The sequence below is a fragment of the Ambystoma mexicanum genome, chromosome 5p (genome assembly GCF_040938575.1).
Source record: "Ambystoma mexicanum isolate Mex_15411 chromosome 5p, UKY_AmexF1_1, whole genome shotgun sequence".
Taxonomy (NCBI): Eukaryota; Metazoa; Chordata; class Amphibia; order Caudata; family Ambystomatidae; genus Ambystoma; species Ambystoma mexicanum.
The window spans coordinates 866,294,599-866,438,777 of NC_090930.1; positions in this window are offsets into that span (position 1 = coordinate 866,294,599).

Genomic DNA, 144,179 nt, shown 5'->3' on the forward strand with positions numbered 1-144,179 from the left:
GAACGGTGAGAGGGGCACTGCCTTGCCCTACAGGCCCATTTTGGCATTTGCATACAGAATATGTTGTTATGCTCCAAAATTGTAATGTATATCAATAGATGATTGTGGTTGCGTGCCCTGTTTCATGCTGGATAGAAGCACGACAATGTACTCATGCAGACGCTAAGTCAGCGACTAAGTTCCTTGTAAATTAGGTGTTTCCCAAATGGGGAGTATGCAAAGTGCTATGATCAGACAATGGACCACACTTTGAAAAGGAACTATTTTCTAAAATAACATGCCGGCTTGGCATTAAGCACAGGCGTTATTCTAAATATTATCCTCAGGTCGCTGGAATTGAGGAACATCTCAACAGCCTTTTGAATGAACACAAAATAAAAGTTGGTTGCACTGCCTTCCCCTGGCTCTCTTAAGTTTACGCAATTAGCCATGCTCAGATCAACACCTCCCACATCACGAAATTGTGACAGGAAGAAGAATGCACGTCCCCATTGCTCCTCCCACACCAGCTCGATTGGACCCAGAGGGTTCTGCGATGGTGTTGGGAAATGAGATGCATGGTTACCTAACTTCCATGACTAAATCTTTGAAATCCATTTCTTGACAGATCCAGGTGCGGCAGGGGGGCCAAGAAGCAATCAACGAAAGCAGAGAGGGAATTGCATATGTAAATGCAGAGCAGCAGTTACACATCAATACTTCTTTTTTATTCTAACAACTGTGTGTTCGGCCTATACTTCCATATTGCAATACTTCTGCCATGTTAATAAACCTACGTCACTTCGACCATACTACCTCACTGACTCCATCTTTCGCCTGTTTCATCTCTTCCCACACAGCACACTAGACAACATTACTGCAAATACACAAAACTAACCCCAGGGCCCATAATGCTGGCCATAATGCTGCCCTATCTCTGACCCTATCTATGACCTATGCAACTGCAACAATACATATGTTGTTCTTTCTGTGTTGCGATATGTGAGTATTTAATATGTGTAAAACCTAACTAAAACATCACGCGTGCCTTCTGCGGCCCCAACTTCGATCTTCTCCGGTGATAGTACATTCTAAAAGGTTTTCCTCAATCTGAACCATTTTTTGCGTGGCGGGGACGCGGTACATGCATCCCAACAATATCCTCAGAACCATCGTGGAACTCGACTCAGCAGCGTGCATTTCAAATTTGGTTATTGCACATGATCAATATATTTGCCAAATAAATGTTAAAACATGAGAGGGGTTATGCCATGATGAATACAAAAACTGTGTGCACTAACGTCAACACAGAATGCCTCACATAATTAATAGACCACTCCAGAACGTAACTTTCAATGACAGCCACAAGGCACGTTTGGTGCCACTTCAGTGCACGACACAATTTCATATTGTGTTTGTCTTTTTTTTAATAAAACATGTGCACTAACATCTTTGTATCAGGAAACCAGTTTGGGTGCCCTAACAGGGTTTTAAGTGTGTTCTGTTATCAGCCCAGTGAAAAGTATTCCAATTAATTCAAGAACAGCAGCAGCGTTCCACTCCCTGCTCATCCCCTGCCCTGCATTTACTGTGATAGGTTGGCCAAGGGGAATTCAGGACAGGCGTCCCTCAAGCCAGAGCCTGACAACACCACTGTATTAATTATTGAAAATGTTGTCATTCATCGAAAAACATATGCATTTGACAGCTATTCACATGAACAGAATTTGAATGTTATTCAAAGTGATCTTTAACACTTCCAGCTTAGGAAAACTATTTCTTCTGCTTTTTGAGTTGTGTTTTTTAAAAAGAATTGTAGTTCTATTTGTGATGAACGTTTTCAACAAATATCACAGCTCTAGCGTGTGAAGGGTGTCAGAGGAAGAGCTGTAGGACTTTGCAGGCGAGGTGTGGGAACACAGAGAGGAGCAGGTATGGGGTCACAAGGTGTCCCCATTGGGGATGAAACTGAAAGCCAAGCGTCATAGCGTTGTACCCATGTAAGGCCTCAACCCCTCAAGGGTGGAAGTGTGGAATGGTTAGGCCCGCCAGTCGGGAAGGAGGAAGAAAAATGAGCATGGTGAGCATCTGAGAAAGAAGCATTGGCAATGCCAACTGTTTTGGCTTATGTGAAGCATTAGAAAGGTACTTGCCAGACACTGTCATAGTGGTATTAACTGGCCATCGATGGTAGTAGCTGTAAAATTGTGTGAGTACCTGCTCATATGATATGATGCGTTAAGTCATTTAGAACGTGCTTTTACACAAGTGTTTGCCAAGCATGATAGAAGTGCCTGGCAAATGCCTAATACTAATACACAAGTCAAAACCTTTGGCTTTGCCAATGCTTGTTTTTATCAGGATATCGGCGAAGGACATGTATAGTGCTTTGAAAACGAATGGCTGAAAGCAGACCTGGTTGAAAAAAAATGTATGACACCAATAGATCGTTTACAGCTCCAATTAAAACCATTAACTCTCAGAAGACTGCTTTAAAAAAACAGTAGTTGGCACTGTGAGAACAAAGTTTGATGGTGAGTCTTGCTAAAGCTAGCTCAAAGAGATCCCAGGAGGATGTGTTGTGTGCGGGAAGGGGCAGAAAGTGGGCAGGAATGGCCTTAGGGATTAGCATGGCCATGGGCAGTCTTTATTTTTTTTTTTTTTATTTTTTTTTTATTTGATTTAGCTGAATTCAATCAACTTTTCAAATTTACATATTTATACAAGGTTAATAAAATAGAATATTACAAATAAATACAAGATTCATTATTTAGTGCAAAATTCACATTGGTACAAAATATAAAAGGACATACGAGCAGTTTAAAATTGCATATATGCGTTGAGTTTCAAATAATCACATGTTCATATAAAATCTTCTCGATGCGAACCCATAATGATTCATTCTCCCATATTATGGCAAAATAGAATTAAATACATTGTGTAAAATTCAGTCATACCAGTTTAGAGATGTATTTCTGTTGGTAAAATAGTTTCTAAGAAGTGTACCATTGATTTCATGATTGAGAATCTAGGACTGTTTACTAGGATACTCCATATCTCCTCTTCATCTCGGTCCAAATGCAAATTTATGAGTTCAGTAAATTGTTTTGATCGTAAAGATTTTAAGTGAGGACATGTCACTATCAGATGTTGCAGTGTTTCTATAATGGTGACAGATTCACAATAACGACAATAATTCTGTTCAACATCTATCATTTTTCGTCTCACCAGAACTTCCCTTGTTGGCCATAAATTCAGTCTTACACGTAAGAACTGGTCCCTAATTTTAGCCGAAGGACACTTCCGAAGATAGCTAGTCATTTGCCCTAGACAGTTAGAGCGAAAGATGTTTGTATTAAAATCTCTGTACCTTGCACAATTTTCGTAGTTATGAATCCACGCCCATTGGTAGTATCTTGTTTTGGCTCTAGCTGGGTTCTCTATTAGATTCTGTAGAGAGATGTCAGCTTCCAGTAGAGTGTTCAAAACTAAATTACGCCATTTATCGGGAAAGTACTGATTTGAAGAGATTAGATAGCTAGCAACTGTACTTAGTATGTTATTATTAGACACTCCAAGCAGGCATTTGCGAAAAAAAGCACACATGCTCCATTTGACTCTGCTGTTTATTGATTTAATACCCAGTTCGAGTCGAAGGAGCGGCATAGGGACGCAATTTGGCAAATGGAGCACCTTTCTCCAAAAGGTCGCCTCTATTTTATTCCACATCTGATCATTGGTATATAATTTGGATTCAGCACCGTATGTAAGTATAGGACATACTTTTTGCTCATAAAATAACAATAGATGATTTAAAGAAAATTTACCATACTTATAAACTAAAATGTTTGCCTGAGATATAAGAGATATAAGTTTGGTTTGTAGTTTTTTTGAGTAAAATTGATCATTCACACTGTTTTGAATGAAAATACCCAGGTACTTATATTCTAAAACTGTGTCCATCGGTTTTTGCTGCAAGTACCATGCAGAGTTTTGTAATTTGCGTTTCCCCAGGGGCCTACAGATCATAATTTGCGATTTCTCAGTATTTATCGATAGATGATTCTCCAGAGCATATTTGGACAGTGCAGATAGCAAATTCTGTAAACCCAAAGGAGTTTGAGAAATTAGCACTAGATCGTCAGCGTAAAGTAACCACGGGATGCGCTGTCCACCTATCTCGGGTGCATCTGAGAGTGTTTGAAGAAAAGAGTTACCCATATCAAGAATAAACAAATTAAATAGAAACGATGCCAAGATGCAACCTTGTTTTAGTCCAAGCGAAGTGGCAAAAGCTGCAGAAAGAAGACCCTCAATAGAGAGTCTTACACGCATGGAGGTGTCAGTATGTAGCTGAATGATTATTGCTAACAAGGAGGCAGGACAGCCAAGAGTCTTTAGCTTATGAAACAGTAATTTACGACTTATAGAATCAAACGCTGATCTAAAATCATAAAAAGCAAAATATAAGGTTTGTTTACTAATTGCATATTTAGATTTGAGCATGTTTAGCGTTATAATGTTAGGAAGTGTACCTAAACCGCTAACAAAACCCGATTGCAGGGGATCAATTTTGGAATCTCGAAATGCCCACTCCTTCAGCTTCTTCAAAATAATTCGAGAAAAAATCTTCCCAGGCACATCAAGGAGCGAGATAGGGCGGTAGCTTGCTGGTTTAGTCCGCTCGCCCTTTTTATAAATCGGAACAACAATTGACTGTTTCCAGGACAAGGGAATATTCTGTGTTGCATTGATGGTTTCAAATACCAAATACAGAATGTCGGCCCAGATTTCCGGGAAACATTTGAGTTGTTTATTCGAAAGGCCATCTGGGCCAGGAGCTCCCGACTTACTCGCTTGCGATATGCATAGAAGGATGTCATCTCTATCGAACGTAATATGAAAAGGTGAAGACGGACCCGGGCTAACTATGCCCGATTGATCCGGTGGAGCAGCAAAAGCAGTGGAGTAATATTGGATCCACTCATCCTCCGTGACATCATTCATTTGAATAGCCACTTGGTGCCCGGATGTAGCTTGGTTTATGATGTTCCAAGTTTGCGCGGAGTTTTTAGTGGCCAAAGCTTTTAACATGCTAAACCCATCACTTTGGTAAAGTTTGGCTCTTATACCTCTTACCCAATTTGTATATTTAGTTTTAATTTTGGTTAGGGCAAGGCTGCGCAATGACGGGGGAAGCTTTGCAATGCTTCTTTTATCAGCTCTGAATTTGGCTTTTCTCGTTCTTATTTCATGATAGTGAATGTGAAGGTGAGGAGTCTGCTTGTGCTTATGTATGGTTGAACCTCGTTGAAAGAGTTGCATTAGATCATAATATATTAAGTCACTATATCCAGAGACTCCATCTCTAACTTTCAACTCGGCTTGATAATAATTTCTAAAGGCTGCCAGGGACGACTCAGACCACGTCAATCTATTCCTTGTGGAATTTATGTTACAGATGCCCGGAATAAATCCCGGCAATGATTGGTTTGTGTCTGAGGTAGAAGACCAAATCATATTTAAGATGTTATGATCACTAGCATCTGTTTGAAGGATTTGGAAGGCTGTGATGTTATTTAGCATACGGGTCGTGGTGTACATAAAATCTATAATCCCCGTGGACCCATTCCGGTGCCAAGTGGGTCTCGGAGGAACATCCTGTGGCAGAGCTCCATTCAGCACAAGCAGACTCCTAGACGTTCTCTTTCAGAGGTACGTGGAGGGCCCAAACAATGAAGATTTAGATCGCCAACCACAAGTATTTGTTCTGTAAGACCTTCAAGTAAAACAATGTCAAGTGCCTTAGCCATACAGTCCAGAAAACAGTCGTCCTGGATACCCGCCGGGTTCCAATAAACATTTACAATAGCACATGCAAACATCCCCGCCCCGACTCTTGTCATTTGTAAAAACGGGTTAGGAGAGTACCATGGTTTGATTTTTAGGCCTGACGACTGCTTCACCGCCGTCAGCAAGCCCGATGTAGGCCGACCCCACCGACCTTTTACTGCTGGGGTTAAGAGAATATCAAAATTGTTCCATGAAGGCACCTCTGTGAGCCATGTTTCTTGTAATGTGATGACATCATGATCAACCAAGCATACATTCTTATTGTTTAACAAATGATTATGGCCTCTGGAGTTCCAGCTAATAAACGACACGGTCACTCTTTGCAAATCCTTATTCTAACATTCACTTGCTTTGGTATTGCACTTACATGTTTTTGCAATTGGGGGTTGGTCTTGTTTTAAGGTATGTATTGAATTAGATGTCGGGGTATGACTTGATACGGAATCTGTGGGTTCTATCAGTGTCTGGAGCTTAAAACCCAACTCGAGTAATTGAGTTTTTACAGCCCATATGGTGTTCACCACTATTCTCGAGTTGAACCATAAATTAACAGATGTACAGTTTGATTGATTCACAAATTCAACTAGTTCAATATCAATTGTTCCAATATCATCTAACTCTGGAATTTCCCCAAAAATTGCAAGGACAGAGGCTCGATTAAGATTGTATTGCTTTGCTGGTGCGGGTAAACAAGTGAGGGTCAGAGCATGAATCGCTGGGCGTTTGAATCCTACAGTTGTTTTCTTTTTATTACCTATCGATAATAAAGTTTTAGGGTTCAATAATATTTCCAGACTGGCTTTAGGCTGAGAAAGACTATGGTTCTCAAAGAACTTAACCAACGAGGACTGAATCAACATATCCATATTTCCCGCAATGCCAAGTTCATAGGGGGATTTAATTGATGTTTTTGTTGGCGACACTTGAATCGGTACTTGAAATTCAGAGTTTCCAGGTGCGATATTCGAGACCTTCTGTGTAGTTGTTTGGGAACAATATAATTCAGATGTAGCCGATTTTGGTTCCGCTACCTCGTTTGTACTGAATTCCAGCTTTCTGGGGGCTGGTTGAAGTGCCATATATTCATCAATGGCGTGCCTCAATTCTTTAAGTCGTGTGTCTCTATTCACGCATGGTCTTAATGAAACCATATTAGGTGGAGGTGTACTAAGGACCTGTTTTTGTTGGTCATTTTTGGAAACATCAGTGGCAGCACGGATCAAATCATTTAAAGGACTATGATCTGAAGCTGGAGTTATCGATGCTACATGATCGTTTATTTTTCGGTTTCTTGATTGAAAAGAATATTTTTTGGCAATCGCTTTGGCCGCAGTTACAGAGTTAGCAACTGGAATGGAGATGTTTTTAACAAAGGTTTTAATTTGTGAGGAACCTTTGATTGTAGATTTAATATTTTTAGATTTTTTTGCAAGTGGAGGCTTTTTAAGTCCCCGTTTGTTGTTTGAGTCAAACAAGGGATATGTAGCTTTTTGAGGATGTTCCACACCAGTATTAATTGGGTCGCACGAGAGGTCAATTATGGGATTCGCAAAACAAGGAATAGTCTGGTAAACATGCGAGGGAACTACAGCTGAAAAGTAGGTCTGGGATGCTATTGACCTTTTGCTGCTTACTGGGCTGTCAGTTTTTGACATGTTTTCTAGTTTACTGGCAAGTGTTAGATGCTCTGCCAGTAATTGGTTCAATTGAGCGGAGTGCAAGTCTGCTTTCGTTATTAAGGCCTCAAACAACTTTGCTAAGGCCATAATGGCCGTATTCATGGACATTAAAGCTACTCCTGTGTTTACGGTGGAGGAATCAGTAAATCCAGCTTCTTTAGTGTTATGGGTCGGCATTCTCCGCGGTGTAGGGGCTATAAAAGACAGATTGGCAACCGACTGGGCTGCACTGACATTTGTGAACAAGATTGGTGATCTAGACAAATTTTCAGAGCGAGTGTATGAAGAGAAGGCCGTTGCATTATAGTCCAAATCAATGATGGGCACAGTTTCAATGTTTGAGAGAGGGTTTGGGCTGGGACCTGTTTTTAACTTGTGAGATTCATCTATGAGCAAAGACTTCGAATCAGACATTTTAATAGGCTGAGCAGTAGTGCCTGTCAGGACATTCTTTAATAAAACGCTATCTGTGAGAGACACGTTTTCTTCAGCAAAGACCACAGAATCAGTTACACCAATGTCAGCAACTGTCACCCTTTGAGTTGTGCCTTCTTTTGCTACTACCTTTGTGCCAGGCACAACTAAGGCGATTTTGTGATCTATAGGAGGTGCTAACACAGGACTGAATAAAGGAGGTCCATTGTTGTATTTAGCATGTAGTGAGGAAGTTGGAATAGACGAGTCACAACAAAATGGACGGATATCCATACTTGCCAGTATGTCCGCTTTTGTTTTGGATTTTCCAGTGACATTGCTCACACGAGGGGTGGAGCTCAGTCGTGGTTTCTTGGATTTTGTAGCTGTCACTTTTTCAGCAGAAATGTCATCATTTGAAAAGTGTGAGGTTAAAACTGGGGGCATACCTGTTTTTAAGGAAACAATGCTGCGTTTCATGTTGAACAATTCAGTGCAAATAAAAAATATATAGAAAAATAATAAAAAATTAGAAATGGATAGGTAGATGAATGAGTGTCTTGTCCCAACAAATCACATTAGATATTATCGCTGCACGCTGCAACAAGCGCGGCAAAGCGGGTAAGCGGGACTTGACCGGGACTTTGCTCCGGTGCGCGCGCGCGGTGCGCGCGCTTGGCAGGCTTTATAGCACCGCCCACACAAAAGGTAAGCAAAGCCTAAAGAAAGGAAAGGTGCATTAGTTAATGTCCAATATATATGTTGAGAATGGTGGGTGGTAAATTCAACGATTCTTTTCACCTTCTGGGCGTTGTAGTGTAAATCGTCCAAATAATTCCGCGAGGATCCTGAGAGATCGGCAAGAAGCTGCGGGTAAGCGGGACTTGACCGGGACTTTGCTCCGGTGCGCGCGCGTGGTGCGCGCGCTTGGCAGGCTTTATAGCACCGCCCACACAAAAGGTAAGCAAAGCCTTCTGGGCGTTGTAGTGTAAATCGTCCAAATAATTCCGCGAGGATCCTGAGAGATCGGCAAGAAGCTGCGGGTAAGCGGGACTTGACCGGGACTTTGCTCCGGTGCGCGCCATGGGCAGTCAATAGGTGGGTAAATAACCAAACAATACTTACAAACATTGTGTCCCTCTTCATACACCATATCTCCCTAGTTGTACTCTGATGCAACAGGTTCGGCTTATAGGTGGTGCTTTCGCTCCACCTAATAGCCAAAACTTAAAACGGTAAGTGATCATGGTGTGCGGCACACAACCAACTGGATAAAGGCACAGAGCACCCCTGTGAGCGGCCGGGACTCACAACAGCTAAAGGGAGCGGATGGGTGTGGGAACACTGCATGCCAAAAAATTACCACGAGACATTCTAACCTCTTCTTGCATAATTCAGTTTTTGTCTGATGAGCAATGCTATTTAAAAGTGAGTTTCCAGTCACAAAATATATTTTTGCATTGTCACTTCTGAAAAATCTCGTTAACATTCGTGCTAATTATCACCAGTGGTTTTTGCAATTGAAGAATATTGCACACACCGGATTAAATAAGACAGGCTGTGTTTTAGATATGTCCATGTATATTTGCGGCATGTGCTAATTATGGTATATCGTTAAGCAATGCAAATGTTAAAATAAAAAAAAAATGTAAACTATTCCCAGTGCATAACACAGTGATTGTATTTTAGAGAAGGGCATACAATCACCAATCCATCTGACTGTAAGGCCTCAAATAAAAGCATCAACACCTGGCCGGATTGCATAAACTGCCGTGGGTGGTGCAAATTAAGACATTCGTTCTAAATTCTATGTCTGAGTCATTTTGCGCTAGTGTTTGTAATTGCGCTATTTAACGTGAATGTAGCGCTCTCAAACGATTTCCCCCTAAAAGAGTCGAATGTTTATCCCTCTGCTTAATAAAATAGGTCACAAGCAGCACACACATCACCATCCAATTCGCCAAACCCTGGTTTGGACACACCAGCTGTGCAAATAAAGCAAGCACTCATGTGCGTTGCCTTCTCAGTGTATGACCTCACCGTTGGATAGACACATTTAGCAACTTGAGGTTCCCAGTGCGAGGTAATGATGCTGATGTTGCTTTACATGTGGTCAGCAGGCTATGAAAAGGCCACCTGGACCCTTTGATAAAAGTGACATATGCTTTTCAGAGGCCCACTTTTAACCAGACACACTTTCAAACAAACAGCAGAGGGGGAAACCCACTTCTAAGCTCATATCCATCCACTGAGTCATGCATTTCGACCATTCCGTGAAGTCCTTAAAATCCAGGCAAGCAACATGAGTGATGGCTGGTTCTGGAGGCTGCTGTACGGGTGACTGTATTTTTGTCAGACATATTTCTAGTTTTCAATTAATCTCAAGTTTCTTGTGCCGATAGATGGCATCGTGGCTTCACTCTAGTACATGAGCTGCAATGCCACTGGGAAGAGGAAGGCCAAGAGACCGCAGGGGCATGCGCGTAACATCAGTTCAGATGAGGGAACATAGGAGCAGAGAACCTTTTCTCATCTCAAGTAGTCTCAAAACTGATGTGATGACAGGGCAAGCAGCCAATCATTGCATGAGTTTTTAGTTAGTGACCCTAAGCATCTCCCTAAGTGAAGTCCTTGAGTGCCTTCAATACGCAGATGTAGGGCTAACTTAAAAAAGAAAATGCATATGTACAATGATAGCTTATTTTGTCATCATTATCATTTCTTCTCTTTTTGTTTTACCCTTTTTATTAAAATGTCAACACGTGATCCAGCATTTTTCCTTGATCAGAATCTCCCACCGTTTTGTGACAACATCTCCTAAATGTGTTGCATGAGGAGTAGGGCAGGCACTAAATCAGTTTGCAGGACAGAATGTCCACTTCACCGGATCACTGGACAGAGGGTAGACTAGGTGACTGTCGCTGCACACTGTGTGATCCTCCACTGCCTGCCAATAGGGGTCTTAATCCTGAAATAATCCATGGGAACAGCCGAACCAGTGGACAGAGGGCTGACTACATGGCTGGTGTCACACACTGTGTGACCCTCCACTGCCTGCCAATAGGGGTCTTAATCCTGAAATAATCCATGGGAACAGCCGAACCAGTGGACAGAGGGCTGACTACATGGCTGTCGCCACACACTGTGTGACCCTCCACTGCCTGCCAATAGGGGTCTTAATCCTGAAATAATCCATGGGAACAGCCGAACCAGTGGACAGTGGGCTGACTACATGGCTGTCGCCGCACACTGTGTGACCCTCCACTGCCTAACAATAGGGGTCTTAATCCTAAAATAACCCATGGGAACAGCTGGAACAGTGGGCAGAGGACTGACTACATGGCTGTCGCCGCACACTATGTGACCCTCCACTGCCTGCCAATAGGGGTCTTAATCCTGAAATAATCCATGGGAACAGCCAAACCAGTGGACAGAGGGCTGACTACATGGCTGTTGCTGCACACTGTGTGCCCCTCCACTGCCTGCCAATAGGGGCCTTAATCCTGAAATAATCCATGGGAACAGCCGAAGCAGTGGACAGTGGGCTGATTACATGGCTGTCGCTGCACACTGTGTGACCCTCCACTGCCTAACAATAGGGGTCTTAATCCTAAAATAACCCATGGGAACAGCTGGAACAGTGGGCAGAGGACCGACTACATGGCTGTGGCACACACTGTGTGACCCTCCACTGCCTGCCAATAGGGGTCTTAATCCTGAAATAATCAATGGGAACAGCCGGACCAGTGGACAGAGGGCTGACTACATGGCTGTCGCCACACACTGTGTGACCCTCCACTGCCTGCCAATAGGGGTCTTAATCCTGAAATAATCCATGGGAACAGCCGGACCAGTGGACAGAGGGCTGACTACATGGCTTTTACTGCACACTGTGTTACCCTCCACTGCCTGCAAATAGGGTCGTAATTCTGAAATGATCCATGGGAACTCCCGTTGCATGCAGTGTAGCTCCAGGCCACGTTGTGATTCGTTGGAAGAGGCCACAGGGAAGCTGACATGTGGTAAAAAGTAGAGAAGATGGCAGGACAGTGGCTGAGCGCTCAACGCCTACAGCTGGGATTTGTTGCAGCTGACAATATGTTGGATATCGTTGCTGCCCTATGAATTGTCAAGGCCGTGCATGCCCATGCTTTGTGCATGTCCTTAACCTGGTGGTGACACATTGTATCAGGAATTGCCAGCCTACGTATGAAGGAACTGGCTTCCATGGGCTAAGCTCACTTTTGAGCCGATGTTCCAGTTCCAGAAATGGGTGGTGCAAATTGCAGACGCGTCACATGTTGTTACAGCACAACTTGAAGATCAAAGTTGTCGGCCAGTGAAACTCCACTTTGTAGAGGTTGCACCAGATAAATGAACAATGAAATGCCATTTCTGATTATTTAATCAGTCACAGCCGAGCTGTGATAGGGGTTCCAACTCGCCTGCAATTGCTGTAGGATGTCTGGCTGGGGAAGCCATCAGGCCTTCATTGAGCCTGCTACACCACTGTTAATCCTGCTAGAATAAAACCTGCCCATCATCACTACAGCCCATGATTCGCCTGGGAAAGGTGATGCAGTGTACTCGCTGATGGATGTACTGCCAGCTTTGCTTAAAAGGTAACACTAAATACCTCCTGGTGTCAGTTGTCAACCAAGATATCAAGATTACAGTGTCTGCTCTTCAGATGAGAACTCAGACGGCACAGATTCATCACAATGGAAAACAGGTAACATTTTCCAAAGATGCGTTCATGCAATGTTTGGAAAATAAATTGCATGGAGCACAATGACATAAAGAACATGCAACATCTCCTGCACTCAACACAGCTCAACAGATGTCAACAACCTTGTCTTCTTTATCATCCAGTGGTACCTCCCTTTTGTCGCATACACCACCCTAGCCAGCTTCTGTGAACACTGATGATAAGCTGGAGATATTTTGGAGCATCCCTCAAACTGAGATGGGAATTCAATATAGATGGGCCTACAAGACATACCGAAGTCATTGAATGGCTTAGAAAGTAAATGCTTGCCTACTTAGCATATCCCACATGGGTCGTGCGATGATGGTCCACTAAAGATGGATGTAGTAAACATTCTAAAAGTGCAGCAGCACTTGTGAAGCAAAGCGATAGAGCCCCTAGGCTGCCACATTGCCAGTTTGTAGTCAGTGAAGCCTTGAAGACCCTCATGCCAGACAACTTGCGACAAACTATAGCATAACACCTACCCAAAGGCAAAGCCAACACACCAGCTCAGATGATGAAGATGTTCGTCCACTTCAATTCACACAAAGAGAAGTGAAGTGTAGCTGCTAGGGGTGTTAGTGGTGGTGGCATGGATGGGTCACCTGACTGGCTGCTGAGGAATGCAATCATGAGATGAAATTGGTGTCTGTGCGACTGCTCTTCCGCTCTTGCGTCCTGCATCTGGTATTTAAGAAGTGCCGCAACACACAGAACAGCACCGCCTTTCCATAGGTTTACAGCAACCTTAAGGCTTTTTTTAATGTTCTAGAGCTGAGTGAAATGTTGTTTGAGTTCTTCTGAGAAGCGCGCCCCCATTCATGATAAATTCAGGCAAATCAATGTAGTATTTTTTGTATTTCTAATGTATTTATCGGTTACTCACATATTCTTGACAGTGTCAAGCAATGCCTTAGCATTTCTTCTTTAACATAATTTGTCTTATTGAAGGATGAGCACATAGCATTCACTATGTGCATGCTATTTTCATGCTTCGTGAGTGTGCTTTATCTATATCAGATGCCCTGCCTTTGATTTTCATTCAGCACATGAGCATCAGTAATAACTAGAATCTCTTCCATACTTTGGGGCCAGGCAAATCATGCAGGACCTGGGATGTTCTATTCCTTCGGACAAAGACTTTTCCCTTCAGACCAGTGGCGCTTTTCCTTTGGAAGTTCCTGTTATGGGTCTGTCAGAACTGGCATCTCAAAGCGTCTGGATTGACTGTCCTACCTCTCTGTCCATGCCCTTGTCAGCAAAGTAAGGTTCTTATAAGTTGTTTTCGTTTTTTCACTGTCCCTACACTTTATATTTAGAAACATAATATTGTACTCCTAGTTAGGCTAATGGTTAATTTTGTTTGCTCCTTCACTAACTCTTGATAAAAGGCATGTTCCCTGAAACATGCCCCTGCTATGCAATGATATGATATGGCATTTATAACGCGCCCATTCACAAGTGTTTCAAGGCGCGACGAGGCAAGGGATGGGGAACAGAGGGAAGACAGACAATGATCCTACTAGGCCAGGTGTCAGTCAGATGCAACTACATTCTTTGGCTATTCTTGCCAGGCAGTTAGGATATCTTCTCATGCAATTGCGCAAGATTAGCAAGTGGGGAATGATCAGCACCTCCAGAGCAGCTGGCAGATACCTCTTCTGTACAGTTGGACTCACTGTGTGGTGTTGGAGGTCACATTGGTCTTTAGGTCTTTAGCCCGTTCAAACCATCACTTAATGTGGTTAGGCATCGGAAGATTTGTCTAATGCGTAATGCTCACTCTTCTTGCCTAGCCCCACACTCTTGCACCAGACATTGCACACAACTCTGTATTCCTGTCCCTTTGTCAACCCCTCAGAGAAGCAGCGACACTAAACAGGGGCAGAAGGTGGACAATGATATGTCAGTTCCATGTGCTTTGTCCCATCTTTGGCCAGTTGCAGGCCCATCAGATGAAGGGTTGCCACCAGCATCATCCTGCCCCTCTTGCCCATCTTCCTCCTGCCACACATCCATATGTCTTCTTGTTGCTACCCTGTATTTGCCTCCTTGTGTTTACCTCATGCTCCTCTCCTACCCTTTCTTAATATCCTCATTTTCTGCTTCCTACGCCTTTTCTTCCAGCCGCACACCTTTGTGTTTCACCACCTGATGCCCTGCCACCTTTTAACCCTGTTCCACCTCCTGCCCTACATCCTCCTCGATGTATTCAAGCTCCTGCTCCATCTCCTCCTGCACTCCACCCTTTTCTCCATGGTCCACCACGTGTCCTCACATCTTCACGTCCCTCCATCATACCCCTTCATCTCCTCCTTCTCTACCCCAACATCAGTCTCATTGTTTTCTTTTGCTTCCTGGCTCTCACCCTCAACCTCATACTGCAACAAGTCCTCGATGTCTGCCACCATCTCCTCCTGCCCCCACAGCCACCATCTCTTCTGTAATGCAACTAGCTGCTCTTATCACGTTATCCTACATTAGCCATTTCTTGGTGATTCCACCACGCCATACCCCAAAATACCATTACCGCGACCACCAACATAACCCACAGAACCTTTCTTCAAGCCTATCACATGTAGATCATTTGTGAGGTGTCAGCCTCAATCTCCCCCTCCTACACCTCATCCAAAGACAAAATGCTCCCAAAGATATCCAGAATCACATTTTTTTCGATCCATCAATAAAGAAATCCTCACACTATTCAAAGCAGGAAAGGGGCGAACAGCAAAAGGAACTGACAGGACTCATGGAAAGAGTGTCTCAAAGGTTTTCGGGAACGGTTTCTTTTTTTTTCTTCTTTTTGTTGCATGACAGGAGGGAGTGTAGGGGAAACAATTGTTGGGTATAACAGGAAATTATTAGGGATAGAGTTTGGAATAGCTTCAAAAGGTATCACACATGGTTATTTCATGTTGTTTTGTTCTTGAGAGGAATTGGAAGGGGAAGAAAAAGGGTTTAAAAGAGTTCACTAGAAGTGTCAAATAGATTTCTCAAAGTGTTTCACAAAGGAGGAGTGCAAATGTAACGGATTTACGACACTTGAACAATCCAAAATAAAATGTCACAAACATGCAACCAAATGTCTGAAAGACACATTAAAAGAATCTGAAATGGCAGCACCGCCACCTACACTCCTGTCCGGTGTGGATCAGCTGTGTTCTTCCCTCTAACATCCATTGGAACTCCACAGAGAATCAGGAATTTTAGGGTACAGACTGGCCCCTCCGAATCGCACTGAGGAGGTTCGCCAGTCTTGATTGTAACACCAAACTGGAGTCCTCCTGTCACACTGGTACCCTAGTTTGAGTGCAAGTGGGGCGCACCAGTGAATTTCAAGAGAACACACGAGTGGCTGATTGCTGAACACGAGGATCAGTTTGACATGCCAGTTTGAAAAGGTTGACGTTCTCCCAGACTCAGCGAGAAGTATGATAGGTCAAGGAAAGTGGCTGTCACAAAACATGGGACTTTAAAAAAAAAATAAGAAATGGACACACCTACTGTAAAATGAAAACGAGAGCTGGATAAGACATGTACATCTAAAGTAAACAGGACAATTGATGTGGCCATTTTATAATAAATAAATATATGTATTGAGGCCTACAAAATCCACAGATTCTGAGGTACCTGGTAAAATCAGTGGCCATCTATACACTTGTCCTTTGAAAATGTTTTGTGTTCACTGATTTCTGATATGAGGTTATTGTTGTTTGGTGTTTCTATGTTTTCTTATCATATAGTACTCTGCCATATTAGTTTTAACTTCGAGGGTCATATTATGTTTTGCCCACCATGGTCTAATTTTACACTAATTTGTACCAAAATGTTATTTTCCTTTCCTTACATAGATTGTTATCTTTTTTTGTTGATTGGATTGTGTCATTAGAAAAGTCTACTCTATGAGGTCCTACACTTTTGTAATCGTTTTTTGTTCTTCTGTTAAACATTCAGTCGACTGACATAATGTTAGTTCTGTTTGTTCCTTTGTTCAAAATCGTGTTTTAGTGGAGTGTTAAACGCCAATTCAATTTAGATAAATGGGTAGACAGCAAGTCATCTAATAAACGTTGATCCAGACACATAAAACAAACCTCTGCAAACAGTGTTTAACAAAATGTGATCTCTGCATTGAGTCATTCAACCACAAGACAACAGGGCTATGGTGGGCACACATTGCCACATTGCAGGGCACTTTCTTTGCTTATTCAGCTGCATGTTCATTCTACTAATAAACGAAAGTTCATTAAAAACCAAGCCATTTAAAAACTAGCTTACCCAGAAGTTTGCTGTATCCCACAACGAACAATGTGGAGAGAACTTTTATTGCAACAATTCATACTTCAGCAAAGTCAGCAAATACTTATTTGAACAATGTTTTCTCTTTATTGTTGCTATTGTGAAATTCGATGACGGGAATGAATATGCAAAATAATAGAAATAAATAAAGATGCATAAGGCGAACAACAACATGAGTACTGGGGGCTTCGTACCATCTGCATGGCCATTTAAAGTGCTCCATTGATTTCTGTCTTGAGTTAAAATGACAAGTGGACCTCTAGATAAATGAGCACATGTCGAGAATCGACCTGCTGTGGAGGTAGCAACGTTATTTGAACATTTCATAAAATAATTGCTTGGCCCAGATGATTTTAAATGGTGGGCAATGGAAATGGTGACGTGTTCTATGGAACGTTATTTAGCCGAAAGAGAACAACACTAGATTCACAATCTGACTGGATAGAAGGAGGGCCTCAATGAAAGGCAGGCATTGGTGTGTCAATGATAATAACATTAGTATTCCTGACATGACAGTTACAACGCATGCATATAATAAGAGTTCAGCATATTATTAATTGTAACTGTGTTCCTCTTAAGTACTTGGGTTTTGACTCTAGACATGAATCATATAGGGAATCATACAGGAATGACTGCAGTATTGTTTGTTTAGCCAGCCCACACAAAACAACATACCGATGCAGGGCAGCAGGCACGTGCAATCGATACACTCGATAATGTTGAGTAAGTCCGATAGCCAGACTGCTCCCTTTTATGTGTTGGTCGTGCTAGAAAAGTCAGCACATGTGATTTCGTTCCCAACACCCACCATGGTCGTGTGCATAGAGTGAAGTCGATTAGCTTTTACAATCTTGGTAACAGCAAAGGTAATGGCCCCAATCATTTAGTTTTCTTAGATGTTACAGGAATTGCTGCCATATTTCTTATTTAGCAGATTGGTGTAATAATCAATACGAGTGCAGCCGGTATGCTTAAAGGATAGCTTACCTCTGCCCAGCATAGCCAGCGCATGCTCTGTTCATTCTCTCCGTCCAGTATGGCCATGTTTATCTAGCTGGTGGGCTAGGTCTTGATGGTTGGTTACCTCAAAATTAAGGGCACCCGCAGTTTTGTGTGCCTCTGGTGTTAGAATATTGTGTTATGTTATATTCTTTTATACTGCAGATCACCACTGTAGTGTTCATATAGAGAGCATAATGTTTCTAACCGCGGGATCGGGATTAAAACCTGTTTTGCTCTGCGTTGTCCTGCTTCCAAGACAAACACATTGCCCCTGAGCTATCCTTCCTCCATAGGCTTGTCCGCAGAGTGGCATACTGTGACCCCGCCAGGGGTATCCCACCTTAGCCTGCTGGAAGAAATAAAAAGAGAGAGGGGAAGGTAAGTGAATAGGAAAGCAGGAAACAGATGCTACAAACACAGGGAGCTAGGGGAAGGTAAGTGAATAGGAAAGCAGGAAACAAATGCTACAAACAGGGGGGGGGGGCTACAGCAGTGGAAGGTTTTGTGACAGCAAGGGCGTGTCAGTCCTATGAAGAGGCCCATGGTCCAGTAAGACAGAGGAGGCAGATATATCCTAAAGTGTTCGGATAATCATGTTGCATTTTCTAGGCAAATCTGGAGAATTGCAAGTCAATACACAATATAATGTTGGGTGCATGAGGGGCTCAAGAGTGTGCTCAGTGTTTGATGGCTTACATTCCTGAGAGTATCTATACATTGAACCTCAAGGTAAACTCCAGAATGTTAATTCTGTTTATTAAAAGCATAGCATTTAAGAAGGTGAATGTTGATGGTAAATGAAAGTAAGGAAATTAAGTGGTCAAACTGGTACAGTACAATTAAAAAGGCCTGGCACCTTGATGTCAAAAAGGTTATTCTTAACAGTTTGTTCCATGTTGTGTCATGTTAGACTTTTTTGTAGATCACATTGGGACAGAGTGGTGTCTTACTTGGAAGTAGGTTGTCAAATTAGGCTAATACGTAGCCTTCTATAGTGAGAAAGTGTAGCCTGGGCTCTCTTTGCAAGATGTGTTCATTACAGAATGTGAACGGAGAAGGCTGATGTGTGACCAAACAGGGTAGGAAGAGAGCGGCCAAATGTCTGTCCTTCTGTATGTAGTGACAGATTTCTCAGGTTTATCGCATTGCCACCTGTTCACCTAACGATGCATTCACAGCTCAGTGAAGTGGTTGGAAAGGGGGGTATATACATACAATATTCCCAGAACAGCCTGATAAGAAGAGTCTAAGAGTGGCCAGGTATGTGCATGCCACTGGAACACCCAGAGAGGTGCAGGCAGGGCCAAATAACTACTTGTACAGCAGCCCCAGGGCCATTTTCTCATCAAGGAACATACAAAGTAAGGACTGACATAACATGGCAGTATCTTCAGGGTCACTCACTTATTCCTACTACAGAAATGAGTATACTGTGGCTGAAGCTATAAAGACTCGCTCCGTACCTTAAGTGCTGTGAGGTGACTTACTGGACACTATTTTACAATACATTCTGAGAATATTACACTATTTCCTCCCACTGCACCCACTCTTCAAATTGTGGCCATGGAAGTGTGGTACTCTGAGGCAAGGCCAACTCACCTGATTTTTTTTTTCGGTGTCCACGACATTCCACTTGCAAGCAGCCCCTGTGAGCCCGGCCACATCTGATAGTGAACTGTGAAATCCAAGACATATCTCTCTGGGGTCTATCATGTCTAGATACACCTTATAAATAGACAAGCGTCCACACTTCAGGTTCAAACTGAAGCACAACTTAAACCCACCCACGCAACTACCCACTAACTCATTTCCAGCGGCGGCTGGTAAATACTTTAGCTGGAGGGGTCAAAATATTTTTTCCAGATATGCACAGGAGCATTTCTCCAACACATTTTCATGATGCCTTTTCCCACAATATGTGCCAGTATAAAACATTTTCACGTGGAGTCGAGCCGTTGAGTCTTGTGGTCTGCAGTACCTGCCAGACACCCTGGGCGGCGAGCAGTGAGTTACGAGCTACGTCCACTTTCTTTGTTCTTGGTGCCTAAAAGCACACACAGACCGTGGAGCGGGCCGTGAAGTCGAGCTGTTGAGTCTTGTGGTCTTTGGGTCCTTTGGGTTCTTGGGTCTGCGGTAACCCTATCGACCCCCCACGGCCTGAATTTACCACAGGGCAGTGAATGACAATTGGAACAGAAGCACTACTCCCACGTACGGTGCTGCAGCTGCCACCGCCAGAGGAACTTGTGGTAGGTGTCCTTTTCGAACTGCCTATACCTTTACACTTATCTCTGACTACTAGCCCTGAGGATTAGAGCTACCAGGAGACTGCAGGGGCTCCCCCCTTGATCCTGATATCTGCTCTTGTAACCTCGGGCTGCCATCACTTTTCAGTGACTGCCTAACTATAGCAACTCAAAGGGGGGTCTGGGAATCTCTCTACCAGCACAAACACAGCCCAATGACCTGTTCTTGGGTGAATAACCCCTGGGAGAGACTCTACCAAGTCTTTAGCTCACTGTCCCTTTCACAGAGAAGAAATTTCCCTGCATATCAGCCTTTGTACTGCCCAGGAGCAGTCCAGCGCCGAAATGCTAGGCAATTCTGCTCTGAACAAGAGTACCATCAGTAACCCCATACACGTGTTTCAGCCTTGTTGGGCATCATCAGTGAGGTGAAACTGTTGCCTCTCTAAGAACAGTGAGCAAGGGGTCCACGTCTGGATCGCCCTGTTAACTTAGGGTGAAACACAAAGTTAATTTATTCAAAACAAAGGGGGGTCTGGAAATCTCTCTACCAGCACGAACACAGCCCAATGACCTGTTCTTGAGTGAATAACCCCTGGGAGAGACTCTACCAAGTCTTTAGCTCACTGTCCCTTTCACAGAGAAGAAATTTCCCTGCATATCAGCCTTTGTACTACCCAGGAGCAGACCAGCGCCGAAATGCTAGGCAATTCTGCTCTGAAGAAGAGTACCATCAGTAACCCCATACACGTGTTTCAGCCTTGTTGGGCATCATCAGTGAGGTGAAACTGTTGCCTCTCTAAGAACAGTGAGCAAGGGGTCCACGTCTGGATCGCCCTGTTAAGTTAGGGTGAAACCCAAAGTTAATTTATTCAAAACAAAGGGGGGTCTGGAAATCTCTCTACCAGCACTAACACAGCCCAATGACCTGTTCTTGGGTGAATAACCCCTGGGAGAGACTCTACCAAGTCTTTAGCTCACTGTCCCTTTCACAGAGAAGAAATGTCCCTGCATATCAGCCTTTGTACTGCCCAGGAGCAGTCCAGCGCCGAAATGCTAGGCAATTCTCCTCTGAACAAGAGTACCATCAGTAACCCCATAGACGTGTTTCAGCCTTGTTGGGCATCATCAGTGAGGTGAAACTGTTGCCTCTCTAAGAACAGTGAGCAGGGGTCCACGTCTGGATCGCCCTGTTAACTTAGGGTGAAACCCAAAGTTAATTTATTTCAGACCCCCCTTTGTTTGCATACATTAACTTTGGGTTTCACCCTAAGTTAACAGGGCAATCCAGACGTGGACCCCTTGCTCACTGTTCTTAGAGAGGCAACAGTTTCACCTCACTGATGATGCCCAACAAGGCTGAAACACGTGTATGGGGTTACTGATGGTACTCTTGTTCAGAGGAGAATTGCCTAGCATTTTGGCGCTGGACTGCCCCTGGGCAGGACAAAGGCTGATATGCGGGACATTTCTTCTCTGTGAAAAGGACAGTGAGCTAAAGACTTGGTAGAGTCTCTCCCAGGGGTTATTCACCTAAGAACAGGTCATTGGGCTGTGTTCGTGCTGGTAGAGAGATTCCCAGACCCCCCTTTTTTTGCATACATTAACTTTGGGTTTCACCCTAAGTTAACAGGGCAATCCAGACGTGGACCCCTTGCTCACTGTTCTTAGAGAGGCAACAGTTTCACCTCACTGATGATGCCCAACAAGGCTGAAACACGTGTATGGGGTTACTGATGGTACTCTTGTTCAGAGGAGAATTCCCTAGCATTTTGGCGCTGGACTGCCCCTGGGCAGGACAAAGGCTGATATGCAGGACATTTCTTCTCTGTGAAAAGGACAGTGAGCTAAAGACTTGGTAGAGTCTCTCCCAGGGGTTATTCACCTACGAACAGGTCATTGGGCTGTGTTCAGTGCTGGTAGAGAGATTCCCAGACCCCCCTTTGTTTGCATACATTAACTTTGGGTTTCACCCTAAGTTAACAGGGCAATCCAGACGTGGACCCCTTGCTCACTGTTCTTAGAGAGGCAACAGCTTCACCTCACTGATAATGCTCAACAAGGCTGAAATACGTGTATGGGGTTACTGATGGTACTCTTGTTCAGAGGAGAATTGCCTAGCATTTCGGCGCTGGACTGCCCCTGGGCAGGACAAAGGCTGATATGCGGGGAAGTTTCTTCTCTGTGAAAAGGACAGTGAGCTAAAGACTTGGTAGAGTCTTTCCCAGGGGTTATTCACCCAAGAACAGGTCATTGGGCTGTGTTCGTGTTGGTAGAGAAATTCCCAGACCCCCCTTTGTTTGCATACATTAACTTTGGGTTTCACCCTTAGTTAACAGGGCAATCCAGACGTGGACCCCTTGCTCACTGTTCTTAGAGAGGCAACAGTTTCTCCTCACTGATGATGCCCAACAAGGCTGAAACAGGTGTATGGGGTTACTGATGGTACTCTTGTTCAGAGGAGAATTGCCTAGCATTTCGGCGCTGGACTGCCCCTGGGCAGGACAAAGGCTGATATGCGGGGAAATTTCTTCTCTGTGAAAAGGACAGTGAGCTAAAGACTTGGTAGAGTCTCTCCCAGGGGTTATTCACCCAAGAACAGGTCATTGGGCTGTGTTCGTGCTGGTAGAGAGATTCCCAGACCGCCCTTTGTTTGCATACATTAACTTTGGGTTTCACCCTAAGTTAACAGGGCAATCCAGACGTGGACCCCTTGCTCACTGTTCTTAGAGAGGCAACAGTTTCACCTCACTGATGATGCCCAACAAGGCTGAAACACGTGTATGGGGTTACTGATGGTACTCTTGTTCAGAGGAGAATTGCCTAGCATGCACTGGACTGCCCCTGGGCAGGACAAAGGCTGATATGCGGGGAAATTTCTTCTCTGTGAAAAGGACAGTGAGCTAAAGACTTGGTAGAGTCTCTCCCAGGGGTTATTTACCCAAGAACAGGTCATTGGGCTGTGTTCATGCTGGTAGAGAGATTCCCAGACCCCCCTTTGTTTGCATACATTAACTTTGGGTTTCACCCTAAGTTAACAGGGCAATCCAGACGTGGACCCCTTGCTCACTGTTCTTAGAGAGGCAACAGTTTCGCCCCACTGATGATGCCCAACAAGGCTGAAACACGTGTATGGGGTTACTGATGGTACTCTTGTTCAGAGGAGAATTGCCTAGCATTTCGGCGCTGGACTGCCCCTGGGCAGGACAAAGGCTGATATGCGGGGGAAATTTCCTCTCTGTGAAAAGGACAGTGAGCTAAAGACTTGGTAGAGTCTCTCCCAGGGGTTATTCACCCAAGAACAGGTAATTGGGCTGTGTTCATGCTGGTAGAGAGATTCCCAGTCCCCCCTTTGTTTGCATACATTAACTTTGGGTTTCACCCTAAGTTAACAGGTCAATCCAGACGTGGACCCCTTGCTCACTGTTCTTAGAGAGGCAACAGTTTCACCTCACTGATGATGCCCAACAAGGCTGAAACACGTGTATGGGGTTACTGATGGTACTCTTGTTCAGAGGAGATTTGCCTAGCATTTCGGCGCTGGACTGCCCCTGGGCAGGACAAAGGCTGATATGTGGGGACATTTCTTCTCTGTGAAAAGGACAGTGAGCTAAAGACTTGGTAGAGTCTCTCCCAGCGGTTATTCACCCAAGAACAGGTCATTGGACTGTGTTCATGCTGGTAGAGAGATTCCCAGACCATCCTTTGTTTGCATACATTAACTTTGGGTTTCACCCTAAGTTAACAGGGCAATCCAGACGTGGACCCCTTGCTCACTGTTCTTAGAGAGGCAACAGTTTCACCTCACTGATGATGCCAAACAAGGCTGAAACACGTGTATGGGGTTACTGATGGTACTCTTGTTCAGAGGAGAATTGCCTAGCATTTCGGCGCTGGACTGCCCCTGGGCAGGACAAAGGCTGATATGCGGGGACATTTCCTCTCTGTGAAAAGGACAGTGAGCTAAAGACTTGGTAGAGTCTCTCCCAGGGGTTATTCACCCAAGAACAGGTAATTGGGCTGTGTTCATGCTGGTAGAGAGATTCCCAGTCCCCCCTTTGTTTGCATACATTAACTTTGGGTTTCACCCTAAGTTAACAGGGCAATCCAGACGTGGACCCCTTGCTCACTGTTCTTAGAGAGGCAACAGTTTCACCTCACTGATGATGCCCAACAAGGCTGAAACACGTGTATGGGGTTACTGATGGTACTCTTGTTCAGAGGAGAATTGCCTAGCATTTCGGCGCTGGACTGCCCCTGGGCAGGACAAAGGCTGATATGCGGGGACATTTCTTCTCTGTGAAAAGGACAGTGAGCTAAAGACTTGGTAGAGTCTCTCCCAGGGGTTATTCACCCAAGAACAGGTCATTGGGCTGTGTTCGTGCTGGTAGAGAGATTCCCAGACCCCCCTTTGTTTGCATACATTAAGTTTGGGTTTCACCCTAAGTTAACAGGGCAATCCAGACGTGGACCCCTTGCTCACTGTTCTTAGAGAGGCAACAGCTTCACCTCACTGATGATGCCCAACAAGGCTGAAATACGTGTATGGGGTTACTGATGATACTCTTGTTCAGAGGAGAATTGCCTAGCATTTCGGCACTGGACTGCCCCTGGGCAGGACAAAGGCTGATATGTGGGGAAGTTTCTTCTCTGTGAAAAGGACAGTGAGCTAAAGACTTGGTAGAGTCTTTCCCAGGGGTTATTCCCCCAAGAACAGGTCATTGGGCTGTGTTTGTGCTGGTAGAGAGATTCCCAGACCCCCCTTTATTTGCATACATTAACTTTGGGTTTCACCCTTAGTTAACAGGGCAATCCAGACGTGGACCCCTTGCTCACTGTTCTTAGAGAGGCAACAGTTTCTCCTCACTGATGATGCCCAACAAGGCTGAAACACGTGTATGGGGTTACTGATGGTACTCTTGTTCAGAGGAGAATTGCCTAGCATTTCGGCGCTGGACTGCCCCTGGGCAGGACAAAGGCTGATATGCGGGGAAATTTCTTCTCTGTGAAAAGGACAGTGAGCTAAAGACTTGGTAGAGTCTCTCCCAGGGGTTATTCACCCAAGAACAGGTCATTGGGCTGTGTTCGTGCTGGTAGAGAGATTCCCAGACCGCCCTTTGTTTGCATACATTAACTTTGGGTTTCACCCTAAGTTAACAGGGCAATCCAGAAGTGGACCCCTTGCTCACTGGTCTTAGAGAGGCAACAGTTTCACCTCACTGATGATGCCCAACAAGGCTGAAACACGTGTATGGGGTAACTGATGGTACTCTTGTTCAGAGGAGAATTGCCTAGCATTTCGGCACTGTACTGCCCCTGGGCAGGACAAAGGCTGATATGCGGGGAAATTTCTTCTCTGTGAAAAGGACAGTGAGCTAAAGACTTGGTAGAGTCTCTCCCAGGGGTTATTTACCCAAGAACAGGTCATTGGGTGTGTTCGTGCTGGTAGAGAGATTCCCAGACCCCCCTTTGTTTGCATACATTAACTTTGGGTTTCACCCTAAGTTAACAGGGCAATCCAGACATGGACCCCTTGCTCACTGTTCCTAGAGAGGCAACAGTTTCACCTCACTGATGATGCCCAACAAAGCTGAAACGCGTGTATGGGGTTACTGATGGTACTCTTGTTCAGAGGAGAATTGCCTAGCATTTCGGCGCTGGACTGCCCCTGGGCAGGACAAAGGCTGATATGCGGGGAAATTTCTTCTCTGTGAAAAGAACAGTGAGCTAAAGACTTGGTAGAGTCTCTCCCAGGGGTTATTTAGCCAAGAACAGGTCATTGGGCTGTGTTCGTGCTGGTAGAGAGATTCCCAGACCCCCCTTTGCTTGCATACATTAACTTTGGGTTTCACCCTAAGTTAACAGGGCAATCCAGACATGGACCCCTTGCTCACTGTTCTTAGAGAGGCAACAGTTTCACCTCACTGATGATGCCCAACAAGGCTGAAACACGCGTATGGGGTTACTGATGGTACTCTTGTTCAGAGGAGAATTCCCTAGCATTTCGGCGCTCGACTGCCCCTGGGTAGGACAAAGGCTGATATGCGGGGAAATTTCTTCTCTGTGAAAAGGACAGTGAGCTAAAGACTTGGTAGAGTCTCTCCCAGGGGTTATTCACCCAAGAACAGGTCATTGGGCTGTGTTCGTGCTGGTAGAGAGATTCCCAGACCCCCCCTTTGTTTGCATACATTAACGAGAGATTCCCAGACCCCCTTTTGTTTGCATACATTAACTTTGGGTTTCACCTTAAGTTAACAGGGCAATCCAGACGTGGACCCCTTGCTCACTGTTCTTAGAGAGGCAACAGTTTCACCTCACTGATGATGCCCAACAAGGCTGAAACACGTGTATGGGGTTACTGATGGTACTCTTGTTCAGAGGAGAATTGCCTAGCATTTCGGCGCTGGACTGCCCCTGGGCAGGACAAAGGCTGATACGCGGGGGAAATTTCTTCTCTGTGAAAAGGACAGTGAGCTAAAGACTTGGTAGAGTCTCTCCCAGGGGTTATTCACCCAAGAACAGGTCATTGGACTGTGTTCATGCTGGTAGAGAGATTCCCAGACCATCCTTTGTTTGCATACATTACCTTTGGGTTTCACCCTAAGTTAACAGGGCAATCCAGACGTGGACCCCTTGACCACTGTTCTTATAGAGGCAACAGTTTCACCTCACTGATGATGCCCAACAAGGCTGAAACATGTGTATGGGGTTACTGATGGTACTCTTGTTCAGAGTACCATCAGGATTTCGGCGCTGGATTGCCCCTGGGCAGGACAAAGGCTGATATGCGGGGAAATTTCTTCTCTGTGAAAAGGACAGTGAGCTAAAGACTTGGTAGAGTCTCTCCCAGGGGTTATTCACCCAAGAACAGGTCATTGGGCTGTGTTCGTGCTGGTAGAGAGATTCCCAGACCGCCCTTTGTTTGCATACATTAACTTTGGGTTTCACCCTAAGTTAACAGGGCAATCCAGACGTGGACCCCTTGCTCACTGTTCTTAGAGAGGCAACAGTTTCACCTCACTGATGATGCCCAACAAGGCTGAAACACGTGTATGGGGTTAATGATGGTACTCTTGTTCAGAGGAGAATTGCCTAGCATTTCGGCACTGGACTGCCCCTGGGCAGGACAAAGGCTGATATGCGGGGAAATTTCTTCTCTGTGAAAAGGACAGTGAGCTACAGGTTTGGTAGAGTCTCTCCCAGGGGTTATTTACCCAAGAACAGGTCATTGGGCTGTGTTCGTGGTGGTAGAGAGATTCCCAGACCCCCCTTTGTTTGCATACATTAACTTTGGGTTTCACCCTAAGTTAACAGGGCAATCCAGACATGGACCCCTTGCTCATTGTTCCTAGAGAGGCAACAGTTTCACCTCACTGATGATGCCCAACAAGGCTGAAACATGTGTATGGGGTTACTGATGGTACTCTTGTTCAGAGGAGAATTGCCTAGCATTTCGGCGCTGGACTGCCCCTGGGCAGGACAAAGGCTGATATGTGGGGAAATTTCTTCTCTGTGAAAAGGACAGTGAGCTAAAGACTTGGTAGAGTCTCTCCCAGGGGTTATTCACCCAAGAACAGGTCATTGGGCTGTGTTCGTGCTGGAAGAGAGATTCCCAGACCGCCCTTTGTTTGCATACATTAACTTTGGGTTTCACCCTAAGTTAACAGGGCAATCCAGACGTGGACCCCTTGCTCACTGTTCTTAGAGAGGCAACAGTTTCACCTCACTGATGATGCCCAACAAGGCTGAAACACATGTATGGGGTTACTGATGGTACTCTTGTTCAGAGGAGAATTGCCTAGCATTTCGGCACTGGACTGCCCCTGGGCAGGACAAAGGCTGTAATGCGGGGAAATTTCTTCTCTATGAAAAGGACAGTGAGCTAAAGACTTGGTAGAGTCTCTCCCAGGGGTTATTTACCCAAGAACAGGTCATTGGGCTGTGTTCGTGCTGGTAGAGAGATTCCCAGACCCCCCTTTGTTTGCATACATTAACTTTGGGTTTCACCCTAAGTTAACAGGGCAATCCAGACATGGACCCCTTGCTCACTGTTCCTAGAAAGGCAACAGTTTCACCTCACTGATGATGCCCAACAAGGCTGAAACACGTGTATGGGGTTACTGATGATACTCTTGTTCAGAGGAGAATTGCCTAGCATTTCGGCGCTGGACTGCCCCTGGGCAGGACAAAGGCTGATATGCGGGGAAATTTCTTCTCTGTGGAAAGAACAGTGAGCTAAAGACTTGGTAGAGTCTCTCCCAGGGGTTATTTACCCAAGAACAGGTCATTGGGCTGTGTTCGTGCTGGTAGAGGGATTCCCAGACCCCCTTTTGTTTGCATACGTTAACTTTGGGTTTCACCCTAAGTTAACAGGGCAATCCAGACATGGACCCCTTGCTCACTGTTCTTAGAGAGGCAACAGTTTCACCTCACTGATGATGCCCAACAAGGCTGAAACACGTGTATGGGGTTACTGATGGTACTCTTGTTCAGAGGAGAATTCCCTAGCATTTCGGCGCTCGACTGTCCCTGGGTAGGACAAAGGCTGATATGCGGGGAAATTTCTTCTCTGTGAAAAGGACAGTGAGCTAAAGACTTGGTAGAGTCTCTCCCAGGGGTTATTCACCCAAGAACAGGTCATTGGGCTGTGTTTGGGCTGGTAGAGAGATTCCCAGACCCCCCCCTTTGTTTGCATACATTAACGAGAGATTCCCAGACCCCCCTTTGTTTGCATACATTAACTTTGGGTTTCACCCTAAGTTAACAGGGCAATCCAGACGTGGACCCCTTGCTCACTGTTCTTAGAGAGGCAACAGTTTCACCTCACTGATGATGCCCAACAAGGCTGAAACACGTGTATGGGGTTACTGATGGTACTCTTGTTCAGAGGAGAATTGCCTAGCATTTCGGCACTGGACTGCCCCTGGGCAGGACAAAGGCTGTAATGTGGGGAAATTTCTTCTCTGTGAAAAGGACAGTGAGCTAAAGACTTGGTAGAGTCTCTCCCAGGGGTTATTTACCCAAGAACAGGTCATTGGGCTGTGTTCGTGCTGGTAGAGAGATTCCCAGACCCCCCCTTTGTTTGCATACATTAACTTTGGGTTTCACCCTAAGTTAACAGGGCAATCCAGACATGGACCCCTTGCTCACTGTTCCTAGAAAGGCAACAGTTTCACCTCACTGATGATGCCCAACAAGGCTGAAACACGTGTATGGGGTTACTGATGGTACTCTTGTTCAGAGGAGAATTGCCTAGCATTTCAGCGCTGGACTGCCCCTTGGCAGGACAAAGGCTGATATGCGGGGAAATTTCTTCTCTGTGAAAAGAACAGTGAGCTAAAGACTTGGTAGAGTCTCTCCCAGGGGTTATTTACCCAAGAACAGGTCATTGGGCTGTGTTCGTGCTGGTAGAGGGATTCCCAGACCCCCCTTTGTTTGCATACATTAACTTTGGGTTTCACCCTAAGTTAACAGGGCAATCCAGACATGGACCCCTTGCTCACTGTTCTTAGAGAGGCAACAGTTTCACCTCACTGATGATGCCCAACAAGGCTGAAACACGTGTATGGGGTTACTGATGGTTCTCTTGTTCAGAGGAGAATTGCCTAGCATTTTGGTGCTGGACTGCCCCTGGGCAGGACAAAGGCTGATATGCGGGGAAAATTTCTTCTCTGTGAAAAGGACAGTGAGCTAAAGACTTGGTAGAGTCTCTCCCAGGGGTTATTCACCCAAGAACAGGTCATTGGACTGTGTTCGTGCTGGTAGAGAGATTCCCAGACCCCCCTTTGTTTGCATACATTAACTTTGGGTTTCACCCTAAGTTAACAGGGCAATCCAGACGTGGACCCCTTGCCCACTGTTCTTAGAGAGGCAACAGTTTCACCTCACTGATGATGCCCAACAAGGCTGAAACACGTGTATGGGGTTACTGATGGTACTCTTGTTCAGAGGAGAATTGCCTAGCATTTCGGCGCTGGATTGCCCCTGGGCAGGACAAAGGCTGATATGCGGGGAAATTTCTTCTCTGTTTAAAGGACAGTGAGCTAAAGACTTGGTAGAGTCTTTCCCAGGGGTTATTTACCCAAGAGCAGGTCATTGGGCTGTGTTCGTGCTGGTAGAGAGATTCCCAGACCCCCCTTTGTTTGCATACATTAACTTTGGGTTTCACCCTAAGTTAACAGGGCAATCCAGACATGGACCCCTTGCTCACTGTTCATAGAGAGGCAACAGTTTCACCTCACTGATGATGCCCAACAAGGCTGAAACACGTGTATGGGGTTATTGATGGTACTCTTGTTCAGAGGAGAATTGCCTAGCATTTCGGCGCTGGACTGCCCCTGGGCAGGACAAAGGCTGATATGCGGGGAAATTTCTTCTCTGTGAAAAGGACAGTGAGCTAAAGACTTGGTAGAGTCTCTCCCAGGGGTTATTCACCCAAGAACAGGTCATTGGGCTGTGTTCGTGCTGGTAGAGAGATTCCCAGACCCCCCTTTTTTTGCATACATTAACTTTGGGTTTCACCCTAAGTTAACAGGGCAATCCAGACGTGGACCCCTTGCTCACTGTTCTTAGAGAGGCAACAGTTTCACCTCACTGATGATGCCCAATAAGGCTGAAACACGTGTATGGGGTTACTGATGGTACTCTTGTTCAGAGGAGAATTCCCTAGCATTTCGGCGCTCGACTGTCCCTGGGTACGACAAAGGCTGATATGCGGGGAAATTTCTTCTCTGTGAAAAGGACAGTGAGCTAAAGACTTGGTAGAGTCTCTCCCAGGGGTTATTCACCCAAGAACAGGTCATTGGGCTGTGTTTGGGCTGGTAGAGAGATTCCCAGACCCCCCCCTTTGTTTGCATACATTAACGAGAGATTCCCAGACCCCCCTTTGTTTGCATACATTAACTTTGGGTTTCACCCTAAGTTAACAGGGCAATCCAGACGTGGACCCCTTGCTCACTGTTCTTAGAGAGGCAACAGTTTCACCTCACTGATGATGCCCAACAAGGCTGAAACACGTGTATGGGGTTACTGATGGTACTCTTGTTCAGAGGAGAATTGCCTAGCATTTTGGCACTGGACTGCCCCTGGGCAGGACAAAGGCTGTAATGTGGGGAAATTTCTTCTCTGTGAAAAGGACAGTGAGCTAAAGACTTGGTAGAGTCTCTCCCAGGGGTTATTTACCCATGAACAGGTCATTGGGCTGTGTTCGTGCTGGTAGAGAGATTCCCAGACCCCCCTTTGTTTGCATACATTAACTTTGGGTTTCACCCTAAGTTAACAGGGCAATCCAGACATGAACCCCTTGCTCACTGTTCCTAGAAAGGCAACAGTTTCACCTCACTGATGATGCCCAACAAGGCTGAAACACGTGTATGGGGTTACTGATGGTACTCTTGTTCAGAGGAGAATTGCCTAGCATTTCAGCGCTGGACTGCCCCTTGGCAGGACAAAGGCTGATATGTGGGGAAATTTCTTCTCTGTGAAAAGGACAGTGAGCTAAAGACTTGGTAGAGTCTCTCCCAGGGGTTATTTACCCAAGAACAGGTCATTGGGCTGTGTTCGTGCTGGTAGAGAGATTCCCAGACCCCCCTTTGTTTGCATACATTAACTTTGGGTTTCACCCTAAGTTAACAGGGAAATCCAGACATGGACCCCTTGCTCACTGTTCCTAGAAAGGCAACAGTTTCACCTCACTGATGATGCCCAACAAGGCTGAAACACGTGTATGGGGTTACTGATGATACTCTTGTTCAGAGGAGAATTCCCTAGCATTTCGGCGCTGGACTGCCCCTGGGCAGGACAAAGGCTGATATGCGGGGAAATTTCTTCTCTGTGGAAAGAACAGTGAGCTAAAGACTTGGTAGAGTCTCTCCCAGGGGTTATTCACCCAAGAACAGGTCATTGGGCTGTGTTTGGGCTGGTAGAGAGATTCCCAGACCCCCCCCTTTGTTTGCATACATTAACGAGAGATTCCCAGACCCCCCTTTGTTTGCATACATTAACTTTGGGTTTCACCCTAAGTTAACAGGGCAATCCAGACGTGGACCCCTTGCTCACTGTTCTTAGAGAGGCAACAGTTTCACCTCACTGATGATGCCCAACAAGGCTGAAACACGTGTATGGGGTTACTGATGGTACTCTTGTTCAGAGGAGAATTGCCTAGCATTTCGGCACTGGACTGCCCCTGGGCAGGACAAAGGCTGTAATGTGGGGAAATTTCTTCTCTGTGAAAAGGACAGTGAGCTAAAGACTTGGTAGAGTCTCTCCCAGGGGTTATTTACCCAAGAACAGGTCATTGGGCTGTGTTCGTGCTGGTAGAGAGATTCCCAGACCCCCCCTTTGTTTGCATACATTAACTTTGGGTTTCACCCTAAGTTAACAGGGCAATCCAGACATGGACCCCTTGCTCACTGTTCCTAGAAAGGCAACAGTTTCACCTCACTGATGATGCCCAACAAGGCTGAAACACGTGTATGGGGTTACTGATGGTACTCTTGTTCAGAGGAGAATTGCCTAGCATTTCAGCGCTGGACTGCCCCTTGTCAGGACAAAGGCTGATATGCGGGGAAATTTCTTCTCTGTGAAAAGAACAGTGAGCTAAAGACTTGGTAGAGTCTCTCCCAGGGGTTATTTACCCAAGAACAGGTCATTGGGCTGTGTTCGTGCTGGTAGAGGGATTCCCAGACCCCCCTTTGTTTGCATACATTAACTTTGGGTTTCACCCTAAGTTAACAGGGCAATCCAGACATGGACCCCTTGCTCACTGTTCTTAGAGAGGCAACAGTTTCACCTCACTGATGATGCCCAACAAGGCTGAAACACGTGTATGGGGTTACTGATGGTTCTCTTGTTCAGAGGAGAATTGCCTAGCATTTTGGCGCTGGACTGCCCCTGGGCAGGACAAAGGCTGATATGCGGCGAAAATTTCTTCTCTGTGAAAAGGACAGTGAGCTAAAGACTTGGTAGAGTCTCTCCCAGGGGTTATTCACCCAAGAACAGGTCATTGGACTGTGTTCGTGCTGGTAGAGAGATTCCCAGACCCCCCTTTGTTTGCATACATTAACTTTGGGTTTCACCTTAAGTTAACAGGGCAATCCAGAAGTGGACCCCTTGCCCACTGTTCTTAGAGAGGCAACAGTTTCACCTCACTGATGATGCCCAACAAGGCTGAAACACGTGTATGGGGTTACTGATGGTACTCTTGTTCAGAGGAGAATTGCCTAGCATTTCGGCGCTGGATTGCCCCTGGGCAGGACAAAGGCTGATATGCGGGGAAATTTCTTCTCTGTGAAAAGGACAGTGAGCTAAAGACTTGGTAGAGTCTTTCCCAGGGGTTATTTACCCAAGAGCAGGTCATTGGGCTGTGTTCGTGCTGGTAGAGAGATTCCCAGACCCCCCTTTGTTTGCATACATTAACTTTGGGTTTCACCCTAAGTTAACAGGGCAATCCAGACATGGACCCCTTGCTCACTGTTCATAGAGAGGCAACAGTTTCACCTCACTGATGATGCCCAACAAGGCTGAAACACGTGTATGGGGTTATTGATGGTACTCTTGTTCAGAGGAGAATTGCCTAGCATTTCGGCGCTGGACTGCCCCTGGGCAGGACAAAGGCTGATATGCGGGGAAATTTCTTCTCTGTGAAAAGGACAGTGAGCTAAAGACTTGGTAGAGTCTCTCCCAGGGGTTATTCACCCAAGAACAGGTCATTGGGCTGTGTTCGTGCTGGTAGAGAGATTCCCAGACCCCCCTTTTTTTGCATACATTAACTTTGGGTTTCACCCTAAGTTAACAGGGCAATCCAGACGTGGACCCCTTGCTCACTGTTCTTAGAGAGGCAACAGTTTCACCTCACTGATGATGCCCAATAAGGCTGAAACACGTGTATGGGGTTACTGATGGTACTCTTGTTCAGAGGAGAATTCCCTAGCATTTCGGCGCTCGACTGTCCCTGGGTACGACAAAGGCTGATATGCGGGGAAATTTCTTCTCTGTGAAAAGGACAGTGAGCTAAAGACTTGGTAGAGTCTCTCCCAGGGGTTATTCACCCAAGAACAGGTCATTGGGCTGTGTTTGGGCTGGTAGAGAGATTCCCAGACCCCCCCCTTTGTTTGCATACATTAACGAGAGATTCCCAGACCCCCCTTTGTTTGCATACATTAACTTTGGGTTTCACCCTAAGTTAACAGGGCAATCCAGACGTGGACCCCTTGCTCACTGTTCTTAGAGAGGCAACAGTTTCACCTCACTGATGATGCCCAACAAGGCTGAAACACGTGTATGGGGTTACTGATGGTACTCTTGTTCAGAGGAGAATTGCCTAGCATTTCGGCACTGGACTGCCCCTGGGCAGGACAAAGGCTGTAATGTGGGGAAATTTCTTCTCTGTGAAAAGGACAGTGAGCTAAAGACTTGGTAGAGTCTCTCCCAGGGGTTATTTACCCAAGAACAGGTCATTGGGCTGTGTTCGTGCTGGTAGAGAGATTCCCAGACCCCCCTTTGTTTGCATACATTAACTTTGGGTTTCACCCTAAGTTAACAGGGCAATCCAGACATGGACCCCTTGCTCACTGTTCCTAGAAAGGCAACAGTTTCACCTCACTGATGATGCCCAACAAGGCTGAAACACGTGTATGGGGTTACTGATGGTACTCTTGTTCAGAGGAGAATTGCCTAGCATTTCAGCGCTGGACTGCCCCTTGGCAGGACAAAGGCTGATATGCGGGGAAATTTCTTCTCTGTGAAAAGAACAGTGAGCTAAAGACTTGGTAGAGTCTCTCCCAGGGGTTATTTACCCAAGAACAGGTCATTGGGCTGTGTTCGTGCTGGTAGAGGGATTCCCAGACCCCCCTTTGTTTGCATACATTAACTTTGGGTTTCACCCTAAGTTAACAGGGCAATCCAGACATGGACCCCTTGCTCACTGTTCTTAGAGAGGCAACAGTTTCACCTCACTGATGATGCCCAACAAGGCTGAAACACGTGTATGGGGTTACTGATGGTTCTCTTGTTCAGAGGAGAATTGCCTAGCATTTTGGCGCTGGACTGCCCCTGGGCAGGACAAAGGCTGATATGCGGGGAAAATTTCTTCTCTGTGAAAAGGACAGTGAGCTAAAGACTTGGTAGAGTCTCTCCCAGGGGTTATTCACCCAAGAACAGGTCATTGGACTGTGTTCGTGCTGGTAGAGAGATTCCCAGACCCCCCTTTGTTTGCATACATTAACTTTGGGTTTCACCCTAAGTTAACAGGGCAATCCAGACGTGGACCCCTTGCCCACTGTTCTTAGAGAGGCAACAGTTTCACCTCACTGATGATGCCCAACAAGGCTGAAACACGTGTATGGGGTTACTGATGGTACTCTTGTTCAGAGGAGAATTGCCTAGCATTTCGGCGCTGGATTGCCCCTGGGCAGGACAAAGGCTGATATGCGGGGAAATTTCTTCTCTGTGAAAAGGACAGTGAGCTAAAGACTTGGTAGAGTCTTTCCCAGGGGTTATTTACCCAAGAACAGGTCATTGGGCTGTGTTCGTGCTGGTAGAGAGATTCCCAGACCCCCCTTTGTTTGCATACATTAACTTTGGGTTTCACCCTAAGTTAACAGGGCAATCCAGACATGGACCCCTTGCTCACTGTTCATAGAGAGGCAACAGTTTCACCTCACTGATGATGCCCAACAAGGCTGAAACACGTGTATGGGGTTATTGATGGTACTCTTGTTCAGAGGAGAATTGCCTAGCATTTCGGCGCTGGACTGCCCCTGGGCAGGACAAAGGCTGATATGCGGGGAAATTTCTTCTCTGTGAAAAGGACAGTGAGCTAAAGACTTGGTAGAGTCTCTCCCAGGGGTTATTCACCCAAGAACAGGTCATTGGGCTGTGTTCGTGCTGGTAGAGAGATTCCCAGACCCCCCTTTTTTTGCATACATTAACTTTGGGTTTCACCCTAAGTTAACAGGGCAATCCAGACGTGGACCCCTTGCTCACTGTTCTTAGAGAGGCAACAGTTTCACCTCACTGATGATGCCCAATAAGGCTGAAACACGTGTATGGGGTTACTGATGGTACTCTTGTTCAGAGGAGAATTGCCTAGCATTTCGGTGCTGGACTGCCCCCGGGCAGGACAAAGGCTGATATGCGGGGACATTTCTTCTCTGTGAAAAGGACAGTGAGCTGAAGACTTGGTAGAGTCTCTCCCAGGGGTTATTCTCCCAAGAACAGGTCATTGGGCTGTGTTCGTGCTGGTAGAGAGATTCCCAGACCCCCCTTTGTTTGCATACATTAACTTTGGGTTTCACCCTAAGTTAACAGAGCAATCCAGACGTGGACCCCTTGCTCACTGTTCTTAGAGAGGCAACAGTTTCACCTCACTGATGATGCCCAACAAGGCTGAAACACGTGTATGGGGTTACTGATGGTACTCTTGTTCAGAGGCAAATTGCCTAGCATTTCGGCGCTGGACTGCCCCTGGGCAGGACAACGGCTGATATGCAGGGAAATTTCTTCTCTGTGAAAAGGACAGTGAGCTAAAGACTTGGTAGAGTCTCTCCCAGGGGTTATTCACCCAAAAACAGGTCATTGGGCTGTGTTTGTGCTGGTAGAGAGATTCCCAGACCCCCCTTTGTTTAACTATAGCAACCACTGCTACATTTCTCTCTGACCACCAGCACGGATAACTAGAGCTACCAGGAGACTGCAGGGGCTCGCCCCTTTGATCCTGGTACCTTCTCCCTCTAACCTTTCATGCTTGGTGTCTTGTACTGTATAAAATTGTTGCTCCTTCATACCATCAGATACAGTACGGAATTTCTGCAATCAGGATACTGCAGAACTCGTAGTAACTATCTCTCCTCTTCTAGTTACACACGGTCTTAGACCGTCTGTCAGAACTCGACGATTCTGGAAGCGAACCTCTGGCAAATATCTCAGAAATGACTTCCTGAACAAATACGTCCAGTGTTGGAGGAGACCAGTCCCAAACAGTGAAACCTGGCCCACATACCAGGCTAAGAGGAAAACGTGATGAGAAACATCAGACCAACATGCTGAACGATTCATCACAACCATCAATAAAGGAAGTACTCCTTAAACACGAAATTGCAAAAGGAATGATGCACCCCCTCACTTGCCAGGTGCTAAGCAGAGACATACATGGTGAACCCACGCAGACTGTCGGCGCCAACTTGTCAGCAGTCAATATACAGGTTATCTCCCCTCCTTTACCTCGGAGAGAAACCTCGTTATCTTCGCAAGACACTCTGCAAGTAACACCGGCATGTAACTTTCAATAAGTTGCAGGAGGACAGCTACCGATCTCTCCTTGACAGGCTAGAAGCTTTCTCGCATTGAGCTCAAAGAAAATTCTGGAGCCGGACACTGAGACCAAAGTCAACACTGCTGCAAATCTGTTAGTCCGTACTAAATCCACTTTAACCACGATACCCTTGCTGAAAACCCCACTGCCGTTTGCGGAACCCTGCATAAAAGGAGGAGAAATCCCAACAGAGCCACCTAAAATGGTCATCCAAGGAACTGGTAAAACAGACCAAGCCATTGAGACCAACCTGGCCCTCCTATCAAGGACGATCATAGCACCTTCAACTACACTCCCCCAAGAGTACAGACAGAACTGCGAAATACCTGACTCATCAAAAAAAGAAAAAGCCAGGCAGGCTAAACTGAGATGGCTGCAATCATATACTGATAGGAACCTCTCTAAAGCTGCAAGCTCCAAAGACACTCAACAATCTAGAGCAAAAGTAGCTCGCCTGTCATTAGACATCACTGAAATTGAATCATTATTGACTACCATTGAAAAAAGGAAAGAAGCTTTTGGAGACACCATTGAAAAAAGGAAAGAAGCTTTTGGAGACACACGTGCAAAGCGGTTAAATGATTTACCAACCACGTCAAATCCAGCTTTGACCACAATATCTACGGCAGAGAACCTGCAACAAAAAAAATCAGCAAAACGAAAAGAGCAAACGATAAAGAACCTTAAGCATGAATATGATGAAATGGATTCCTCTTTCCCTTTCGGTTCTGGCACACAGAAAAAGAGTGACACGCCTCTTAACTATGAAGAAGAACATGATGCATTCAGCAAAGCCCTATCCCCTACCCCTGAAGATGAATTTCTTCAGAGGATCCCGACCACAATGCTCGATTTACAAAATATGCTCACAACCATTACCACACAAGCCATGATTCCGTTCTGCAAGCTGTATGAAACGATAAATGAAAGTTCCAAAGATCAAGCCATGCTCTTAGCATTAATCCACACAAAGCAAATCCATCTAGAAGCCTTCATTACCAACGTAGAAAAACACTTAGATAGAGAATCGGAACACTTCCATCAATGGCAAACAAGACTCTTTGAAATGGCCGCAGCTGAACGAGCTGAAAAAGCCATGTTATCAGCCACAATGATTACCTTGATGAAGGTTCAGCCTTTGCCAACTCCCAAAGCTCCCCAAGATCGCCAAACGGCACCCTCAAACAGCGTTGTTGTACCTGCCACCTTGCAGAAGCCACAAAGTCTATCAACCTCAATGGCAACTTCTGCCGTTTGCCCTCAGTCTGCTAATACAAATTTACCAGATAGCTTAACGGCACCAAAACCCCCAGACACTTTTCAAATCTTTAAAGGAAATGCCACTGGTGAGACAGACTCCAAAACCCCAAACCAAATGAACAAAGAGGATTAAATAAACAGGCTCACAAGCCTTTCTAAGGACAATTCCCGGAGCCCCTGAGCCTAAGAAACAGACCAACTGCACTCCTAGAAACTTGATACAAAACGCAGCAATGAGAACAGACCTAAAGGGTGACCACATGCCATGCCCTGCACAAGGACCTTCTAATATCCCAGAAGTTGAAATAGAAGACCTCCTCAACCTTAGTACGTATTCAGTCTCTTCGATACTCTTAATAATAGATGAATATGCTATGGATTCTAGCAACTCCTCAAACGATTCGAATTTGTCCTGTGAAACCATCTCAGATGCTCCTCTCTGCCATATGGGAGACATAACAAACATTTCAGATGACCAGTCAAACTATTCAAATGAAACAAGCAGTCTGACTGATAAATCCACTGAGACCGAGGCGTCTATATCAGCCTCAGCAATTGACTCTCCAGAAATACAGAGAAAAGACACAAGGAATCCTTACAAGGCCGATACTTATATCCTTCCACAATTCATAGATTCTTGGAAGAAAAAGCAGAAATACATCCTTCGTCTAGCCTGCATTAATGAATCAAGTACATCCATAATACTCAACAGGACTAATGTTCTAAGACTGTTTCACGCAATCCCACAAATCAAATCAATTAACTCACAAGAAATAAAGATAGTGACCTTCGAAGATGAATATTACCTAGACAAGGTCCAGATTGAACATCACACCCCGGAGACCATGAATCGAATCCTAGACATGGCCACGCCTCTGCTCACATTAGGATTTGCACTTACGTCAATTGTGGATGAATTAAGCAACGCTGGTGACTTTATACGATCCCACAAACAACAAGCAAACTCCTCCAACGACTATACTAAGCTGCGAGACGATAGACCAGTACGACATATGAGTACTGACTCGTACCTTGGCGGAAGTCGCACATCTCTATCATTTAGCCAGTTTGAAATTAACAGACAATGGCAAAAAAAAAAACCTTTTTGGAGAGACTATGAAGAAGATGCACTACAACCGATGATACCTCCAGAATATCGCTCATAACCATCAACCCAACAAAAGAGCGGCAGATGGAAACTGTGCTCCTGGAATACGAGAGGTTCATCTCATCTCTTTGACTCTCCAGACTTTGTATTAGAATCCTGTCATATCATATGCCTTCAAGAGACATGGATGACTAATATGCCGGCTTGTGTTGGATATATCACCGTCCTCAATCCAGCCCTGAAAAATTCCAGGGGACGCGCGGCTGTGGGCCTATTAACGTTGGTGAGGATATCGCCACTCTGGAACCTTGTCAAAACAGAAAACATAAATCCATGGACATAACTGACCATTATCAAAATTCTGAATGAGGCGACCTCAGAACTCCTGCCTGAATCACAATTGAAGCCTATTAGAATGATCGCAGTCTCATCGTGTACTGGAACCCAGTAGCAATTAACGATAATAATTTCTTGGATGGCGTATTTATAACAATAGACAGAATCAGTGGTGAATTCCCTGATTTAAATTTCATCATCTGTGGAGACCTTAATATTTATCTGTATGACACCAATGGTCTCCTTAGGCAACCTGATGACCTCTCAACCAGAGCCCTTCGCTGGACTAAAGAGATCTCGATGAGAAATTTAAAGCTAATAAATCAACCTCATGATGCCCAGAATCTGTTGATTCCGACTTGGATTTGTCGAAATTCTACCACCATTATCGACTATATATATTTATCACCAGCCATAACCAACACACTATTGGAATTCCAAATAATATCTACCAACAATAGCGATCACTCGATCCTTTCGATCTCTGTTGCACGAGTTGATGACCCTGCGCTTTGTTCTCCCCCTCCTCGGATAGAAATCATTGGAGGCAATACCAGATTAAGAATCAGTAAAGATCTGTTGGCCACCATTCCGCAGGTAATCCAAAAAACACTCCTGCCAGATGACCAGAAAATAAATTACGATTGGGTCCTTCTCCCTTTCCAAAAACACAAGCCTGCTATAGAGACACTGATTCACCAACATTATATAACCAGGAAATTGTTAAAAAAAGAAAACTGTTGTGCCAAAAGTTGCATAAATGGAGAAAAGATCTAAACCCGGAAAACCTGGAAAACATCCGGAAAGCAAAGCAAGGATACAGAAATTGGAATAAATCAAACGCAATGGCCCTGCAGCAAACAGATGCTGAAGCTGTGCTCCAAACGCTCAGAAACAAGAACTTGAGATCTTTATGGGATCTGCTAAATATTAATGCCCACCAGCAACAAGCAATGGTATCTAATGTCACCCAAAATAAGTGGATTGCACATTTCTTTAACCTATACAAACCGCGGAATAGCGACGAAAAAATGGAGATAGTGCCAATCTCAAATCAATGGACCATCTCCTGGGAGAAGCACATATTTGCAGAAATGATTGTCAAATTAAATGCCTCCAGAGCTCCTGGACATGATGGGCTATCTAATGCTGCACTGAAGCGGGACCCGGAGACCTGGGCGGACCTAATGGATCTCATACTAACCTTAATAAACACAGTCAAGCTATTACCAATGACGTGGACCAAAGCGGTTTTGATCCCAATTTATAAACAAGGCGACAGAGACAATATGGCCAACTTTAGACCTATTGCCCTGTTAGATCCAATGGGAAAATTGTTTGCTTCATACCTGCTGCGAAAATTGACTACATGGGTGAAAGCTTCTAACCGTTTGGATAGTTGGCAAACCGGTTTCACCGCAAACGTAGGAACTAATGTAAATCTCCTAATTCTAAACCTATTAAAACCTGAAGCCATACGAAACAACGTGCCCATCTATGCAGCGTTCATAGACTTACACATGGCTTTCGATGCTATAAACAGGTCCATCTTGTGGAAAAAACTTGCTAAATGGAATTGCACTTGAAATCAGCGAACCAATCAAACTATTATATTCCAACACGACAGTTTCGATCAGGCTAACAAAAGAAGGTACAACTATAGAGGCGATAAGAACATGGAATGGCCTAAAACAGGGATGCCCTTTAGCGGTGAACCTGTATAATCTGTATACTGCTGACTACTCCATGAACATCGACACTGCAAACCTCAATCCGCCAAAGATAAATTCAATCCCTATTACATACTTGATGTATGCTGACGATATTGTACCCCTAGATAAAACGCCATCTGGACCACAGGAGAATCTACGTATGACAGAATCATACATGGCCAATAACGAACTCCAGATTAATATTAAAAAAAACAAAATCATGGCACTAACCAATTATCACAAGTCTTCTTACCGAAACAGACCAAATTTCACACTGGATAATAAAGTGCTGGACACAGTGACTTCATTTAAATATCTTGGCATATTACTAAATCAACAAAAGGAAGAAACAGCCTGGGTGACCAGTCTCGAAGGAAAAATCCAACTGCTGGCACGTCAAGTCGTGATGTTGCATAGGCGCTATGGGAAATTCTCTGCAAAACCGATCATAGCGTTCTACCACCAAAAAGTAATTCCGATCATTACTTATGGAAGCAAGGCCATGATCACTGCTACCAAAATAAACTGGCAAAAGCTAGAGGCCTTATTCTGGTGGAAAATCTTCCAGCTCCCAAGGAATTATCCTATGACCAAAATACATTTTGAGGTAGCCCTACAATCACTTGCCTCAATAGTACGCTGGAAGTAGTTGGACCTCCTGAGTAAGGTCATAAACGAAGACACAATCCCAGTGATGCAAATCCTTAAAATCACACCACAAGCAATGCATAATACCAGCCTGAAAGCATGGAAGACCAATCTGTTCAACCAAATGGCAAAAGAAGAAATAACGGAGGAAATGTTGATAAATCGTCCACAGCGTGCAAAGATTAAACTTCAGTGTAATGATTGGTCCAAAACAATGGAAGAATAGGCAGCTTACTCAATGAACTTACAATGCCCGACTGACATACGAGCACTGAATGAACTTCCACATTACTTGGAACTCTTTCCGGACCCAATCATACAAACAACTTTCATGAAACTGCGATTAAATATCCTCTTTACCAGACACAGACTATCCCAAATTCGAAATATACCAAAGTAGGAACATTTTTGCCGCTTTTGTAAGAATAAAGAAACAACAGTCTCTTAAGCATCTAATCATGATATGTCCTGCACTAGCGGATAAGAGAAACCTCTTTGGAGACCTATTCAAGATCTCAGAACAACAAGAACAAGGCGACTCAAGATGGCTAAAATTACTTCAAGACCAAAATAATAAGCTGATATACACAGTTGTCCAATTCCTTGATAATATCTTGGAGCTTTCACAAGTTGCCTATAGTAACTTTTTTTGTGTTTCTTAGTCCCTTCTTCTCTTCTCTCCTTATTTATTTATTTATTTATTTATTTATTTATTTATTTATTTATTTATTTTCTTTTCTCTTTTCTTTCTTTGAGGATGCCCCACAACTTTTGCAATTTGTAAATAACGAAAAAGGTCTTATGCAATTTAAATGAAAAGTTTTTGTATAAACTATATCATTTTGAATAATAATAAAAAAACATTTTCACACTGGCTTTGCCCATACATGTCCATGCTGACTGCAACATTATTCCCTATTATTCCCACATAAGAACATACTCATGTTTGCTTTCTGCACAATGCCAGTAATAATATGATAGGAAAACCAGTCCATGTTTGTTCTGCCAATATATGGCAGTAACTCCACATAAGAACATACTCCAGATGGGTTTACCATTACAAATGCATGCCAAAGTATGAAAACATTTCCAAACTGGCTGTACTAAAATGCCAATCAAGCTACATAATAACCATTATCATGCTTGCTTTATCAAAGATGCCCAATACAAAATGTGATACCGCAATAAGAAATGGCTAGACTAAGTGCATACAAGTGACAGTCTTGCTTCATAATAACACTTATCATGCTTGCTTTACCAATGATGCCCAATACAAAATGCCATACCACAATAAGAAATGATTGAACTGGATGCATTGAAATGCCAATCTAGCTACACAATAACACTTACGTTTTATTTTTTTATTTTTTTTAACAAAGGTGCCTAATACAAGCTATCATGCCACAGTAAGAATAATACCACGGATCCTGCCTGCTTTATTAAAGATGCCCAATACAAAATGTTGTACCTCAGTAAGAAATGGCTAGACTGGTAGCATGAAAAATGACAGTCTTGCTTCATAATAACACTTATCATGCTTGCTTTACCAAAGATGCCCAATACAAAATGCCATACCACAATAAGACATGACTAGACTGGCTGCGTTGGAATGCCAGTCTAGCTACGTAATAACACTTATGCTCTTTTTGCCAAAGATGCCTAATACAAAATGTCATGCCACAGTAAGAATGATACCACTGATCCTGCTTGCTTTCTCAAATATGCCCAATACAACATGGCATGCCTCACTAAGAAATGGCTTGACTGGATGAATAAAAAATGCCAGTCTTGCTTTATGATAACACTTATCATGCCTGCTTTACCAGAGATGCCCAATACAAAATGTCATCCCACAAAAAGAAATGGGTAGACTGGCTGCATTACAATGCAAGTCTAGCTACATAATAACACTTATCATGCTTCCGTTAACTACCATGTACAGTAAAAAAAATAATGCCATGCCTGCTCTATGATGTGCCAGCTCGTTGCAGTAAGACATAATCACAATAATGATGAATGTGAGTATGTGTGATTGTGAGGTACTGGGGGGCACTGGGTTAAGGCATGTTTTTTTTTACTGACCATCTATCATAGATGTCCCCTGGCTCCCAAACTCCTTGCATATGCACACAATCAATGTGGTTATGTGTGTATGCCAGACACTGGTGGAGCATGGGTGGTATTTTCTACTACACATATATGTAGTTAAGTTGTTTTGATGTTTTGAAAAAAGAAAAAAGGAACAGTGGAAAGATAACTTGCAATACACTAAAAGAAATTGCAGTACAAAAGATGAAAACCAAAACTTTTTTGGTGACAGATAAAAAAGTACACTTGGTATTGTATTTTCCAATTTAAATAATGTGTTGATTGGTTGCAGGTCTGCCTACGTGTGTGTACGCATCACATACAATCTTGATTCAAGTGCCCTAATCCTTTTTGTTGTACACCTGTGCCTGTTTCAGCAAAAGAAGCCACCTGCTGGGCAAAGTATCACATTTATGCCCGAAAGGTGTGTCTTTGTCAATATGTTATTGTTGTCTCTCACTGTGCCAAATTTCTGTTATTGAGGACTCTGTGCCCCTCACCAAATTCATTTTCCTCTCCTCCTTTCTCTCCTTGTCATATTCATGTGTACATCAATACCTTGTTGCCTCAGGATGTTCATCTGACTGCTTCCTTCTGTCACTCATTACCATGCTGTTGACCTCTCAGTCTCTTTCTTTCTCATTCTCTCTCTCTCTCTCTCTCTCTCGTGTTCTCTCTCTCCATCTCTCTTTCTCTGCCGCTTTGTCTATTTGTCTAGTTCTCTTTCTTCATCTTGTAGAAATGAAAATGTCTCTGACATACTTCCTAGCACCTCTTTCCATTTGTAGCATCTCTTTCCCTGTTTTTTACCTCTCTACATCTTACCACATGTGCACCTCTGCATTTTTGTCATTTCTCTTTCTTTATCTATCTTTCTCTTTCCACATATGACCTTTTGGCATTTGTCTTTGGCCCTTTTTAAATGTTCCTTCATCTTCAACTTAACTCGAAGATACTGTTCAAAATTTCTCTCATCCTTGTGTCTCATCCTCTTTCCCTCTTGTATGGCTATGAGTCAGTAGAGGTGGGGAGAAAGAGGGGTGGTTTGTAAGCCCTTCTTTTCTTCCAGTCCCTTCCCTGATTTGAAGGTGGACAGTGAGCGGCTGGGGTTCAAGCGGAAGTACTTGGTGAGATGATCACTACTCCAAACCTCCCCATTTCTATTGCCCGCCTCTTATCCTGCATTGTGATCCCTTACAGTGTTTCTAGGAATGATAGAAACAATGACACGACTGAATATGTGTTCATGCATGACATTGGAAAATACCTGAAACCTACATCTAAAACTGTCAAAAGGAAAAGGAATTAGGCCTGGCACACCAGTTGCTTTTGACTATGTTGGCACCTATAGGTTCCTTTTGTGATATATGTTCACAGATATTTGATGGTTTAGGTAAATATAGTTTTGGATGTGCTCACTGTGGGTTTCAGTGGTATTTCAATGTTATGCATTAAAATATATCCTTGACCCCTTTAGTGAAGGACGGTTGGTGTTTAATGTTTGGGGAAGACATTGGAAAAGAAACATTGGAATTTGAGGCTGTCAATTGTAAGAATATATTTGAATATTGCTTTAATCACAAACATGTTTATGTTTTTTCCATGTCTGTCTTTGTTTATTTTATATTGCTTCATGGATGATATGGTTCATATCTACATTGCAATCTCTTCTTGCTTTTATGTTTAATAATTTTTTGTTTTCTTGTTTGTTAAAAACATGTATAACCTTTTGTTGCAGTTATGGATCTTAATGTTAACAGCCCTGATGAAAAGCTTCACTGGTTGAAACATGTGTTGGCTGTACTGTTGGCTTATACTTTGTTCTGTGAATGCACTTTGGTTTTGAGAACATGTCTTAAGAATATCTGGCTTTTTTCTATTGGAGTCATTAATTTACTTTGGGGACACAACATATTACGTAACACTTTCACTTTTTGATGGAAGCACATTGAGGCCTAGACAAAACTTTGCACACTACTCTGCCCATTGTTGTTCAGATGCAATTACCACACCAAGTGCTAGACCCCTTGTGGCATGCCATCTGCTGGAATTTGTACAGAGATTAGCTAGAACCCGAGTAGGGCCTCATCTTCTCCATTGCTTTTTATAGAAAAGACATAGAAGTATGTTGAAAGTGTGATCAGGTTCATGCTGACTATGTGCATACATTTTGATAGTCCAGAGATATCCTTCTGGTGATATCAAATGTTTGAAATAATAAGGGTCATGGCTTGTGTTGCAGTCTCTCTAAAAGCACCTATGTTCATATTTAATACTCACAAAAATGTATTTGAAAGCGTATCATTATGGGAAAACATATTATCATGACACAGTGGAAACATAAAAGATCTTTGAATTTACAGACCTGGATACAGAACGTGTTCAATCAAACATCACTAGAAAGGATGCCTTACATTCTAAATTAAGTTAAAGGCATCCTTGAAGACATATGAATGGAACTTCTTAGAGATTTACTGAGCATCACAATCATTCAATAACATAATTGCACTGCTGAATTGACCAAATGGTGTTAACTAATTTATTTAGACTTGTGATGGTTTATCCAATGTCCTCTTACCTTTTCAGTAAAGTGTAAATTATTCTTTACTGTACTCATTGTCAACATTTGTTATATCAGCTGACACACACCCTGCACCTTGCGATACTCTGCATCTTAGTTAGACACCTCCCCAAAAATGTTTTTGTTCCATCTATATTTATATTCGATGAAAAAACTTTGTTAAAGGGATGTTATGGTTATAAATAAAACCGAAAACCCCCAGAAATTCACCATTGCACGGTGATGGCGTGGCGTGAGTTATGGTTGCTTAACTTACCATAACAGGCGAAATTCTGGGCTTTTTGGTTTTACTTGTAACCATAATGTCCCTTTAACAAGATTTCTTCATTGAATTTCATAGGTATTTATTGCGGGAACTTAACCATAATGTACCTTTAACAAAGATTTTTCACTGAATATAAATATAGATGGAATAAAACATATTTTTGGGTAGGTGTCTAAATAAGATGCAGAGTATTGCAAAGTGCAGGGTGTGTGTCAGCTGATATTACAAATGTTGATGTTGATCCACACTTCGCAATCAGGTCTGTTCTTCTGGGACAATTTGGAAACACACTTTTTACTGATCTAGGAACTTTCAAGCTCAATATTTACCCTTACACAGCTGCTGCACCTATTCTTACCCATTATCCATTAACAATCTTGCACAGAGCACATACTTGGAAGAATATTAGCAAAACTGCTATTTATTTTAGAAAAGGCATCAGCTATTGCCATCCCTCCTCCCCACGAGCCTCCACCACCACCACCACCTGGAGGACCTACACAACAACAAGAAAACACAGTACTTCCAAAGACAATGAAGAGGACCAAGAAGATGAGGTAGGGGAAGTGCCTACCTCGAGCACCAAGAAAGAATCATGGGTGTGGCAATTCTTTACCACTGTTAGGAATGTACCAAAGGCTAAAGTTAACAAAGTGAAATGCACTGAGTGCCTCAGTCATGGACTACCTGGACAGTACTCCTACAGGACCACCTCTATGTATCGCCACACCCAATCCAACCACTGCAATGCTCTCAGAAAGACTGTTACCTTCTTAGCAAGCAGTAGGCTGTTTTCCTCCACCTCTTCTTCATCAACCAATACTGTAACAGACAGCCTATTTCTGTGGGGCACAAAATCCCACTAGCTACCTTGCAAGCAATAAAAAAGACTGTTGATCCATATCTTTCGAAGACAACAGACCTCTGTATATTATGCAATACACCACTCTGGAGGGGGGAGAAATTTCAAAGTGTTTTTGAAGTTGTAATCAAGAAGCATGAGAAACACTGCCCCCTACCTTAGATGTAACAGACACGCAACATCTTCCCCTAACCTAGTCTCATTACATTTATTTCGCATTCAGTCCTTTTCATTTGTGGTGCTTAGAGAAACAGATGTGCAGTAAGAAATATCTCAAAGTAAAGTAGCCACTGTGAACTGTATATCTATAGAAATTGAATGAATGTGCAGTATTTCAGTTGCATGCTTTACATTTGTTGAAACTCAGCCAAAAGGGCATAATGTGGTATTGTACATAAGGTACCACAGAAAGGCATGAATCATCTATCCAGAGGGTATACAATTCAGTATTTTGTTTGTTGTTAGTGATCCTAGTAAAATAATTATTAGGCAGTATTCTATAAACATACCCTGAGCGGTTACCACAATATAGATTATAAAATACCACCAAATACCACCATAATAAAAAAAATACCATGAAGTAATAGACATAAACCCAAAATATATCCAAAATATTTGGTGCGTTGGCCATTGGGACACTTTAAAAGAGTTACTGGGTATGGCCTTGCATTCTAAAGCATAAACATATTGTAGACTCATTAATTGAAATAGTGCTGTGAGGTAATGCAGTACTGTGTGCTAATCTAAATCTCATTATAGTGTCATCGGTAATAGTGTCGCCATGTCCCAAATCCAGGCTGATTTTCTGAATTGGCAAACTATCTTGAAGCAAAGCTTTATGCCCATGCGTTTGGACCTCAAAAAATATGACAATATGGAAAGACCACATAGGTAGAACGGGAGGTATTTGAAAACATTTTTGATGAAGGAAGCATTGTGCAGGTGTGCCTCCTTATGCTATTCCAAGCACCAGAACGCAAGGAGGAGAAAAACTGCATCAGAATATGCACACAATTGTGGTTCCTGCTACACAGGTCCATAAAGATGCAATGGGATGACAGTGAAGTTATTAGCAAGTTACAATGCAGTTTGGACAATGAATGTGATCAGGTGCAGAAGTTAAAAGCAGAATTAAAACAGAGAGACCAAGACATGGAAGTGCAAGCTAAATGCCGCAATCTGGCTGCTCAATTGGCTCAGATAGAGAAACAATTTAATTAGACTGAGCAAGAATTAACCCACTTAAAAGCAATTTTAAAGGAAATAAAACAAGAAAAAGATGTTGCTATTTCGTAAATACAAACCCTTAGAGAACATAACAGGGAGAAAGATAGAGAAGGCCATGCTATGTAGAACGGGAGGTATTTGAAAACATTTTTGATGACGGAAGCATTGTGCAGGTGTGCCTCCTTATGCTATTCCAAGCACCAGAACGCAAGGAGGAGACAAACTGCATCAGAATATGCACACAATTGTGGTTGCTGCTACACAGGTCCATAAAGATGCAATGGGATGACAGTGAAGTTATTAGCAAGTTACAATGCAGTTTGGACAATGAATGTGATCAGGTGCAGCAGTTAAAAGCAGAATTAAAACAGAGAGACCAAGACATGGAAGTGCAAGCTAAATGCAGCAATCTGGCTGCTCAATTGGCTCAGATAGAGAAACAATTTAATTAGACTGAGCAAGAATTAACCCACTTAAAAGCAATTTTAAATGAAATAAAACAATACAAAGATGTTGCTATTTCGTGCATACAAACCCTTAGAGAACATAACAGGGAGAAAGATAGAGAAGTCCATGCTATGGAACAGGAGATATTTAAATCACATATGAAAATGACAAAAAAGCCAAAGCGCTTAATCAGTATCAGACACAAATCAATTAATTGCAAGCAAAATCAATAAGATCAGGGATGAGAATAAGATCTCTGTCATGAGGCAGAACAGCTTCATGAACAGTGCAGGAGCTTGGAACAGCAGATATTAGTCTCAAGTTTCAGGAAAGGCAACAAGGCACTATATTCAATGTAACTGAACTCATCACAGCTGTGCGCAAGGAAGCAATGGGCCTCATTACAAGTTAGCCGGTCCGGTAACAATGGTGCTGGTAAGCTACCGGCACTGTTGTTACCAGGCCGGCAAACTACGAGGTCTGCGAGCGGGTGCTTTACCACCTGCCAGGTTAGACCTGGCGGTTGGAACGGCACCCGCTCACAGACCTACACGGATGCAGCGGCACCGTTATTAATGGTGACGGTGCATCCGTCCTCCACATTCCATTGAGTCCTATGGGATTCAAAAGGGAATGGGGAGTAATATATTCCGGCACCCGGCAATGGGCAATTACCGGGACCACTGGGGCTGTCATGATAGGTCCCCATTGCCGGGCACTGGAAAAAAATGACTCCGGTGGCAGCCGTGCCAGTATATACCGGCACGGCTAACACTGGACTCATAATGAGGCCCAATGTACCAACAGCTGTTCCTGTGGCCAGACCTGGTTATAACCCAATGGTGTGGTCTGAATCACTGGCAAATATTCACATGCATTCCTGCCCACAAGAGAACAGGAATGAGTGTCAACATGACATCCACCAGAATGCACCATGTAGTCCTATAAAAATTATGAAGTCTATGAAGACTTTGATTAAATCATTAAAAAAAGGAGGCGATTGTTGCATGGAAGACCATTTAGAACCTGTTTGTGATATATTTAAAGCTATCCATATACCTAGGGAACAATATAGACAATACTTTCACTTAACCCTAGATTCAGCAGCTGCTAGTGTCATTCATGGTCTCAATGAACAGGAAAACTTGTCATGGGCGGACTTTGAGAAAGAGGTTAGACATCAATTCTCACCTTATCAGTCTATACAGGATGCCAAAAAAGCAGCTTATACTATGACGGCAAAGCCAGATATGTCCCCTCACCAATACCTTCAAAATTTGAAAAGAGCATTTTGACGCTTTGGTGGAGGTCTTTAAACCTAACTCTGTAGAATGTAAGACTGCATACTTTTATGGACTCCAAAAAGAAATTGTTTCCCAGTTAATTTATGAATTTGACAGGGAAAAAACACGAAAATGGATAATAGAACAGGGGACCAAACTATATGAAGTGATATTTGGTCAGAGAGAGAAGGGACATGAGAATAAGGGCGACAAATACAAAGTCTAAAGAACCTGCGCCAGCGATTGTAGAGGTAAAATGTGTAAAGATGCCGCTAAAATCAGCTCAAACTCAGGCAATAAACAGCATGACACCTAGCCAAAGGGGCATGCCTCCTCAGAGGACATCAACCCAAACTCCTATGTTCCAATCCATTGATCCCAGCAATAGGGATTCTTACATTAGCCCTAGATATTTGGGTAATTCTCCCAGAGTGGGATTTCACCACGATATGCCAAGCCTAAATAACAATCAAAATCAAATGTACAATGGACCATACCAGACACGAGGGGCTCAAAGTAGATTTGTTATGTTATGTTATGGAAATGTATGTAAGCGCACGTACGCCCGAAGGCATCATGGTGCTGAGGAGACAAGACAAATTCCATAGCAGAATTAGAAAAGCAGAGATTTTAGACTTCAATGAAAGGCAAGGCGATCTGTGGTATTGTGCAAGGGGATGGGAAGGTTGTTCCATGCTCTTGCAGCAGCAACTGAGAAAGCACAACCTCCCTTACGAGCCAGCTTAAAATGGAGTACAGCCACCCGCTGCATTGTTAGAGAGTGAAGAGAGCGAGTGGGTTGCTAAGGAGTAAACTTGACTTGCAGATATTCTGCTCCCATACCATAAAAGGCCTGTTGTACTATACACATGGTCTTCAACACGATCCGCTGGCCAACAGGAAGCCAATGTAGTTGTCTCAGCAGAGGAGTCATCTGAGCTCCAAATGGCGGACGGATGATGGAACGAGCGACAGCGTTCTGAAGCAGCTGCAGACGCCGAATGAGATAGCCGGGTTGTGCCAGATATAATGAGTTACAATAGTCCAGTACACTCAGGACTAAGGCTCCAATCACTGGTGCTGTATAGCAGTGGGGGTAAAAGGAAGAACTTTCCTGAGAACCCTAAGTTTAAAATGGCCAGATTTGCATACTGCGCCAACCTGCTCATCCATAGTCAGAGAAGCAGAAAATCACACTCACAAATTCCCAACTGATAGCACAGGTATAGGGAGAGGACCTAATGACACGGGCCAAAAATCAGCCGTCCAGACCACTTGAGGCGTGGAAGTACCAACAACCAGGCCTTCCATTTTGGCACCATTAAGTTTATGCCAATTCAGTGTCATCCATGTTCCAAGTTACTCCAGGCATTTTTTTTAACCTCCTGGCTGTTTCAGATTTTGTCAGGTCTAAACGGACCAAAATCTGGGTTTGGGTAAAAGCGGAACCCATAGGATTCAATAAGAAGCAGAAGATATCTTTTGTAGATATTATACAAAATAGGAGACAGTGCCGAGCCCTGGGGGACTTCAGAGCAGAGAGGAACAGGAGTAGAACAGAAGGGGGCAAGAGAGACTGACTGTGAACGATCAGTGAGGAAAGCTCTGAACCAATTAAAAACTTGGCCAGAGATTCCGGCTACAGAGAGCTGGGAAATGAGAAGGGAGTGATCGACGGTGTCGAAAGCAGCCGACAGATCTAAAAGACGGACTGCTCCGACAACGCCCTGATCGACAAGATGCAATAAATCATCCATCACTGAATTAAGAATGGATTCAGTGCACCTCTACCAGGCCAAAAACCAGATTGAAATTAATCAAGGAACTGAGATGATTCCAGGAACGTAGATAACAGCTGGGATACCAATGCCTCTAAAACCTTCATTAGAAATGGTAGAAGTGAAATGGGGCGATAGTTGGCCATCACTTCAGGATCCAAGGAGGGTTTTTTAAGCAAAGTGATCTCTAGCGCATGTTTAAGTGGTCCCGGAATTTCTCCCGTAGAGAAGGAGATATTAACTGCTGACGTAATATAGTTTATCAAGTCAGCAGACGTCTCCTGCAAGAGTGTGAGTGGTATGGCGCCTGTAGGAGATGCAGATTTAAGTTTCTGAATGGTGGATAAAACCTCTGTATTAGAGAAGAGGGGGAAAGATGACCAGGACCCTCCAGTAGAGTGGGGTTTTAGAAAAACTGGGGCGGCAGTAATTTCTGCTACATCTGCTTTATTTTTATCCCAAAAGGTGGTTATTTTAGAGAGAGAAAAAGTAGAGCTGGAGTCACAAAGTTCTTGAGAAGGCAGGACTACATCTTGTCCTAATTTCGGTCTAGAGAGAGGGTGAACCAAATCAAATAGAGCCTTGGGTTTATTGATAGACTTCTCTATAGTTTGTGCAAAATATGCTCTTTTAGCATTTACCACTTCTCTATGTTAATTAGAAAGAGTACTCCAATAAAGGATTTTAGAGTCGGCGGAGTAGCTAAGATGCCACTTTATTTCAGTCGAGCTACATCAGAGTTTGGCGTCCTTAAGTTTTGGTGAAAACCAGGTTTACGGAGGCCGACTACGCTGTTTGCAAAGTTTATAAGGTGCCACTGCATCAGCAGTTGCGATGAATGCAGCTTGTAATGTGGTAAGGGAACAGCTTTCTTCAGAGTTACAGTGAGATTGTAACGTACTGATCAGTTTAGACTCAGGGACGTCTTTCCAACTGTGTCTGCTAATAGCAGGTTTCGCTGTAGCAGAAGAGGGGACTTTAAAAGGATTGGAAAAGGGCACTAGAAGGTGATCTGACCATGCGAGAGGAATAGCAGTGTCAATAGCAGTGTAAGAGGGGGAGGTAAAAATTTGATCTAAAATGTTGCCACCACTATGAGTCGGGGCAAGGACCCCTTGAAGGAGGCCTAGATCAGCCATCAGCATGGTGAAATTGGCAACCAGTTTCCAGTTTGTAGTGACAGGATTAATGGGCAGATTAATCAGCTGAGGATATTTCACTTGTAATTCCGTTGCAAATGCTGGGAATTCAGTATAGAATGCAGTATCAGATCCAGGGGGTCGATAGAACAGCAAAACAGTGAGAGTAAAGGTCGGTGAAATAGAGACAACATGCATTCCATTTTAAGGGAGTGATTAGGGACCATACTGATGACTTTATAGTTGGTCTTATAAATCAGGCCTACTCCCCCTCCAGGATGGAGGGAGACGTGATCCTCATGGACTAGAGAGTAATTTTCAGGGAGAGTTTGAACAATCACTGGGCCAGATGTCTCTCTAAGCCAGGTTTCAGTTAGGAAGAGAAGATCAAGTCCCTTCCCGGACAGAAGATCATAGCAGTTCATATGGTGAGTGACTAGGGAACGTGTATTAAGTAAAGCACATTGCAGTGTAGCTAGGGGTGCTTCTTTCTTAATGATGGGGGCTATCACAAAGCCAATTCACCATTTCGTATTGGCTGGAGCGCAGGATAGCAATAGTCTGCGTTTAATCCAGCCGGCTGTGTCAGAAGTTGCCAGGGGGTACAGTCCTTCCTGCTCCCTCCACGCACAGACGGGCACAGACGGGCTTGGCTAAAGCACGCCTTTGGCGCGCTGATGGTGTGCCTGCTGCACGCGTCTGCTGTGCTGACAATATGCACGGCACATACATGCCGAGACGTGGAGAGAAGGTAGGCTAAGCCCGCCCCCCTCAGTAGTGAAAGAAAGAGGACTGCGTGAAGAAGCAGTGTCCTGAAAAGAACTCCAATGGAGTCAGAGTCACATTAAAAGCATCCATGTCAGCAGTGCATAATAAAAATATAATTTCTTAAAGGCAACAGTAAAAACACAATTAAAATAGCATTAGCAGCAGTCAAAGGGCAATGGTGCTCGGAGTGGCTTTATAGTAACGTGCTCAATGGAGCCATCTCATCTCTCCCGCAATGCAATTTCAACTCGGTCCTAAATGCAGTGACGTGGAGGGAAGGGAGGCTAAGCCCGCCCCCCTCAGTAGTGAAAGAAAGAGGACTGCATGAAGAAGCAGTGTCCTGAAAAGAACTCCAACGGAGTCAGAGTCACACTAAAAGCATCCGTGTCAGCAGTGCACAATGAAAATATAATTTCTTAAAGGCAACAGTAAAAACAGTAAAACACAATTAAAATAGCATTAACAGCAGTCAAAGGGCAATGGTGCTCGGAGTGGTTTTATAGTAACTTGCTCAACGGAGCCGTCTCAACTCTCCCGTGACCCTAATAGGATGGTATATGGCCGCCAAGAAAGACCAAGATATGTGGATAAATTCATTGAAAATGGAAACCAGCATAGGGGACAATTCCCACCAAATGAAAGGCAAAGTATGAACTATGTCCCTTGACAATTAACACATCACCACCACCAGTCGACAAAGGTCAAAGGATGGTCACTCGCAGTTCTCCACCTCCTGTGTCACATTAATCCAGAGTGAACTCCAAATAGAAATCAATCTCCTGATAGGTACCAGAACAGGCCTAACCAGGGTGAGTTTAACTATTACTGGCCCAGGCCACAAAGAGAGGAATTCAGAGACATGAACGCGTTTCAATGCTTAGAGGCCCAGGTCAAAATGTTGTCTGAATAGATAGGAAAATGATGTGCAGTCCAAAAGCAACAGCCATATTAAGGTGCTGAATATCATAGGAGTGATTTTGTGCATTCTGACAATAAGTGACTAGTTACTAATCTCTGCGCTGATGAAAACACACATGCCTTTGAATCACCGTTGAAAAACGATTCTGAATTGCTTACTGATTTAAAAAAAGGAAAACAAACAAATGAAAGTGAGGCAGGGAATTTCAACACACACAGAAAAGGAGTGTGGTTAAATTTAGAGTTGAACCAGACTATTCAGGTGTGTGAAAATGAAGAACGAAAGGGGATAATTTAACAATAAAAACCCAAAGAACAGAGCAACAGATTTAGAAAGAGCATCCAATGTGAAAATAAAACAAAAGGCAAAGAGTTAGGATCAAAAGATAGATTATCCTCACTTGATAGTCAGAATACTGTTGATACCCACACAGAGGAAACACTAACTCAAAAGGAGGGTGCAGTTCAGTCACCTGAGGAGTATTTTGAACCACGGATATTCCAAGGGACATAAATGACAGGCTCCATGCAAAACACAGATACGTGTCATGCGTTAGAAGTTGACGGACTGTCATGTGACACTTGTGAAACTACCCAGTCAAATGGTTGCAGTGTAGAGAAGCCAGACAATGAGAACATTACAATAAGAAATTGGGGTGTGTGAAAACTAGTGGACCCAAGTCAGAGTGGTAGTCAGTGGCTACACTCCAAATGGGTTCTGAGCCCAGGAGAATAGACAAAGAAATTCAAAATGAAGTGGGCAAAAAGGAGGGTAAGATGTAATTTCAAATGCCTGTTTGCCTAGCAAATAGTAAAAAAAGAGCCAAGGAAAGTAAGTGCTGAAATCAGCAAAAATTCACATTTTTCATGCGTGCTAGTTGAGGTTGAACATAGGTACAATGCTCCTATTAATATTGAAGAAAAATGTAATGCATTTGCAATGATTGATACAGGTGCCCAAGCAAAAATAATGTCAAAAGAACTAGTGAAACATATCAATGAAGGGAGATCCCCACAAAATCAGATAAAGGTGAGACAAAATGAAGGCCCTGTGCACAATTTCAATGGGCAAGAAATACCTACGAAGGTGTCACTGAGGTTGACATAAAGATAGGGAAGCATTGGATGAGACAGGAAGTGTTAATCACATACATTAATTAAATTCCCTTTCTCATAAGGAACATTTCCTGAAGAGGTTGTCGCCCTCATTGATGGGGTAAATGGAGTATTGTGGTCTTTAACTAAAAAGCCATGAGACCCAAGAAAATAATGACGTAACACAACAGTGTAAAATAATGCGACCCCGTTGCTAAATCAGAAAGTAAAGTGGAAGTATATCTTCAGAATGGCTGCGTGCCCAACGTCACTGTCATTCTCATGTGTCAGGATGAAATGCGAGAAGAAGAGAAGCAGTATTTGGAGATTTAATTGGACCCCAAGAAAAAATGAAAATAGATGAAAACATGCTCCGTTCTTATCTAAATGAAAAAAACGCAAACCAAATGTCACTCCAGAGATAAGTACAGAAAAGCACATTTCTAACCATCTCAGAAATATACATGGGAGATGGGCAGCCATGGATTCCTATCCATGTGAATGGGCATCCTGAAATGATTGAAGCCACTTGAGTGCTTCAACATGAAAGGAGTTTCATTAATGCAAACAATTGACAGGGAGGAAATCCCAAAGTTAAGAATAAAGAATCAATACATTTCTGGCCTAGATAACCCCGAGTTGGGACAAAGAATTGTAGAAAGATTAATGTTAAAGATTACAATTGGCCCTAAGAGTATTCATCACAATGTGTGGAACGTGAGCAGGACATAAAACAAATTCTATTTGGGAAATTACATCATGCACAGGATGTGCATGGTATTAGACTTTCTAAATCAAAAGTTTTGTCCAGGTTGGGTGGAGCCACACCTGAATTTGAAGACAAAAGACAAGCTTCAAGTTACAGTAACATTAAAATACAGAAAGGGACAACAGATAAAGAGTTCTTATGCATTTGCATGCCTAAATGAATCCATGAGGCAGAAAGGGCTCAAATGCAAATATACACCACTGATAGAGATTGGGATGGACCCATTTGAATACTGTTGGACAATAAAGGGTGTCAAGACATTAATTTGGAAGAGAATTCATCAATAGGAATGGCAATACAGAAGTCTTACTACACTGCCAATTTCAGTAACCCAGTGATTGGGAACATTCCTGAAAGCTATGTGAATGCACATGGTGAGTTACTAGAATCCTTGGATTCAAATCCTAAAGGAATCTTTAAAGCTCAGTCTTTGTACCCTTATTAGTCAAGTGAAACAGTGTGCTGTCATCAAGACAATTGTATTAAATTCGAATTAAGTGAATCTAAAAAAGAAAAGCAACATATTGACATGGAGGTCAATATTCCAAAATATTTGAGTGTAGCGACCCTCCAAAGGGACACTGCCACACGATTAGAGGAAAGTACAGAGGTTCCTCCTTTGAAGGACCTCCCAGTGTTCTCTAAAATGGTAGAGGAGCACATTCAATCTGCAGATGCTTGCACAAGTGAAGAAGAAAAAGACCAATTGCAAAATATATTTATGGAAATCAAACAGGTTTTTGCCAAAAATGCCTTTGATTATGGGTTAACTGATTTGCATGTTGCCACACTACCAGAAGGACAAGGTAGGGATCCAGTATTTGTGCGACAATACAGGTTAGCCCTGGCATGTTTGGAATCACTAGCTGAAATAATCAAAAATGTAAAATCTTGAGGAATAATTAGGCCTATTCATAGTACATCAAACACCCCTGTATTAGGTGTGCTAAAACCTAATGGGCAATGGCGCTTGTGTGCAGATCTAAACAATTAAAAAAAAAGGTACCTGTTTCAAGGTGGCCCTTTCCATTTATTAATTAGGGTCTTGCACAGGTTCATGGGTCAAAAGTGTTTACCATATTTGACCTTAAAGCTGGATACTGGTATGTGCCACTAGCTGAAGATATTCAAAATGTGTTTGCATTTTCTTTTGACAAATCACAATATGCATGGTCCCGGACAACTTTTGGCTATGTCAATAGTGGGAGTGAGTTCGGGATATTCCTGAGCAAGGCACTCCCGGATACAGCTGAAAGTGGGACAATAGTGAATGTGGAGGATGTGCTAATCAAAAATGAAGATCTGAAAAGCCACTTCAATGAGATTAGACATGTGCTCAGTCAGCTACAGAAGGCTGGGGCAAAAGTATCTTTACAGGAAGCAGAATGGTTCAGAAAAAAGGTAAACCTCCTAGGTCATGAAGTGACAGAACACGGATTAAACCCACTAAAGAAAAAAGTGTTAGAAATGACAAGTTACGACAGGAAATGTATTGAGAACTATGCAGAGATTATGCAACTTATAACAAGATTACTGAAGCAGGGCGTACCCTGGAAATGGGAAAAGGAACAAAATGAGGCAGTAGCCAGCCTAATGGATTGTCTAATGAAAGCACCATGTTTGGCATAGCAATGAAAACCCATGATTTCCTTGTAGAACTAGCATTCACAGATCAATGCATGTCAGCATTGTTATAGCAAAAACATGACAAAAATAACAAAAATGATTGTATATGCTAGCAAAGCCTTGTCACAGGTAGAGACCAAACTTAGTGAATGTGAAAATGGGCTTCTGACCACTGTCTGGGCTTTACAACATTTCTACCCCATAATTCAAGGGGAGCGGGTGATTATTGAAACAAATCACCAGCCTCAGTATTTTTTGCAAAGTAAGAGAATCAGATCAGGGAATTTGGCCCAGTCAAGAATTGCTTCCTGAACATTAGCACTTCAGCGATTTCCTGTAGAATGAGGTATGGACATCATAAAAAGAGCCCAGTTGCTCAAGGACTAGCAGAGTTGCATGATTATGCAGTTGTCTGTGCATCTGATGACAGAGAGCTAAAGGCAAGTTTGAATGAATTGAGCAATCTTCACACAAGGCATTCAATGGGGAAACATGTAAGGATTTACCAAATGTGTATGCAGATGGATGTGCATACCATATAGAGAATGATACAGAAAAAGGAGCTCATAGCAGGAATAGGAAACATATGGTTTAAATGCAACAACATTCCAAGAGTTAGCATAAGTACAGGCCCCAAAAGTAGTCAAGTTGCTGAATTGGCTGCCATTTATAAGGCAATGTCTACAGCAGTAGAAAATAAACTCAAAGAAATAGTTCTAATAACTGATTTTGATTATGCACAAAATAGTTTTGTAGAGTATTTACCTGGCTGGAAAGTGAAAGGCATGATCACCTATAACAAGTAACCACTTAAACATGGCAAGGTGATTCAAGCTCTAGACAAGCTTGTGTCAGAAAGTGACCTGATAATCCATTGGAGGAAAATACATGGTCATTTGAAAACACCACGTGAGGATAAGGATGGAAATGATAAGGTAGATCAATTCACCAAAATTGGAGTTGTAAAGGGGTAGTTATTTCCTATTGAACACCTGCTTGGTGAACAGTGCCGGATTGGGTCGTCGGCCAATCGGCCCGGCATGGGCTTCACACTTCAGGAACCAGCCCCCAGGGCCTCGACCTCACCAGGTGGATGCAAGTTGCAAAGGATCTGTAAGTAAGTAACTTACAGATCCTTTGTAATTGCAGCCCCACGCCCGCCTCCACCGCCGGCCCGCCGCAGATGCAGAGAGAGGTAACACTGAAGTATTAACTTTCTTTGATAAATGCGGCGGGCCGGCGGCTAACTGCCTCGGCCCGCGACACCCTGGCGCCAGCAGCAGTCAGTGCTACCAAACACTGGGAGGGACAGGCAGGGCAGGGCGGGCTGCCTCAGCCGAGCCTGCTCCCTCCCAGTGATTTGTAACAAACTCTGCTCGCCTCTCCGCCGCACACCGCCACTGCCGCCGGCACCATAAGTTGCAACAGTTTTACTGGTGGGTGTGCACGCAAACACAGTTATGAGGGGTTTGCTGGGAAGGGGGGGTTGCTGGCGTGTAAAATAAAAAACTGATTTTGTCCAAAAAAAGGCCTTGATTCCGGCTGGATGTAATTGGTGTTACGTGAGGGTGTTGGAATGGGGGAGTTTTAAACATTATACATATGCAAGGCTTTCTGTGGGGCATGGTAGACTAGTTATGTGCTAATTAATGCTTGCGTCCCTCGGATGTAGCCGTGATGTGTAGGCTACCAGTTTGAGTCGACACAAAGGAAGATCGATCCGGGAGGTGGAACTCTTGAGGGGGGACATGAGATGGCTTGCAGTGCAAGACCAGACTGCTTGGTAAGGCGTGCTGGGGGGGCGCCTTGAGTTGCCCCATGGCCCTAACTGGCATTCATTCCAACCTGGCATCCGAAACCCCCTCTCCTCACCCCCCCAATATACGGGTAACTGTTGTTGTCCTAATGCTTGCATGTGTGTATGTGCGAATCGCCCTGGGCTAGCTTGGGAGTTTAGCACTGCGTTGTACGTGTTAGAGTGGCTGCTCTACAATGCTTTGCATAGACAGATGTGGCAGGATACAGGTGAAGGCTTAGGGGGCCAGCAGAAGGGTTTAGTATAGGGAATTGTTGTCAATCTGCTGCAAGCTGGGACAGTAACCTCCTCCCCTCCTCCCGCAGCATTCTCCCACTCACTGCCGGGAAGCCCCACTAAGGCGCGTGCTAACAGCACCAGGTTTACCCCACCGCCGGAACTACAAATAAAATAATGCATTGGGGGGACACTCCAGCTAACCTCATCTGCCCGACCCAAAATATTTCAACCACTGGGGCTGAAAAAAACTGACAGTGGTACATCTTGGAGTATAAGCCGTGGTGGTGAAGGCAGGAAAGGAGACGAAAGCAATAATTGCTTACATAGCCATACTTTGAATCATTTGCTACGATTGTGCACAACACTTACACTTTAATTCTGTAGATTGGTAAAGTGTGTTGGAGTGTAGAAGCATTAAGAACTATCAAGAACAGCCAATGGGATTCAGGTGTTACTGTGGTATAGAATTAGAAAAGGTCCCTGTTAGGCTATAGCAGCACCACCACCATTTTAGGGATTTGCCTGGTCTTCTATTAGAATGGCCATGAAGGGGTTCTAAATGTGCTGGAATAAACTTCGATGGGTGACATATGAGAAGGGTTCCAACTCTCTTTTCCTGTCCTCTGTTTTCAGATACACTCCCAACAGAACCCAAAACCACACTTAACCACAACCGCACAACACTGGAGCTATGGTGTTAGGCGGAAACCTGTGCAGTTCCCTCTGGGACCACTGCAAAAGATTTAGGACTACAGGTGTTTGGCAGTACACCCACTTGGTAGCAGTCTGTACCACACAGATTCACTTGGTAGCTGTGGCTGAGCAGTCAGACTTCTCTCAAGAAGAGTTAGGCAGTATGTGGAGTATACAACATAGGGCAATTCTACACAGTAAGACAAGCAAACACGCAACAAGGCTTTGGTGTAAAGATATAAAGGTATTTATTTATAACGAAACATCTATAGAAAACACTCTGGCACTAATACGGCAAAACAACTTCAATCGCAATTACTATCAGAAAAAGATCAATCCCCCTAACAATAGTTCGACAAGTCTAGGTTGCACAGCATCACTTATTTGCAGACAGAGGTGTATGCTTTAACCTAGATGGCACTCTAGTATTCGTTAGGACGGGAGAGAAAAGGCGGGTTAAGAAATCAACTCGATACCAATACTTGTAAGAACAAAGATGCAAGGCAAGAAGACAAGAACCACTGTAGATTCCAAAGTTCAGAGGCCAGGCCCACTCGGAGAGAGGCAAGGCGATATGTCCCAAAAAGTATCTTAGTGGAAATGCGCTTCGAGTCTTTGTCGCAGATTGTTATAGGCAGATTGGACCAGTTCAGAACAAAACGTTATAGAAGCTTGGAGGCGACCCTATGGAGAGGCGAGGATTAAGACACCCCACTCTATCCGGCAACAAGGGAAGCCAGGCGGACACAGTACCTTGTTTGTGGAGAGACAGCTCCGGCGGGGGCAGTTGTTCCTGGTGGTGGATGCACGTCCGGTCTTTGCCAAGAGAAGAGAGGATCTCGTCGTCGAAGGAAAGTTGAAGATCGTTGCACCACCAGGGAAGAGACCAGCCGCGGAGTGCTCCGTCACAAGGCACCACCTTTTGGTCGCGGTACAGGGGTAGTGGCTATCCGGTTGCCGAGGTGCTCTGCACGGGCAATTCGACCACTGCGTCCTGGAGCGAAAAAAAAGCAAAGGGGACTGGTTGTTCCCACCAGTCAGGGGAAGAGACTCTCCGGCAGGGAGATCTCCTCTGTCATTGAGAAGTGGTGAGTCGGTTCAGCAGGGCTCCACCGGAGGTGTCGTCCTTGCAGGTCGGCTCAGCTTTACCCTCGTCGGATTCTTAGGTCCTCTGGCGATTTCTGAAGATCCAGTCCCAAAAGCCCTGCTTTTATGCAGAAAACCCCCATTCATTCAGCCTAGCTGTCACTCAAAACACGCTAAGTGGTGAGTGGGGAGGCTCACCACTTGGGCCAATCACACCAGAGTGTGACCGAAGTTGGCAAGGCAACTCAGTCTAGGGTGCCTAAACCCCCTCCCACACCCCCTGTGGTAACCCAGACAGAATGGCACCACTTTGGAGGGTCTCTGTACAGAAGCCCGCCAAAAGTGGAACAAAGGGCTCAACCTTTGGTTTAGGAGTCACAGAGACGAACACAGACGCCATTTTAAAAACCGAGTTCTGGCAGAAAATACCGTCCGATAGACTTATTTAAGATAAGTAAACGGGTGGTATGTTAGAGATTAACGGGAAAAAGGTATTAATCTTCAACAATGGGAAGAATCCCATAGGGTTATATTCGGGGTCGAATATAACAAGTAGTTTCCACTGCCACCAGCCAAAACTCGACGAGGGGGGACGGGACAGTGCCCCTCGAATAACAGACCCAGGAGTAATCGAATTACCCCTACTAGTATGTCCACAATAGGATGGTTTGTACTAGTTCTGTTAGTAATTTTAGGTCTAGTAAAGCCAATGGTGACTTTACATGCCCGGGGAGACAGTAGTCAGTCCCCGGGTATGGAGTCTATGATGGAGGTCCGCTAGGACGCCCCAGTGTTACGGCACGTAGGGTGCGGTGTAACACACATAGAAAAACATATGAGACCCTATGGAGTAAAAGACCCCATAGCCCATAGAACACATTGACATTCAAAGGAATTACACACATTCATGTCCAAGAGTGGGAGAAAAAGAGTCTCACTCTTGGCAGGATAGAAAAAAACAAACTCCAGAAATCCAGCAAAGCTGCTGGGGACTCACTAGGTTAGGAAATTCAGCCTAAACAGAGAATTCTCCCTAACATATGGCAATACTCAAAGTATTGGGTAGTTCATTAGGGCGCAACTGGTGTGGGATAGCACATCAAGTGGCTTACCATTGACTTCATTGTGCCACAATGAATGCTTTGTTGTAATGTGGCTATTTTTCCCAACTCCCTGGCATGCTGTTCAAAATGTTTGTTTGCATGTATGAGGTAATGAGTGCTCAAAGTATTCAATGTCCTATGAGTACGCTGCTTTCCCTATTATGCCAACCTCTGAAGCCTGAAAAGTAGATGCATGCATGTGTGACATGCAGCTAAATTTGCACCAGACATGCAGATGAGCTAAACTGGTCTGCTGTTAAATCTCAGTTACCAGTTTAATGGTATTCACACTACAGAATAATTGCTCATTTTACTCCAGCCAATATGATAGCTCAGTGGGTTGAGTGCTCGCTGCTGCGATGTGTGTGTGATCTGCAGGTTTTCATCCTTCTGAGGTCGATACTTGAGTACCAACACAGGTTGGGTGATATTGTATGCAGATTTTGTTCTTTAAAAAAGAGCTTAAGCGTAAGTGCTATACAATAACATATTATCATTTGGCCTTGGACTTCTGCTTGCATTCACAGTAATTTGATAATATGGATCCTACACACAGATATTAATGGTACATATGGTGATCCATTCTTGTATGAAATGTATGTCACATTAGTGAAATCATAACCATATTTTTCGTAGTGTACTTAGAAGCAATGCTATTTGATGCCACTTCCTGTTTTGTCAAGGGGTGAAAGGTTGTGTTCATGCTACTCCTGCTTGGAGCTGTGGACCCTGTCACAGAACTTTATGCAAAGTTATGTTATTTTATGTGTTGTAATGTAACATACACTTGAACCCTCCATAAGTAGCATTTTCTGTAAAGTCATGAATTGACGCGATTCACGGATGATGGTTTGAGGGCCACTTTTTTTGAGGCGCGGGGTGGGCCACTTTTTTGAGGCGAGGGGTGGGCCACTTTTTTTTGGTTGTCCGGGCCTATTTCTTGTCCCAGTCTGACCCTGTTGGTGAAATATAGGTAGATGTGATAACACGCTCCAAGGTTCCAAAAACAGTCTGTAGCACAGTGGAGTTTTGATACTCCAGATCAGGACTTGATCAAAGCGCAAAAGGAAGACCTTATTCTCTACCTATTTTATAATCATTTGCTAGCTGCAGAACAACATCCTCTGACTGAAGAAGACTGCAAAGGGAAAGAGGAATAGAGGGTGTTACTAAAAAAACAAAAAGAGAATTAGGTTACAAGACGGACTGATGATTAGAGAATCTGTGACAGTCCAAATCCAATGGGTAGTGTCTTTGTCATTTCGGGACTTAATGTTACATCATGCCCACAATGCCATAACTGCAGGACACTGAGGTTCACAAAAGACTTTGGAGATTTTAAAAGATTAAGCATATTGCCCACACATGACCCAAAATGTTGAGCTCTACACCAGAGGGTGTTTAGTGTGTGTATAGTTTCAGCTTGCGTCAACTATGTCAGGCTTGTAAGAAGCTCAGCAAAGGGAAACAGTTGCATGCTGATAGTAACTTGTCTAATGTCGAAATGGGTGCAGTGCATTCCACCTCCAGACTGCCGTGCGCAAACAGTGGCCAATTTACTTGTAAATTATATTATTTCAAGATTTGGTTTACCTCAAAGAATAGAGTTAGACCGTGGAAGCCATTTCACTAGTGCATAGATGACAAAAATATGGCAAATATTGGGAGAGAAGACAAAGCTATACATTTCTTACCAGCCCTCTTCTTCAGGGTGAGTGTATGGTGTAAAAGATCGATAGTTGATATGTTGAAAAGGTTTGTAGCAGGATCTAGTTGGGATTTGAGGCTTTAATTTCGACTAATGGCTATCAGGTCGACACCTATGAAAAATTGACAGGAAGGAAAATGGTTCATTTACAAGACTTACTTTACAGAACACATGAACATGCACTTGTAAATGCAGCCACAATTCATGACTATGTGGAGGAATTGAAAAAGCACTTGCAATAGGCGTTTGCATTTGTGCAGCAAAATTTGGAAAAGGCCTCTGATGGTGCAAAGACATATTATGATCGGAAGGCATCTGTGAGAGAGTATGACATAGGAGACCAGGTATGCAAATTTAATTTTGAGAAGGGGAAACATAACAACTCTAAATTCCTTACAGCATGGCAAGGGCCATATAGAATTGTAGATAAGGTTTCACCTGGGGTCTACAGAATTGCTAAAAAAGGAGGGAATATTAACAGTAGAGCAGTTTGTCCAAGTTAATCAAATTAAGCCTTTTCACCCGAAGCATGAAGTGAAAAGACTAGAGCAAGTTGAAACTAGCAGTGAGTAACAAAAAAATTGAATTGCAATAGAAGGTAGATAGGTGTAAATAGTGTGAAGATGTCAAAAAGATTGAAAGTGGTAAAAAGAAAATATGTAATGAAATTAAATTATATTTTATTTATATCGCGCTCATACACAAGAGTTTCAGAGCACGACCAAGCAAAGAGAGGGGAACAGGGATAACAAAAACAACAATCTTACTAGGCCCAGTGACATTGAGAACGTGCAAGTGCACGGGAAAGGGAAAAAGGGGGAAAGTGCATGGAAGGGGGGAGAAGTGAAAAGTGCTGAACAGAGCAGAGAACAGAATAAATAATGAAATGTAACATCAGTGTAACGCTCACCTTGTATCCACAGAGATGCCTCTGGACTGGTCTGGGACACCTCTGGCCCCTCTGCACCTTCCCCGACTTAATTCTGCCATGAATCAGTTTTAGAAGATAGGAGGGGGGGTTTAGCGACTTCTCCTTCTCTACCGCTGCCCACCTCCCAGTTTTCCCTTGCGGTTTCCCCTTGGGGCTTTGCTCACCTTGATTTTTGTAATGCCGCTCTCTCCGTCCTGCAGTACTAGGCAGGGCCGCGTCGTTGTTGGGTTGATCCGCCGAGTTACTTCACTGGTGTTTGCCTGGACTGCAGACCAGCTGCGCTCCACCTTTCAGACAAGTCTTTTTAGTGTTTTTTGAATAAAGTCTATATTGATGAATGTCCAAGTAACCTTCTTCTCTTGTCTTGAAGAGGCTGATGGAGATTGCTGACAACTGAGTTTGAGAAGGAAAGGATGCGCTAGATGCGGCGCTGAAAGCATCCTTGCAAGTTGATTGACCTGTGCTTTGTTTCTTTGCAGGTCGTGGAAACTCCTGGAAGCGACGATGTATTGGGACAGAACGCCAAAGGTGATGTTCGGAATGGTGGAGGCCTTCCAGGTGAGATGGTAAGTAGCTTCTACTTCTTGCCTCTTTTGTCCTGAAGATGTAGCTGGGAACCGATGGAAGAGTCCCCTAGGGCTCCTACTGGAAGGAAGAGTTGGAGCTGAGCAGGTAAGGATAGCAATGTTCTTCCAAGTTGTTCGCCTGAGCAGGCCAGGATACAGAGCAGGACTCGGTGAACGTCACGCTGCTAAAGCATTATAACGCTAAGCACGTGCCTCGAGTCGGGCGTGGTTGAAATAACCGGCAGGTATCCCAGGTGCCTTTGAGGCAGACCCCGCCCTGAAGCTAGCCTACTTGTTGCAGTTCCCTGATAATCCTTGAGAGGGCAGCCATGTTCACCCATTGTCCATTGGAAACCATACTTGCCAAGTGAACATGGTGCCAACGGCACCAGGATTGCATCCAAGTCATCCGCAACGGGCTAGTGTGGGTCTTTCTGGCCTTGGGACAGTGCTGAGGCGGGGGCTATGGTGCCCAAGACCCATAGTCTGGGTCCGAGGTCGTGACAGCACTCCCCCCCAAGGCCCCTCTCATGGTGACTCTCCTGCCCGGACCTGGCTTGTCTGGGTGCTCTTGATGGAAACGTTGGAGCAGGCGTGTAGCATGGATGTACTCACTGGACTCCCATGTTCTGTCCTGTGGAACGTAGCCTTTCCAGTCCACCAAATAGTAGAGTTTTGTCCTCACATACTTCGAATTCAGGATGTCCTCAACTTCGTACTCCGGTTCTCGATGAATGATTACGGGCCCTGGTGGGGTAGTAAGGCGAGTTCCCAACTTTACCGGCTTTAGAAGTGACACGTGGAACACCGGGTGTATCTTTTTTGTGGGCAGGTAATGACAACTTTACAGCAGCTGAGTTAATGATGGATTCTACTGGGTACGGTACCAGAAACCGCAGGCGAAATGTCTGCTTCCCCTTAATAAGTGTGTTTTGAGGCTAGCCACACCAGATCCCCTGCTTGGTAGTCCGAAGCATTGGTGCGATGTTGATCTGCGTATTTTTTCTGGCGTGCCTTAGCTAGTTGCAAATGTTCTTGAGCTCTCTTGAAGGCCTGTGTGATGGTCGTGTGGAGGGTGGTGACGGCTGGCATCTCCAGAGTTGTCGGGATGTCTAGCTCAGACGTGCGCGGGTGTCTTCCGTAGACCATAAAGAACAGCGTTTGTCCAGTGCTGCTGTGCAATGAGTTATTGTAGGCGTATTCGGTAATCCATAAGAGGTCTTTCTAATCCCCTTCTGTTTGGTGGAGCATGCATCGTAGGTACTGCTCGAGGGTCTGATTCGTTCTCTCAGTTTGACCGTCTGTTTGGGGGTGGTGACTAGTGGACAGTCGGATGTCTATCTGGGCTAGAGAGCAGCATTTTCCCCAAGAGTTGGACACAAACTGAGTTCCTAGATCCGATATTAGGGCCGAAGGGAATCCGTGAAAGCACACCACCTGCTCGAGGAAGATCTGGGCGAGGACGGAGGCATTAGGCAAACACTTGAATGGAAAGAAGTGAGCCATTTTGGAGAATAGCTCCACGACTACCAGGATGGTGTCATAACCGTGACAAGAAGAGAGGTCCGTAATAAAGTCTAGGGACAGTGAGTGGCACGGAGCCGGCGGAATGTCCAAAGGTTGTAGGAGTCCTGCGGGTCTTTGTTTGGAGGACTTGTTCTGGGCACAGATTCCACAAGACGTGACGAAGTCGATTACATCTTTGCGCCACGTTGGCCACTAGTAACTCCTCTTCACTTTAGCCAAGGTCTTTGTAATTCCCGGGTGTCCCTCTATGAGAGAGTCATGGTACTCAGATATAACTTGTTCTTGCAGTTCCTTCACCGGCACGAACAACCGGTTCCTGTAGTACGGCAGTTGGTCCTTAACACAAAAGTGCTCACCTCTGGAACCCCATTCTTGTAGTTGCTCTTGAGTTAGCACTTGCCGAACTTCATATAAGAGCTCGTCCTGGGTCATGGTGGTGGTGATACCTAGGATTCTGTCATTAGGGATAATGGCCATGGGATTAGGAGGCACAAGTGCCATTTCCTCTGTGCCCATGCGCGAAAGGGCATCCGCTTTACCATTCTATGTCCAGGTCGATACGTGATTACAAAATCGTACTCAGCAAAAAAAAGGGCCCAACGTAGCTGCTGAGATGACTGAGCTTTTGCATCCTTTAAATATTGGAGATTTCGGTGATCTGTTTTCACAGTGATGGTATGTCTGGCTCCCAATAGATAATGTCGCCAAGCCTTGAATGCGGCCTTGATGGCCAGCAGCTCCTTATCGGTGATGGCATAGTTGAGCTGCGGCGGCGTGAACTTCCATGACCAAAAGGCCACTGGATGTAGTTGGCCTGTGTATGGGTCCTTCTGCGACAGCACTGCGCCCACCGCCATACTGGATGTGTCTGTTTCTAGAATATAGGAAAAGTCTGGATGTGGATGCTGCAGGATCAAGGCTGTAGTAAACTTCGCCTTGAGTTCTTGGAAAGCCTTCTCCGCCTCCTCTGTCCAGCGAAAGGTCTTGTTGCATTTCCGTAAGAGTGAAGTAATCAGGTGCACAATTTGGGAGAACCCGGGAATGAAGCGGCGGTAGAAATTCATGAAACCCAGCATACTCTGGACACCCTTGATGGAACTTGGTGCTGGCCAGTTGAGGCCGCGTCAACCTTATGAGCGTCCATGCGTATTCCCCTGGGTGATAGGACAAAACCCAGAAACTCCACCTCCGTAACATGGAACAAGCATTTCTCCAGCTTGGCGTAGAGGTGGTGTTGTGAAAGATTGGTCAGGACTGCCCGTACATGCCCCACATGTTCTTGCTCCGACGTTGAGTACACCAAGATGTCATCAATATACACTAGGGCGCAGACGTCAATGAGTTTTCTAAGCAGATCATTCATGAAGTATTGGAATGTGTCTGGGGCATTGCACAGACCGAACGGCATTACTTGATATTTGTATAGGCCGTACTTGGTGTGGAATGCCGTTTCCCACTCATCCCCTTCTTTAATGCGAACTAGATGGTAGGCCCATCTAAGGTCTAGTTTAGTATAGATCTGGACTTCTTTGACCTGGTCTAGTAACTCCGGGATCAGAGGCAGAGGATAACGGTTTTTGATGGTAATTTGGTTCAGGGCACGATAATTGATGCATGTTCTCAAGTGTCCTTCTTTTTTCGGTATGAAGAATAACAGAGCTGCGGCTGATGGCTTGGACGGCCGGATGAAACCGTTGTCCAGGTATTGCTTTAGATAGGTTTTCAGGTGTTAGTTTTTCTGGTTCTGTGAGTGCATAGATACGGCCACACGGAATCCAGGCTCCAGGCAGCAGATCGATCTGGCAATTGTAGGGTCTGTGAGCGGGGAGAGTATTTGCTTGCTCTTTCTGAAAGACGTCCCAAAAGTCTTGATAGTGTACTGGCAGCGTAGCGACCCTGCCCCAGGACGCCCACCACACCTTCACGCACTGGAAAACTGGCGTGCTTCCCCTTCCAACCTTTTGGGTAGAAAGTGTGTGTGCAACCATGGGCGAAAACCAAATCACGGGCACGCCAGTTGATTCGCGGGTTATGTGCGACTAGCCACGGCATTCCCAGGATTAGCCAGAACTGTGGTGCTTTGATCAAATCGAAGGTGATGATTTCACGATGTCCATCCTCACACAAGAGAGTGAGTTCTGTGGTGCATTCAGACACGGGTCCCGAGGCGATCTCGGTGCCGTCAGCGGTTGTGACCGTCTCAGTGGTTGACTTAGGGCAGAGTGGTAGCCCCATCTTTGCTGCGACGTATTGATCAATATAGTTCCCCACTGCTCCACTGTCGATATAAGCTTCTATTGAATGCATGACCGATGGGTGCTGGTGAGTGATTAAGATTACAGGCAGAGCAAAATGGGAGGTCTGTAGATGAATCTCCTTGCTCGACAATTGGACCCCTACAATTGCTGGGCTTTGCAGTTTTCCGACTCCTCAGCTGGATCCTCCTTGTCTGTAGCCCCGACGGTCCTTCTGGGAGGTTTGAGAGGGCACTCTCTTAGGAAGTGGCCAGCCTTGCCACAATACAAGCACAATCGCAACTCTCTCTTTTTTTCCTGTTCGGCTTTGGTTCAAGGAGGTCTGACTCCTCCTATTTGCATGGGTTCAATGGCACCTTCTGACACTCGAGGAGCTTGGTCTTTGGGTCGTACAAATACTGGGCGGGCATCTGTTTTACCACGTTCAATTTTTCGGTCTTGCAGTCGTTGATCTAGTTGCACTACGAGGCTAATGAATTCAGCACAATCCCCAGCTGGGTCCACCACTTGAGCCAACACATCCTTCAGCTCTCCTCGCAGACCCCGATGGAACAGGGTAGTCCGTTTGTTGTCAGACCAATCTGCCTCTACCACCAGTCTATTGAACGTGGCAATATATGTCAGCAATTCCTGGTTCCCTTGCCCATGGGGCAAAAGTTTGTTATCTAACACCTGTCCATGGTGGCGTCTGGCGAAAAGCTTTTCCACCTCCTGTAGAAACCTTCCAAAGTCCTGCAATAGGGGATCATCCCGACTGATGAATGGCACTGCCCAATCAGCAGCACTCCCACTGAGGTAGGAAAGGATGAAGGCCACCCGCGACTGGTCAGTTGGGAATGCCTCGGGCCTGCACAGAAAATGGAGGCAACACTGGTTTATAAAAGTTGCATAGCGTCGGGGATCTCCCGAGAATCGCTCCGGAGGGGCTAATGGTACTGTTCCAGGTAGGTTAATTTGGACCGGATTGCTCACTGGAGTTGGTGTAGAAGGGGCGATCCCAGGCAATGGGACTTGCCCGGCTTGTGATTGAAGAAGTTGCCTACTAAGGTCGTCCGTCCTTTCCTTGGTCACAATTAGCTCTCTCCTCAAGGCGTTGGTTTCCTGCCACGACGAGTGGACCTCTGCGCGCAGCTGGCCCAACAATTGGGCTAATTGATCCATCTCTGAAGTTTCCATACCGGGTGCCCGTGTGGATTATTAAGTACGGCTTCGCGTTCTGTAAAGCTCACCTTGTATCCACAGGGATGCCTCTGGACTGGTCTGGGACACCTCTGGCCTCTCTGCACCTTCCCTGGACTTTGTTCTGCCAGGAATCACTTCTAGAAGATAGGAGGGGGGTTAGCGACTTCTCCTTCTCTCACGCGGCGCACCTCCCAGTTTTCCCTTGCGGTTTCCCCTTGGGGCTTTGCTCACCTTGATTTTTGTAATGCCGCTCTCTCCATCCTGCTGTACTAGGCAGGGGCGCATCGTTGTTGGCTTGATCCGCCGAGTTACTTCACTGGCATTTGCCTGGAGTCCAGACCGGCTGCGACTCCACATTTCAGGTAAGTCTTTTTAGTGTTTTTTGAATAAAGTCTATATTGATGAATGTCCAAGTAACCTTCTTCTCTTGTCTTGCAGAGGCTGATGGAGATTGCCGAGGCCGACAACTGAGTTCGAGAAGGTAAGGATGCGCAAGATGCGGCGCTGAAAGCATCCTTGCAAGTTGTCTGACCTGTGCTTTGTTTCTTTGCAGGTCGCGGAGAACTCATGGAAGCGACAATGTATTGGGACAGAACGCCAAAGGTGATGTTCGGAATGGTGGAGGCCTTCCAGGTGAGATGGTAAGTAGCTTCTACTTCTTGCCTCTTTCGTCCTGAAGATGTAGCTGGGGACCGATGGAAGAGTCCCCTAGGGCTCCTACTGGAAGGAAGAGCTGAAGCTGAGCAGGTAAGGATAGCAATGTTCTTCCAAGTTGTTCACCCGAGCAGGCCAGGATACAGAGCAGGACTCAGTGAACGTCACGCTGCTAAAGCATTATAACGCAAAGCGCATGCCTCGGGTTGGGAGTGGTTTAAATACCCGGCAGGTTTCCCAGGTGCCTTTGAGGCGGACCCCACCCTGAAGCTAGCCTGCTTGTTGCAGTTCCCCGATAATCCTTGTGGGGGCAGCCATGTTCACCCATTGTCCATTGGAAACCATACTTGCCAAGTGAACATGGTGTCAACGGCGCCAGGATTGCGTCCAAGGCACCCGCAACGGGCTAGTGTGGGTCTTTCTGGCCTTGGGACAGTGCTGAGGCGGGGGCTATGGTGCCCGACACCCATAGTCTGGGTCCGAGGTTGTGACAATAAGTAAATAAATAAAGGCGATAAACAGTGGTAGTGCAGCCAGCAAGTGGCAAGTGCTTGGTTGGTTAGATAGGGTATATCTGATAGATGCAGAAGGAAAGTGGTTGGGGGACTGTATGGGTACAGATACAGACCCCAGTGCAGGAGGGTGGCAGGGTGAGCAGGTACCTGGGCCCGAAGGACAGAGGGAGGCCAGGTCCACGGTGCCGAGAAAAAAAAATATATATATCAAGTTAGTGAACAAAAATACAAATAGACAAATAAGAGAAACGAGTTTTGTGTTTGAGGCTGTAATCTGAAAAATACCATGTGAAATTAGTGTGATTACTTAATGTTTTTTCAGTAGTAATTCGGAAAAATGTCTTGGCTGCATGGCCTGTTATTTCTATAATTTGCATTTGTGTGCATAACTAAATTTGGTTTTAGATGCTCCAGCGAGAAAGGAAAAGTAAAAGGTTTGATATGCTTGATACTTAAGTTGTCTTTTCTTTTTACTCTAGAAAAATAATTGTTTTCCCCATCAGCACCAGATCCTTGGAGAGCCGGATCCTTGGAGCGCCGGATCACTAAAGGATACCACTGGATTGGAGTCCCCTATAAAGCCCCCTGGACCGAAGAAGTGGGTGAAGATGATGAGCCCAAATGAAGTCCCATGGATTCTCAGGAATGGAGGAGTTACACCAAGAATGGTTTCCTGTGTCAATATATTTTTACAAAGACTATTTTTTATCACAAACTATTTTATTGCAGACTATTATTTTCAAACTATTTTTTATCACAGAATATGTTTATCACAAATCGATTCTTATCACAAACTGATACTGTTTTTTACATTTCACTGAAGCCAATGACACAATTTTTGGATTTAAGTTTTCTGAAAATGATAATGCTTTCTTTTAATGTTTGATTAAAAAGAAGAAGATACAAAGTTACAAAAACATTTTAAAAAATTATAAAAAAGAAATTCAAGATAAAAGAACAGATCACCAATTAAAAACAAAAAAAGCTAAAAAGATAATGTTGATCAAGAGATAAAAAATGACATTAAACCATTTTTAAAAATTCTTTCTTAAAGATTGTGTTTCTTTATTTTGCTCAAAACTCAAAACTGTATACATAATGTTTTTCATGTATGAATTTTCCAGTTGCATATTATTTATTTTTGTCTATTCAGATGTGATTGTTGGGAGAAGCACATGCATTTTAGAGCGTATCTGTAAGGTTTCCTGCAGTGATTTTCGGGTTATATCCCAGCAGGAAAAAGGGAGGGAGTGTAGGAGTAGGGGCTATGAATTTTAACAGTTAGGTTCATCATTTCAGCATGCACATGTTAGCATGGTTTTGTACTGCAATAGTGGCCCAGGGTGTGAAAATCATTACTGTACTCAAGAGTGTGAGTCACAGTCAAAATGAAATAGATGCCAATACACAGAGCACATGATTGAAATTGCACTTTGCTTCAGGATGATATTTAAATTAACTGTGCTGCACTAAATATAATACTCACATACATTAACAGACTAAGTAACTCAACCCCAGTTAACATGTAATTGTATCCCTTAAAAACATTTAGTGCAAATTAGCCCATGATGAAATAAGCTGAATGCAGATTGGGAAAATGCATGATGCTCTGGAAACCGGAATTTAAACGAACAGGCTGAATATGCGCTCGGTGATAAACTAAAACATTTTAAGATCTTTTCTACTGAAAACAGGGCATTGCATTAGAGCAGGAAGCTCAAGGAGAGATGTATCTTTAACTCTCTATATGATAATCAATAGGGCTCCTGGTTACAGCCCTGTTCTACCCAGGTAGGTAAACATTCAAGCAAACAGATGAACAGGGTCAAGGAACCAAAAAACACACACTCCTATAATGAATGCACAAGATTTTAGCAATGGTTCACCCAGGACCGCTCATCGGAGTGATTGGTCTCCGCATTGTGCAACTTGTTCCCTCTGAGATTTTTTGAATAATCATGCATGTGTTCAGGACTCATAATTTGAGCTATGTCATGTAGTAAAGTCGTGATGACCTCCATATATTACCAGGAGGAGGTATCACTCATTGGAGTTGTTTGTATCAACATTTGACACAGTAGTTGCATTATTGTTAATAACATCTCTGTATCACCAACCAGTCAAATTAATGCTTGGGATATATTGTAACTGGACAATTTATATGCACATTGAACTTTGGTGTATACACATCATGTATTGGAGTTGTTACTCAATGACATGGATACGTATATGGTTTGGTACCACTTTGACCTGCATTGTTCACAACAACTATGTATCATCAATCAGTCAGATCGATGTTTGGGAGATATTGTAAATGTACTGTTTATGTGCACATTGATTATCGGTGCACACACATCATGTTAGACCTGTAAAAATATGTACCCATGGGATAGTCCCTAGTGTTTCTCCGTAATCCATACCACTCCATAAAGTCAAACGTTATTCGGCAACCTGGAATTTGTTCTTATCATTTTTTGTGACACACTAATGGCACGTTGGACCTATCCAAACTCCATTGGGGTACAATACATCCTTTTTCGGGCCACACTAGCCCTGTTGACTTATTTGGATCTGCGGGGATTCACACATGGTTGCCATGACAACTAATCATAACAAGATGTTGTATTGGGACCTAATTTATATACCTGTTCCCCGAGAAAAGCAAATTGATTCAATTGTGTCAGGGCGACCTATCTACCCCGCTAACCATAACCATATTTGGACTCCTCGTGGCACGCCACCTAGACAGACCCAATATGGCCGCTGTTACTTAAAGAACGGTATCCATGGCTATGCTACAGCGTCGCTGGAGGCTCTGCCAGTTTTGCAGAATTAATCCTCTGCACAAGCTAGGTAAAACACCGCTCTTCATAGTAATTTTTGTTTGTCTCACCCCAGTGTATCTACAAATCCTGCAACACACGATTTGGTAAACACTTGCTGCTACAAGCTTCTCACTTTGAATTTAGATCCATTGTGGTGCGCCTGTATGCATCAGTGGCAACACGGCTTTGTTAAGCATGCACAGGATTATTTTTACTTGCACAAACAAACAAATGCTATTTTAATCGGCACACCATGTTTGACATCTGTTTTTACAGTATCAGCCGTATGCATGGCCTGTTTACTCGTGTTTGATCCACCATATACATCATTATAGATGTCCCCAGTAACAAACTCTAATGTTTTTCCATTGCACTCACATTACCAGGCTATCAGTAGCTTAATAGGCACGTTTTACACAGTACCCGCCTCTTTCATCTGCTTCTCACTAGGAGTGAGGTCCTGTTTCCACCCTCCTGGCCATCTGTTGTTCTCCTGCACATGTGGAGTTTGTGCCTGGCTGCTGACTTTTCCAATAGGTAGGTGCACTTTCTGTGCATTACTGCACCTCCAGGGAAATTATTGAACCTGAAAAATCGAAATTTGAAAAAAAAAAGAAAAAGAAAAAAAAGAGGAAATTTGCATAAAATAGTTGGAAAGGATTGTTTTATTTGGCATGTTCATCGTGCAGCCATTTTTTGAGCTTTTTAATACCTGGAGCTGCCTTGCTATTTTGAAAGCACAAGTTTTTCCCTACTATTGCTGCTTATTTGACTGTTTTGGCCCTTCCAAGATGGCCACCGTGGTTTTCTTTGTTGTGTAGGCAGGCTGTGCTGAACCACCACTCCCTGTGCTGCACTCCCATTGGTTGCTGAGTGTTTTCTTCCATCCAATCAGGGATCGGCAGGCTTCAGCCAGCCCTCTCAGCAAAGGCCCACTACTAAGGCCCCTGTCTGCTTCCAGAACACTAATTGGGGTTCACCCTAAACCTTAACCACAATGATGCTGCCACCTCACTCCTCTAAGAAATCCAGACTGCCCTGACTTTGCCACCTCCAGAACTATGGGTTAGTTCCCTCCTTATGGACTCACTCCTACTGTCTTTGACTATCACTGTACTTTCTGCTTGTTACTCCCATGTTGTCATCCTGCTGCACAGTGCTTCCTAAAACCCTTTGCTAACATCCGATTCCAAGATTGAAAAAGTCAAATCTTTCTGTTTTTGCTTTGTGCTTAAAAGTCAAAGCTTGCTGTTTTTGCTTTGTGCTAAAAAGTCAAATCTTGCTGTTTTTGCTTTGTGCTTAAAAGTCAAATCTTGATGTTTTTGCTTTGTGCTTAAAAGTCAAATCTTGCTGCCCATTGTGAAATTCTCTGTATTTTGCTTGTATACTGTTTCTTCTCTGTAACTTGCCAGCCCAGTGACCTCACCACTCTCTTTTGTCCCACACCTACCTGCCTTAGCCCCCCAGTATCTCCATTCTCTCCTCACTTCCACCCAATGGCGAGGATATCTTGGCCTCTAACCCAGGTCTTCCTATCGCCGACATCTACTCCAATGCTTCCGCCAGACCGAGCCTTACCAACAACCTCTTTGTCGTTCCTTCGCCAGATCTATGGACTCCTCATATGGTCTCTGTGCTCTGCCCTATCTCCTACTCTCCCATTAATGGTGGCACTCACTGGGAAGTTCTCATGGCTTCCTTCGACTCCTCTAAAGTCATCATTAATGTCTATCTTAATGGCACTGTCATGGTCCAAGGCCCTCAGGCCAATCTCCTCCTCTTTGATAGGCGCTTCCCTCGCCTCATCAATTTCCTCTCATCTACTGCTGTCCCCTCCTCTTCCCCCTTGGCTACCTTGCCCTCTCTCTCCTCTTCCTCCACTACCCCTCCTAGGGCTCTTTCTCCTCTGCAGGGCGTACCTCTGATATATACCCCTCCCCGGAAGGTCTTTAAGGCTGGCGTCCTTCTTCATATTGCCACTCTCAACTTTCGCTCTGCCGCCAAACACTCCTCTGACATCTGCCACCTCCTTGAAGAACTAGACCTTGATGTCCTTGGTCTTACTGAGACATGGTTCACGCCCAGCTCTGTCACAAGCTTTGTCACTCTCATTCCGGATGGCTACAAGATCCTCTCAGCACCCAGATCCTCCCAGTCCGGTGCTGGGGTAGCCCGGATCTTTCCTGAGTGGATTCCTGCCTCCATCATTCCCACTCAGACCTACTCCTCTTTTGAATGCCTTGTCTGTAGGCTTTCTCTCTCGCCTACCCATTCTCTTACTGTGGTTACCATCTACCAGCCACCTGGTCAAATCACCTAATTTCTCTCTGAGTGGGCAGACCTCTCCTCCTCCCTCCTGGCCTCTACCACTCAACTCCTCCTCCTCTGTGAACTAAATATACATTTAGACTCTCCTTGCTCCTCCTCTGTACTCTTCCGTGACCTATGTGACTCCCTCTCCCTGTCCATCCTCCCCTCTAGCCCGACTCACTCTGCAGGGCACACACTTGATGTCTTGATCTCCTCTGACCTCCCCCTCTCCATCCCTCTGACCACTCCTCTCTCCTGGAATGAACACTCCCTCCTCTCATCTCATCTCTCCCTCTCCCCCCCAAGCCAAGCCTACCCTAACACTGCCATCTACCTTCTCGGACATCCGGCCCATGAAGCGTGTGTCAGTTGAGGCTTTTGCTGCCACTTTTTCCTCCCTCCACCTTTGGCTGTCTCACATCCTGACACAGCCCTGTCTCTGCTTTACTCTTCAATTTCTGATATGCTTGATGCTCTTGCCCCTGTCATGAGGATCGGTTTGAAGTCCAAAGCCAAGTGCAATTCCTGGTATGACTCTGACCTAGCTACACTTAAACGTAAGTGAAGGGCAGCTGAGATGAAATGGAGGACTTCCTGTTCATCCTCTGACAAACTGGCCTGTCGCCTGCTACAAAGGCAATACCGACTCTCTGTCCTCACCAAGAAGGGAGTCCACATTCAATCTTGTATCTCTGTGGCATCTAACAACTCGGCCAAACTCTTTAAAATCTGCAAGGAGCTGTCCAACCCTGCTGCAGTCTCTACCCCTCCTGTTGCTTCGCAGGCTCTTTGCAATGCCCTTGCCTCTCACTTCATTTAAAAAACCCAGGACATCCTGTCCACCCTCTCCACCCACACCCCCCCTCTCCCCTCTCCATCTGTGGTTGCTGACCCTCCTTTAGCCATCCTCCCACCATCCTTCTCGTCCTTTCCTCTTTTCACCCCTTACAAGGTCACTAGACAAGTCCGATCTATGAAAGCCTCGTCAAAACAGGTTCATCCCTGTTCCTCTAAAACCATCAAGAACCACATTGACACCCTCGCTCCGGCCCTTGCTGATTTTTGCAACCACTCCTTTGCCTCAGGATCCTTCCCCTTCTCTCTGAAGCACTCCTTTGTGTATCCTCTTCTCAGGAAACCCACAGCTGATCCTTCTTGTCCAGCTAACTATCGCCCAATTTCCAATACTCCCTTTCATGGCAAACTCCTGGAAAAGTTGGCCATCTCTCAGCTTAACCTTCATTCCAATTCTGTTGGTTGTCTCCATGACCACCAGTCTGGCTTCAGAGCTGCCAGAGCATGGAAACTGCTCTCCTGAACATCCGTGAAGATCTGCTCTCCAACCTTGACTCTAACATTCCCTCTGTCCTCATCCTCCTCGATCTCTCTTCTGCCTTCGACACGGTCAACCATACCATCCTGCTCAACCGTCTCTGAGAAAACCTGGGTATCTCGGATCAGGCTCTGGCCTGGCTGACCTCTTTCCTCTCAGATCGACCCTCCCAGGTCCAACTTGGGTCCTTCCTTTCATCCATCTTCCTCTCTACCTGTGGTGTTCCTCAGGGGTCTAATCTCTCGACCTGGCTTTTCAAACAATACCTGGCCACTTTCGCCCACTGCATTGCCACTTTCTGCTCAAATTTCCAGTGCTACGCTGATGACACTCAACTCATTTTCAGGCTCCCCTCTGGCACCTCCTCTCCCTCTCTCATCTCTGATTGCCTAACTGCTGTTCAAGATTGGTGTTCCGCCAATGATCTTTGTCTGAATGCCAGCAAGACGGAGATCCTCCTCATCGGCACACCTTCACCATCCTTTCCCCTCACTTTCTGGCTGGCCTCCCTTGGCCCTCCTCCTACCCCCACCTGCGAGGCTAAGAACCTCAGGGTCCTCAGCAGAGGGCTGGCTAGGCAGATGGAATTCAGAGCTGGCAAGCTGTCTGATGCTGAAGCTGTCCTTATCTGGGTTGACCCCGTGCAGGGCAGGCGGAAAGATTGGGGAGGATTCCCCTGCCAAAATGAATCAAAAATACTGCCAACAAATCTAGGTAAATATGAAGTTAAGTGAGGGGCTTCTGATGTGAATGATAACAGGTGAAATAGTTAATTTAAAGTTTAATTTTAGATGTTGTCTATGTGTAATGTGCATGCAATACTGCATTTATATTTCTCAAAGTCTTACTGTGTTTTTTTAAAGTGTATTTCTCTTGCTAAATTGTATGAGGCCAAGGACTCTGCACAGATAAAGCGCTGAAAGCTATAGCAAGGAGATGTACTTGCACTGTGAAAATACAATGGGCCTCATTACAACGAGTGCGGTAGAGTGATAATGGCGCCGGTAGAGCTGCCGGTGCTGTTATCACTCTACCGCCTCATTACGAGGTCTGCTCGTGGGTGCCGCTAAGGACGTCTGGTCAGACCAGACGTCCTTAGCGGGACCCGCTAACAGACCAGGATGCTAACAACGGGCCCATCATTAACGGGCCCGTTGTAAGCATCCTCCCCATTCCCATTGAGCCCTATGGGGGTTCAAATGGGAATGGGGATGTACCGGGTCCAGGTCCCGAGAATGGGAATTACCGAGCCTGCCAAAGTCGGCATGGCCCGGTAATTCCCCATTTCGGGAACCCGGACCCGGTACCCAGTTTGGAGGTAGCCATGCCACTAAAAACAGTATGGCTACCTCCAAACTCGTAATGAGGCCCAACGTAGGTATTAGTGTCATTCCGTGTAACTTGCATATTTCTATTTTATGATTTAACAAAACAGATTCAAAAGTAACTTAGTCTCATTACATTTATTCCACATTCAGTCCCTTTCATTAGACATGCTTAGAGAGATATAATATGATATGGTGATATGATATATTATTTATATCGCGCTCATACACAAGTGTTTCAGAGCGTGACCAACCAAAGGGAGGGGAACAAGGGAGAAACAAAAACAAACGATTTACTAGGCCCAGTGACATTAAGAACATACAAGTGCATGTAAAAAGGGAAAAGGGGAAAGTGTGAGTGATGCGGAGAGGTGGAAAGTGCAGAACAAAGGAGAGAAACAGAATAAATAATAAGTGCAATGAATGAATAAAAAAGGCTGTGAAAAAAAGCTACTGCAGCCATCAAGTGTCAAGTGCATGATTAGTCAGATAGAGTTTATCTGATAAGTGCAGAGAAAAAAAGGGGGACTGTAGGGGTAAAGATGCAGATCCCAAGTGCAAGGGGAGTCTTAGGGACAGTGCAGGAAGGAGGCTCGGTGAGCAGGTACCTGGGCCCGAAAGGACAGAGGTTGGCTAGGTGCACGATGCCGAGAGAGAAAAACAGATCAGTAGGGGAGAAGAAGGGCAAAGGCAGGCGCGAAGAGGAAGGTTTTGAGGTGATTACAGAACCGGAGATGGTTCTCCTCAAATTTCAGGCTGTTCCGAAGGGAAGCCGAAGGCAGAGATCGGTCCCAGCTCATTTATTTGAAAAACTACTGACCCCGAGGGAGTTAGAAGTAGAGGAGCGAAGGGGTCATTTGCGGAGGGATAGTTGAAGGTATAAGGTATACCCATGGCCCAGAAAGCCTTATGGACAATGCAAAGGGTTCTAGACAGATGTGCAGTAAGAAATATCTCAAAATAAAGTAGCCACCGTGAGCTGTTTATCTAGAGAGATTGAATGAATGTGCAGTATTTCAATTGCATGCTTTACAGTTGTTGAAACTCAGCCAAAAGGGCATAGTGTGGTATTGTACCTAAGGTACCACAGAAAGATATGAGCCACCTATCCAGAGTGTATCAAGTCCAGTATTAAGTTTGTTGTTAGTGACCCTGGAAAGAAAACTATTAGGCAGTATTCTGAAGTCAGTCTGACCACTATAAAAATACCCCAAAATGTGACCACAATATATTGCCAAGGTTTATAAAATACCACCAAATACCCCCATGATAAAAAAATACCATGAAGTAATAGATGTAAACCCAAAATATATCCAACACCCCTACATTAGATGTAACACACATGCAACATCTTCCCATGTCCACCTGCCCCTCCACATTAGTGCTTGGTGCCTCTTCCCTCATTTCCCTCCCCACCTTACGTTCTAACCTCTCCTGACAAACAAATCTTATAGACTCCATCTACTTTACATTTCTCAGTCAAGTACATGGACTCAATAAGATTTTCCAACTTTCCATTAGAATTTTGTGTTATGCTAATAGGAATAATGTGGCCAAAGCGGTAACCCGGGGTGATAAACTGTAGGAAGGAAAATAGTCATATAACTTAGCCCCTACTTGACAAAATCCATTCAGAATTTGCACAAACATTCAAGGTTTGGTCTCTAACCTTTCTAAAAACATTTATACACATTTGTCAAAAGGCAAATGTTTTAGGTCACCTAAAAATGTTGAGACCCCCGCTCTAATTTAACCCCCTCTTGGCAAAATCCGACCAAACTTTCCAAAAACAAGTATATCTAGATCTAAACTATTTTGTAAACATGTGTACAGATTCATCAAATGGCACCGCATTTATAAGCCTTTACAATATTTTAAGACCCACTGCTAGTTTTGCCCCCTCTTGACATAATCCCACCAAACCTTTGCAAAAACATTTATTTCTAGATCTTAAATCTTTTTGCAAACTTTTGTGCAGATTCATCAAATGGGACCACATTTATAAGCCTTTTTTTATTTTATTTTTTTTAATCTGTAAGATTTTTACAAAAGAAAGAATAATTTTCCGTTACCACTTGATACTGTTTATCTGACTTCATATCTTGAGCCTCTATGGAACTATCAGCGAAGACACTTTTGTTTTAATGTGGAGAAGAAGTTTGTGAAGAGCCGGACACCTCTACATTTGCTGGAGCCTGTAGGATTTCCTGTAAGTTGCGTAAGATGTTATAGGATGCTAACAGCCATGGGGTCTTGTCGCCCGCTATTAGCCTTGACCAACAGAGTGCTTCGTCCTGCAGCACGTAGTCCGAAAAGATGTGTCTCAGGTACGAAGATCTTAACTTCAAGGTTTCAGGACAAGAAAGCAGCAAGTGGCGGATGGTTTCTGTTTCTTCCGTTGGGCCACAAAATCTGCAGGTGTTTGTAGTCGCGAGCCCCCGTATGAATAAGATCTCATTTGTATATAGCAAGTTCAGTCTAGCTCTTATTAACAGAGACCTTGCTTGCTTGGACGTGAACTGCTTGACGAATGGTTGTAGCTTGTTTAATTTGCGAATATTCACCGGCAGGTGACTCGTTAGCTTGTTTGAAGCCGCTTTCTCAGTTATTTTGATCCAATCGAGTTCCTTCACTCTGGTCAGTACTTTTACTGGATTGGTGTTAAGAGTCTCCATATCGAGTGAAACTTCTCGAAGGATTTTCTTGATTCGGTCTGACCAGCCGTTTAGCATCTGACATTTTTGTTCGTTTATTTTAATCAAGTAGTAGACAGAAGGAATGTCCGCCGTTTGACATTTGCGGAAGAGCATTATAGAATTGCATCTTACTGATCCCTCGAGGGAGAGGAGACTGAGTTCGTGTCTTATGCACGCTATAGGCACGCATTTTGGGAGCCCCAAGACGGACCGCCAGAACATTGCCTCCAGGGTAGACCAGATGGATGTGGAAATGTTAGGCAACGCGTCTGCTCTGTAGGCTAAGCCTTTACAATATTTTGCGACCAACCCTTTAATTTTGTTCCCTATTGACAAAACAGCACCACACTTTCCAAAACCATTCAGACTCTGGTCTAGAATTACATTCCCATATTTCATGCAGTTTCATTGAGTGGCGACAATGTGATAAGCCATCCAAAAACTGCTTTTCACCAACCCTGTAATTCACATATAAGCAAAAATGTCCCCGAATAGTTCACGGGTATTGGAAAGAAAAATGCCCTTTTTTGGATTTTAAGGCCATATTCCATCCAATACTCATCACCCCTTACATCTCCAAAGAGTGTTTAATAAGTTTGACAAGTGAAATGTTGTGTTTTTCAATATGATTTTACTGCAGTGTTTGCAGGCATCGGCAGCTGTCCGCAAATCCAACATGGCGGGCGTTTCCAAAATTCTGACACACTTCATGCGTTTCACCATCCAATCAGCAGGTGCGACAGAACAGAGATGTGGGTCTGCGGACTGAACCCAGATATCACAATTTAGTTTTTACCTACTTTGTGGTCGTTTTTCAAAAAACTACTGGACGGGTTTACAACAAATTCACAAAAGCACGCTTTCGGGGCCAAGCTGCCACCCCTGCCGCAAATTTGGTGAAAATCCATCCAGCAGTTTGTGCTGCAGGCATAAGCAAACATTTTTTCCCATCACGTTTATTAGTAAAAACACACATTTTGAAGCACCCTATAACTTTGCCCCCGTTAATGAAACCTCACCAAACTTTGTAGAATCGATCTGATGGAGCCATACACCTATTTTGCTAAGTTTCGTGAGGATTCGTCCGGATGGGCAAAGTTATTAGCCACCCAAAAAGTGCTCTTCCTATGGGTTGAGCAACATAACCATAACTACAGGGCCGTTACCGCAGGTCCTGTAAAAAGTGAACATTTGTGGGTTTGTGGCTGGGCGTTTTTTTTTCTTGGCAAAGCATTGCTCCTTATACAATTCCACACCATTTCATAAATCTGCACCACATTTTGCACAGTTACCTGTTAGAATTCACCAGACAATACTGGCTGTCTGACATTTGGACGCCCCACCCTGTTCCCTGGATTTCAGCAAAAGTAAAAAAAAATTGTGGGTTTGTTTGTGGCTTGCCGAAGCGTTGTTCTTTATACAATTCCACACCATTTCACCAATCTGCACCAAATTTTGCATAGTTACCTCTGAGGATCTTGCGGACATTACTGGCTACATGACATGTGGACACCCCACCCCTTTCCCCAGATTTCAGTACAAGTCAAAATTTGTTTGTGGGTTTGTGGCTTGGGGAAGCATTATTTCTTATACAATACCACACCATTTGACCAATCTGTACCAAATGTTGCATAGTTACCTGTTAGGACCTTCCAGATATTATTGTCTACATGACATTTGGACACCCCACCCCTTTCCCCAGATTTCAGCACCTTCACACATGAGACGGTTGCCTGAAATCGGTGAAACATCAATGAGATTGTAGAAGGACCAGTCTCGACACAAGCAACAAAACTTGAGGTCAACCACATTTCAAGGCCCGATAATGCATGGTTTCAGCAATATTTGCACCACAATGCACCGCACCAAACTGCACCATACCAGGTTGAGGCGACAGGTGGGGAGAGAGCAAAGAAGGTCCCAGTATGCAGCAGCGCCCCAACTCTCACCTTCCTCAAACGTCTGCTCTGGGGTATGTCAGTGAGACACACATGCCCATTCTCATTGCAGTTTACTTCAGACTGGAAAGCACATCAAGTGATAATTGAATCGGAACAGCGACCTACAGGATCAATCATTTTTTATCAATTGATGAGAATGTTGTCATGTCTGTCCACAGAACCCGCTCGGAGAAGGGGTACATTTTGCTAGTGCAAACTGCAGTGCCCAGGTGAAAGGCTTATGTCAAACCCAACACAAGGGGCCTCATTACAACCCAGGCGTTAAGGGTTTAACGGCGCCGTCGGCGTCGTTAACCCTTAACGCCTGATCACCATTTTAACGCCTGCTTTTAGCAGGCATTAAAATGCAAGGCGCTAACCCGCCTTGGTGCTAATTACGGCACCGTAATTTACGGTGCCGTAATTAGCGCCTTCCCCACTCCCATTATGCCCTATGGGGCAAAAATGGGAATGGGGAAGGGTAAATGGGGAATGGGGATTTACCGCCCCACTCACCTTGGAATGGGGCGGTAAATCCGCCATCCACCATGGTGTAAACAGAGTTTACACCATGGTGGTAAAGTAGGGAATTTAGCGCCTGGGTTGTAATGAGGCCCAATGTATTAGCTTCTCTCCTTCATTGGAAGCACTTAATTCATCTCCAAGTTGGAGCCTAAAGCATAATGGTATACCGTGCAGTGATTATTCTCATGTACAATTGTACTCACTTCATTAACAGAGAATTGATCATCTAGAGGAGTGAATACTTGCCTTTGAAAAAACAGAGCAGCTGTGAAATCCGGGTTCCAATTTTGCTGCCAGTGGTTTACCATTTATTTTAAAATGTAAACCTGTGTAAAACTTCAATGTAAACTGTTATGACCTAAAATGGCTTACAAATAATAATAATCCAAACAGTTGTTCAAAGTAACATTTTACATCTTAATTGTGAGGCATGATTTTCATTTTTGGGTTTCCTGCTCCCTAACATTTTGGGGCCCCTAAACAATTTACATACTTCCAGGATTTTTAACACTTGCATTTGTAATCAGAGAAGCTTCCACAGAAGTCACCGTTTCACTGCAAACCGTTCTTTCGCAACCTTCCCTTAATAGGTAATTTGGCTTTCACGCAGAGATACTGTTTAAAAAATCCATGTTGAACCCAGGGTGGTTATATTACTCTGGAATTGTGTTGGGGGAAGTCTGATGGCAGTTTCATTTAGTTTTGGCTACACCAGAACTGTATTAACCTTTACCACATTGTTTGCCCAATGCACCGATATGGTAACCATTGAGGTACTAGTGGTTTTTGGAAATCCTGCCACTGTTTAATTTGTTTTTCATCACCTGATTGTGTGGCCCAAGAGGCATTACCAAAAGTTCAGTTTTGGTGATGTGGACTCATCTTCAGCCCCCAAAGGTATCCTTGGCTGTGGTTGTTTAAACAGGTGTAGACCAGTGTAAGTCCTCCAGAATCCCCAATCTACATCAATTTAGAGCCAGCGCCAGGTTGGCTGCAAAAAACGTTTGTGTCCTGCCTGAAGTGTAATTGGTGGACTGGCCAAAGCCAGCCCCTAAGGGGATGTGTTATTGGTGGGAGAATATGCGCATTCCTCAGATCACTTCCGGAATCTTACTTGAAGACTGTTATAATATGGGCCGCTTCTAAAGATACTCATTTAGCAATAACTTTGGGACATTGGGTCCTTTGTGCTTTACATCCCGCTACTTCGTTGCTGGTCATTCAGGACTCTTTGTTGCTTCATGTTGTTCTCCTAGCTGACCAGACTAGCAACTTTTGCTGGACTATTGCTTGCCTACAGTTGCTGGACTCTTGTTAACACCCTTATGGTCCAAGTGTCTAAGCTAGGGGGTCCCCTCTGGTACTCCTGGCTTGGAAATGCAAGTTCATTTCACCTGATCCATCTCAACCCTGTCATGGGACACGTTAGGTCACCTCATCCCTTCTCTCCATACTGGGACCTTTTACTTGCTGGCTAGGTACATCTTCCTGTTTCTTGCGGATGACTGGTGATCTTGGCCGGGTTCCTCCTTGCTCCTGTCATTGCTATCATTGCTGCTGAGTCTTCTTCCACATGGGTCATCTCCCCAGGTCTCTTCCTTTTTGGGACTTCTGTGACTGGATCCTGACTGGTTTATAGGATTGAGGTACAGCATTTAGAGCTCTAAACCACCGCCAAATAGACCTAAACCCAACATTCAATCTCACCTGTGCATCCACCATTCCTGCACCCAATTTGGAGAATCTAGCTCTGTCAGGTCTTGTCCCTGGTCATGGAGATCGTATCCTGTAGTTGGTTCCATTAGTAGGGTTCCCTTGGGTCTGGTAGTAGTGGGGTTTTGAGCCCCCTCGTCTACTGTTGATCTTTTGTGTCTGGTATGGGCCTTGTCCTCACTCTGCAACCATCTCTTCTAGAGCTGCTGGTTCTCAAACCCTGGGTTAGAATGCTTCTTTGGAGGTTCCTTGGGCAGAGCTCTTGGTCGGTTGACTCTCCTTCTGTACATGTGGGGCAAATGCAAAGTTAACTTTTTTTTGGCATAACCTCAACAAACCTGAGGGATTTGCCCATTTTATGCCTAAGGGAAAACTATTGGAGACCTCGTAAACACTTACAACATGACTTACAAAGGTACTTACTGAGTCATTTGTCTCTGGTTTCCCATAGTGCCCTGTAGTTGCAGTACAAAGAATGCAATATTAGAAGGGGCCCGTGATTTAATAATACAACAATATAAAACATAATATTGGATGTTGTTTAATAACTGTATATGAAAAATAATATCTAACTCGAATTATAATATTGCAGTTCATGTTCTACCAAAAACAAATATAGTGTTAAAGTAACCATGAGTGGTTACATTGTTTCTCTATATTTCTAGGGCTGATCTGGGACATATTCAGGCTCAGTACAGCGCAACCAATTGTAATGTTTTTGAAGGGCCTTTGAGACTCATTACACGGATGGCGGTAAGGATTTACCGGTACCGGCAAAATTGCAAAATTGCGGTGCCGTAATTAGCGCCTTCCCCATTCCCATAGAGCCCTATGGGGCAGAAATGGGAATGGGGAAGGGCAATGGTGGAAGGGGGATTTACCGCCCATCCAACCTTGGAATGTGGCGGTAAATCCCCTTTCCGCCAAGGCGGTGCCGGTATTTTACCGGCATGAGCCATGGCGCTAACAGCGCCATGGCTCACCGCCTACCGTGTAATGAGGCCCTATATCCTATTATTCTCTAACCCTTTTTTCCCTCCTTTCTAGGACTCGATTCAGATGAAAGTGCAGTACTAAAGTGAATTTAGATGCAAAATCACTTGCAGTACTAAAGTGCACTTATATTCCAAAACAATTGCAGTAATAAAATGCTCCTAGATTCAGAAGGATTTGCAGTACTGAAATGCATCTATCTTCAAAAATCAATTATGGTACTAAAATGCACCTAGATTCAAAAACAATTGCAGTACTAAAATGCTCCTAAATTCAAAAGGAAATGCAGTACTAAAATGCACCTAGATTCAAAAAGCAATTGAAGAACTAAAATGCATCTGGGTTCAAAAGCATTTGCAGTACTAAAATGCATCTAGATTAAAAAAACAACTATAGTACTAAAATGAACCTACATTTAAAAATAAAATTGCAGTACTAAAATTCTCCTAGATTCAGAACTAAAATGCACCTAGATTTAAGACACAATTGTAGTACTAAGATTCACCTAGATTAGAAAACAATTGAGGTACTAAAATGATCCTAGCAAATGCAGTACTAAAATGCACCTAGATTGAAGAAACTATTGTAGAACTAAAATGCACCTAGATTCAAAATCAATTGCAGTACTAAAGTATTCCTAGGTTCAGAAGGAAATGCAGTTCTAAAATGTACCTGGATTCAAGAAGCAATTGAGGAACTGAAATGCACCTGGGTTCAAAACAATTGCAGTACTAAAATGCTCCTAGATTCAGAAGGAAATGCAGTATCGAAATGCACCTAGATTCAAAATCAATTGCTGTATTAAAATGTACCTAGATTCAAAAACAATTTCATTACTAAAATGCTCTGCTGTTCAAGAACCAATTGTAGTACTAAAATGCCCCTAGATTAAAAAAACCATTGCAGCACTAAAATGCTCCTTGATTCAGAAGGAAATGCAGTACTAAAATGCACCTAGATTCTAAAACAATTGCAGCACTAAAACGCTCCTGCACTGTATTAGGGGTGGGTGATTGTGAGTGGAAGTGCCAAGGTTATATTGGAATACACCAATGGCTGTGCTCCCAGCCCATACCACCTTACCTGGGTGTCTCTGTAGGATGTTTGTCAAGCGTCCATGGGTGAACAGGGGCAATCAGGGAGGGAGCTGACTAGGAGGGAGCTGCCCTTTTCCTTGTGGCCCTTAGCTGGCTGCCCAGACAAAAGCTGCCCTCAGAGAATCTTGGAAGTACAGTTGTTCCGGTCACGTGCTTTAGGCCCGTAAGATAGCTCAGCGGGTTGAGTGCTCGCTGCTGCGATCTGAGCATGATCTGCAGGTCGCAGGTTCGAATCCCGGCAAGGCCAACTCAGCCTTTCATCCTTCTGAGATCGATAAATGAGTACCAATTTCGGTTGGGTGATATTGTATGTAAATATGTGCTCTGTAAAGCACTTTGGATTAAGGCGCTATATAAATAACACATCATTATCATTATCATTATTACTCTCTGACCAATTGGGGCTGAATAGACAGGCAGGGGGCCCGCAAAGGCATGCTTAATCAGGTGCTCAGAGCACTGTAGCAGGAGAGGTGCAGAGTAAAGCAATGGGTCACAAGATGATGTAAGATTAAGGGCCTTACCAGAATGTGCAACCTACTTGCAGTGCTCCAGTGGAAATGAACAGTGGGAGCGTGATGCAGGCAAGAGAGGTCTCAGTCCTCTGTTCAATTCCAGTCACCTGCTCAATGCATGGACCAATAGGGGGTGGGTTCGCAGGCAGGTGGACAGGGAAGGCACGTATAATCAGGTGCTCAGAGCACCGTAGCAGTTGGGAAGCAGAGAAAATGAATGAGATACAAGATGATGTAAGATGAAATACCTTACCAGAATGTGCAATCCGCTCACAGCGCTCATGTGGAAATGAGGGGTGGGAGCGTGATGCAGGCGAGGGAGGTCTTGGGCCTTTGTTCAATTCTGGTCATGTGTTCTACACACTGACCAATTGGGGCTGGCTGTCCAGGCAGGGGGCAGGGAACGAATGCATAATCAGGTGCTCAGAGCACAATAGCAAGAGAGGAGCAGAGAAAATCAATGGGCCACAAGATGGTGTAAAATGAAGGGCCTTACCAAAATGTGCAAAGGTTTTTATTGAGCTCTAGTCTTATTTAACTGGGAAGAGCTTTCAATGGTTTAGGACCCCTGTAAACCAGTCCTTTCTTCTAAGCCATTGAGTTCAACAAATGTTGTTTTTGTTGCCAGTGGAGATTTAGTAGAGCTCAAGAAATGTGACCTTGCTTGTTATGGCCTATGATCATGCATGCTCCTCTGTTTTGAATGTGTTTTAGTTTGTAACCTCTTTTTAAGGAATTGCTACTTCATCAGTTCTGTTTTCACAGCACTATTGCCTGAAGAGACACATGCTGGTGGATGCTGATACTTGCATGACAAAGGAGAGCGTTTTGTGGAGGAATTAAATAGGGGCAGGTGTGATGAATCAGAGATGATTACCGCAGAAAACCTGGACTCTTCTCATGTGGCCAGGGAGAGGCAGACACTTTCTGATCCTGACCCTGCCAATGGTGTTCTGTGGGAGGATCACATGAGCGAGAAGGAGGCCAGGAGGAATAAGAAACCCCGTTTTATATCTTCCCCAGAGACCCCACCCTTCTAATGGCCTATTGTAAAATAGGAGCTATTAGAAAAACTAATTTTAACAATGTAGACTGCAAGTCCCACAATTCCCAAAGTCCTGGGACAAAGAAGAGTGATGCAGAGCCATGGGATTGCAAGTTGCAGCCTGTTAGTGGTAATGACCCACATCTGAGGGAGACTAGGAGCCATAAAAGACCCCCTCAGGTGCAGGCCATGAAGTAGAGTAGCAGCAGGAGGTGGGGTAGTCTTGGTTTCTCCACACCGCACCGGAAGCAGAGGCAGAATCTGGAGGAAAACTGAGCTGCCGGGACCTCTGTCAAATGTCGAGCAGTTGCCGGTCCTGAAAGGGTCTCTTCCTCTTTAAACCTTCATTGCAGATGTTGTGCAGCAGGAAGTGTTGAAGTTGGAAGCTTTCCCTGTGGAGACCAGAATTTCAGAGGTTGTGCTTACGGAACTGTAAACTTTGTAAGCTTTCCCCGGAAGTAAGGCTGGCCACGGTGGCAGGCGAGCACCGTGCATCCTCCGGAGGAGAGAATGCTCCTTTTTCAAGTGGCACAGGCTGCAGTGGACCAAAGGAAGCAGGTTGCCGGGCCGCATGAAGCAAAAGAAGTAGAAGACCTGGAGGAAGTAGAGCGCGTTGAGGAGCACACCAGACCCGGTAAATTCATAATTGTGTTGTGACCCCAGAGCGCTTCGTGATCACCTGCTGGTGCCCGAATCCAAGAAATATTACAAAAGAGTGAATGGGGCAAAATAACTCTGATTTTGAATACCAAACTGATGTAAATCTTAATAAAAATTAACATACAGACCAGAAAGGGGTGGTTGTATTTATGTGGGTCGGGAAAAGACCAACAATAAGAGAGGGCAATATTCAATGAAACCAATACCAACAACTATTGCCAAAGTCAAAAATGAATCATACTTAGGGTTTAAAAGAAACAATACCAAAGTCAAGAGGAGGCAATTAAGAGACCTAGTGTTAGTAAAATATATTGCTAATATGTAAAAGAGGTCATAAGAGGAAGTAGCTTAAATCCACATTGCCAAAGCCAAAGAAGTATAAAAGTGGGAGAGAATTATTGTCAGCATTTGGTTAATGCGAGAGTGAGGAAACAAGAGTGGCAGGAGGGCTATCCTTCTAACAGGAGATATTTAGGAGGTATGGACCATTACCTGCATTGCATGTGGCGAACACAAGAGTGTAATTAATGGCACCAGTGTCTTTCTTTTATCCCCAGAAAGAATACTTAAAGATGATGTTGTGGGGCAAAACGTACAGATAGTTAGTAGCTTTAGTCGGTAGTACACCAGGGCAGAGCACCTTGTAGTAGTAGGCTGGGAAGTTGAGTGACCAGATGGAAGTTGATTAAGTACTGTGGTGTGGTGGTGAACTGTCTTGAAGAAGAAATTGCAGAACCACTAAAGTGTTTCCGTAAACTGTTAAAGAATAATCTGACAAATTAATATTGCTGAAGAAAGTGTTGCATGAACTGCTGCAGGAGCTTCTAAAATCGCTACAAGTGTTGTGAATTGTTGCAGAACTATCCTGACAAAGACATTGTTGTTGAACAATTCTGAGCTATTGAAACCTTTGTTGTCACTTTGGAATCAAAAGAACTGCATTGGAACTTTGTTACAAAACAGGATTTCCTTATCCTTTTGGAACTATTGAACAGAATTCTGCTTGAATCTGAAGGGAAATTCATCCCAGGTTATAAGGAGAGACAGTCACCATGCTATAGAGTTAATTGTTATATTTGTTGTTTCTGAACTGCCAGATATTGTTGTATTATTGTATATATTGTTGAGTTGGTGTATATACAAGTATGAGGGACGGAAACCGTTTGTTAGAGAGTTTCCTTCAGTTTGTTTTCGGCAGGACAATTTTCTTCAGTGTAGGGATAGTTTGGTGTTTATCCATCCTTTTGAGTTCATAAAATGGCATCTTTTGAAAAATCTTTACAAAGTTGTCCACCTTTCGTTTCTGGCCACTCACACAGCGCATTGGGCCAGAATGTCAGTATTTCCACTACTTTGACAAAACCATGGAAGAGGATTTCTGTTTTTGTTGTTTTTGTATGCAAACACCCTTGTCTGTCATCCATTTTTAGATACTTACCAGACATGTTGAGATTCGGGAGAAACAGGCGGATTTGTTTTCAAGGTTGAGTCTCATCCAAGTGTGCTGGTGTAGCTATTAAAGATCGAGCTGAAGTGATCTATTTGGGGGGATCGGGATGATCCCTAGGCAGCCGCATATGTCTGTGCTGTGGCTGTTGACCTGAAAGAGCCCTTCTTCATGTGTGCACTTATGTCCATCCAGAAAGATGTGAGCCACTTTAAGGTGTTTTTCTTCAGTTCCCGTACAAGACTTCAGGTAATGGAAGCAAAGGTTTTTTCATCCGTCCTGTATTGTATTGAAATCTGGGGTAGTTCGTCGTGTATTGCCCTGGATCGCATTTTGCACATTTATCTAAGGAAGTTACTTGACGTGGGTCCAAGCACCCCTGGCTTGGTTCTTGCATTTGAAGTTGGTGTTTCAAATATTTTCGTGCATGCCAAATTCGGTTTTCTTGATTATATTCGGAAAATACACTTAGGCCTGTCTAAAAATCAGAATATTAGCAATGCCTTGGGTGAATTGACAAAAGTAGCTAGCTATGGTAAATACACTTGGTATAAGAAGTGTTGGGCACTATGTAAAAAGTGGGAAATCGATTTAAGACAGCTATACGAGGGCCAGGTGTCCTTGTATGATTTGAAACAGAAAGCCAGTAACCTTGAATTTAAACTTGAACACATAGTATGTTAAATCTCGGCTCATTGAGATATTTGACAACAGCAAGGTCTTCCCACCAGGAGTGTGGCCCAGTGAGCAATATTCGGTCTCCCTTTCATAGACGTGTCTTTGCAATGGTAAAATGAAACGTTTTACCACTCAGGGGCCGTATGTCATGGCACTTTAGATCCAAGCTCTGCACCTGTAGCAGTGGTGCAATGGAGGAGTTACAGCACTTATTGCTTAACTGTTCAAATTAGTGGATCTAAGATGCCAATGGCTTAAAAGACATTTTGTTGGTAATAATGTTACCACTGTTTTGGAGGCAATACATTTTGTTTTGTCTTACCTAGACATGTGTTTTTTTAATGATTAATGTGAGTACATCCTCTAAGCGTTTAAGCATCTGGAAGGACATTTTAATTATATTCCTACATTGTAGATGGTTATAAATTAGCACAGTTTTAGAATTTGTTGAATCTATGTTTGTCACATGGTTTTAACTTTGTAATCTGTATAAAATGCATTTCTTTTTGTAAATGGCAAAAGCCAATATAAAGTATTCTTCTCTCAGGTAGGGTGCAGAATGGGGTGGTCCACCAGGTCCTATGCTGCTGAGGTCAAGAGGGATTCATGCTGCATGATTCTTGTCTTCACATTTTTTTAGTGCTCCTTCTCTTGTGTCTAGGATGGTAGAATCCTTGTTTCTCCCAGGTGGGAAGCCTTGCTGCTGCTCAGTGCAATATGATTTGTTTTACAAAAGGCGTGTCACTGTTTGGTGACAAGCCAGTTAATAATTTTTGCCTCGAAGTGTTGGTTAGTTATTAGTCCTTAGTTGTCTCGGGAAGAAGGAGCTGCACTGGGTTTCTTTTGAAGAGGTTTAAGGACACACTACAAAAGCCGATTATTGATTCAACCAGGGATGAGACCACAGATTTTGTGAGATCAGAAGAATATGGGATTACATGTACTTTTGAGGTTTTCGTGCTGCTTATTACTGTGTTACTGCCGTTCTTTAGGATTGCAATACATTTAGAGAAGGATGAGGTCTGGTTCGGTTTTCAGGAAAAAGGATGAGTTTCCTTTAGAGATGATGAAATCAGTCTTTTGATGTCTTCCATCTTAGACTTGAAGAAGATAGTCAATGTTAAGGTAAAATCTTGTGTGTGATTTCAACAGAAAATTCTTGGGATGGTTATCTTGTTTTACTAGGATCGGGCTCAAACACTGCTGGGAGTAAGTGTTTTGTATTTAACATGGTATAAGAAACTCCCTTTGTGTTTCAGCTCTCATCAATTATGCCAAATTATCTCTAGTCCTTTCAAGTTGCAGGCTTCACTTTTTCCAGCCAGCTACTAGGCAATTAAAAGTTAAATCATTTGTTCTTTGAGTTATTGGTGGGTGTTGTTATTTAAGATGTGGAACACTTCAGCCTGTGGGGATAGCCTTGGGAACACAGGTCAAAATAAATGTAGATGTGTCTATTTGGGGTTTATTGTAGCCCAAACCTAATTTAAGAGCAATGGCTTGATGTACAATAGAAGGGGGAGAACAGTATATAGTGGAGAAAACATATAATAGTAGGGAGTTGATGAGATGTTCTTTGAACAGTAGAATCTTCATCTCTAATGCACAAGGGAGCAATTAAAATGTGTGTTGGTATTATGGCTACCACCAAAACACAGGACAGATTCATTGGTCATTGCATGTTGATACAAAGCAGAGTTGCTTAGCGTGAGAATGCCTGCTTTCTTGTTTTCTCCTTCTCACATTTCTTCTTTCTCAGCCTGGCGATGTTATGGATTACAGACATGGTGAGCTTTTGGGCCATGGAGGGGAGACTGGTTGTCACAGCCTTTGTGGGTGATGCAAGCTTTCTTGAAGGTGATATGGGTCTGGTAGGATTCTGCATCCCAAAGTGAACAGCCAATTTTCCTGGGTCCCATGAAAGATTAAGGGGACGATTCATCAAATTTGTCACGCAGAAAATGGGCTACTTGCGCCGATCTGCATGCGCAACTCTGTTTGTCAATTTATGGAATGGAATGCGGGGGACTTTTCCTGGATGGGCAAGGATTTCGTATTGGCCTGGCACGCCTTTGCGAGCCGTCGAGGACCTTGCGCGAGATTCCGAGCAGTGGGTGGCCGTGGCCTGTGCAGAAGGCAGAGAAGGGGGCTGAACACCAGAAATGGGGAATAACTTGCAAAGAAGTGGCCATTCTGAGGGACGCCCTGCAGGCAATCCCTTGCATGCCCACTATTGCACGGCAAGAGACATATTTGTGGAATCGATTGTGCAATGTCTCGGATGAGAAATTCCCACACAAGTCTTTAATAGGATACGCCACCCAAAGCCTGGTGTAAGTACAATTGCGCATAGGATTTTCAGCACGCAGATGGGATGCGTGTACTCAGTCGGGGTTCTGATGTAACATAGGGGTGCGCATATGCTGTATGGCGGGGTGCAGGAACGTTTACGTGGGTGCGCATGCACATTTTCCAAGTTATTGCTGAGTTATGATTTTTCATACACAAGTTATCGGGGTGCCGGATACAGTTATGGGGGACCCTGTGCATGCTCCCTGAGTCTCAGACCCCACACACTGTTTGAAGGGTGTGTGTATTCACACCTGGGAGACCATGCACAGGTAGCTCATCTGGCAGTTTCCTGCTTTGCGTGTGGGCATGTCGGGTGCGTACCAGCCGGCACTTGTGAATACGGTTACTTTGCACAAACAGTCCCATGAATACGCATTTTGCACAGATTTACTTAAACACGCAGGCTTGTGCAGTGACCTTTTTCGGTGTGCGGCCCTTGCGCAATTTCTCCGCAAAATTCTGTGAATCAGCTTCTAAGTGTGCAAACGAGGAACATGTGCAAGTCACTTGGAAGCTGACTCTATATAGGACTAGACTCACGATTGACTCACGTATGCATTGCCTTTTCTCCTGCACCTGGTTGAAATAGATGAATATATAAGCCAGAGCTAGAGTAGAGCGCTCGCTTTCACATCTGTGCAGAGCCCACTGGCGCAGGTTCGAATCCCGGCAGGGACAAACTCAGCCTTTCATCCTTCCGAGGTCGATAAATGAACACCACACACCGTGGGTAATAATAAGCAGCGCTCAGATACCTGAGGGTTTGTAGCGCTATATAAATGCTAAATTATTATTATTATCAAACTATTATTATTATAGAGCTTTCTCTAATTTATAAGTACGCCTTGTACATGAATAGGAATGCTTATAATTGTGAGGTCGTGCATGCCGATACTTCCTCATAGATGTGCACAGGTAGGCTCTCATTAGGGAGTGGGCCAACAGCTTTTTGGAAGGTGCGTTGCTATTTCATTTTGAGGCCTATATTAGCTTTTTTACTTTTACGGAACAGGTTTAGAGTACTGAAAAAGATAACTGCCGTTACACAGAATCTCCTAGAGGCAGTTTATTTTGCAGACGTACGCGATGGAAATCTTCCCATCTGTTTGTATTGGTTCATTCGTTCCTGCTTTGTTTTGTCCATTCGTTCATACATTAAACCATTTGCTTAATAATGCACCTGATAACGCATTCATTCGTGTTCATTAGTGTCTGGAAGGAGAGGACTTTAAAGCAGATTATCTTGGCAGACCTGTTTAGATTTTTACTTTTAATTTTCTATATTTTAAATGTGGTCAAATGTCAAATTTAAGCTAACCCCACTAAATTTAAACTACTGGAGCTATTATTGGAAACTTCGATCAAGCTGGAAAACATTGGAGAAAGAGTCGTGTATCACAGGTTTCAGAGAAATGCGTGTCTGCCGATTCCTCCACGTCAAACACTAACCTACTCCAGATGAAGGATGTTCAGAGTTGTAGGTCTGGTGCAGGGGCAGACAAACGATCGTCTTTGTACAGTGACCTTTCTAAATGACACGCCACTCAGGCATCTTTCATCCCCTAGCTATTAAAGATTCTTTACAATTGCCGTTCAAACAGAGTCATTCTCGCGCGTCTTTGTGTGAGTTTTTGAGTGCGTCAGTGGGAAGATGCAGGCAGAAAGGAGCAAACGTCGTCAGACTTTGAGATAGTCAAGGGGCCCGGGCACGTTTTTGTTCCATACTGCGTTCATTTGCAAAATGATGTCAGTAAACCCAATACGAATTTTCTTAAGGGAACAATTGCTTCAGATTACAATGTTAGACACATGGCTTGTTTATGCTAGAATGTGTGATAATGTGCACGTCTACGTGCTGGAGGAGTTATGCGTGCCCATCCGATAATTACAAACACTCCTGCCATCATGCGGACACCGAAGTTAGCATCACTGTACTTCTCCAAGCAACGAGCTGGGGCTAGATCTCTCTGCGCAGCAGGGGCCTCCCTCTGGAACAGCCTTCCTGTCTCCCTGAAACTTGAGGAGAACCATCTCCGGTTCAGGAAGCACCTCAAAACCTTCCTCTTTGCCTCCGCTTTCTCTCCCTCTCTCCCCTGCTAAAATCACTGAACCTGCACTGAATCTGCAACTGGCCACTCACCGATCTCGGTCCTTGGCCCTGCCACTCTTCCCTGCACTGCCTACCTGCACTACGGGGCTGTCTCTGTATCCTACAGCCCCTTCTCCCGGCACTTACCTTGCACTTGCCACCAGCTGGCCCTATTATTTATCTTGTATTCTACTAACCATGTACTGCACTCTCCTTGCACTTGCCACCAGCTTGCCCTATTACTTATCTTGTATTCTACTAACCATGTACTGCACTTCCTCTCTCCCCTTCCCCTTGCACTTTTCCCAGTCCCCCTACACTTGCAATTGCGCGATCTGAATGACACCTGGCCTAGTAGGATCCTTGTCTGTTCTCCCCTTGTTCCCCCCCCTGCCTCGTCGCGCCTTGAAACACTTGTGTATAGGCGCGTTACAAATGCCATATCATATCATATATAAAAGGGACCCGGTTGAAAGCATTCAGAAAGGCCGTGCACCTAGAGATAGGCCGTGCATCTAGAGATAGGCCGTGCACCTAGAGATAGGCCGTGCACCTAGAGTTAGGCCGTGCACCTAGAGATAGGCCGTGCACCTAGAGATAGGGCGTGCACCTAGAGTTAGGCCATGCACCTAGAGATAGGACGTGCACCTAGAGATCGGCCGTGCACCTAGCTGCATGTGTTCCTTCTTTGGTTGCTGCCACTCGCCCTCCATCTGCCCCTCATGTGCCTGCTTACACCTGTGCCCTTGCCTCAGAGACGTCATTTGGGGTTGCCACACGTCCCAACTGCTAAGCTGACCTAGGTGTACACAAATGTTTCAAGACAAATTCCCCCGCTGACACTTCCTATGCTGCTGCGAAGACAGCATTGGTAGTTAATTTTAACCTACAAGCCAATGTTGACTTTGAGCGATTCTAGTTGTGTCAGGCTCACCAAGCGGCACATGAACCCATCAATGCCTTCAGTGCATGACTTTGATAACTAGCATCCACCTGCATGCTTATCAACAAAACGATGCCCATGTCATTCAAGGATGCAACTCAAATAAGCTGTTGTGTCAAATCTGTTGACAATCCGACCTACCCCTGTAGCAAATCCTGCAACTGGGTCCTTCTCATGAACTGACGGAGAGCAGAGCAGGAAAGATGGAGGCTGCTTTCAAACATATGGCAGTCATGCAGGTGCAAGCGATTTCCAGAGATCAGTCCCAGCAATCAAATGAACGCACGTTATGTGGCTAGAATATGCCAAGGACATTCTCTGCCACAAGATACAGTGACTACTGTGATGGCAAACTAGCGCTAATAGGCCGCTGCCCAGCCAGCGGGATGGAATGCGCTAAGTGTGAAAGACTAAACCACTTTGCAAGTGTCTGTCATGCAGGCAAATAGGCCCGTCCATCGAAGTCTCGATGGCAGAGGAGAAGAGGATTGCATCAGGTGGAAGCCACGCAGGAGTCTGCCAGAGTGGACTTTGATAACGACTATGCCATCTTCCTGATATCGCCACTACGGTACTGAGCTAACAAAAGACACTAGCTCATGTGCAGGATACGCGTGCCAGGAACCCGCATGCTGGCCCTAATCGACACAGGTGCATCCATGAACATTATCAGCAGAGGACAATTTTAGCTCAAGATATATGCATATGGTGTGGACATACCCACCCTTCTGTATGGCGGTGACTGGATCAGCATGAGAACATTGCGCTGGAGCGCAAATTATGCACACTGGCAGGGCTATGCTGCTCAGCTGCGTTATGGCTGAAGACCTTGATCTCGTACATTTTGCATTTGGGGTACACATGGAACGTGCACGATTTCTGAAAGCTTTTTGATGGAATAGGCTCCTTTCACTCAAACAAAGGGGATCTACTGCACTGATTTTACTGCAACAGACAAAAATGTCCATTTGTTTTATTGTTGACCCCCTTTCCACTGCATATAAATGCGGTGAAGAGCAACTGCAGCTCCCCCTACTCCCTCCAACAGTAAATACTTACTGTACCCATCACCTCACATATATGTGCAGTGAAAAGAGGGTAAAAAAACACATTTTCGTCTGTTTCTGTCAAATTGGCGCAGTAATTGTATGATCCCACAGAAGGTACACCTTCACATTGACAACACCATCCAACCAGCCACATTAAGCATAGAAGAGTACCCTTTCACATGCTGGCCCAAGTGGAAGACATGCTCTGGAAAATGGAGGAAGCTGGCATTATTGAACGGGCAAGCGGACCCATGCCCTGGCTGTTTCCAATCGTCACTGCCAGAAAACCAAAAAGACCCGACCAACTCTGCATTTGTGTGGACATATGCCTTTCCAACAAGGCGGTCAAGAGAAAATTTCACCCCACTCCAATGCTTGACGATCACCTTGCAACATTCAAGGTAGCAAGCAATTTTCTAACACGTCCTGTTGGAGGGATACCATCAGATCCCGTAGCACAAAGACTCAAAGTATATAACAACCTTCTCTTTCCGTATCGGTGTACACCTCTACAAATGCCTATCCTCAGCAGTCAAGTTTATACCAAACATTATCAGGGGTATGATCACTGGGATACACAGTCATCAATGTCTTCAAAATAAAATACCCAGTCAAACACAACCACTGCCTAAAGACTGTACTGTAGCATTTGAAAAAAAAACATGGCCTCACACTAAACAAAAGCAAGTGTGAGTTCAACAAAGACCGCCTGGACTACTTTGGATTCAGTTTCCAAAAAGAAGGCATGTCAGCGGTGTCAACGTGTCAGCGGACCCACCAAAGATCAAAGACGTCAAAACATTGACTGCCCAAGACACGCTACTCCCACATTGACAAAGAAGCCATTGCTGTTGCTGGTGGAGCAGGCACTTCAATCTGTACCTCTATGGAAGACCATTCAATGGGCCTCATTACAAGTTTGGTGGTAGCCTTGCCAGTAAAACTGGCAGGCTGCCGCCAAACTTGGGAAATATTCTGGCACCTGTGAATGGGCAATTACCGGGTCATTACGGCCCCGCCGGGCCCGGTAATTGCCCATTCGCGGGCGTCGGAATAAAATGCTGCCCATTCCCATAGGGCTCAATGGGAATGGGGAGGTCGGATGCGCCGGCACCATTCGTGAATGGTGCCGGCGCATCCGACATGCTCTGCTCGCGGGTGCCGGTAAGCCCGCCAGGTCAGACATGGCGCTCAGGAAGGCCCCCGCGAGCAGAACTCGTAGTTTTCTGGTCCAGTAACTATGGTACCAACAAGCTTAACGGTACTGTAGTTACCGGACCGGCAAACTTGTAATGAGGCCCAATGTATTGATAGACTACAAGCCATTCATCCCCATCTTCAGAGGGTCATCCCTTAACTCTCCACTGCACATTTAGAAGTGGACCCTCCAGAATCAGGAGCTTGATTTTTATCTCAAATACTGTCAAGGCACAAGTAATCCGGCAGACTTCCTCTTGTGACGCCCACGCAAAGCAACGGCCATGGAAGCTAAGAACTCAGCTCGCCCAGAGAACCACATTAACATTGTGATGGTGAACAATATTACCTGTGTGTTGTCTCTCAGTGAGATTGAGCTGGCCACAAACCAAGACAAATGCTTTATAGTTATAAAATGGCACTGGCATAAGGCAAACGGAACAGCTTCCAGAAAGCTCTACAGCATCACACAACATTCACACAGAGATGACTCAAATGTCTCTTTCTGAGGAGAGATGAACTACCTGTATCCGAAGAGGGTGTACTCTTGCAAGAATCATGTACTGTTATCCCTGCTTTGGTGACAAACAGGGAAGTACATGTCGCTCCAAGGCTTATGCAAAGCAAAAGCATGCCTGTGGGAGAAAGCATGGATTGCGAGACTTGAAAAGGCAGTTGAAGCCCTCATTTCACGATACATATACTACCAGTTAACAGTAGCTGCCTCCGGGCAAGTCCCTCTTAGATTGATGCCAAGAAGTGACAGACTTTGGGAACACATCTGGACAGACTTGACACCCTACCTGATGAACTACACGCACTGGTAATAATGGATGAAATTTCGAATCACCCCTTGGTGGAAATATACTTCCTTGACTCTGCAGTAATTCAAAAGCTCAAGAAGATCTTCACCAAACATGGATTAGTCATATCTCTCAAATCCCCCAACTGGCAACCCTTTCATTGGAGCAAAATCAATACATTTCTCAGTGACTCGGGCATCCAGCACTGGAGAATTAAACCCTGCTGTCCCCAAGCTAACGATAATGCAGAACTTTTCATGCAACCTGAAAAAAGACACTCTGGATCGCGCTGGAGCTCCAAGAAGACCCATTCCTCGGAGAATACAAGTCCATACCCCACAGAGCAACATGAGTGCACCTGCCAACCTCTTGCTTGGGAGTGCACCCACAACCACCATTTCAACTATTACAAGATGTTTTAGATGCCATGGGAAGTGCAGTATAAAGAATCGAGCAAAACATAGCAGAGTATACTCACAGTGGAGCAAGAGAACCAGACCTGTGTATAGGAGACACTGTTCTAGTGAAGACATCACACTCGCAGAGTAAACTCAATTTATCATTTGACCCCCTGCCTCTCACAGTGACTGCAAAGGAACACATAATGCCATGGACAGTTATGCATCGCAAGGAACTCCTTGCATTTCAAGCAGCTAGAGAAAGGTGGTAGCCTTTAAATAGTGCACAATGGTCCAATGCACACAACCAATGACCAATCACAAGGCAAAAGTGCACTCTCAGCGGATGAACCAATAGTGGAGAAACAAACAAGGGACTGGAGACCAGCAGAAGCTGAAGACGATGCCAACCAAGGTCATGAAGAACCGTGTGTTTAACGGCGCTCAGAAAGAAGAGATCCCAGGCTGACATGCAGATTCAAGGACTTTATAATGGGGTGAGGATGTAAGTTTCAAATACTTATGCAAAATTATTCAAGGTGGGTGGATGAGATAGCTTGAGGCTCTATGTGTGGGAGGAGCACTGTGCGCCTGCCCAAATGCATTTTTACATGCACCCACACCATCATCGGGCAATGCAAGGCACCGTCACTCGGTGGCGGGCCACGCGTACAAGTCAGCGAGCCAAAGACACCAAGCCAGCTACGTTTGTTCCTTCCTTGGTTGCTGCCATTGGTCCTGCTTACCTTTGTGGGTCCTTGTCTCTAGGGATAGGGCCCTCTTCAGGTTTGCTATGCCTGGGAGTCCTCCAGCCTGCTGCTCTCTGTTAGGGAGAATTCTCAAGAATGTGCTAATTTCACTTATTTTTGATACCCCCAGCAACTTTGCTGGATTTCTAGGATTTTAATTTTTACCTGGAAAGAATGTGAGCCGTTTTCCCACGCTTTCATGTATTTTGATGTGTGTTTACTTTTGTGTGTTCTTTGGATATGGATTTTTAAAGCAACTCCATATGCATCATCTTTTTCTTGTGTGTCACACAGCACCTTCAGTGCAGTGGCACAGGGAGGTCTTTCAGACTTCCCAAGGTTTAAATACCTTCTCTGGGACTGACTACCGTCTCCCAAAGCATGTAAAGTTAAATTGACTTTAGTAGTCTTTTTAAATTTACAGACCCAGCACACACTATGTTCCTATAGAGTGCTGGAGGGTTTGCCCAGCATCCCCTGAGTCTAAACACTCATGTAACAGTCAAATGTTACGCTTTCCCTCTTGAAATGGCTGGTGGCAGTGGTTTAGAACAAACTACCATGATTTTTCCTGACTGCGAACACCGTAGCTAAAAATCGGGGCAGCCATGTTTTTCAATATGGCGCCCAGGACCTATCTGTAAAAACAGACTCCGGACAAATTTTTTCACCGTTTCTATTAGGAAAGGTCCTTCTTGTGTTTAACTCTTCGCGCCAAACCAGGTTTGGTCCCTTTGTACGTTGGCCTTTGGTGGACTTCAATGCTGAAGCCCTCCTCTTGCGCCTGAGTGTCTGGGATGGACAGGATGTGAGCGAGGTGCCCAAAACTCCCTGTGCTTAGTCTCCTAGGAGACCTGAATGCACTCTGGCATGATTGGCTGGCGGGCTGTTCGGCAAGGGCAGCCACCCTGCTGGGTGAGTGATAGCTAGGCTGGAATGAATGGGGGAAAACTGTTTAAAAGCAGGCCTCTGGGACTTGGAAAGCAGAGTCGACCACTGGAACGAAAGAAACAAAGACGAGCTGAAGAAAGACGACTGCTGCAACTCCTGGTCCACCGGTGAAGCCCTGCTGCAGGTCCTAATTGCCTGAAACTCCATCGACAGAGAAGCCCTTCAAGGTTAACTTCTTCCCTTGAGTTTGGTGGGAACAACCGACCCGCAAGTCACCTGAACACCGTCTCTATACTGGTCGAATTTTCTTCAGAGTGATGTTGAAAACTGGATAGCCAGTGAGAAGGATACCCGTTTGTGGTCTTTAAGGCACTCACACCTTAAACTGACCTTTTGCCAAACTTGTGACCTCTTCCCTGGGCAGCGCAGGAACCTCCCAACGTCCTCCTTCTTGTCCCCACGACCGAAGCTCAGGAACAGCGAGATCTGCAGGAACTGCCAGGAACAATTGCCTCAGCTACAGCTCTTCTTCATTTAAAAGGTACAGTGCAAGTGCAGTCAAGAAATCCTTCTGCCGCTGTGAAAGTTTGTGAAACTTTCCCAACTTTGAAGGCTTGTCATTCCTAAACTGACATATAACTTTTCGTCTTACCAACTACTTCTAAAAACTGTGGCAAAGACTTAACCATTTACTACCAGAACTGCGCTATCCTATCCAAGACTCTGAACCATTGACTTTGGCCCAGGCCTATTGAATTGAATTGCTGGTTGTAGTGAACTGCAACTATTTGCCCTACCTCTGAAAGTATTTGTTTTAATTCTTTTAACCTTGTCTTTTTACCCCTTTTTAAAGTAACTGAAGTGCCATTTTGCTCCCATTTCAGGGGAGCTGAACTTGTTCAGAAACTGATTGGTTATGTATTGTAGTATATAAGATTGTGATATTACTAGTGAAATGTTTTCCAACTGACTGTGTAAATAAATGTATATTCTTTTACCAAGAAACCTTGAGTAAGTGTTTGTTTGAACCAGTGTGATTGTTGTCCCTTTGTGTAACCTCTTATACTGCTCACTTTACTCTTGAAATACGTCTGGCTGCTCAGCCACTGCTACCACATTATTGTGTAGTACAGTCTTGTACCAAAGGTGAAATGGTACTTACACTTGTATTCTTAATTGTGTGTAGTGTTCCTAAAGGGTACTTCATGTGATTCTGCCTAGCACTCCCCATGCCAGCAGCACCTACACGTGAAACCCTACCCTAAACAGCTGTACAGAAAGCAGGGGCACCCACACCTAGCATTATATAAGCAGAAATGTCAGCACTTTATCAGACAACACATCGCTGAGAATCAGTCCACATTGATGCAATGGTGATAAATTTGCTTACAGGCATGCTAAAATATCAACCCCATTGTGCACAATTCGTTCTTAATAGCTCCTCCCTTATGTAAGTTTCCTGCCTAAAACATACTTCAGGAAGGATCTTAATCCCCTTATGTTCAAAGAACATCTCATCAATAGCTGCTGGCTCCACACCACCCTATTTCTCCCCCTTATGGACCTCTTCCTACCCATCACAGCTCCGCCATTCTGCATGCACCCTATGTGTAAGGCCCTGGATGTATCCCATTTGTACAGTGATCTGTTGCTTCCCAGCTAGGTTTCTGCTTTACATATCCTACAAATACATACATGCATACACACATACATACATACATACATAGCAAGGCTTTTGAGGCACATATCAATCTGCTCTGCATATTTCCACACCCTAATTTCCAAGGCACTCTTCCCTTTAATATATTCAGGGCTTTAAGTGGGCTTGGACAATCAACAGCTGCCCGTGTAAGGTTTAAAAAGTCTGCCTTTTGATAAGGCTTTGGCTAGAGCATATGGTCACAGACAGGCCCCTTGATTTTTAATTCTGAGAAAGGTCTGGGAGCCCCTCTACTAAGAAGAAACACAGACAAATAACCTGTTCTCTGGGAAGGTACTAACTTGGGAGGGTCTTCAACCATGTTTTAGCTCACTGCAACTTTCACAACAGAGAAATGCCATTTGCAGATCGGTCTGGTCCCACCCACTTGGGCAGGCCAGCACCAAAATGCTAGGCAATTAATCTCTGAACAGGAGTACCATCAGCCACCCCAGACACGTGTTTTGGCCTACCCTGGCCTTATCAATGAGGTGAAGCTGTGCCTCTCTAAGCACAGTGAACAAGGGGTCAACGTCTGGATTACCCTGGGTTCAGGATATCCATGCTTTTTTGGTGCTGATAGTTGTGACAATGGCAAGGGAGTCTTTTTTATTGTGGTGGGTAGCCTTCAGGGAAGATTTCTCAGGTTGGAGGAACAGTTTTGGTACTTTCCCATGACCCTAGCACATGACGTGAGTATGTCTGTTGCAGGAGGTGTTAGGCCTTGAGGCCTTCTGTAATGCCTGGTCATTATTGTTAGCATGGTTGTGTGGAAGAACAAGGGATAAAATGCCCCTCCCCTGTATCCTTAGGACCTGAACAGCCATGGATGGTCAGATTCTGTACACAGGAAAGCTGGGAGAAACTATGAAATTAACTCATTTCTGATTTCTTCACAGTGATGCTCAATGGAAAATCTGTGTATTTTCAAAATGAGCAATCCACCATTTAACGAGCAGATTGGTTCAAACATTTTTTGGTGGGCATTGACCTGCAGAGCATATTTCTAGTTTTGGGGGAGGACAGCAATCGGGAGAGTGGAATGACAGTTGTTGTGTGGTTTTGATGGTGGGAGCTGCAACAAGCATATACATCCCATTGACCAATATATTGATGTGAGCGGAAATTTTGAACTTTATCACACATGCATGCTACTTGGTCACATACTTAAACCCTTCCACTGCTCGGAAACCAATACTTTCCGTACATGATTCAGGAAAGAATATATCTAGGTCCTAAGGACAGCAAAATACACCTTTAGTGTTCCTACAGAGATTGGAGCCTACATTAACGCATTTTAACAATATTATTTGTTTGGTAGATTCACTTTTACTAAAGATTTATACTTCATGTAAAACTTCTTTCTTAACCATTGTTATCTCATTCATGGCAGGTTAGATTGAAAACCCAACCTCATTTTGTTAGGTCACTCCTTAAATGAAATGTGTTATTTAGGGCACAAGCCCCCACAAACTGGAATATTTCCTGCAAATTCGTGTTACAGTTCAAAGGATATAATGGGACAAAAAAGGGTGTATTTTTCACTTGTGCATTCATTTTCCCTTGGGGAATATGTCAAATGTTTGCTCTAGCGCACAGCATCTCCGCTGGACAGATTTGTGCCAAATTAGAAACAAGTCAGGAAAAAACACTTTATTTTCCAAATCCTTTGTTGGTTTAGCATACATACAGCTAGCAGTTTTTTTTTTAATCTGGCATTGAGCAGGTTGCCCCAGTACCCAAAAAGTTAGGTATATCTCCCATGATGCATTGCTGGTGCCAAGGTTTTTCATTTCTGAAACTCCCCGCTTACACAATTTGAGAATCAAGTTCTCAAATCGATTTTGGAAAATGTCCTAAAATGATATAATGGGTGTAAGTAGAAAAGTTATGAGGCCAAGGAGCATGTGGGCGGGGTAAGAAGAGAAGATCTTTAATGGTTTGGTGATTGGGGGATAGTGTCGTTTTTTTTAAAGTATATTTCTGAGTTGAGAATCAGCACGAATGGCAAAAAAAGAGTACATTCTTCAAAACTATAATAAATAGAGATGTGGACATCACTGAGATTCTTAGTTGGAGGAAGAGGAGTATTTCAAGTTAATTTTGGAAGCAATCTGTTTTTTTATATAAAAATAATTACAGTGAATGCTTCCTAAATTAACTTAAAATATTGGTATTCGATTTTTAGGGGTGTTAAATGTGTTCAGTAAGCTTATAATTGCTTAATTATTTCAAAATAGTGTGTGCTACAAAAGGATAGGGGGAAGCCAATGCTTGTTTACTATATCCTGTGTTTTGATTGGGCAAGCTTTTCACGTGACTTAACAGTGAAGTTCTGGATTCATTTCTGATGTCAGCAGAGAAGATATCTACATTTTCACACAACCCCTACATCCCACTTCCACATTCCAGTACTGAATAATAATTGTACCCATATACCCTACATCTTTCTTCCCCGTCCGAGTACTGAATAGTAATCGAATCTATATATACCTCCAACTCTCTTCCTCGCCCCAGTACACAGTGGTAAATTTACCTTTACCCCCAAATCCCTCCTCCTTGTCACAGTCCGCCACTATCCGACCTCATTCGTCCTTATCACTGTAGCCCACTATCGCCACATCACTCTTCGTTCATCATGCTGATCTTGTCGAACGACCAGAAAAAGAAACCAGTGCGAATTCCGCACTTTCGCTTCAGAGGTGGAAATTTGATCCACCCCTAGACTCCCTTGTATGTTCTGCACCATGTAGGTTCTGGTTGGTGCAGGCTGCATATATGGACCAAGTAAACATGAGAGTGCCCTTACAATGTCAGATAACCACAATTTATTGTGGACAGAGGTATCCTAATGTGAGATTTACAGTGATAATGCTATCATAAATCGTGAGTAAAGGCATCATAAAAAGGTTTTGGAAATGCCCCTTTCCACGGTTTATGACCTGGAATCTTTGGGATTTTTTCTTGTATACTAAAGAACCGATGAAAATTGTATGACGTCTTACCACATTTTTACAAAAAGTGTGCATTTAAAAGTACCATTTTAATCGAATGTTTTAAAAAATGACTCGAGAAACAAACCACTCTTGTCCCTACTTGGTGGTGGTCAGGGCTCCTTTAATACACTTGGTGCTCAAGCTAATTTGTGTAAAATATATTTAGACCCCAGCAGTGAAAACATGCTGTAATTATTACTGACAAGCAAATAATGGGGGTTTTGGCATTTAGAGAAAAGTCATATCTCTAGTCATGCTAGAGAAATATACTACCCATAACATCTAACTGCCAGCAGGGCTATTCTGTAATCTATTTAGAACAAGAGGTTGAATACTATGATTTAGGAGATATTGTGGGCAGCTGACCGACCATGATACCACTTTCCTGAGAAATTAAAGAATTGGTCAAACTATGCACAGACCCACAAAATAGGGACACACAGAACTCTACCTTTTACAATAAACTACATTTTCAGCAAGCTACTCATTTGACTAACTAGGAAAGATTACTCAATACCCAGGAAAGCCCTCATGGGAATAACCACAACATCCACCGTATGGCATTTCACGTATCCATACAGCACACAAAGACACTCATAAATCCGACAATCCCTCAATTTCAAAGGAATTGCCAGTTTGGTGGCCTACGATTTGAGTCTCAGTACAACCCTTCCAAAGCTGGATCCTCTGACCAAAATCAAAACACCCTCCTGGCAAAACCTCAAAGTGACACAATACATAATCCACACACATAAACTCTCATCACACAGACACTCTACAGGACATCCCTCTCAAGCAAAATAACATGACTTAAACGAAGCCCAACAGCCAGCAGGCAGCAGTATAACACATCATGCAACAAATCGGACACCATGTACAAGGGCATCGGGGAAGGCTACACAACCAGCAATCATTGACCAATTGCTTCCCATCTGTGACAGACCTTAAAACTCAAAGATACCTGCACATGCACCTGACACCTGTGAAAAATTCCCAATAACACAAGAAAGGCCAGATCCAGAAGCTCATTATTGCCTTAACAAACATTAGCCTCCATATGACACCCACCACCAACCTCACAACTGTATTCTGATTTAAATGAAAGACATGCCATTCACAAGACCTACCAATGCAGAATGTGGGTTAAGGCACTGTAAGATGTGGCACACTTTGAGAAAACACCACTATGAAAACCTAACAACATACAGGGATATTGGGAAATGTTTATTATTATTATTATTATTATTATTATTATTATTATTATTATTATTATTATTATTATTATTATTATTATTAGTACTAGTAGTATTAGTAGTAGTATGGCATTTATTGAGCACACACCTACTTTCAGGAAGCAATGGATCACTTTGGAATTGGATGGGGAAGGACACAGTGAGACAGAGAAAAGGGGAGCGGGAGCTAACAATGGGGGAGGAGGGTGGTAAATTGGCAGGAAAGGATTTACAAGAAACCAGGAGAGGAAACGATGAGGAGAAGATCACAGAGTTACAAGTAAGGTGGGGAGTGGAGGGTGTGTGGACCTAGGTGTTATGAGAAATTCACTCATATGCAAATCACAATCCCAGAAACTCTTTCTCTAGCAAAACCTGATTATTCTTATTCACAGCACACACCAGCCATTAGTACTAGTACTTACAGCAGAAGTTCCACAGAAGCAAACATCATACACATGTCAGTACTGGGAAGTCACAGCACACAATTCTCAAATTGGGAATCTATTCCTTCTGCAATTCAATTCCAGCATATCTGAATATGACAAATGCTGACACATTGGGGGTCATTACAAGTGAGGCGGTAAGGGGTTAACGGCACCGGTAAAGGTGCCGGAGCGGTCAACCCCTTACCGCTTCATTACGAGTCTGCTTGCGGGAACCCGCTAAGGATGCCTGGTTTTACCAGGCACCCTTAGCGGGTTCCGCAACTAGATCAGGGTGCTAACAACGGGCCCGTTGTTAGAACCCTCCCCATTCCCATTGAGCCCTATGGGAGCTCGAATGGGAATGGGGAAGGGTTCCTCGAAAGAGGAATTACCGGACCCTCTAAAGTCGGAATGGCCTGGTAATTCCTCATTCAAGGAACCCAGACCCGGTACCCAGTAAGGGGGTAGCCATGCCGCTAATAGTGGCATGGCTACCTCCAAACTTGTAATGACCCCCATTGTCAAAATCGCAATCTACGTTCCACACCATGACCTATTACTCACCCACGCTGATGATAGAGTATTGGGGAAGGTTAAAACACCCAACCCCCCACCATGGATATCTTTTCTTAGAGAAACCCAAACCCATCATATAATAATCATACACACCCACACCGCCCACACAGTCATCCATGCAAGGACACATGACACAGGTCCTTGTGAAGCCTACCATCTATTTGGGAAAGAGTGGCCAACATGCGTTAGCGGCAGGGTATCTGTTCCCGTTGACGCCCAATTGCATGTGTTCTTAATATGCTGGATCATGCCAACCTGCTTCATCCCACTTCATCCCAATCTCCCAGAATCACTAGAGTGTGCCACTTAGATACACGGCAAGGGAGTTGGGGGTAGGTCGCTATCGACAAAGACTTTTTCAACTCAAAATGAATCCATCTCTGTGGAAAACCAACATTGCAAATGTGAACCGCCATCTTCGCACCACACAAAACCAAGGCAGAGTTCAACACGAAGAGGCCAAGCAAAAGGCCAATGGCACACTTTGCAAAAAACACTTTACTACTTGGCCTTGCAGGAATACTGTGACTCTCACATGTGAGAGTACTAGGAAGGGGACACTGTTGTTGTTAAGATCTGAAATACATATTGTGTGGAACAATGTAAGCATCACTCTCTCCCCTATTTGTTAACAGGGAGCACGGCATCCTAAGCTAGACATGAGACTGCTCACCGAAGCCACCATGCAATCATTAGCTTTCTTTAAACCCCTGCGAGATTTGCTTTCCAATTACTGCAATGTAACTCAGAGAGACATTAGTACTGAGGACTGTCATACATTTGAATCCAGAGAAACCTTTGATGCGTAATTGCCAAATAGGCCATGATGAGCATATTTCCTGAAACACCCTAACGAGTTTGACAAGGGAAAACCACAGGCATGCAACACCTTTTTAGCCCATAACACATTCGCGTTTTCAAGAAGAAGCCTTTGCATTGTTTTGGTCCGTGTTACTGTTTCAGCGCCAAACAAATAGAACATCCTGATCCAACGACAACAGGCCCATTTTTCAACAGTACGCTGGCCTGTGAAGCAAGACTGGGGGATGTGGTGCAGCATGCCATATTAACTGGTTTGCAATCTTATTAGCACTTCCGCATTTCACTGTCATTTTCTTTTTTTCACCAAGCTCCTTCTTTATATTTGTGGTAACACATCAGTCTACAGATCTATGCGCTGACACGACTGTCTTGCAAAATGTCTTCATTCATTTTTCGTTTGGTTGTTAGCACCACCTAATAGCCAACATAACTGTCATAGGAGTGCAGGTAGGAGGGAGATGGGAAGTGAGGAGGAAGGACACACAGCCTGTGGGTGTTACTAGGTTGTTCGGCCATACATTGATATGATATGATATGGCATTTGTAACGCGCCTATACACAAGTGTTTCAAGGTGCGACGAGGTGGGGGGGGAGAAACAAGGGGAGACAGACAACGATCCTACTAGGCCAGGTGTCATTCAGATCGCGCAAGTGCAAGGGTAGAGGGGACTGGGAAAAGTGCAAGGGAAAGGGGAGAGGGGAAAGTGCAGTACATGGTTAGTAGAATACAAGATAAATAATAGGGCCAGCTGGTGGCAAGTGCAAGGTAAGTGCCGGGAGAAGGGGCTGTAGGATACAGAGACAGTCTCGTAGTGTAGGTAGGCAGTGCAGGGAAGAGTGGCTGGGCCAAGGACCGAGATCGGTGAGTGGCCCAGTTGCAGATTCAGTGCAGGTTCAGTGGTTTTAGCAGGGGAGAGAGGGAGAGAAAGCGGAGGCAAAGAGGAAGGTTTTGAGGTGCTTCCGGAACCGGAGATGGTTCTCCTCAAGTTTCAGGGATGCAGGAAGGCTGTTCCAGAGGAAGGCCCCTGCTGCGGAGAGAGATCTACCCCCAGCTTGTTGCTTGGAGAAGCGGCTGACCCTGAGGTAGTTGGAGGCCGATGAGCGAAGAGCTCGAGAAGGAAGATATTTAGGAAGAGAGAGTTGAAGGTATTTTGGGCCAAGGCCCCAGAAGGCCTTGTGGACAATGCAGAGGATTTTGAACTTAATCCTCGCAGCCACTGGGAGCCAGTGTAGTGGTTTCAGTCCTGGAGAGATACGGTCCCTGGGCTTGAGGCCAAGGACAAGTCTTGCAGTCCTGTTCTGGATGAGTTGCAAAGGGCGGAGAGTAGAGGCAGGAAGATTTAGATAGAGGCTGTTACAGTAGTCCAGCTTCGAGAGAACCAGGACTCTGGAGACAGTGAGCTTCTGGGGGAAGGAGAGGAAAGGAAGGATACCTCTGAGGAGGTGTAGCTGGTAGTGTGACTTCTTAGAGATGTCAGATATATGAGGAGAGAAAGAGAGTGTGGAGTCGAAGGTGACCCCAAGGTTTTTTGCCTTGCAGGTAGGAGCAGGAAGAGGGCCAAGGGAGGCCGGCCAGAGAGCTGCAGGGAAGGAGGGAGTGAGTGTGCCGATAAGTAGAATCTCAGTCTTACTGGCATTAAGGCAGAGGTCGTTGGCGGCACACCATTCCTGGATAGCAGAAAGACAGTCAGAGATGAGGGAAGGGGAAGAGGAGGCCGAGGGTAGCCTGAAAATGAGCTGGGTATCATCCGCGTAGCACTGAAAGTTGGGACAGAGAGCGGCGATGCGGTGAGCAAGAAGTGCCAGATACTGGTTGAACAGCCAGGGGGAGAGGTTAGATCCCTGGGGGACACCACAGGTAGAGAAAAAGATGTCAGAGAGGAAGGAACCCAGTTGGACCTGGGAGGGTCGATTGGAGAGGAAGGAGGTCAGCCACGCCAGAGCCTGACCATTGATACCCAGGTTATCACGAAGACGGTTGAGCAGGATATTGTGGTTGACAGTGTCAAAGGCAGAAGAGAGGTCGAGCAAAATGAGAACACAAGGGGTGTTAGAGTCAAGGTTTGAGAGCAGGTCCTCACGAATGTTCAGGAGAGCAGGAGACCAGTTTCCGTGCTTCTGGCAGCTCTGAAGCCAGACTGATGGTCATGAAGACTACCAACAGATTCAGCATGGAGATTAAGCTGGGAGATGGCCAGTTTCTCCAGGAGCTTGCCCAGGAAGGGAGTGACTTTTAATGCCGTGCTAATCCATATGTCTATTCCCTCCCACTCCCTGCATCTCCCCTCCCCCAAAACACCCTTTTTTGGATTAATTTGAGATCTATTGCACAGTAACATCAAACTATGAGCATTTATGAGGCAACCATTTTTATTTCTAAAAAGTCTTATGTAAGGCAATGGCTACAGTGAAGCTTTAAATTAGCTCCTGGCATAAGCATAATAAAAATGCTTTAACAAAGTATCCCCTGTGGTCTAGTTCTCAATATTACTGGGCCTAGTAAGGTTGTGGTTTTGTTCTCCCGTGTTCCTCTTCCCTTGCCTTGTCGTGCTCTGAAACACTTGTGTATGAGCGCAATAGAAATAAAATATCAATTCAATTCAATTCCTCCACCTGATTTGTACACAATGAGTGTATCATGACATCTGCTAACTAAACTGTATTCTTGTTAAAAACAAGCATTGGCACAGCCAACAGTGTTGGTCCCTTATAGATTTTAGATAGGCATTTGCCAACCACTGCCATCATATGCTCAGGTACTCACACAATTTTCTAGATGTTGCTGTTTTATGGATAGGCAGTACTCTTATGAGAGTGTCTGGCAAATGGCTATCCCATGCCTATACAACAGCCAAAACAATTTTTTTGCCAATGCTTGCTAGTTTTGCCTGGTAGTGTGGCATAAACATTGGTACAGTGTGTTTTGTCAAAGAAGGATGAGATTGTGGAGGAAAAAGTGCCTGTGGGTGTCTCTGAGCAACGTAGGTTTGGCTTTATTGCCAATGTTAGATTTTACTCATCAGTGGTGCACAAACAGCAGCCCTAGCTTTTGCTTCTATGTGGTGTTTTGGCACCACCATTCGTTTTGGCACCTTGATGGTTCTTTAGCACCAATAAGAGGACACCAAGGATATCGTTGAGGGCATATTGGCTGTGGCATGCAACTGAGGACACACTCCCCAGGAGATGGTGCCCATTTGCCCAAAAAGGCTGCCTCTCCAGTCTGTCTGGGACAACAAATGCTCCCGTAGAAACACATTGCCAACAATGTAAACACGCATTGGCAATGCCAACAGATTGGGCTTTTGTGTAGGCATGGGAAAGCTATTTCCAGGCACAGCCATAATGGTATTAACTGGCTGTTGAGGGTAGCAGGTGCAGAATGGTGCAAGTACCTGGGCATCGTATAGCAGTGCCTCGCAAATTCCTAAAACGCATACATATTCCAAAACCATTGGCTTTTCCAATGCTTGTTTTTAACAGGACTTCAGTGATGGAAACATATATATAAATCAAGTTACTGAAGGCAGACTTGGTAAGAATGTATTATTAGAGCTAGCGGGTTTACAACACCAATTAAGTCACTACTATCAGAAGACTGCTTTGAAAAAACACTGACAGGCACTTTGAGTGCAGAGATTGGTGGTTGGGTTTGAATAAAGTGAGCTCAAAGAGTTCCCCTGAGGAGGTGTTTTGGGCAGGGAGGTACAGGAACTGGGTGGGAATGGCCATAGGGATTAGCATGACCATGGGCAGTTAATGGGTGGGCAAAAAACAAAACAACACCTCTATGTCCCTCCTCATATGCCATGCCTCCTTAGCTGTACTCTAATACAATAATTTCAGCTGATAGGTGTCACTTGCGACACCTAATGAGCCCAAACTAAAAGTAACACACTGAGTACATATCTTTCATGCACACATCAAAAATGCAGTGGTAAGAATTAGCAAACAATCAAGTCAGCACAACATTTCAATTTGAAAGATCAAGTTAACATGGACTATTCTGCTTCCCTAAACCGGATGCATGCCGACATTGTTCCAGTTTTCTGGAAGCCATTTTAAGCTTGACATTTCTGCACCAATCCCGATCACTCCATAAAAAAACACAGTAATTCATAGAAATTAGCGCACAAATGGCGCACGCGGCTGGCGCACAGTGTGCGCGTGCGAATCTCTGCGCCAGCGCGTGCACTAAAATCCATTTCCGCGCACAGCGTATTCATGGATTTTAACTACCAAAACAAGCTGTGGTGCACAGTGGCGCAGCGACCCTGCAGCAGCGCCAGTTACGCCCCCAAGAGCGCCCCTCGCGCAAGGAAAAGCCATCAAAATCCCCAATCCAGCGCAAAGGGCTGCGCTAACCCGGTACCAGTATACAGGGCTGCCACACAGCACACAGCAAGCAGGGAACGTGTATTACTGGGGTTCGTGGGAAGTCTCACATGCAATTTGAGCAGGGTACGTGTATTTCAGGGGTGCGCGGGAAGTTTCACACGCGAAAGGCCCTGTGCGAGTGAGGTACGTGTATAACTGGGGTTCTTGTGAAGTCTCACACACGATTTGAGCAGGGTACGTGTATTTCGGGGGTGCACAGGAAGTCTCACAGGCGATTTGAGCAGGGTACGTGTATTTCGGGGGTGCACGGGAAGTCTCACACACGATAGGCCCTGTGCGAGTGGGGTACGTGTATTTCAGGGGTGTGCGGGAAGTTTCACACGCGATTGGCCCTGTGCGAGTGGGGTACGTGTATAACTGGGGTTTGCATGAAGTCTCACACGCGATTTGAGCAGGGTACATGTATAACTGGGGTTCGTGTGAAGTCTCACATGCGATTAGAGCAGGGTACGTGTATAACTGGGGTTTGCGTGAAGTCTCACACGCGATTTGAGCAGGGTATGTGTATTTCGGGGGTGCGCGGGAAGTCTCACACGCGATTTGAGCAAGGTACGTGTATTTTGGGGGTGCACGGGAAGTCTCACACACGATAGGCCCTGTGCGAGTGGGGTAAGTGTATTTCAGGGATGTGCGGGAAGTTTCACACGTGATTTGAGCAGGGTTCGTGTATTTCAGGGATGCGCGGGAAGTCTCACACGCGATAGTCCCTGTGCGAGTGGGGTACGTGTATTTCAGGGGTGCGCGGGAAGTTTCACACGCGATAGACCCTGTGAGAGTGGGGTACGTGTATTTCAGGGGTGTGCGTGGGTAGTTTCACACGCGATAGGCCCTGTGCAAGTGGGGTACGTGTATTTCAGGGGTGCGCTGGGATTTCTACACGTGAATTGGCAGTGTGGGTCCTCCCAGGTGCTCCCTCTACACCCTCCACAGCCCCTGCAGGCAGCCCACACCACAGGGGACTACTCCACACCCCTGGTCATGTCCCGCAGGCAGCCCATCCACCATGGGCATGCCACCCAGCCAAGCCACATGTCAGCTTGCACCACTGATCACCAACTCATGTCCCCTTGCATCCCCACCCCCCAGCAGTCATGGGCACCTGTCAGCAGGCCCCCACTCATGTCCCACACATGTCCCCCTGCACCCCCAGCCCTCAGCACTGCGGGGCACCTACCAGCAGGCCCCCACCCATGTCCCCCTGCACCCCTACCCCCCAGAAGTCATGGGCACCTGCCAGCAGGCCTCCACCCATGTCCCCCTGCACCCCACCCCCCAGCAGTCAGGGGCATCTGCCAGCAGGCCCCCACCCATATCCCCCTGCACCCCCACACCCCAACAGTCAGGGACACCTGCCAGCAGGCCCCCACCCATGTCCCCCTGCACCCCCACCCCCCAGCAGTCAGGGGCACCTGCCAGCAGGCCCCCACCCATGTCCCACCCATGTCCCCCTGCACCCCCACCCCCCAGCAGTCAGGGCCACCCGCCAGCAGGCCCCACCCATGTCCCCCTGCACCCCTACCGCCCCAGCAGTCAGGGGCACCTGCCAGCAGGCTCCCACCCATGTCCCCCTGCACCCCCAACCCCCAGCAGTCAGGGGCACCTGCCAGCAGGCCCCCACCCATGTCCCCCTGCACCCCCATGCCCCAGCAGTCAGGGGCACCTGCCAGCAGGCCCCCACCCATGTCCCCCTGCACCCACACCCCCCAGCAGTCAGGGGCATCTGCCAGAAGGCCCCCACCCATGTCCCCTGCACCCCCACCCCCCAGCAGTCAGGGGCACCTTCCAGCCGGCCCCCACCCATGTCCCACCCATGTCCCCCTGCACCCCCGCCCCCCAGCAGTCAGGGGCACCTGCCAGCAGGCCCCCACCCATGTCCCACCCATGTCCCCCTGCACCCCCGCCCCCCAGCAGTGTGGGGCACCTGCCAGCAGGCCCCCACCAATGTCCCCCTACACCCCCACCCCCCAGCAGTCAGGGGCACCTGCCAGCAGGCCCCCACCCATGTCCCCCTGCACCCCCACGCCTCAGCAGTCAGGGGCACCTGCCAGCAGGCCCGGACCCATGTCCCCCTGCACCCCCGCCCCCCAGCAGTGAGGGGCACCTGCCAGCAGGCCCCCACTCATGTCCCCCTGCACCCCCGCCCACCAGCAGTGAGGGACACCTGCCAGCAGGCCCCCACTCATGTCCCCCTGCACCCCCGCCCCCAGCAGTGACGGGCACCTGCCAGCAGGCCCCCACCCATGTCCCCCTGCACCCCTACCCCCAGCAGTCAGGGGCACCTGCCAGCAGGCCCCCACCCATATCCCCCTGTACCCCCACCCCCCAACAGTCAGGGACACCTGCCAGCAGGCCCCCACCCATGTCCCCCTGCACCCCCACCCCCCAGCAGTCAGGGGCACCTGCCAGCAGGCCCCCACCCATGTCCCACCCATGTCCCCCTGCACCCCCACCCCCCAGCAGTCAGGGCCACCCGCCAGCAGGCCCCACCCATGTCCCCCTGCACCCCTACCCCCCCAGCAGTCAGGGGCACCTGCCAGCAGGCCCCCACCCATGTCCCCCTGCACCCCCAACCCCCAGCAGTCAGGGGCACCTGCCAGCAGGCCCCCACCCATGTCCCACTGCACCCCCATGCCCCAGCAGTCAGGGGCACCTGCCAGCAGGCCCCCACCCATGTCCCCCTGCACCCACACCCCCCAGCAGTCAGGGGCACCTGCCAGAAGGCCCCCAACCATGTCCCCTGCACCCCCACCCCCCAGCAGTCAGGGGCACCTTCCAGCCAGCCCCCACCCATGTCCCCCTTCACCCCCACCCCCCAGCAGTCAGGGGCACCTGCCAGCAGGCCCCCACCCATGTCCCACCCATGTCCCCTGCACCCCCGCCCCCCAGCAGTGCGGGGCACCTGCCAGCAGGCCCCCACCAATGTCCCCCTACACCCCCACCCCCCAGCAGTCAGGGGCACCTGCCAGAAGGCCCCCACCCATGTCCCCCTGCACCCCCACGCCCCAGCAGTCAGGGGCACCTGCCAGCAGGCCCCCACTCATGTCCCCCTGCACCCCCGCTCCCCAGCAGTGAGGGACACCTGCCAGCAGGCCCCCACTCATGTCCCCCTGCACCCCCGCCCCCAGCAGTGACGGGCACCTGCCAGCAGGCCCCCACCCATGTCCCCCTGCACCCCTACCCCCAGCAGTCAGGGGCACCTGCCAGCAGGCCCCCACCCATATCCCCCTGTACCCCCACCCCCCAACAGTCAGGGACACCTGCCAGCAGGCCCCCACCCATGTCCCCCTGCACCCCCACCCCCCAGCAGTCAGGGGCACCTGCCAGCAGGCCCCCACCCATGTCCCACCCATGTCCCCCTGCACCCCCACCCCCCAGCAGTCAGGGCCACCCGCCAGCAGGCCCCACCCATGTCCCCCTGCACCCCTACCCCCCCCAGCAGTCAGGGGCACCTGCCAGCAGGCCCCCACCCATGTCCCCCTGCACCCCCAACCCCCAGCAGTCAGGGGCACCTGCCAGCAGGCCCCCACCCATGTCCCCCTGCACCCCCATGCCCCAGCAGTCAGGGGCACCTGCCAGCAGGCCCCCACCCATGTCCCCCTGCACCCACACCCCCCAGCAGTCAGGGGCACCTGCCAGAAGGCCCCCAACCATGTCCCCTGCACCCCCACCCCCCAGCAGTCAGGGGCACCTTCCAGCCGGCCCCCACCCATGTCCCCCTTCACCCCCACCCCCCAGCAGTCAGGGGCACCTGCCAGCAGGCCCCCACCCATGTCCCACCCATGTCCCCTGCACCCCCGCCCCCCAGCAGTGCGGGGCACCTGCCAGCAGGCCCCCACCAATGTCCCCCTACACCCCCACCCCCCAGCAGTCAGGGGCACCTGCCAGAAGGCCCCCACCCATGTCCCCCTGCACCCCCACGCCCCAGCAGTCAGGGGCACCTGCCAGCAGGCCCCCACTCATGTCCCCCTGCACCCCCGCCCCCCAGCAGTGAGGGACACCTGCCAGCAGGCCCCCAATCATGTCCCCCTGCACCCCCGCCCCCAGCAGTGACAGGCACCTGCCAGCAGGCCCCACCCATGTCTGCCTGCACCCCCACCCCCCAACAGTCAGGGGCACCTACCAGCAGGCCCCCACCCATGTCCCCCAGCACCCCCAGCCCCCAGCAGTCAGGGGCACCTGCCAGCAGGCCCCCACCCATGTCCCCCCCTACACAAAATAATGATGCACAATCATGGCCTATTTCTACACCAAAAAAAACACTTCACCCCACCCCATTCTTGAGACGCAATGATTTCCCAATCCACCCCACACTGACATGCCTAGCTCAAGACACAAACCAAAAGTCACCTATGTACATCAACAAAAATCTGTCACACACATACACTGGTTAGCATTGATTGTGTAAACCCACATTTTCACATGCATCAACCCAATGAGGGAATCCCACACATGGAACTAAAATTTGAAAATGTATTATGTACATAAATAAATCAATGAAAAGAAAGCATACCAAAATAGCAAAAATGAAATGAAAAGCATGTGCAAAAGATGAGTGAATGAAAATTATAACCAATCCAAATAAATTTGCAAGAACAACAGTCCAAACTCTCCCTCCACTAACGGAAATCCAAAGGAAAGGAAAAGAAAATCCATTGCTTCATGTCCATGATGAAAAAAAAAAATTCAAATGAATCCATAGTCCAACTATTTACAATCCAATGTGGAAAAAAAAAAAACATTAATCCATGTGCAAACTCCACATTTTTTTTCAAATAAATCCATTGTTGGAGTATGAAAAGGGTCCATGAGCCCAACCAAACAAATGAAACCTATCTAACAAACTACCTAAAAATACAACTATATACAAATTTGTGTGGCATTGTCCATTCACCACAAATAAAAGGAAAACGAAAAGGAAACCTAACTCTAAAAACTATTTACAATGGCAGCGGGCTAGTCCGACGGTTCATGTCCCGATTTCCCGGGCCAGGGCATCATCGAACTCCTGCTCGATGTCCCGGAGGAGGTCCTCTTCCATGGCCCTGAGGGTTCGCAGGGACGACGACATCTGGACCTCCAGGTCCCTGCGAATTTCCTCAAGGCACTCGGCCCACCTCAGAGCTCTACGCATGGAGTTCTCCGCCCTGACCATCATGAGCCGTGCCTCTTCCGCCCGCTGCCGCTCTGCATCTATAGCATGGCCTAACCGCTGCCACACGGAAGACACTTCCAGTCCTGGGTCCTCCTGCCCTCTGGCCGATGCCTGCCCCTCCAATGTTGAAGCCCCCGAGCCATCATGGCTCCCACCTTGTTGCTGCTGCTGCTGTGCCTGTGCCTGTGCCCTGGCTCTTGCTGCCTGCACGTCCTCCTCCGGCTGGGGTGCAGTTGTCGAGGTGGCCACCCCTGCTGGACGTCCGACTCCCGACTGTGGCAGGGATCTTTCCTCCACCAGCCTGGCAGCAGGGTCAGAGGCAGTTCCACAGGGTACCCAGGTGGGATGATGGCATGGAGGACGACTGGAGCATAGGGGGTTCAGGTGAGAAGGGGGTCGGAACAAGGTCCAGCAAACGGAGGAATCCGGCCCTGGTGACCTGTCCCAGTAGGTCAACGTGGCCAACGAGACATTCGAGATGACGTGCAGTGTCCTCACGAAAACACTGCAGGTCACCTCGCATGCCCCGTTGACGCAACGCCATCCCACTCAGGACAGGCTCAACCCAGTCCCGGATAGCCATGTCCGCAGGGAGAGGAAGGCCAGTTGTTGTAAGCGGATCCCTTCCCTGAAAACGGGTCTGGCGTAGGCATCCCTGCTGGTGCAGGATGATGCAGTCACAGGATCGGGGACAGGATTACACACAGGCACCTCTGTGGCAGCCTGTGCTGCCTCCTGTCCCAGCCCCTGCACTGCACCACTAGCACCAGTGGAATCCCCACCTCCAGACCCCGTGTCTGTCCCTTCCATGGCCTCCTCCTCCACCAAACCCCCCACCAACCTGGATGACTCTGTGCCATCTTCCTCCGTCGGACCCTGTGGGGTCTCAGCTGCCCCTTCTGCTGCCGAGGAGTCCAACTCCGACCTCCGCCTCTTGGACCTACCCTCGGCAGCTGCGGCCTGGGACGTGGCACCGGACTCCTCACTCCCTGATGAGATGACAACTTTTAATGGGAGCCGGGCCTTGCGTCTCCGGCAGGCATTGTGATCCCTGCCGCTGTGCTCCACAGCACCCTCTCCGCCCTCTTCATCAGCTGACGCTGCAGACAGGGAGAGAAAGAACACAGGCATCAGGGCACTGTACAATGGACTGATACACACATGACAGTTGCACATGAGTGGCAGTGTCAGACTTCAGACATGGCATCACAATCCCCAACACACATGTCATTTCAACTCACACACATGAGCAATTCCACAGCCATATCGCACCTGCCAGCACCATCCATACACATACGACAGCATGAGCATCCGAAGGTGAGCCTGACGTCACATGAAACATGGGTAGTGCACAACACATGCACACACGCCACCACACTTACATGCATGTGTACATGTCCACCAACTGTCATAGTGATGAGATCGCCATCCACGTCACATCTGGCATTCAGCCTTCTACATGTCAGTGTCACATGCATCCAAGTTGCATCACAGTTGCACACTTGTCAAATACACACACATGCACATGTACACAGTGCAGATACATGCAGCAGGAACCACCATCCATGTGTGACACCACAACCATGCCAACGTACATACACAGAATTTCAAACATGTGTGCTCCCACATCTGCATTTGGCCTGCATGCTTACCCACATATACACCATCCATTTGTCTCACACATGAGAGGACTCGCATGTGTCTGCATCACCCCCCTGTACATACACATCCATACATGGCCATACAAAAACACATGTGCAACCTGCCCACTACAGGCACACCACGACACGCACAGAGTACAATCAGTATGCATGTACACTTACCGCTCGACTCCAGACGGGTCTGCCTCTCAAGGACCTGGACGTGGAGCGCTGGGCATATGCGTTCCAGGACCCTCATTTGGTTTTCCGACAGGTGGCCCCGGTGCCCCTTAGCATCCGCTGCCTTCAAGAGGCGCCGTGCCTTGTTGAGGGTCCTGTACCTTAAGTCCTCCCAGTGCTTCTTGACATGTTGTAAGTCGCGGACTGCCACCCCCTCCGAGTTGATGGCAGTCACGATGTCCATCCAGATCATGGTCCGTCCTTCCTTGTCGGCTCGCAAAGTTCCGAAGAGGGCATCATACTGCCCCAGGACTTGCTCCACCAGGACACCAACTTTGGTGGCAGTGAAGCTGATGGACCTCTGCCTCTCTGGCTGGGGGTTGCCAGTGGTGCCAGATGATGTTGTGCCCGACATGGCAACTCCAGAGGCAGGAGTGGGTGGGCAACTGGGTCCTGGGGCTGGGCTGTGGAGCGATGGTATACCAGTCGGGAGTCTTTGGTTCCAGCAGGGGTGGTCACAGCAACTGCACCCCTGGCTGATGTGCAGGCAGCAAATAGCAGGGCATGTGGGCAGCAGGCAGTCAGGCAGCAGCAGATGGCAGGTGGGTGCGTGCTCAAGGCTCTGGGGGGCAGTAATTTGGCCTTCTGGGCAGGAGCGTGGTCTTCCGTGTGTTGTTGCGTGGCCAGATTGATACGGAGTGATTTGGCACGTGAAAATCTTGCACGTCTGCGTGTAATTCGAGGAAAGGCCCTTAGCGCGTAAGCGCGCCAGCACACGTGCACGATTTCATTGGGCCAAAGGCCCTTAGCGCGTAAGCGTGTCTGTGACGTGACGCGCACAGGTGTTGCCCTCATAGCACGTGATGACAGAGCCCACGTGGAAAAACTGCACGTCCGAGTGTCATCGCTTGTAATTGGAGGAAAGGGCCCGCGTACACGCGTATGTGACGTGTACGTGTGGGCCGGTTTAAAAGCTACGTGTAGGACGACATTTCCTTGTACGTGCTTTTCATGGAGAGCGAGTGGGTGAAATCTGTACTTCTTGTCGGTTCACACGCGATTACTTCACAGTGTTTCTAGTTCGTACTCCCTGTTACATCTTACAGCTTTCATTTTTCTTCATTTTTTGGGCCTGTTTCCTCAAACAGCGTTCACTTCTCCTTTTGTCCTGTCTCCTCAGACAGCATACAATTCTTCTTTTGGCGGGGGTGTTGCCAATGCACACACGCGCTTCTTTTTCATGTTCTTTTTCCAGGCAGACGGTGAGTAGCGCACGTATTTACCAACTGTGCTTGCCCTGTGTGTTGTGTACCCCTTCAGAGGTCATTGTAGGCTGTGTGTATTATGCGTACGCTTATTTTTGTGTTTCTGGGTGCCACAGCGTAGTGCAGGTTCATTTTTCCATGCACGTGGTCTACGAGGGGTTGCGTGCACCTTAGTTTTTGTTTTTGGGCTGCCTGTGCCTTGCGTGACCCGTCATCTTCCACCAGGGGGTCACAGACAGCCTTGTTAGAGCACTAAGGTACGAATTCCATCTAGTACCCTACCCCTTTGACCCCCAATTGCCCAGGACAATAGTTTACTGCTCCTCCCATACGCACAACAACATCAGTGCCATGGTTGGGAGGCGACCAATCGGTAAGGGAGGCAAAGGTGGCCGACCTTCAAAAGGTGGACGTGGTGGGCGCGGTAGGGGATGTGGCCGGGATTTGCAGGGTGCCCCTATACCCCCATGTGTGGAGGACCTATCAGGGACACCCATGCCCCCCCCATGGTTGAGGGAAACGTGGCTGAGACCATCCCAGCTCAGCCCTTGTTGGACCAGCCCATTGTGGCACCTGACCTAGCACAGGATGACTCCCAGGCTGACTTCCAGGTCAGCAAGTCTAGGCCACGTGTGGCTGTGCAAGTTGTTGTCACCAAGCCACATGGATCGGGGGCAGTTATGTCATCTGCTGCTCCTAGTAGGCAGGGTTTAGAGGCTGCAGGGGCAGCTGCAGCTGCAGCTCCATCCGCCCCAGTTCTGGCTCTCCCAGCCAGGACAGTGTCGGTCCAGGTCCATCAAACTGACGTTCCCCCTGCCAACAACACCTTGCAACCAATGCCTGCACCAAGACCTATGGTCATTGTGCATTCCCACACTCCTACTACCCAGTCCACCGGTGCTTCTGCCCCTACTGACCAGAGCGGCGTAAGCCACTCTGGCTCTGCTCCACCTTCAAAAAAGAGGAAGAAGGGTGCTCTGGCACAACAGGCTGAGACCCCAGACACGGCTACACACTCTGGCACGTCAAGGAAGCCTAGCTTTAATGACCCGGAACTTGATGCACTTGTGACCTATGTGTCAGCACATAGCTGCGAAATGTTGGTGACTCCAGGGTGCAAGACCACACCTGATCAACGTAGGGCACACTGGCAGACCATCGTGGACCGCATAAGTGCCCTTGGATTTGTGAGGTGCACAGCTGATGATTGCTACAAGCGGTGGAATGACCTGAAACGCAGAGAAAAGAACAAGCTGGCCTCAAATCATGCCGCTACTCTGGTGACTGGCAGTGGGTCTCCACCAGAGGACAACAAACTCACTGAACATGAGTCTGTTGCTGGGGCCTTCGTTACAGAGGAACAGATCCAAGGTGTGGGAGAACTACCTGATTACGACGCATTGTCCGGTGAGTGCCCATGCATGTGTGTGTAATCCATGTGTATGTTGTTTGGGTGATGGGTTCTGATTGAGTGCCAGGTGAGGGTGTGTGTGCCTGAGTGGTATGGGTCACCCATGTGCTTCATCCAAAACATTCAGCGGCCTTGGATTTGGGTGTGACAGTATCCCTTCTGCCCACAGTAGTAATTTAGTGCAACATTACGGCAGTTGCCCTTGAAGTGGTATCTTGTAACAACATTGTTTGTATTTTTCAGTGTTCGTTCAGGCTGATTGTTTCAATTCTCCCACTTTTGCTACGCATTCCTCAGCCCTATTGTCACATATGTGACATGCTTCTGTCATTGATGAAACCCACATTGGCCCACAAATGTTACCTTGTTAGGTGAATGATTTGGCCATTCAGGCTGATTGAGTATTGGCCTGATCACATACATTTTTGGGGCCTGTTTGAATGTGGAACATGATAGTTGTTTCCTGTCATGTTGAAGTGCACAACCATTGATGTGTACATTGGCCTGCAATCACTGTATTTTTGTACACTGGATGTGTTGCAGTGTGTGGCACATGCCTATTTTGTCACACTATGTAACATTTCTCATCTCATCATGTCCATCTCACATGGATGGCGGACAGTACTCATTCACTGACATATGGATGTACTTATGGAATGTACCATGGCTATGGTACATGCCATCTGTGTGATGGCATGTGTCATGTATGTGTATTGGACATGCCACTCACAGGCCAATGTGTGATGGCAGTGCTACCCAGCATGCAGCAAATGTGTTGCTCTTCCATCTTGGTGTCATCAGTGTCTGCCTTTTGCCTCCCCTTCAAACTCAGTGACAGTGCATGCATGGGAGGGTTATAGTCATGTGGGACATGTGTAAATCATGTACTGGTTCTGTAGCTTGTCAGGCCTATTTGTGTGCTATGGTGCTAATGCCTGTTTCCATTTTTTGTCTTTCATGTTTTTGCAGGGGATGACGCACTTGATGCTGCTGAGGTTGAGGAGATGGTGCAGACCAAGGAGGATTCTCAGGCACGACCGGGCACCAGTGGGGAACGTGGTGTGGTGGTGGTTGAGAACCCAATCTTGCTGCAGACCATTCTGTCCAGGGGTGTCTCTGGTTGCACCTCCCCAGACCTCTGTTCTGGTGCTGATTCGGATGATGAGATATATGTGCCGTCGCAGGTAAGTTTTTCTGGCAGGGATTCTGTTCTGTCCAACCCACCTGCACCAGGGGTAGAACCCTCTATGGGGATGTCAGTGTTGGTAAGTCTGCCTTTGGCGGTTACGGATGCAGGGTCACACTCCACAACATCTGATCCTGTTCCTGGGCCAGCAGATCAGAGGGGGAATGCAGTCCTGCAGCCTCAGGCAGTGCCGGCACAGCAAGGCGCAGATCGCCTTGCCCCAAACAGGTGTGGTGGCCGCCGACGCGGTGGCCGTACGCCACCAGGCAATACCGTATGGGAACAATCCATGTACGGTATGGAAACCCAACAGGCAGCATCAGTTGAGATGATGGCTCAAGCATTGGAGAGGGTGGCCACTTCCATTGTCCACCCTGAAAGGCAGATGGAGCTACTACAGCAGGCAACAGACTCCATTTGCCAATCACACAGGGAAGACATGTTGGCGTCCAACAGGGAACGACGGGCGGTACTGGAGACTCTGCGCCAATCCATCTCAATAGAGTCCCAGGCCCACAGGGAAGCCCTGAGGGAAGAACTCCATAACCTCAGGGAGACTCTTCTTGACCTTGAGGCTTCCACTAATTTCAGGACAGACCAGCAGCTGGAGCGGCTCACATGTTCGCTCTCAGCTGAGATGCAGGCAACACGTGAGGAGATCCGGACATCACTGGAGGCCATGCGTGCAGAAATGCATGCAACCCGTGAGGTGGTGCATGGGGATCTCCGCACTTTAATCCTCCAGAATCTGACCTTCAACACCCGCATGCTTGCTGCCATGGAGGACCATACCAGGGCTTTGCATGGCTGCCTCCCATAGCACCACCACCTCCTGATGCAGCAGCAGAGGGTGATGAGAGCGACAGCAGCAATTCTCCCACAATAGCGTAGCCGTGCAGGCCATGAGCCCATGGAGGTGTTTTTTTTTCCCAACATCCACACAGGTGGCTGTTGGTGCACACCCTGTCCTCAGACCTCCTGGGTGGCCTCCCCCCCTGACCCCAACATGGCCATTTTTGATTTTTGATTTTTTACATTTTTTTACAGTGTGTTGCCTTGTGTGGCTCCCGTGGGCATCCACTGTATTCCAGCTGGGCACATGCAGGCTTGTCCTGAGTTTGGGTTAGATGCTTGGGTTCATGAGACACACACCCCTCCTGCCTCCCGTTTCCATGGGCTTGCAAAGGGTGTGCCCAAGTGACAGTGAATTACACAGTGACGTTGGACTCCCATGAGCTGTGTGGGCGGTCTGCAGTCAATACTGTGTATACATTCCTAGTGGATATTGTTGTTGTATTGTACACTGCATGGTGTATTGATATGTGCTTGTGCTTCCATGTCTCCCTCCTAATTTGCAGGTTCATTCCTCATGTCTTCACAAGGCCATCTACTTTGGAGATGGAGTTCATGTTCTATGCAGTACACTGACAAATTTGGAAGCCTGCAACACTACAGTTGGAAGGGGTAGATGTGGTGGCATATTCAGGTTGTAAAACTACGACTACTTTAACTTAGTGCTGTCATGTTTGTCCTATGTTTGAGGTTGTGTTGCTGCACTGTATTGTTGGTAAGTATTTGGTCATGTGTGTTGTTAGTTCTACATTACTGGGAGCATATTGTGTGTGGCCAGTTTCCATTAGGGACAGTGTACTTTGTGACACTTGTGTCAGGTTTTGGGGATTGCTTTGTTTGCTTTCACATAGCATGACATGCCATGGTGTGTTGGGTGGCGGAGCTGGGGAGGGGTTGGGTGACATGGCGCTGTTGTCATGTTGTATTTTGCAAGGGGGTCATGAATTTAGCAGCATAGAAGTGTCTTTTGATGACACAGCATTGGTGGTGTTTGTGTAGGTAGGGATGCACACAATGTAACACTTCCAGGTGACCAGTCTCAGGCTGGTATGGTTGTGACAGTTGACTGCCCCTTATGTCATCATCATTGATTGTCAGCTGGTATGTGCCAGGGCTGTGTGCACTCCACAGGGGTGTGATTTTAGGTGAAGTAATTAGCCACCAGCTGCGTACGGGCTGCCTCACCCCATGCCGTTTCCCCACCCATGCGCAGCGGGCGTGCATGTGGTTGGGGATGTGGGGGCACCAGCATGTCCACCGGCAGGCCCCGGCGTGTTGCAACGTTGTGCAGGACACATGCTGCCACTATGATCCTGCACTCTACTGGTGGAGCGTATAACAGCTGCCCGCCAGAACGGTCAAGGGAGCGAAAGCGTGACTTGAGCACTCCGAATGTGCGTTCCACTATGCCCCGGGTTGCAATATGGGCTGTGTTGTATATTACCTCGGGTGGCGTGGTGGGGTTCCGAATTGGCGTCATCATGTTGGTGCTCAGAGGGTAGGCACTGTCCCCTGGGGAGGTGGTGATGGGTATCATTAGTGGGGTTGTGACATTACTCAGTATCTGACATGTACGCATCTGCTGTGGCATTTATACTCACCAAGCAGCCATGTATCGCCATGCCGCCCAGCTTCTAGGTCCCGGTTTAGGGTTGACATTCTGTAAATGAAACTGTCGTGGGTGGACCCTGGATAGTTGGCATATACTGAGGTGATGATTCCCTTAGCATCACATACTACCTGGACGTTGATGGAATGCCAGTGCTTGCGGTTTCTATAGATGTGCTCAGATGCCCTGGGAGGACGTAGAGCCACATGGGTGCAGTCAATGGCACCTAGCACTTTGGGGAAGTGTGCCACCCCATAAAAATCCTGGACGACAGCCTGCCTTTCGGCAGGTGTTCTGGGCAGGTATATGTGCCTGCGGACTGATGGGTGTGCAGTCATAATGCCCAACACCTGGTGCAGGCAGCGTCACTGCGTGGCGTGTGACACCCCCCCCCACTATGGCACTTGTCTGCTGAAATGATCCAGTGGCCAAGAAGTGCAATACATTGAGGACCTTCTCCAGGGGGCTGGGTGCTTGGGAGCCCAGGGTGGGTGATGTGAGGTCATCCTCCCACTCACTCACCAGGTCAAGTATTATGTGAGGTGGAAACCTGTACCTCCCATACACCTGGTCATCAGGCATGCCAAAAAGGCTGGTTCTGGGTGTGAAAATTCTGGGCCTGACTATCCTCCTCCTCCTCCTGCGGTATCCCACGACCACTGCTGCTAGGAAAATGGTATATTCATCCTGGCGTCTGTGCTTGTTTGTTGTTTGCGCGCACTTTTATGCTGCGCGGGTCCACGTACGCCTGCTTCCTGCTGGCGTACGTGTTTTCGGATTAGCGCGTCTTTTTTGGCACACGCATTAGCCCCGTTTGATTCCATGAATATGTGTTGTAGGCGAGCGTGTGGCCGTTCCGCGCACTTGCCTCCTGTACTTCCCCCGTGACGCCCACATTTTCACGCGTTGTTCCCCATTCTGCGTGTCACGCCCCATGTTACGCCTACTTTTGTTGTGTGCGCCGTGCTATGTGCGCTTTCGCTGTGCACTTAGCGCACGCTGTTTGAAGGCGTGTACGCCAGCGTGCGCCGAACAGGATTTTGGCACACACCCATGGATTTCCACGTGCACGGACTTCCATGAATCGCTTTGCGTGGGATTTGCTGCGATTTTCGCACTGGCACTGCGATTCGCACGCTTTTGCACGCTTTCACACGCTTGCGCTGAAATTTTCGGCACACATTAATTCCATGAATCGGCCTGACAGTAAAGATGCTGTGCAGTTGTGTATACTTGTCTAGCGGTACACCCGTGTGCCTGTCTTTATCCAGTTGTAGCTGATTGTCTGACTACATTTGAATTATAACGAATTATAAGATCCAGGTATGTCACGGTTAGCTATCGATTTATTTGCACACATAATGTGCATTCATGGCGTGCTGAGTGTCATATTTGTAATGTGGGACGCACCACTGATCCTGTTTCACAAACATATTTAAAACAAGGTCCGTTCGTACTTGTATTATTGCCAATTTTATCTGTGGTCTATTCTTTATTATAGAATATCTACAATAGGTTACATACGTGTTTTCTATGTTGTGGTTGCCAATGTAACTGCATACGTCGGAGCACTTTTAGGATCTCAAATCTCCATGTTCGTGCTATATAAATCGCAGATATACATACAGAGGGCTTCGTTATTTTGAGGGCATGTCACATATTTCAAGTACTGCTGAAATTAGATTATGAATGTATGCTGAGCTTCAATTTGGGATCATCTAAACAAATGCAACTACTAGCAAGTCTGAAATCAATGCAACATTTGAGAATTCACTTGTGTGGAAGATGTGCGATTATTACGTCCGTGTGGAGATAAAAAAAAGGGCTACAGTTTTGGTTGTATTTATTTACAGCGCACATAACTCGTAGGTATCTAGAGGCTAGTTTAGCGTGGTGTTGCTTCCAAGGCCGGCGCATTGCCACAGAGCCATCCTCCCGTCCAGTGTAATTAACCAAAGCGATATCACTGTGTGCTTCTTCACCAGCCTATCTTTTGAGATATACTAAATAACCATAATCGAACCAGTTACATTATCCCATTTAAACCAGTCTCACAATCTGGAAAACTGAGGAAGTACTTCCACGTTCCCAGAGCCTACCGTGTACAAAAATGGCACTTGTACGCAGGTTAGTTAACAGAACGTCTAGAATGTGTCAGTTGTGATATTCCTCCACTCCTTTATTTTTTTTGCCATAAGAGGGATGTCAATTAAGCAGAAGTGTTCCCAGCGCGTTCGCTTCTGAAAGACGACAGAGAAGAAGGTAAGTGGGGTTGGGAGGGCGGAGGAGAAGGAGGGAAAATAATTAAAAATAGATGTACCTGAATCCCCGGCGGGGGACGAAGGCAGCCTCCATCCGTGTGGAGGCTCGGAGCAGGGATGGCCCTGCATCGAGCCTCTACACGGCTGGAGGCTGCCACTTAAAGTCTGATTCCTAGTATGTGAATTCAATGTATGTTTCCTTTAATTGCCCTGGATACCTCTTACACTGGATGCCTTAATTCCTTAACACAATGCTTATGTTTTAATGATTTAGTATTGGTTGATGAATAATTGCCAACAGCGTAGGACATAGTGGGTTTGCAGGGGTCACTTAAGAGGACTATAAAATTGCAGCTGCCGCTGAGCTGGTTATTTTTAGTACTTATTTTAACAGCTGACTGCAGTTCAGAGTGATTATACTGAAGCATTTCTTTGATATTTTCTGTTCTCTTTTGCTTTTGCCGAATTAAAGCCACTATATGAACAGCTGAACCCCTTGCTTTCAGGGCCTGCCCGCAAGTTACAGCTCGCAGAAGAGGTTCAATGTGGACCATTAGCAGATTATCTAAAGTTCGTTTTTTTACTGGTTAAGTAATACCCAACGAAGCAAACAGGTTTCACCCCACACAATGTTATCAAAAAGGGTTTGTACTAGGGCAAAATGAAAGTGACAGTTTTTTAAACTATGTTTGCTTTTTAACATAAAACGAAATGTAGTGAACACCTTCATTTTTACGTTGCACAGCAAATAATGCAACAAGCATTTTGATTGAGGTGTGTCCTAGTGCATACATGTTTAGGCCAAATGGATTGAGATGTGCCCGATTTAAAAACAAAAAAAAAAGTGGTTTTCAATGAGAAAGCACCATTGAAAACGTTTTGTAAATTCATTCCATATGATATAATCAGCAACTCTGCATTTGCTCATATGGTAGCACCAGGGATGTCATTTGAGAATCGCCAGGGGTTGTTTGCAGCCACAACCCCTGCAGTCTCCCTCGTGACCCATGTATTAAAATAAAACATTAAAAAAACGTTGTATAAAAACATTTTCCTGGCCTCCTGGGCTGCTGGCAGTGGTGTAGCTGGGCCCCCCTGTATCTCCCTGCTTTGCACATTGCTGCTGGCGGGGCGTTCACTGGATATGGCCCTCCAGTCCTCCAGAGTGCAATAGCTACTGTGTTCTGTATGTGACATAACATAGGCAGTAGTCTCCCTGTGCGCAGTCTGCCCATGGAGGACACATCACTGTGCACAGTCTGTGTTGAAACTGGTGGGCGTGCTCCCTCACCTGAACAGGTGTGTGTTCAGTGGGGGGGGGGGCGCCTTTGAACATCCCCTGGCCTCCTTGAAGAGCTGCAGACGCTGGAGTAGAAATTCTTTCTTATTGCTATAGCTGAACAATCAAATTTTCAATATGTCTTACATCTTGTCATTATGCATGTTTAAAAAGAAAAAAAAATGTAAAAAGATAAAAAAACATATACTTCACATCATTCACAAATTAATATGTATACATTCGGGCATTTTAAATTCTTTTCCTAATCAGACACATTTAATTTAATTACATGACCTTAAAATAGGAATTAATTGGTGTAATTTAACTTATATTTGCTTCCTCTTCTGGTACAATCAGGGCATTAGATGTCTAGTTATACACCTTTACCGAGTTGCACATACTTTTATCTTCTAGTTTAAGAGACAACAGAACATTTATAACAGCAATTCCCAATTTGTTCGTTTCCGCATTATAAATCCTACACCATAAGTCTTCAATCAAAAGGGACTTATATGCATCAAAATTGGACTTGAAAAAAATAATTCTTCTATCCAGAAGTGCCGAGCAAGATGACACTAAGCAAAGTTTCTGAAGTATCAGGGTGTTTACAAAAGCGACAAACATTCTTGATATCTGGAGTCAGTTTCCATCTAGTCAGAACATCTTGCGTGTGCCATACATTAAGTCTGAACCTTAGAAAGAGGTCTCTATATTTAGCACCAGGAAATGTTAACATATAAGATTCAGGCGTTCTAAGCTATTTAATGAGAGTAGGAAATGCTTTCGCATTATTGGTTCCCAAATTCTTCCCGGCTCTTAGGTGAATGTTTACCAGGAAACGACTTGTGCGGGACAGTTGCGATGAAAGGCTGAACCCTAGGATTGCGTGGCTGCTTCCTGGGCCACAGGGCTGCTGCAGCATTGCCTGACTGCTCCAAGGATTTTCTGATGGCTTCTGGGATTGTCCTAATTAATGCACCAGAATTGTCTGGCTGTGTTCACACCATATAAGTGCTTCCCTCCTCTGGTGTTTGACTCCAGAACCAGGTCGGAAACATTAAGTCACCTATCGGAGGTGGAGCGGAGACTCCCAGCAACAGAGTGTGAGAGCAATGAGCAGGGTGAAAGAGAGTGCGGAGAACGTGAGGTAGGACCTAGAGTTCAACTATGAACAGTACGGAACACCATAGTTGCATTATAGACCAGCACACTCCAGGTATTGTGACCAGCGTTGTATCCAATTCAAGTTAACGTTACTTGCAAGCATTAATATTCTAGGCCGGCACTGCACCCCGTGTATGTAAACAACATGCGTTAACATTAGACAGGCGTTGTGTTAACATTAATATCCCAATCCAGTACTGCACTCCGTGTATGTTAACAGCATGTGTTAATAGTGCACATGCTTTGTGTTAACATTAATATTATAGGCCAGTACTGCACCCTGTGTATGTGAACAATATGTGTTAATAGTGCAAAGGCTTTCTGTTAACATTAAAATTACAGGCCATGCACCCTATGCATATGAACAACATGTGTTAACAGTGCATGAGCTTTGTGTTGGGGTGTTGAAGGAGGGTGCTGGAGACTTAAGTTGCTAGTTTCCATGAGGTTGATGATGTTGGAGAGTGCTGGATACTTCAGTTGCTGGAGAGTGGCACTTTTTAAACGTGAAGGTGTTGTAGCAAGGCATTGGAGGTGTAATATGTTGGACGGTGGGAGTGGGTGCTAGACATTTAAAGCTGTTGACAGAGGGCCCTTAACGACTCACAGTGGATGGTGGTTGCCTGTGGTGAAAATGGTGTGGAATAGTCAGGCTCTGGTTGACTGGTGGGAGTGGGTTGCTGTACAATGGTTCAAAATGCACTAAAATTCCTGTGTGTATTGTCCAAGTGTGAAAGCATGAAGTGGTACATCCTGTGATTGTCTTCTGTTTGGACTTGTGCTGGTCAGTTGCTGTTTTCAGTCTGTGGCCAGACACTTGGCAGCCCCTGGATGTCTGCGCTTTGGGGCTTCAGCCTCTTTAAGATGCTCTGTTTACTGTTTAGCCCGAATGTTGTAAAATAGTCCAGGTTGTTGTGTTGGACGTCTGCTTACATTCACAGTAATTTGGTAATATGTGCCCATACACGCTGATATTAATACTACATACGTTGATCCATTCTTGTATGAAATGAATATCATATTACAGTGATATTGTAACCATATTTTTCTTAGTGTACCGAGGAACAATGCTATGTGATGCCACTTCCTGTTTTGTCAAGGGGTGAAAGGTCGTGTACCATCACTTCGAGTGATGTCACCTGGATTTGGGGTCAAATGACATCACTTCCTGTGATGTCATCCGAGGTCAATGGTCGTGTGATGTCACTTCTGCTGCCCCTGGCATTTTGGTAAATGACATCTCTGCGTAGCACTATGGCAAATGTTGGAATAATCAGGCCCGTAATGCCTCTTGTTTCCAGCGGAGAATGCCTCTTGTTTCCAGCGGAGAGTAGATGGCTTGTGAGTTTAAATCAAATTACTTTTTCTGAGGCAGAGGTGGGTTGATTTGTGTGTGGTTGGTCCCGCCCCAGTGGCACAGACAAGGTGGAACATGCTCCCTGAGGATGTGGGAGTATGATCACACAGGCATCTGCATCACAATGTACATTCTGTGGGGATAGATATGTAGTAAGAGGATTAAGGGGTGACAGACGCTTTGCTTTGAACCTTCGTTTTCTTACTGTGGGGGTTTTGATGGAATTGGTATGAAAATATGGTTGCATTTGCCACACATTTTTCCATACTAAAAAAAGAGCAAGGCCATGTTTGTGTGAGCAAACCTTTTCACCTGATTCTTTCTTTAAAATTGGTTTCCACTATAATGCTTATATTCCTTAAAGGTAAACTTTATTACTCCTGGTCCTCCTCTTCCTTGTCCCAGTACTTACAGTTCTGAAGTCCCATCTTCTCCGATGAGGAAGAGGGACGTTGGGGTAAGTTGATCTTTTTTATGTAGACAGCACGTTTTGTATTTTTCTAATTAAGAACCGAAACATTTTTAAGCCACCAAAATGATTTGACAACTTTATTACAAACAATTCGTTTTTGCAAATTCCTAAATAAGAAATCAATTACAATATCTTTGCTAAAAAACGTCAAAGTACCAAACAACAACCATACCTTGGCAACAACTAAAACTTTACTTTGAGGCCAGTAACAATTGAGGACAACAAATATAGCAGACGGTTTTTGTTTTGTTTTTGTTTCTTGTTTCGTTTTATGATGGAAACATCTATGTAAGCCTACAATGTTACCGTGGGAATTCCTTTGGGGTTGAAAGTGCTATTTCAAATTCATAATAAAAGGCAACACATTTCCCCCAATGCAATCTAGGAGTAAATAAAGTACATTTGAGGTCGTATTACTAAGATTGCCCTCAAATTATCATGCACCAGGCCCAGGTGAAGTTTCCATGTGCCTTGCTCATCCCAAATCATTATGTACAATTCCAAACTGTTCTTCCTATAAGGAATCTGCCTGTCAATCATATACATCCAACCATTGGTTGTCAATGATGCCATTCACACAGCTTCTTGAACTTGGGATACTCTAATAAGTGAAATGAAATCCAGCATGGGCAATGACGTATCCAACAAGAAAGTAAGGGCAACACACACCACTCCACTGTCACTCATAGAACTCTCTGAGCTTGGTATATTGAAAGAGAAAAGGACTTAGACGCAAGGACCGACTGGCTCAATACTCTTGTCAAACACAAAGAAAAAGGCAGGGAGCAGGGACCGTGAACTGGTGGGCTAGACACGCCAGTGATCATCTTTGTTTAGATGTCAACAACACACAGTTTCTAACAAACAATTTCCGACAGAACTCAAGCTAAGCCACACTCCTTTACAGCGCACATAGTTTCTCCATGAGACCAATAAATTGCAGAAATGTGAGGTATGCCATCCCTACATGAGTTTGATCATGGCTCTCTTTGGAAAACGTTTCGTGGTATTGCAATTGGATGTGCCACTTGCCCTAGCCTTGTGACACAGTGTAGGGGGCTCCACACTCAGCTACCAAAGGAGAAACACAGAAGTGTAAACAGACCTGAGTCTCCCAGTAAATTACACTAAAGAGCTATCCGTGTACAAAGATACGTGTACACAATTCTGCCTGGTACCAGCATTTTCAACATAGTGTAGAGGGGACCATCCATTTCGAAAAAACGGGCATCACAATTGGTTGCCAGAGACAAAATTGGCATGTTGGATGGAAAAGCATTTTAAGGCATTCACCGAACAGTCAAGCTAAACCTCAGACATGTTGGTATAACATTGGACTGTACATATGTGGACTGTTGTGGAAAATATGAGCTGTACGACTGCTTAGCAGTAGCTCCGATTACGCATCCTTATCAGAGCACTTATTAATGAGGCTGCTCCTCCGCTGACACAGAAAGCCTTGCCAATGAATCTGAAAAAAATGCTCTGAAGAACTCGAAGGTGGCTGCAATGACATTATCAAACATCATCATGATAGAATCCAAGCTCCAAAAGGCCAAAGCTGAGCAGAAAGGATGTACAAATGGACTCTGATAAGGAAGTGTACGACTATGGGTAATGAACTATCGATACGCAATGAATATATGTAGAGTCGCCCACCAAGTAGCATTATAAACTGAAGTATGGCAACTTCCGGTTTAGCCCATAAAGGAGCTATTCTGCTAGAGTATGTGCCTAGAATCTTTGGATGAAGAGACATTTCGCTAACACTTGATGCTTTTTTGCACTGAACCTTCAGACGAAAAATGGCAACGTGTTCCATCAAGAAAATACAAATCTTTACAAATCAATCAGTGCAGCTCGGCGCACATCCAAACCATCTAACCCCCTTGCTTCAAACAATAGAACACACATAGCAAAGAAGGACAAGGAATTGTGTGCGAACCGTGAAATGTTAAAAACAGTTTCTGCTTGAAAGCGAAATCTGATGACAAAGCAACATCCTCAGATTCAACAACCAGAAATGGAATTCTATGGAGGGGGCAGGCCCCCTCTCATAACCTCCTGAAAGAAGTGATTGCCACACAAGACAAATACCTGCCTGGTTAAGAACCTGACACGTACCCCTTGAAAAGTCTCAAAAGAAAGGGGCAGAAGAACTTTAAAAACATAGGCAAATCTCAGTCAAGGATGAGAAACCTTATGGTGGGCAGGAAACAGAGAAACTGCACAAAGGCCTACCAAGAAAGATTTTCCTATCAGACACACGACAGAAGGATCCCAGACATCTTTTACTGTTGCCTACAGAAGATGGTGAGTTGTTTCTGTTGAGCCAGATAACACCCATTGTGCTTGACTATAGAATGGGCAAAACCATTCAAGTTAAATGATTACGCTGAAAAGACTATCAGATTATGCTTCTGAAGAGTCAATTGCTTAACTAACCAATTCAACTCCCTGTGAGACTGGATTAAGAAACGGTTCAGACTAACTGAGATGGATGAGAAAACTCATTCATGTTGACCTGTGATCAGCAAGAAGGAAACATCCCTTTGAGGGCAAAAAAAGATTCACCAGAAATCACCTCTTTAATCTTCTCCCTGAGAACTTGAGGGATTATAGGACAAGTTTGAAAGGCAAAAATCCAAACCTCCGGTGATTTAAGTGGCAAGACATCCCACTCTGTCTTGTTTTAGGGGACTTTAATGTTTGAGAAGATGATTTGTCAAAACAAATATACCCTGGGCCTCATTTAGAGTTCGGGGGTAACCCGCCGGCGCTACCAGTGGGTTACCACCGAATACGTAACACCACTCCACCGCCTGATATCCCGGTGTCAGCGAGACAAGTTCTGGCGGCCCGGGATATTAGGCGCCGGGGAGTGTAAGTACTCATTCCCGTGGGGTCACATAGGACCCCACAAGAATGGGGACACAGAAGCACCGGCACCATTGCTGACGGTGCCAGTGCTACCGTTAAAACCATGCCTGCAAGAGCCGGTGCCCCCGGCAGGGCAGTCCTTCTGAAAGTAACATCCCCTGCAGGCATACTCGTAGTCTGGTGGTCCGGAAAGGGTGCCAGTACGTTGCTACCAGTACCCTTATTTCCAGACCTTCGGGCTCGCAATGAGCCCCAATGTCTCTTGTGAATTAGATTTGTCTCACTAGATTCTCTTTATTGAATATTGGGCTGAAATAAGGCAAAAGCCACCAGCTGGATTGGATTTTGGGAAAGAATATCAGTCTTACTCTTTCCAGAGTTACCGATTTGGTCTGGTCCCATCACAAGCCTATTCATTTTTCTCAAGCTTACTTAAATTACCATAGTTACTTGGCTAAACCTCTTTATCCAAAACAGTGCCATCAATTATCTCTCTGCTTATCTGTGCTGCATTTGAATCTACTAATTTTGGACTCTGACATTATTCGCAAGTTGAGGTCTATACTAAGTATTTTCTTGCAAATCAAATGTAACCCTAATTCTACATGACAGCAATAGTTTATGACTGAATTGCCCAAACTACATTCTGATCTCCGGAAATTATGGCATATGATGCTGGAAAATAAATCTGAAGCCAATCATGATAATTTAAAATCAACTTGAAAGAACCATAAACTAGAAATTTTATCTGCCAATAAATGTTTTTATGCTACCAAATGCAACGAGTCAAGTAACTCTCATAAAAATCTGAATCTTACCAGGCCTGCTAGACCCATTTCTATTGAATGGCTACAGGAAATACAACATTCTATCGGTAATAAGATCAATATGATTCGACACTTCATTGGTAGTCGCTGTACCATTTTGTCCTTGTACCTCCTGATACTGAAAATTATACATCAATCACTACATTTGAATTTGATGAAATGTCCTTTGAAGCAATTGCAGACTCTTATTATGGCACTAAGTCCCATCTCGTTCCCTGAAAAAACGTGCCCATATTTTAGGGTTTTAGATTGGATTCATGAAATTCTACCCTTTTAGTTAAATGAATTATGATATCTCTTTCTACTGGCTTAATTGCTCCGATATGATGTTCCAGGTAACTACCAACACCTAGCTAACAGTTCTTTTTGTGATAGAAATTCTTCAAAAGATTGCACTTTAATTACAATCTTTTCTGGAATCCCATAATCTGTTTGGTTTCAGGTAATCAGGTTTTTGTCTCCAACAAAGCACAAAGACCGTGTTATTAGACATCAGAGAGTGTCTACTTTGGAACTTGGACAACCGTTATTCCTCCCGCTTGATAATGCTTGATCTGTCTTTAGCGTTTGATACTCTGGATCTTCAAGTTCTCCTTCAGTGACTGACTTTCAGCTGCTTGGCTGTCTGCCTTATGTTTTATATTTTCTTTAATTTCTAATTGCTGCTTTCATCTGAGTTTGGAATCACTTCTACCAAATTACTTGGTATGCACTCTGGGGTTGCTCAAGGGTCTGCCAAATCACTGTTGTTGCTTAATGTTTATGTTAAACCTTTTCAGCATTTGTTCTTCAGTCAGGACATAGGATATCATTGTTATACTGTTAATATTAAAATGTTTTTAAACCCATTGTTTGCCTTACTCATTACAATGACGCCCTATTGTTCCTGCTGTCTCAGTTTAAGGTTTGGATGCAGAATATACGGCTTAGTTGAAAAACATACAAAATTGAACCAGTAACTGTTCACCTCCATAGATGTTCTTATCTATTCCTTCCTTCTTCATTTTTTCTGGAGTCCTGTTCCCTTATGGGAATGTTAAAACTTTAGGTATTTACTTTGACCTTGCATTGGATTTCTCTGCACTGAATAAGCATAAAGTGATTAGTACCACAAAATATTGTCGATCGTTGATAAGGATTCAATCCTGCCTTACCATTGGCCCCTTGGCTGTTATTGCACAATTTATACTCAGAGCAAAGCTAGATTACTGTAACTCTCTTTATTTGGACCTAATTAAATGTCTTTGTCATAAGTTACATATTTTACAGAACAATACTGGTATTACTATCTTGAATGTTGCTTACCATGCTAACATCACATTGGCTTTGCACCATCTTCATTGGCTGCCAGTCTCTGCTCAAATTACATTTAAAGCAACCACCCTGGTGCATGAATGTATCTCTAGCACTCTTATATGGAATATATATTGACACCTTACTCTCCCGATTGGACTCTTCGTGCTGTATCTTTGTTGACGATGTTTCTAGACAAGTCAGATCTATGAAAGTGTCATCCAAACAGGTGCTTCACCGCTCCTCCAGAACAATCAAGAACCACATTGACATCCTCGCTCCAGCCTTGGCCAATTTCGACAAGCACTCTTTCGACACTGGATCCTTCCCCTCTCTCCTCCAGCACTCCCTTGTGCACCCCCTCCTTAAATAATTTTCTACCGATCCTACCTGTCTGGAAATCTATCACCTGATCTCTATCACTCCTGTCCTGGGCAAACTCCTGGAAAAGCTGGCCATCTCCCAGCTTACTCTCCACACTGAATCTGTTCTCCATGACCATCAGTCTGGCTTCAGAATAGCCAGAGGTACGGAAACTGCTCTCCTGAAGATATGCTCACTAATACTGACTCTAGCCTTCCTCTGTCCTCATCTTCCTTGACATTTCCTCTGCCTTTGACACAGTATATCATGCCATCTTGATCAAACGACACTCTGAGAACCTGGGCATCACTGATCAGGCCCTGGATTGGCTGACCTCATTCCTCCTGGACCGACCCTCCCAGATCCAACTTGGGTCCTTTCTCTCCACCACCTCTATCTCCACATGTGGTGTGTCCCAGAGCTCTATCCTCTCATTCTGGCTCTTCAATGTCTACTGGGCCCATTTGGCCAACCTGATCTCTACATTCTCCTCTAATTTCAGTGTAATGCTGAGGACATTCAGTTTTCTTTCAGTCACCCCTCAGCCTCCTCTTCTACCTCGCGCATTCCTGACTGTGTATCCGCGTTTCAGGCTCAGTGCACCTCCAATTATCCATGCCTTAATGCCAGTAAGACAATGAGACCCCTACTCCCGCATTCCCTCTTTCGCTCTGGCCACCCTCCTTGGTCCCTCTTCCGTTGCCTTCCTGTGAGGCTAAAATCCTTGGTGTCATCTTCAACTCCACTCTCTCCTTCTCTTTTCACATCACGTACCTTGCCAAGAAGGACCACTACCAGCTGCACCGCCTTAGAGGTATTCTTCCTTTTTCACTTTCCCCCAGAAGCTCACTGCCTCCAGAGCCCTGGTTCTCTCTAGGCTGGACTGCTGCAGTAGCATATATCTAAATCTGCCTTCCTCTTCCGCCCTCTCCAACTAATCCAGAACAGGACTGCAAGACTTGTCCTTGACATTAAGTCCAGGAACTGTATCTCTCCAGCCCTGAAATCTCTCCACTTACTCTGGTTGGTTGCAAGCATCAAGTTCAAGAACCTCTGCATCATCCACAAGGCTTTCATGGACCGGGGCCTGCACTACATCCAACTTTCTATTCCAAAACACCTCCCCTCTTGTGCCCTTTGCTGAGCTACCTCAAATTCTCTGAGGGTCAGCCTCTTCCGCAGGCAGAGAGTGGGAGTCTCTTCTCTGCAGGTGCCTCCCTCTGGAATGGCCTCCCTGCCCGTCTCAAGCTTGAGCCAGACCACCTGAAGTTCTGGCTGCAGCTCAAGACCTTTCTTTTCTCCTCTGCTTTCTCTCTCTCAGTTAAGATGGATTTCTGAACTCTGACCTGGAGGGCCAGAGGTTGAGAAGACCAGCCTAGTTTCTTGGAACAGGGTAACCTCTGGACAACCAGACCAATCAGGGTAGCTATGGCAGCCGGTCAAGACTAAGTCTCAGGAGGGGTGAGGGTGACTGAAGGACCTCAATGAGCACACACAGCAAGGACACTTACAAATTACTCCAGACAGGTGTCATATCAAAAATATAGACACATTTATTACAAGGCC